General features: G+C 41.0%; 6 protein-coding genes across 7 annotated transcripts; 3 read left to right on the top strand and 3 right to left on the bottom strand.

The window, feature by feature from the left end:
- Positions 1-47,101: 47,101 nt before the first annotated feature.
- On the bottom strand, positions 47,102-49,689 carry LOC107044556 (transcription factor IIIB 90 kDa subunit). Its single transcript, XM_015266480.2, has 2 exons — positions 49,552-49,689; positions 47,102-49,442 (listed from the first exon to the last, which is right to left on the bottom strand). Exon 2 carries the CDS (start codon positions 49,362-49,364, stop codon positions 47,421-47,423), a length of 1,944 nt encoding a protein of 647 aa, XP_015121966.1. The 5' UTR covers positions 49,365-49,442; positions 49,552-49,689; the 3' UTR covers positions 47,102-47,420.
- Positions 49,690-49,765: 76 nt separating this feature from the next.
- LOC107044555 (probable ATP-dependent RNA helicase DDX20) lies at positions 49,766-54,216 on the top strand. The gene is made up of 7 exons (XM_015266479.1): positions 49,766-49,914; positions 49,997-50,224; positions 50,651-50,824; positions 51,052-51,253; positions 51,345-51,540; positions 51,908-51,993; positions 52,065-54,216. The coding sequence occupies exons 2-7, from the start codon at positions 50,038-50,040 to the stop codon at positions 54,202-54,204; spliced, it is 2,985 nt and encodes a 994-aa protein (XP_015121965.1). The 5' UTR covers positions 49,766-49,914; positions 49,997-50,037; the 3' UTR covers positions 54,205-54,216.
- A 173-nt stretch (positions 54,217-54,389) lies between these two features.
- On the bottom strand, positions 54,390-57,098 carry LOC107044570 (charged multivesicular body protein 4b). The gene is made up of 4 exons (XM_015266497.2): positions 56,721-57,098; positions 55,600-55,777; positions 55,260-55,507; positions 54,390-54,812 (listed from the first exon to the last, which is right to left on the bottom strand). The coding sequence occupies exons 1-4, from the start codon at positions 56,899-56,901 to the stop codon at positions 54,754-54,756; spliced, it is 666 nt and encodes a 221-aa protein (XP_015121983.1). The 5' UTR covers positions 56,902-57,098; the 3' UTR covers positions 54,390-54,753.
- Positions 57,099-57,670: 572 nt separating this feature from the next.
- Positions 57,671-61,204, top strand: LOC107044563 (DNA endonuclease RBBP8). 2 transcript variants are annotated; one of them, XM_015266489.1, is made up of 3 exons: positions 57,671-57,722; positions 57,844-57,951; positions 58,822-61,204. In XM_015266489.1, the coding sequence occupies exons 2-3, from the start codon at positions 57,846-57,848 to the stop codon at positions 60,168-60,170; spliced, it is 1,455 nt and encodes a 484-aa protein (XP_015121975.1). In that variant the 5' UTR covers positions 57,671-57,722; positions 57,844-57,845; the 3' UTR covers positions 60,171-61,204. The 2 variants fall into 2 exon arrangements, with proteins under 2 accessions (XP_015121975.1, XP_015121974.1); XM_015266488.1 differs by having other exon boundaries at positions 57,703-57,951.
- A 169-nt stretch (positions 61,205-61,373) lies between these two features.
- On the top strand, positions 61,374-64,985 carry LOC107044565 (tRNA-splicing ligase RtcB homolog). Its single transcript, XM_015266492.1, has 7 exons — positions 61,374-61,634; positions 61,725-61,920; positions 62,752-62,882; positions 63,014-63,247; positions 63,669-64,004; positions 64,075-64,209; positions 64,509-64,985. The coding sequence occupies exons 1-7, from the start codon at positions 61,539-61,541 to the stop codon at positions 64,899-64,901; spliced, it is 1,521 nt and encodes a 506-aa protein (XP_015121978.1). The 5' UTR covers positions 61,374-61,538; the 3' UTR covers positions 64,902-64,985.
- A 130-nt stretch (positions 64,986-65,115) lies between these two features.
- LOC107044541 lies at positions 65,116-140,824 on the bottom strand. The gene is made up of 84 exons (XM_029126562.1): positions 140,806-140,824; positions 131,813-131,868; positions 131,168-131,363; positions 130,568-130,672; positions 130,141-130,257; positions 129,719-129,966; positions 128,742-128,991; positions 128,382-128,627; positions 128,180-128,299; positions 127,941-128,074; positions 127,213-127,450; positions 126,715-126,837; positions 126,515-126,649; positions 126,185-126,418; positions 124,911-125,426; positions 117,095-124,711; positions 116,754-116,996; positions 116,052-116,189; positions 114,079-114,873; positions 112,990-113,133; positions 112,834-112,908; positions 112,370-112,552; positions 103,032-112,144; positions 102,669-102,981; positions 101,674-101,982; positions 101,262-101,570; positions 100,863-101,195; positions 100,476-100,778; positions 100,066-100,383; positions 99,687-99,992; positions 98,912-99,610; positions 98,529-98,852; positions 98,154-98,459; positions 97,612-97,914; positions 97,222-97,524; positions 96,495-97,145; positions 96,130-96,453; positions 95,747-96,052; positions 95,327-95,632; positions 94,934-95,251; positions 94,483-94,809; positions 94,102-94,410; positions 93,684-94,023; positions 93,303-93,622; positions 92,931-93,236; positions 92,537-92,842; positions 91,965-92,312; positions 91,575-91,883; positions 91,175-91,510; positions 90,493-91,098; positions 90,107-90,424; positions 89,710-90,036; positions 89,329-89,643; positions 88,617-89,246; positions 88,236-88,541; positions 87,841-88,158; positions 87,372-87,698; positions 86,990-87,295; positions 86,286-86,915; positions 85,890-86,207; positions 85,503-85,799; positions 85,082-85,411; positions 84,689-85,006; positions 84,274-84,603; positions 83,494-84,108; positions 83,092-83,406; positions 82,042-83,019; positions 81,638-81,952; positions 81,277-81,567; positions 78,999-81,215; positions 78,485-78,808; positions 78,103-78,414; positions 77,690-78,031; positions 77,011-77,607; positions 76,591-76,908; positions 76,004-76,330; positions 75,302-75,931; positions 74,752-75,057; positions 74,380-74,682; positions 73,895-74,212; positions 71,537-73,600; positions 66,625-71,081; positions 65,998-66,184; positions 65,116-65,922 (listed from the first exon to the last, which is right to left on the bottom strand). The coding sequence occupies exons 1-84, from the start codon at positions 140,822-140,824 to the stop codon at positions 65,684-65,686; spliced, it is 51,108 nt and encodes a 17,035-aa protein (XP_028982395.1). The 3' UTR covers positions 65,116-65,683.
- Positions 140,825-144,179: the final 3,355 nt, after the last annotated feature.

The raw sequence follows: 144,179 nt of genomic DNA, 5'->3' as shown, positions 1-144,179 counted from the left end.
CATTTCTCAAACACACACTTGTCAATATAAGAATTCTTATATTCGCTTCAGTAATGGCTTCTCCTTGTATTCTATAATATCGAACGAAATTTCTAGCTACCCATATATACCTATATATATATAAAGGCTGTTCCATGGATTTCCCTCGTGTATATCGACGAATTCTCTCCCTTCTTTTTTATTTCAAGAGAAATATTTTCACGTTCGATTGAACTGTAATTACGGGAGAAGATTAAAAAATTCTTAACATGCCGCAGGAGATTCCGAAGAATGGAAAAAAATCGACAATAACTGCTGAAAATTTCCAATTTATGTAATTGAGAATCCATGTGGACTATTTTTTAACTTTCGAGGTTGATCGAAAAAAAAAACTAGAAGTTAAATGAAATGTTGTGGTGATGATATTAGAGCGAGTGTGTAAAGTGGAATTGAAGAAAGACGATGGGTTTTTATGTTGATGTGTGTTACATACATTCATGCATTCGAGCTATACAGTACTTGGATGATACTCCTATCTCGTGTAAACACCCTATGGATCCTTCCTCCACATGCTGGAAGTACATTTTAATGATATTATAACTACGTCTAATCCCCAATCAAGAACTAATGAGTTTTCCGCCATATGGCAGAGCTAATAAAAATATTGCTAATAATTTTTTTCTCTTTGAGCTACTGATGTTGAAAAATAATTAATTCGGTACAAAATTCTATCACGTGTAAGGATAGTCTCCGTTCATTCTTATATTTAGGCTCTGTGCACTGAGTGAAAAACAAACATGTTGTCGGACAACTCTTGTTTGGGCCAACAAAATCGCTAGTTGAAAATTGTTAAAAAAGAATTTGTTTGGTTCGAATTTAAAAGTCTCAAACATGAATAAAATAAATATTAATTTGATTCAAATACTTTATTATCGCTTTGGGATGATAATAAACTCGAAAAAGATTGAATGAAAAACACAATAATTTTTAGGGGCTGTGCATACATCACGGAAGACATTTAGGCGAAGGGGGGGAGAAGAAATTGCTGCGCCATGGTTTCACTATCAGGGAGACGATGATGAAAGAAGGTCGTATAGACTAGAGTGAAAAGTGTAATCAAAAATAAAGAGCTCTTATCGTCCAGCCCACAAATATTGTTGGAACACACTTTTGGAATTTTTCCACAAAATACATGAAAATGTGATTTCCTTACAATACGAAAACTATTTATTTGAAATAAATAAATTGTTTGTTTAATATAATTAAATCCATTTTCTTGAAATAAGTAAACAAGTTTATTAATTTGTAAAAAAAATTATTCTTGAAATAAGTAAAAAATTTCAAATAATGTTATTTGATTTTTTTTAAAACATTTTTTTGGTGTAACGACGGGTTAATTGAATTACCTATGAATAACCTTGATTCTGCCCCCGCGCACTAAATATTTATTATGTTTACTGCAATATTATCGCTTGACGAAAAAATTCAACTTATTTTGACATTATGTTGAGAATGATAAAATTTTTATTCTTTGTACATGCAGAAGTACACAAGTCAATCAGTTTAGATTTGTGGGGGTTCTAACGATTGGCTCTCGTCGTTGCAAGCGATTGGGAAATTTCTATTCGGCAACCAAATCACGTTGAAATCGACCACACATGCCAAAAACATTTACTGTACATAGTACAACTGAGAGGGATAGAAAACGCCGGAGGTTGGAATGAATTTTCCATATATCGAAGTGGACCTAGTAAAATGGTTGAATGGTTTAACTCTGTTATATGTCGAATGAGCTCGCAATTTGTTTTATATCCGGGGTTGATGCTGCCTTCCAATTATACGTGAGTGTTACAACATGTAGGAATGACATCATCACTAGCTAGATATCAGGAATTTCCGGCGATCTACTCGAATATCTGAAGAGCCGCAAGGGCAGTAGCATGTGGAAAAATTTATATCGGGCAAGTAGTGGCAGTAATGGTCACGCGGGTAGCGCACGGCTCCGGCGGTCGTCCCAGCTAAGCAGCGTTTAGTCTGATCAGGGAGCCTATTCTCGAATTGAAATCGTACCACGAGTCGCATACGACCTATCGAAATCGAACGCACGATTTCAACTCGAGAATAGGCTCCCAGTACTTGGATAGGTGTCCGCTTAGCCCTACCTCTCCGCGTGTGACTAGCGGCGCTAGGCACGAATGTAGAGACCTACCTTTGCCCATCGAGTCAGTGTGACCGATAGCCACAATAGAAATTATTTTTCCCCTCCCTAAAACTTCGAATTATTGTGAAATTAATTATTAACTGACAATCAAGTATTACCATAATGCAAAGACTGTTCTCCATATCAAGTATTAACTGGATAGATTTACAATAATTAAAACGTTACTAATGTGACTCATAATTTCATTCGTTGATTCACGATATTGAAGTACAATTACATTCTTTCTATTTCTTTCTAAATTCTTGCAACTATTGTTGTGCTTTTTTTTACATCCATGCAAATTCAAAAACATTTTTTTCAAGCACTAAATATTGATATTGTTTACAATAAATAACGTATCAATCTCAAAGAGGAATATTATATCATTAAAACAATTAAAATAATAATTAGATATAAAATAAACTCGAGAGCCTCTCCTGGCCAAATGTTTATACGCTCTATTAAATAACGTTCTTAGAACTTTTTTTTTATGCTAGATTTTAAGGTTTGTAAATATTGCAAATACTGACTGATATTCTTGTATAAAAACATGGTTAAACAAAAAAAACCGATGGTCACAATAGGATCCCTGCAATATCGGCCGGCTGCACGACTGAGGTTTTCCATGGTTTCCCTGGCAGTCCTTGTCCGAATGGGTGCAGTTGGGGAAAAGTAAGTCGGCCATGGTAACGCAGACAAGAGGATGGGAACAAAATGTAAGGACCCGAGAGGGTATACATATGGATGAATAAATAAATAAATAAATATTGGGCACGCATTGGTTTTCCGCCTTTCCGTTCTTTCAGGACAACTCAAAGAAGAGTTGCATGAGAAATGAAGGAAGATTAATCACCCTCATTGCTGAGTACGCGACGCGATTACGAGTAAATTGGATTTGGCTTTTAAGAAAGAAGAGGAGGAAGAGGAAGGAAGAAGGGGAGTAAAAAAAGGCATCAGCGATGAAGAGAAAGAGACAGAAATTTGTGGAATGAGGTTGAGAAGATGTAGACGGGACGGGGGTGGGTGAACAAACTCGATTCGAGGGGCCATTAAACCCTAGGCCGTGGCCAAAGACCAAGTTACTTGTGCTCCCCTTGGCGACCACCGTTGTTTCGACGAGTTTCCCGAAGCGCGATGAGGGGGAGGGGCCGTCGAAGGGGAGGGATAACGGGTTAAAGAGGATATGAACGCCAGAGGAAGCGAGTGAGGGGCTAGATGTTTAACTCCTGCTGTGTTATTCTTCAATATATGTCAGCTAGTGAGGACGAAACGACTTAAAGTTACTCTTTCCATTTTATTTACTACTCTTTTATCATCTCTCGTGTCGTGAAATCGTTTGTGGTTACGATAGTCAAGTTGCCTCGAAATTAAAATGGGGGATCCAATGTTCCATATCGATTAGTGATGCTGTAAGGCAAGACAAGACAAGAATTACGCATTTCTTGTCTTGCGTAATTGATAAATTTTCCTCTATATGAGATATTTTCAACCTGAAAAGGCACCGTCTGGTATGAATTATCCTCCTCTTGAACCAAATATTTCGTTGCTGTCGAAAGCAGAGCGATTATTCATGTTTGAGACTTTCAAATTCGAACCAAAAAAATTCTTTTTTGGCAATTTTCAACTAGTGATTTCGTTGGCCCCAATAAGACTTCTTGGACAACGTATTTATTGTTCTCTCAGTGTAAATTCCAACCATCAGTTACCTGTGCTTCTCGTATGCTATTGCACTGGAAGGTGACGCTCGAGCCATTAACAGAAGGGCTTTTAAAATTTTCCTCCCATTGACATATTTACGATTTTTTTCTTTACTCTTTTTTGTCCACCCACTCCTTCCATCGCGTGTCGGCACACAAGTTACGAATGACACTGGCCAAATATGTGGACGAGGATGCGGGGGATTTCCCGAGCCATAACTCTTGTAATATATTTTTGCGTTTCTGCTCTCATGGATGATATGCGAGTCAACAAAGAAAAAAAACTTTCCCGAGTTGGTGGAGATGTATGTGATCCGGGAGATTGGATATAAACATAAAAGACCGCTTGATATTCCTTTCGTTAATCCGTTAACATTTTGACGTCGTTATGCGCTTGTTATTTTTCTTCTCCTCAAAGCTGGATAATTTGTAGTCAAGATATTTCGTTGGTGTTTTGGAGTTACTCCTCGAAAGTAAAACAGGAGAGACAGCACATGTACTCAATAAACCGCATATATAAATATATATTCATTAAACTCACTAATATTTTGCACCCGATGCTTCAACTCTTCATTTTCATTGGCTGCTCAATCCCTTTGTCATCGCAATCACCAGTCTTAACGCCATCCGAACAACTACTGAAGCTTGGAGATTGCCTATCTACAAATGAACGTCCTCAAACCCTGGTCCACATAAACGGATTCGAAGATGTTGGAAATCCTCAGTGGGTTCGAATTAGTGAAATTGTGAATTTGATTCAAATACAGATGTTCCAGCACCCTGATTGAAATTGGGGTGAATTGTTGGAATGTCTGAAGTGAAGATATTTATTGAAGATTCTGCTGGGTTTTTCTCATTTTCATTCCCCCTTTTTCATGCTATGTAATGCCTTTTCTGTTCTTTTTTTTGTTGGTAAACAATCTGATGAAAATATTTTGAGTGATGTAAGGTATTTATGGCGCAGTCAGGGGAGGGGGAGCGAAAAAAAGTCAAGAAATTGATGATTTTTTTAATGTATTCTTTAATTTTTCAAAACCCCTATGCAAAATCCTAAATGGCCTGGGAGAATGAGTGAAACAGAAATTTTTCTAACAAATGGACATAGATCTACGTAATTGTTTTCTATTAATTACAGGGTCTTAAAGTGTTGTCAACTCCAATAAAATTGCAGGCGAATAACAATATTTCAGACAACTCTTTTCTTCTTCTCAGCTCAAGTTTAAGCGACTTTTTTTTCATGACATCATGTATGGAAAAATTTAATAGAAAAACTTACGAATTCGCGAGAAAATTCTATTGGAATTCTCTAGAAATTCTATATTGGGGTTCTAAAAAAATTCTGTTTGCGCTGATTCGATAACATATTTGAAAGAAAAAAGCTCAAGAGAAAAAAGGCAGGCGGTTGTATCTTCGATATACAAACTCATTGCATTCCCTCGAATTTTCCAGGAACTCCTTGAACTCCCTCGAATTTTCTGGAAACTCTATATTCGTGCTTTCTTTTGTGTCGTTTCATGACGTTATTCTTTTGAAAGCCCATTTCCTCTTTCCTCTGACGAGCCCTCGATATCGACAGCTGCAATTTTACAACACATAATTACCTCCGATTTGCCTCGTAAAATTTCATTCAGTATCGCTTCTCTTCCATTTTCAACTCTATATTTATCCATTGGAAAATGGTTCACTTTCATGGAAATTATGTTCATTTATGCGACACGTATGTTAGAATCGATACGAAATATTATCCAACTTATAATTAAGCGTTGTATCAAATCAAATCAAATATCACACATATCCACCCGATTCACAATGATTTTATTTGTGCAACTTTCATCAATTTTCTTCTCAATGAGGCTATTGCTACAATCTAATTAGCACAGCCAGCGGTTTGGCCAACGTTCCGTGACACGAGGGTACACTCATCAACAATTCCGCAGCGAGACAGAGACATGGACAGTTGGCAATTAGCACATCCAAGCCGTTTAGCCCTCTTTCCAAAATTCCCATTTAGAGTGTGAATGCGTTGGTCTCCTTTCGAACTTTGCATGACGTAAAAATAGACCGAAACACGAGTAATGATGATCAGAGAGATAACTTTGATCAAACAACATTTTTACTTTCGATATTATGGTTTCACAACAGGGTTGATTGAGAATTAACCAAATATCTAATGTTGCCACCAAATATTTGTTTGTATTTAGTTTAGTATGTATATATTATATTATAAATATATTATAGCATACTATGTATATTATACTATATTATATATAATACATTATACTATATTATATGATAGTATACTGATAAAGAAAGAACACATTAGGCGGAATAGATCGGCCTCAAAAAACATATTGGATTTTTTATTAAAGGGATCCGGTAATGTGTGACAATATATGACTCCAAATTAATTTCAATAATTTATTTATGCCACTCATGACTCGACGCTTCGCGTCTCGTGTCTAATTCAGCCGGTTTCAGGCTTCGTGACATAAAATTTTGGTCAGTACTTGTTGGGAAATTTCGTCCTTAACGTGTGTGGTTACATCACTCGCCTTCGACTCACGCTGTAAACCCCGCACACGTTAAAGACGACATTGCCCCACATGTGCTGAAATATACTATTATCAAACTCAATGGTTCATCAGTACAAACAATAATTTAAATTAGATAGACGCTCCACTTATTTATTCACATTATCCCAGGCTATAATTTTCTGTTTTCTTCTTCATAATTGAAATCTAGAGGAATAGATCTAGCGAATTTTAATGTTTATTCTGTTCGGCCCATCCTTCCGTTATACGAAATATCCGGGTTGTGTTTCTCTCTATGGGCAACCAATATAGTCCGATGAGGTGTGATTACGTTAGCATAACGAATGTATACCTACGCTGAGGCCAATACTGAATTTCATCGAACACGAAACCGACGTCCCCACAACGCCATTGGTCGATCAATCATCACGAAGTCTTCTCTACATTCTAATTTATTTTTGACACTAGAAATGAAAAGAAAAACTAATTCTCCTGAAATGAACATCATTTATTTGGCCTGGCGGTCGTCAGTAAAATAAAACTACAAGGATTAATGTCAAAAGTGTTTATTCAATCGCGCCCTTCCCTACATAAACATCGGCACATATTTTATTTAATTTCTCGCACAAGGAGAACGTTGTCATTTTTTACTTTTCACCATTAAAACTCATTATTCATAGTAAAAATTCGCATTTGAAATTTTGAAAAATCTTTTTTTCTTAATTCAAAAAATTTCCGATGGAAAATGGTATCACCAACATATTTTTTTTTCATTCGGCCACATGAAAACTGTAAAACCTAAAAAAATAAGATGAACGCAAAACACGCGTGGTTAACAAAATATAGACGAAAATTCAAAATTGAAATTTAGAGGCCCAATCCCAAAAAATTTTTTTTTTTTTTGAATATCTCATGTATTAAAATATCGCCCCCAGCAGATATTTTTTCTGCACCAACGTAAATTCCATAAAAGTGATCTGCATATGACCAACAGAAGGTTATTGATATGGGATAAAACACACATGTTTATGTTAAACTGATAACGTATGCGTTCCCGTCTGTCATCATATCCCACAGTATCAGTGTTCAGCAAATAGAGAATAATGAAGCTGTCGGTCGATGGAGGGTAAACATTTGGGTTAGTATTCTGTTTACATAAGTTGCATGACCAATAAAATTTCACCTCCATAATTATCGATGTCCTATCCCCTAGGAAAATATCTCAGTAGCGAAGTGGTGAAACGGTTTAAGTCGACTTATCTCCTAGTTAAGTTTTTGAGTAATAATTCCGAATCTAAGGGAGATAGCGAAATTTCCGTAATTACATTTGTTATAGTTCTCAATCGGCTCTACAAAAAAGGTTGTAACAAAAATTTCGCTATCTCCCTTAAATTCCGAGATATTCATTGAAAACTGGTCAACAGTCAAAATTGAGTTATACAGTTGTACCACTTCGCTACTGATTTGTAGTAATGCAGTCAGAAAAGTCTTAAGGAGCGATAAAAGGGTGGAAAATTTGACACTGTCGGAGGCATGTTATGTCCTTTTATCATGACAAATCACATTGATATATCATCAACATCATTTCAATCTCAACATGGACGAAAAAAATTGCATCATTTAAACATTAGTTACAATGTGTGAGGAAGGAAGCTCACTATATTGTGTAGACTGGTGTCATCATCCATTTAGTTTATCTGGCCACGGTGTCGAGTTCACAATGGAAAGCTGGGGTTGTATAGAGGAGAGATTGGGCTCTTTTGAGGAGCAAGGAAGAGGAAGTGTTAAGGGAAAGGGTTGTTTCATATTCGCATACCTGGAGAGAGCTGAATGAGGATATGTTAGTACGTTAGGAAATTGTGAGGCGAGACGAAAATTGTAATTTACTCTTTAGCTAGAGTATTTGGGACTTTAGGGTTGAGCCGAAAATGCGCTGAATATTCGCCCAAGAAAAATGGAAAAAATTACACTTTTCCAATTGCATTTTATCGGAATTATTCCTTTCTATCACTAATATGATTGTTTTTAAATTAACAGAAAATGAACAGATGTTAATTGTTTAAATTAACATCTGTTAAGTTCCTTTCAACAGTCCTAGATCAATCTTCATAATACAATGGCCAATGATCTGAAAAATACGAATTATTCAGGGGAGATATGTGAAAATCATTAGCATCATTATTGCACCATTCTTGCTTTGAACAGAAACTGTCTTGTAATTTCATTATCCTTCGATCAAGTTTGTGACAGTGGCCGTAGATACTTTAGCTACTAACGGGCTGCATATTAATTATCTGTTAATATCAAGTTTGACGGACGTTATTTCCTCCTGAGGGTAAGTACGAGAACAAGAGGTGGAGTTGAGTGCGCACCTGAAGGACGTGGCGCGGACATGTATTTTTTCTTTCCAAACATTGACGGATCTTCCTTCAGGGGGAACTCGTCTCAATATTCAAACTCAATCGATTCTCCTTCGCCTGAAGCCCGGCCCGCTCGCCATATACTCAAATTAACTTTCTGTCCTTTGATCAAGTTTGTCGTAACGGAAAACGAATAAACTCGATTGAATGAACCACAAAATTTCTTCTTTTTCCTTCTAATGTCCTTAGCGTCATTTCAATTTAACAAAAAGACACATTTATCGACCGAGATGAAATTATTTTGCTTTTCTTTTCTATTAATACTTTGTTTAATTGCTGGGAACAGCATTTTGTTTAAGAGCGTCAAGCCCATGAGTAACAATGTAACTTATATATATAGCAGCAAAAATTTCAGATGTTTACTGCCTCCTTTGTGGACGCTAGAAAAATTCCAATTTCAGTTTTGAAGATTTTTGCGGAAAACGATTTAAACACGAATCGCTTTTCCTCAAAAACGATCAGATTGATTGGGCTGAAATTTAGTACAGAGCTAGTCTTCATTAAGACCTATTATTAGACAAAATTTCAGATCTTTTGGAAGTACTTTAGCTCCTTAATCACTCAATTTTCTAAAAATTGACCAGCGGGAAGGCGGCATGATATTCGTATTCAAAGAATTGATATTTTGAGAAAGTTATCTACTGGTCTACTGTCTGCATCTCTGGTCTACTGTCCACGATCTCCCATATATCCATGGCAGAAATTACTTTGAATCCACGGGAAAACGTCCCGTATATCCACGGTCAAAGTTACCGTGGAGCGTGTAAATAGATACTGCCAATTATTTTTTACAGCATGTACATTATAAATGATAAGTGAATAAGTCCAGTCGTCTATTGTTTTTTTTTAAACTTCAATTTTTTTTTCAAAATTTTCAACATAAAAAAAAAATTTCTTGTGTAATGAGAAAAACATCGATTCTTCGATAATCGATGTTTTACAAAACATCGCCCATCCCTAGCTTATCTAGGGAAGGTTTAGTAGATTCCTCCTTAGGAGAAATTGCCACATATCCCATTGGCAATGTTTTCGTCATTACCGACTGCGACAGTTTTTTGTTATCATCAAGATTCTGCTGCACTCACCTTAGTATTCCTCTCTTACCGATTATTTCTTCAGTAATTTAAACAACCAACGATGAAACAGAAAAATTGCTTAGAACTAGAAAAAGATGATTGCTAATAACCTTTTTGGATTAGCTATACAGTTAATTTCCTTCTGTGGTGGTAGAGAAGCGAAAAATATCATTCGTGATCGCTTAAGTATGTAAGTGAATGTTAAAAGCTCGCAAAGTATTTTTAGCGATAATCTAAAAATAATTTACTTAATTTGTCAAGCTTTATGTTATTTAGCTCTAAAATAAATTGATGTGGTATTTGGATAACCATTTGGCTAAAGGATATTAAATATTATCGATTTGTAATAAACCACGAGTAATAACTTTTTCCCCGGAATCCGATTTTCAATTTTTTATTTAATTTTTTCATTTTCACTTTCATTATAAATCAATCATTACAACTCACAGCCAAGTCCGTCTTCACTGGTTGCACCATCACTGGATCTCTGTTTCCCTGTTTTGTAAAAATTATTATTCGTCGAATTCATCACTCAAATTCATTCATCATCTGTTTCAGATGATCCATGATAATGGACATTTGCATTTTTGATTCTTCGAGTTGGACATATCGCTCCGATGCCATACTTTGAAGAACAATATCTTTGGTATTGTTATACTTTCAATAAAAACGACATAAATTTGTTCAATATTGTCTGTATATCATATAAATTACCATAGATTTTTCATCGCTCCTAGGAGGATATATTCTGCATTTGTCAATATCCCAGGGTAACTCATTTGGATTTTTTACTCTCCTTCCAATTTATTATACTTCATAATTTCTGATACTCGGATGAGAAAACTCATCCGAGCTGGTACCAACTCACAATTACAAACCACTGGAGACTTTACATTTCTTACATCGAGACACGCGGCAGCGTATCGGCCAAGGACAGTTTTGCCTCCCAACTGCGTGAAAACTGTCCGGGCGCTGCCCACAGAAATGTGTATACTACTACATTGGCCCGTCCACTACCGCTTAATCGTATTCATTGAATGAAATAAAAACGTGGCCTGAGCATTCATGCCCAATAATTCCCAACAAAAAACTCCTCACACAATAACGTATACAGTGGTTACTCCCTAACATTTCAGCCTCTGGGGCCAGTATTCACGGAATTAAATGTTCGAGAAGCCCTTACTGTTCCGTTGGAGGCGGAGTTAGGAAAGAGATAAACAGAGAGAAAGAATCTGCCTATTTCACTCTCACACGCCGAGAGTAATTTTACTGCGCAGTCCCGGCGCGCAGAGGGACACACAGATTTACCCAAACACATTTACATTGTCGATGGTGGGGGCACTCAACTTCTCCGACTGAAATGTTAGGGAACCGAAACGTTAGGGTGTAACGACTGTACATAAAAACCAATATCTGCGGACTTTTATCTATCAAGAAATAACACTGCAAAGTTGCATAATCTTTAATAGTATTGGTCCAGAAAGTGAGAAGAATTATTTTATAAAATTCTGATGAGCTTTGATAGAATTATTATAGAGATGTAAATTCATAGTCTGTATTATAGAGTAAATCGCGCAATCCTCGAACGTATTTGAAGACACGTTACATACTGCAGATGAAGATAAAGACTTTTCACACATTCAAAACTCAGGATTAGATCATCATGAGTTATATCGTGTTATTCGCTACATATTACTATACGAATTTATGTACTATCAAAGAATATATTTTGCTCGAGGCCTGAATCACGGTTTATTCTCCTCAAAGATGTATTTGATAATATTTAAAATGGCCTCTTAGCCTTGTATTTACTTCTCAACTAAATTATCAGTTCACTACTAATGGATATTAAGTTGTTCGTTAATCCGAAATAAAGCTGGCAATTGAATTCACACTCTGCATTCTTAATTCGAAAATCTCGAAACCGATAGGAAAGTGTACGCGACAACGTAGGTACGTACTACTGAACGCTCGCATCTAGACGCACAGCCGCACAGCCCATCTACAACACTATGTAGGGTAACCAATGCGCGTAGTGTCAGACTAACTCGGCTACCTAATTTTTAGCAGCTAGTCAAATGCAAGTCGCAATTCCTACCTGAGATACTAATCAAGGCTTTTAGACTGTCTCTATGTGCGGTATTATAAATCAAATACCCAATTCCCGTGCTTTCTACTACTATTTTTACTGCTTATTAGAATGTAGACCACATGGAACAAATATATATAATAAAATATGGCCTTATACTTGCGGCGAAATATACAATATCCGAGGTATATGCTTGGATATTACTTTTTTTCCAAAAATATATCCGAGGTACATCTCATGTAGATGTTACATATAATTTGGGTATAACCACCGGGGTTATTTTGCCCACACGGGGGATTATTCCGAAAAGAAACTATTGACACTTCTCGAGTTTTTCCACACGTTCGGGCTTATGGATGAATAACAAAGTTGCGTGTATCCATAAATTAAATCTGAAACGTTGATTTTGTATTAAAAGCCCGAACAACAACTTAAATTACTGAATAAAAATTATTTCGCTCTGGTTAATCGGAAAATACCTCTTTTGATTTATCTGGTCCCAATAAATAATTTAGCCCAAACAGATTCAATTACTTCATAGTAATTGATAAACGAATAATTTCAAACAATTTAATGACGTTTTTGGACTTATAATAGTACTTTCGGCCCGAACAAAATTTCAAAGTAAGTATATTTAACAATAATTTCATGCCAAGAGGCATCTATTATGGAACATCCATAATAAGTTAACCCACAGTTAACTCTACGTTTGATTCATCAGGGTATTGACCTCTCCTAGACTCTTGCATTCTAATTTTTGTGAAGTCTGAAAAGCTACAACAATACCTTTTCTTTGTGTTTCAGTTGAACTGATGTGTGCAGCTTTAGATATTACTCTTCTTTACAGGTTATTTAGAACAATGCGAATTATATTAGGTATTTATGGATTTTGATAAAAAGTCAAGTGAACGTTCAAGTCAAATGATGCGACACTATTAGAAAGAAATCGGAATATTATGGAATTCTTTTCAAAATTTTCAAGAGAGCGGCTTTCAATTTTATCTAAAATGCAAGACATAAAATTGCAAAGTTCACTGAAAAATTCAGGGGAATTCCAATTTTTTTAGAAGCACCGCGAGACGATGCTCCAAGTTACTTGAATTGTGAATTGAATCATTTCAAAACCTTGAAGAATATACTCAGTAGTAATACCCCAAGAGCTTCAAAATTATCGGGTATTTCCCGATAGTTTCGTTGCAAACAAATGAGAGCGTCAAGTTTTGCAGTTTAAAAAATCCTGAGCGCTTGCGTGAGGGATTTTTCTGCAAAACTTGGCGCGAACGTTTGTTTGCAGGGGAGCTTGCGGGAAATCCCCGATTAATTTTGAAGCTCGAGGAGTATTTGTCGGATTATTATTCCCAATCGGATTTCAGCCAATCAGAGTGCAGTGGACAACATCAGGAGGTAAATTAGGGAAGGACAAATAGGGATTTTGGCATTAGGGATGTTGAACAAATTATGTTAATATTCCATTAACAAATACAACAATATTAACATAATTAATAACATGATTTATTCAAATCTAGTTACAAATAATAGTTCTGAATTCATTGAATGATGGCTTAAAAATATCGTTTGGCTATTTTGGCCGAGTGCGAAGACGAAGGCGCCTGCATTTGTCTAAAAAGGGCGATAGGCTACGGTTTTCTCGTCCACCGCCATCCGATTTTCCCCAAAAATCCCTCGCACTACACGCCCGTGCTTTTTGATTTGCAAGGCGGAGTGCAAAAGCTCAGCATGATTTGATCACTGGCGCCAAGCAGCGGTGAACATCAGAACTTGCAGACGTTCTTCTCAGAGAAGGGGTGTACCTGGTGATCGGAGAGGTGGAGTCGAAAACAGCTAAATGCTCGATGTGGCAGTACAGCCGAGCGAGTGGGGAAAGGGAGGGGAGTCGTCTACGCAAACAGAACAACCACGACGTGAACGTCGCCGCACGGCACCACAAGATACGCAGATCTCCAGAGTTAGTCGCAACGAACGGTTGTTCGCTCGTGTCTTAATGTAGTGACATTTGTCGTTATCCTCAAAGTTGTGTCTGTTTTGCTTCGAAACCATCATAATTTCAAGATATATATCTACCCGCCATTTTTCATTTTTATTTTTCAATATTATAGTGTATTATATTTTGTGTCATTCATTCAATCTAATGTTGTTCACGTCCAAAGGGTGGACCATCGTTTTACGGAACATTGTAACGAAGTGAATCACAATATAAATTGATAACGAAGATTTGGACAGAAGCGTGGACACGATGGTAAAAGACAGCATCGTCCCAAAACTGGGTGCTACATGTCCAGTAATAACGAAAATACATCCTGTTGATCATTCCGGCTGCCAAGGAATTAAATAGTGTCAAATACCATCCATCGAAGATACAAAATATCTTCATTGTTGCTAATGCACCACAAAGGTTGTGATATCCAAGTGTTTATCATCTTTAATCAGCCTCAAAGATGAATAAATTGCATAAATTTTAAAGTGCAATTGTATAAGTAAGTGGAATCAGTGGTGTTTCATTCCATGGCAGAATATCAAGAAGAGCATGGAATATCTTTTGTAACATATCAACAGGATCTTGAGTTGTGAATATATCCTCTGATGATAAATCTTCGTGTTATCATTCGATGATTCGTCTAGATACACAGTCACTTTCATATCGAAACGCTTATGCACATATTTTTAATTGCTAATTGCCGTTCTGCGGATCATGGAGAATACGAATAAACCATGTCATAGTACATGATAAATAAAGTTATTCTATTCGTCAGTGCTTATAATTGTGGAATTTATCTGGAATCATCAGTAGAGGGGAGAATTATAAATCAAAGTCCTAGTGTCTTCAGGAATGTGGTATCGTCTTCCGACGGCACTAGTAAAGTAATATGATTTTCATAGGGTAAGTTTCATTGCGTGATCATGAAATACTGCGCCTTTATGCCAATCATTATCAAGCTGAGACAACGATTTGTAGACATCAATATGATGAAACTACTAAAGTTGAGCTTTAATGTAATTAGTGGACATTATTATGATGATATCTGGTTAATTGCTCACACGGAACGTTTGGTGTTCTGTGGATAATCTTCTCTTATACAAGAAACTGCACTCATTTGCTCCAGCTTCCATACTATCATTACTATCATCACTAGTTTATCATTTAAAACCTTGTGTCATTAATTTTTTTTCTCTGGACAATTTATTAGTCGATGGAAAACACTGATTTTTTGTATCTAATTAGATAATCATGTGAGTTAGTGGAGAAAGCGGAATGAAATGATGATAAAATTTAGATTTTGATTAGGTTCAAGTGGGATAAAGACAGCAAAAAAACAAATTCAATGCAAGTTTCATTTATATTTGAATGATTCCATTTCATTCTAGAATGGAAAATAAAAGTCCTCATCACACCTCAAAGAGGATTAGACTAATACAAACAATGAGTAGAAAAATTCCGCGCCAAGAATCGAACCTGAGTCGTCCGCTTGCCAACCCCGCGGTCTAACTAGACAGCCACGGCTGTCGGTTCCACCGTTCAATTTTTTCCTGATTTTGTATGGGGATTGCATTTTTCGGGTAGATGGATGGATTTCCCTTGAAGAACAGCCGAACACAATGTTCACTTGATAGATATTTTTATACGAATATTTGTTTTTTTATTTTGATGCTATTACTATTTTTTTTTTTTGAATAATTGCAAAGTATTTTCTTGAGGTACACTAGATCAGTCCTGCCAACATTATAACTTGATTCTGATCCTATTTCTCCTATTTAAAAAAAAGAGTACTGTCATGGCGGCCCCCACAAGTGTCATGGCGCACTGCTCATGAGCACAGTGATGAGAGAATTTTAGGTGAATCCCCATGGGAGATTTGGACTGGCAGTTCTCATGAAATGGTTTTTGTGAGTCTTTGTATGGAGCGGATGCGACAAGAATATGAAAATTTATTCTTCTCTGAAAATTCATACCCGAGAATTCTTACAGAAGAAATCTCAGCAGAGTATGTAACCAGAAAAAATCAAAATCTGTTGACACTTTTTGGGATGCCGAAAGAAGTGAAAATTGTGATCAATTGTTTCGCGATTGTTTGCGCTTCGTGATTTGGGGTAGCGAAGGTAAAAAAGCAGTTACTCGGATTGTCCTGAGCAGCATAATGAATCTATTACCTGACTCAATGAGGAGAAAGGGGTGAAGGTCAATAGCTATGCTTTCAAAGGGTGCCTCGGTAGCGGTCGTGATTTCCATTAGCTGTTTAGTTGGCTTGAAGTTAGTTTTATTGAGTTGATATGAATGATAATTTCCTATATATATTCTGACGTCACTTTTATATTTGACCAAAAATATCTTTCTCTGATTTTTGAATAAGAATCGTTGAATCCATAATGACTAGATAATCTACTGCTATGAAATTCTTCCAGAGTGATTTCAGTTTCTTCGTGATTCTTACGAATGATTTTAGTCGTGTTGTAGATTTTATTTTCGATTTTAGAGAAAATTAATTTCAACATTTCATTTAATTAAGAGCGCTTACTGTTCGTTGCCTTGTCAGGGGCAACGAGACTGAAGCTTTTGGTGCCAATTGAGTCTTTTAGAGTCATGAAACATTCGAAGATATTTTTATACTCGATTTGATCGAAATACAGGTGAAAGGGGTAGAACAAACAAAAAATTGTTCATCATTTTTCAATTTAGATATCCTGTTCAGAGAGGATTTCAATAGTGTAGAATCTAAATTTAATTTTACTTAATCAGAATACTGATTGTTTCAATCTTGGATTTTAGGGAGAGAGATTTTCTTTCTCGAATTCAACATCTTCAGTTGTGTAATGGAATTTAATGTCATCTTGATACGTTTTGTTGGATTTGTGAATTACTACATGATTTTGTTCTTCAGGAAAAAGTCGTGATAAAGCATCCGCATTAGAATTAATTCTACCAGGTTTATATTTAATTGTGTACTGATACTCTTTGCGGCAGAGTCGCTGTCGCATAAATTTTGATACGGGCTTTTTGAGATTGAATTTTCCCAATCATTTTCTCCTATTTTAATCGGTTTAATGATTGATTCAGTAACTGAAAAATCATCAGTTGACATTAACCATTACTCATGTAATAAAATGATTTCATTTCTCATTATTCATTTCTTGAGAAATGAAATAATTCGTCATTTCAAGTAACCATTTACCAAACAATCAATAACCGCGAAATTCTGTAACGTTTTCCGTTTTCAATTGAAGATTGATACGATAGTTTAAATTTCCCAAATACTCATTACTCATTTTTCGAATAAATATGTCTTATCAAAATTCAATTAGTGATTGCACGAGGAAGTCAAAAATTTGCAGCTTGTTCTAACTACAAATCTAGTAATGTGTACCATTGAAAGATTAAATACTCATTGAGAAAATAATGGTCAACTATATATTTTCATGAATAATTCTTCAAGCATTTTCGAAACTCCAATAACAATTACAGGGAGTACTGATGAAAATGATAATGTTCCATTCAGTAGAATGGAAAATTATTGCGAAAGTTTGATCAATGAAGATTTTGTCAATGGATTGAAAAATTGAAAAGAAGATGAAACAACAAAAACCAAAGTCCAGAGAAAGGCCCAGGGGGCGACCCGGAGGGGGAAAACAGAAAAGTGATGCTGAATTTCAAATGAATGAAAAAGGAAAAGTGTAATCGCCCTAATCTAATCAATTGAACTGGAAATGAAATATTTCATATTCCTTGAAAAGAGAACTGTGGATAAATTGTCTAAGGAATTTGCTAGGTTTTTCTATTAATATTTTTCGTCCGTGTATACTTCATTTTTCAATAGAATGTGCCAAAAATATCAACGGGAAAGAACTGAATAGATGTGTGATAGTTTTTAGTGGTTCCACCCATCTTCCTTTCGCTCTCATAAACCTCGCTTACCTGCTGAATATTTTTGTAGTTACCCCGTGTTTTCTATACCTGCAAAGGGTAGATAAAACACTGAGTCGAATATGGCCCCTCTTTCGGGTCATGCATGACGTATAAATATTGTATATAAATAAGGTTGGTCCATACACGTGTATTTATGAGGATTTTATGAAAAATCTGTGCAAGGGTATAACCAGAAAAAATGCAAATCACCAAGGTAACGGTCGTTAACTTTCCATTCGAAGTAGGAATGACTGTTTTCATGCCTGCATGTAGGTACCATCTCTTCTGTCTCACCTATTCATACGAATAGGTGAGACTTCAATGAATAATTCTGAATTCACTCCGATAGATATTGATAATAATATTTTTCGTCATTGTGGTGAAGAAAAATTTTCTGCCGAATATGTGGTTGCAAGACAAGCCGAAGGCGAGTTCTGCAGGGATATTCGCCCCGTAATTTTTCGACAAAGTGATGATACATATTTTTGTCATAACGTTCGTGAGTGGCTTTTTGGCACGCGCAGCGTGCGTAAAGCGAAGCTTCACGAACTGAGTGACAAAAGGCCCGATAAACCGTGATTCTGATTCTAAACCTGCGGTTTTCACGCCAGTAATATAAAATGATTTTTGTAATATCTGCCTGAAAAGTGCACTTTTTGAAACGGTTTAGTGTGAGCTTAAAGCGATTGTTTTGCGTACGACGCGCGGCGCCGCTGGGTTGAACCGAGCGCGCTGTTGCCACCTTGGCACTTAGCACCATGCGCCCATTTCAAGTGTGGCAGTGACTGTAGCAACACTGTTGCTTGAAGGGTCGACAGGGACTCACTCGCACCGGGCAGCACGGCACCGCTTTCCTATTCGTTCGTTGTTTCCTTCCTTTTTTTAGCTAAACAAATTTCCCGAGAAAAAAAAGGACAACGCTAATACTTAATAAAAGGATTAAACAGGAACTCTAATTTTTTCAAAAATTTTCAGCGTCGAGAAACACGCGAAAATATAAAAAAAAAGAAAACCGGCGGCGCCGCGCTCATTGAGCGAGTGATCGAGGGTTAAAGTCAACCTGTGAAAGTCATTCATGATTCAAAATTGCAGTTGACGCCGCAGAAATTGACGAATTAACTTCGTAAAGAATTTGTATTTAAACAACGTCAATGATAGCTTGAATATTTATGAAAGAAGATTGGACTTATCTTTAAAATAGGTTTTTTTTATAAACATGAATCATACGCCAACCATATTATTCTTAACTCTGCTGTAAATGTAACAAAATGTTTGTGTGAAAAATTTTTCAAAAGAGTTTATAGCTATTCTACACATTCAAATTGTCTTTCATGCGATACTCTGATTAAAAAGGAAGCTTTGATCAATCCAAACATAGAAGCATTATTTCAATTTTCTTACAACGATTTTTTAAGTGTGTTTAGTATCACCACATATGGACAAAATCAGGGCCAAGGCCCGGAATTTTATGATCATTTCATGACTTTTGGTGGTCATTTGGGACGTGTCCATAAATGACTTAATTTATTCCATTCTCATAAAGTATTGAGTTTTTCGATCCTCATATGTTGTTGGTGCACTATAACTATTTGAATGGAATGAGAAATTATTTGTTAATTAATTGTTTGAATCAAATGAGAAATGCTTTCACAAAATTTCCATTTTTTAGCGGAAACTATGGAGTAAAAAATTTCACAAAAAAATATACTGTATTCGGAATTCATCAATCTATCACAGATCTAGTTTTTAAAAACATCCTAAGAACCGTTTTCTCATAAGATGGAAAAATTGAGTTCGGGGGGACCCATAATCCCTGGTTAGCTTATGCCTCACGTGTTAGAAGCCCGCATTTCATTATTTAGTATCTCCTAAATTGTGTAGTACAGCTACTTATATTTTTTTTTCAATAGCTGAAATCTGTTATAAATATTATCTATGAAAAACATGGGGATAATCTTTAGAAAAACGTGTTTTCTAGGGATATCCCTTAAATTTTCAATTGGCCTTCACTCCACAAAATCATCGGTGTGCTAGTGACGCAAGCGACGCGCACCATGTTAACATCCCCCCACCCTGTCATATCCTTCCGGCCGTACCCATACTTTCTCCAGCCTTCCACTTATTTAATTATGCGTCGAACCTACAAAATGAACTTACATAGCTGGGTCTAAAGAATAGGCCTTTTAAGAACTTTGAGTCCCAGGTGCCATTGATTCATAATTGAAAAGAGCGTTCAAGATGAAAAAAAAATATTTTTGGTAAAATTGCTCGCTGTGGTTTTGCACATTTCCAATATCCTTTCGGGCATAATGTATCAAAAATACATTACATGGAACTTTAATTCGTTAATTGGCGGAAACAGGACAGGATATTCCTTGACGTAATAAATTTCTACGAAGATTCGAGCAATGAGCACTGGAATTCCCTGGCACCAAACTGGGAATCTTTGTATTTTTGCGTTTATTCAACGGCAAGTTGAAAGTCCCACGTCCACATTTTCAACAAAAGAATGCAAAAAAATCTATGAATAAAAAAGAAATTCTCTTCCTAGATGGAAGATCTTTATAGGGAGCGACTTTCCGGCATGGAGAAATATTTTCTATAATAAATGATAACTTTTCAAAAAGAAGGTATGACAGTCTACTCACAGATTGAACGAAGTTATGGATTATATTATTCAATTGTAATGACTTATATCTATTACAGAATTCAGATAAGGCTGACTGGCCCTAGACCTGCAAGGACGCCATATATTCGAGTTTCTTCTCGGCAAGTCCGGAGAAGAGGTGAATAGAAAAAAATTAGATGACAGTCATGTTTAATGCAATTCTTTGTTTTTACATTTGTTAATCTTACCATCTTGCTGTTGATTTATCTGAAAAAATTACCCTCATGAGATCTTCCCAGTGGATCGCAGTACATTTAGTAATTTAGTAATATAATCTCAAATGGAAATTTTTCAACTGCTAAATGAAATTTTCTTTTTTCCGAATATTGAACGGAATTGACCATTAACAATTTTTGTTAGACATTCCTTTCGCATACAAAAGGTTTGAAGTTCGAATCTCGATTCTCACATACTGTGGTATAACCGTTCAGTCATGTGTTGCCGCCTGAATAATTTTCTATGAACAGATTAGGGGAATACAGAAAGTTAATGAAAAACATTAATCCATTATAACTCAACTTCACGAATTAGTTTGCAAACTGCATAGTTTTTGTAAAATACTCCATCAGATTAAATTAATTGTAATTGAGATGCTTGAAATGGAGAAGAAATCAGGAAGAAGAAGTCTGTGAAGAATTCTTTGGGAAGAACTATTTGAAAAAAATCTGCTCCGTGGCATCGATAAATAACCGGAGTATATTGAATTTTAAAATTTGATTCTTTAATTTTTTATGATAAAATTGTTATGCATTGATAAATGAACAGTCTTTTGTGACAATTTAGAGAATCTCCGAGATAATATTAGATGTTACAACGGTATAACTTTATTTCTATTAAGAATAAAATTATTTTGCAGGCTTTGTTTGCCGTCTCTAAGAGTTTCGAACAATTTTGTATCGAAATATAAATATGATTGAATCAGACCGCAGAAATTACAGAAATATCTGACTACTGGATATCCTTGGGAAATTGAGTCCTTGACGTTAATTCGGAATTGGATTCATTGGGTGTTGATGAAATTTACACTGAACTTGATAATATAGTGAATTCCACATCCTTGACGATAAATATCGCCCCCTGAGCCAATCCTCAGGTATGTATCAGAATTTTTAAATAAAACACAATATTAGAAATATTTTTAGCTCTACTCCTCAATTCCACCATCCTCTCCACTAATCTGAAAATTTGAATGTCGTGCACAAAAGTTGATTATTGAAATATTCATATCTGGCTGTGAAATACTAAAATAAGGAATTTACATGATGGAAGCGTTCTACGAAATAGGATATTTCAGTAACGATCTAAAAAAATAAATCTCCATTCCACTCTCAGTATTAACTAGTTCTTGTGATTATAGCCTCGAATACTACAAGGGACGCGAGACGAAAGTTTTTTTGGTTGACAACAAAACCATGGCGGGCCCTCATTTGCATGTGCTCTTTACTCCAGGTGTCCCACCATTTGCATACGAAAGCATTACGTTTCTAAAATTCACCCTACTCCATCCTACCTATGCTCGCTCCCCCTAGGATCACCATTTATGGGTTACTGGCACAGCATGCTCGGTCCTGAGCCCAGCAAAATTTTGTCAACGTTAGTCTACAGGACAGTCTTTTTATTTAAATCGTAAAGTAAAATTCTTATGTGTTTTTATACGATTGAATTCGGGATTCCACAAAAAGAGCAAATATATTTCCATGCAATACGCAAATATTAACGTGAATGGATGTCCTACATGTTGCAACGTGTGAACAGAATTCCATTCGAAGTTGCATCGGAAGGATTTACAAACTACTTACTTTTTACTCCAATAAAAATGTATACGATTCATCTTTGTAGCAACTTGCTACCTGTAAGGAATAAATCGTCTAGATTGGCTCTATCAAAAGGCCACGCTCATTATTTTTGCTTGAATTCGGATAAACTATTATCATTGGCCGGATAAACTATTATCTAATTTCCATGTGAAAAACATGAAACTCTATCTGGATTTGAACACCAACACTGAGAAAAAAAATATTTTTTCCAAATATACATTCACTTGAGAAAAGTACTGGTTTTTTCAATGCCATATTTCATATCATGTTAGTTATAACTTTGAGTCAACTCGCAATAATTATCAGCATTAAAAAATTGATCGAAATTCTTGCCTCTAGAAAATAAGAAATTTAGGAAACATTAATAATCAGTAGAGGAATTGATTATGTGCAACATTGTCATTCTTTAGAGCAACATTATTATAATTGACACCTAATCTGGCTCGCCTGGGAATGACTCCATTCGAGAAATACCATTTTGAAAAAACAAATGCTTCTCTGAAGTAAATGAATATTTGGGAAAAATATTGTTTTCCTCCGTGAACCGTCATCGACGCATGAATATTTTACGTCTCCATTGTTGCATGGAAATAAAAATCAATAATATTTTGAAAAAATGGTGTACTTTAACGTTGTTTCGATAGGTTATTCAACATTTAAAGACAATTAAAATTCTCCGTATTAAAATTGTCATGTGCCGACGAGATTATCCATCATTCGTTGGAAAAAAATGAAATATGAAATATGGGAGAGAATATACGGATGAAAAAATTTAATAAAAAAACCTTAGAAAATTTGAGTCGACGAAACTCTATATAGAAAATATCTGAAGAGAATAAGTTATATAGAAAAATCGACTTCTATTGACTTTTTTTATTGAATATTTCCTATTTACCATTTCAATAGAATCGGCCAAAAACTAACAGAACGTTCAATAGAAACCCAATAGAATTTTCCAACGAATTTGCTCGGTTTTTCTATTAATGTTTTTCGTGTGTGTATATGAGAGAAGTCAAATGAAAATGCGTGGTACATTGCCCCTCCTTTTTGAAGGTCTGTAAAATATGGTAATTTTGCTGTACTCTACAGACGTCTCATCACAAGTTATTTTTGCATGATAGATATAGAACAGCACTAATAATTAATGTCTCGCTTCCGAAATTTAGTATTGCTTATATTACTACTACATGAATGAATGAGAAAAATGAAAAAAATGAAAAAAAAAAATGATGGAAAGTGGGTGAATTAAGTAGTTTTTTATCCTGGCCCGGAATAAAGGGAGACTAACTTTTGGTTGCGATTACTTCACCAACTGCCCTGAGCAGCCTGGCATGAGGGATTAATCATATGCAGAAACAAAAAATGCTTGAACCCGCCGAAAGGGTAGGAAAAGAAGCGGGGAGAATGAATAAGATAGAAAGAATAGTTTTGTAAATAATGAATGACTTGTACTCAACACGAACTGATGTTGAAATTATAGAGAAATTATAAGCAAAAAAAATTTTTTTTTACATTATGATAATTTTCGGTTTTCGTTATTAATGTTTTACTCTTCCATGATTAATCCCATATGGCCTTTGTGCGTTTTTTCAATAGAAAACTATCAATGAAGACTATTTTTTTTATAAAAAAAAAGATCGAATTGAATTTTTCTGGATACCTTATTCTGTTGAGATATCTAAAAAAATTACTCGATATAAATTTTTTTCTTTTAGACTAATGTTCTCAGTTATATTACTTTTTTGCCGATGATATGAGAAAATACCGCAGCTACCTAATTTTTTTTTCCAATAGGAGTGTACAATTCGAAGTATTTTATAGAAAAATAACTCTGTTGCGATGAATGAGGTCCGCTGAGATGAACAAATGGAGAATTGCTTTTTTTTTATAACTGAGTGAGTAATATTTGCTACTGCATTGTGCGATTTACTTTCTAATGGGTGTTCCCATAGAAAGTAATTATATTCTGTTTGCGATTCATGCAAAACCAGTGATAGGATTTCAATGGCATTTTCACTATTAATCAATTCAAGTTCAGCGTTGTGACATAAATACATCATAGAGCTGTCTGAAGAATTTTGGAAAATTCTCAAGATTGGAGAAGAGTTTAAAAAAATCGCGATAAAAAATTCTACTCTCCCCCTCCCCCCCCCCCCCCGGTGTCCGCCTAAAATTCTTTTGGAAAAATATTTTGGAAAAAATTCCTTCAGAACTAATTATTTTGGCAAATAATTACTTTGGAAAAAAAATTTGAGAAAAAAACTATGGAAATATTTTTTATTTTTTTTATATTCGTTAAAAATTTTTTCAGTCAACTATGGGATTTTCGGAGAGATTATGCTGTCCAAAACAAGTTTATCCCATGGTTCTGGGAAAGAATTATTGCATGAGGCATTTTTACAGGAGGAAATATTGCATGACAAAATTATTTTCACGAGAAAATTGAAAATATGAAGAAATTTGTTCAGCTAAAAGAATAAAAGAAACGTCAAACGGATAGAACAGCGGCGTCGCGCCGCCCAGTGCGATTGAGTCCCTGTCGAACCCTCGAGCGACAGTGTTGCTACATTCACTGCCACACTTGAAATACGCGCATAGCGGTAAGCGCCAAGTGGCAACAGCGCGCTCGGTTTAACCCTGCGGCGCTGCGCTAACCGTGCGACGAATGAAGACTAGCGGTCTTTTATCGGTCTTTCACCGAAACTACTAAATACAAAGAATTTGTTAATGAGCGGATGTTACTTCCGTTAATACTTATTTCAACGTGAAATGTTCTCTACTTTTCAAAAAATGTTGTGGAAATTGAAGTGGAAACGAAAAACTATTTTGGAAATGAACGTAGATATGTACGGAACAGATGATCACTATAATGTTCTTTTATAGAGAATGTCTTGACATATATTAAGAATATATAAGATTTTTCATATGGGGTATTTGAGTGAATTTAACCAGCTCAAAACCCTTACTATCGTCAATCACGTGATCTATTCCTTCCATTTTAATGGGTGCCTCTTGATCCAAGTTCTCCCACTGTTTTGCGTGTTCCTCCGAAAGTGATTCATTCCAATTGGGCTTAAGTTTCCATAGATCTTAAATGATTATTTTGCCTTGAGCGACGACTGGAGCGTTGAATCCCAGTGGATCTCGCAGTTGAGTTATTTCTGATAGCACTGTTCTCTTACTGAATGTTGTTGAGTCGAACAGTTTTGATTTATATCGGAAGACGTCTGTAGACTGATCCCAATATAATCCGAGTACCTTGGTCATTGGCTCCTCAAACTGGATGATTGATTTACTTGTTGATATTCCTAATCTCCAATGCTTGAAACGTGAAACCACCTGCTTAACTAAGGTACCTGCCTGGTAGGCCTTGCATCTACCAGGTGATTCCTTTGAGGTGCCTTTCTGGTTCAGCTCCGTCGTAGATATCGTCAACATAACGACCTTTGGTGAGTGTCTCGACAGCTGCCTGATAGCGATGACCTTCATCCTCTGCTAATTGTTGAAGAATTTGTAGAGATGACCACGGAGAACAATTGACGCCGTAAGTGACTGTGGTTAACTGATAGGTCATCAGCTCCTGATCTTTATCGAGCCACAGGATTTTCTGGAAATTCCAATCCTCTGAACGCCCTCGGATTTGTCTGAACATCTTGACGATGTCCGCTCCGAAAACAATCTTGTGCTTTCCAAGCCATGTTAAAATGTTTATGGTGTGATGTCTGCGCTTGTAAGTGGAACACGTCTTGACGGACTTGCACCTGAAGAAAACGTGTGGTCCTTGGCTGTTGAAACAAAGCCTGTTGTTGACAGCAAACTCATTTCTCTTGGTGGGTGTCAATTAGATGAACTTTTGGTAATTCGCAACAAAATGCGTCCCCATGCAGAAAGTGCAACATTCTCCGGGGGTTAGCTTAGATGAAGCATCTTGATCTCTCTGTTGAGGGGCTGCTACATGGACGCTCTTCTTTCGCTCAGATACTGGTGATTTCTTCGAATATGTGTCGATCCTCTTGTTTAGTATCTCCATCCTTCTTCTCGTCACTAAGTGTTTCTGGCCTGATAAGTCGCTCTGCCAAGTCAGGTAGGGTAACTTATCGATGATCCTCTGTTACCGACTACCATGTCTTGGTATCCACTGTCGGTAGAGTAGGGCACGTTATTAGGTGAAGGTGCTCGTGGAACTGCCTCTTGATATTCTCGTTTTATGCGCGGCTTGGGCCTCGACTAGTCCCGACGGAGACCGAGGTTTTCCGAAGTCACACAGCACTCGCTCATAGTCTAATGGTCACTGTTTATACTTAGCCGAACGTGAGAAAACGCTGAACAAAGGCAGTGCTGATTATCTCTAAACCTGTCTATTGATTATGCTCATGTGGAACCCGAACATCCGTTACACACGAGACGTCCCTTTTATTGCACTTAACCCTCGATCAATCGCTCAGTGAGCGCGGCACCGCCCGTTTTCGTTTTTTCATATTTTAGCGTGTTTCTCGGCGCTTAAAAATTGTAAAAAAATTAGAGTTCTTAGTTTAATGCTTTAATTAAGCATTGGCGTTGTCCGTTTTCTTACTCAGGAAATTTTTTTCGCTGAAAAAAGAAAAGGAGCGTCGAACGAACAGAAAAGTGGCGCCGTGCCGCCCCGTGCGAGTGAGTCCTTGTCGACCCCTCGAGCGACAGTGTTGCTACATTCACTGCCACACTTGCAATGCGCGCATAGCGGTAAGCGCCAAGGTGGCAACAGCGCGCTTGGTTTAACTCAGCGGCGCTGCGCTTACCGTGCGGCGGATGAAGGCTGACGACCGAGCGCGAGTGATCGAGGGTTAAAATTCACTCACCTAACATACACTTATGTCCCGACATCCGGCTCGAAGGACCATTTGCTAGAGATTTTACTGATGTTAGGGTGGATTGAGAAGTGTTGTGAAAAGGTGACAATTAAAACACACATGGATTACAAAAAAAACAATGGTAATGTTCTTTATTAGTGACGTAAGCCACGCTCCTAGTTTATATTACACGAATCGTTGAATGTCTCAATATTAAATTTGATAATTGTTATACTGCACTTGGTAATCTCTTGATATGAAAGTGATATGAAAGATAAGCTGACTCAAAACTTGATTGATAATTGACATGATATTTAGCTGATGACTGAACGAGATAGAGATGCTACAGTGAGCGCTAGACTCAGTATAACACGTTTATGTACTGCTCTGAACGGTTACGACTATACTGAATAGACCGTGTCATCTGGAGATTTTTTTTTTGTCTTTGCCCACTTTTTAAATGTGTAGTTTCTATGAAAATGGCACAATTCATGTTAATTCATTGATGTTTCATTATCCATTAGTCCCAATTTCCCATGGATTAGTGAATAATTGTAACACATATGAAGCTATATTTCAAATGTTCTAAATTAGTGTATTGTTACCAGTGCGTAAAGATCCACTTTTTCGCACGTACGTGTAACACACCCTATATTTTGTGATATCTACCGAGTCCACTGTTCGAAACGGTAACGGAGGTAAAGTGGTTGTTTTTGTACGCTCGTGAAGCCCAGTGGAATACGTAGAATCTCCAACGCCATAGTCCTCCGAAACGAATCAAGGTCCGCAACCTTGATAACTGCATTTTTTTATCCTACCACACAGCTTGGAGCTTCATATTTTATGGAAGAATATGCGCTACTCATTGAAGACGATAACAGGCCTCCTCGCGCCATGAAACTCGGAACGCACCAGACACGCTGAATGTTGTTCACAATTCAATCATTGGTGAATCCTTTGCAGGAGAAGCGGAGTAGAACTTGCAGTAGTAACTGGAGGAACACGGATTTTCATTTTGTGATGGTTATTCAGCAGCGAGGTATAGAGTTCCTACGTTGATTTTGAATAGTAGGAACTTCATACCGTGCTCTTGGACTGGCCTCAATATCATCATTCCCCGTAGCAAAGGCACACCACGACAGGGGTGATAGGAGAGGGGTAAATGCTAGTCATGATTATGGTTAGCAATAATGAATTCAATGCATATCTAGTACAGAATACCATATAGGTCTCACCCCCTTACTTCGATAAAACTCAGTGAGGGCAAGTAGAAGCAGATCAGCACTAGAGGTAATGGTAATTAGCGATTATTTACTTATAATACCACGAGAGCTTTGAAGTTATTGGGTAGTTCAGTTTTTAAGTTACAAACTGTAACGATTTTTCATGCCTCAACTAAAATCCGACCAAAACCTTAACTCAAAACCATTGAAAATGAAAACTGGCCAATCGTCACACTTCATTCTCGTGAATGGCTCACGGCGAACATAATGAAATCTCAATAAATTAATCACCGGATCTCAGAAATAATGAGTAGTTCAACCTATCCTGTTTCTGTTAGTCAGGACGCCAGATGATTTTCAGGAAGGCAGAATGAACAAATCGCGAACTGTTCAAAACTAACTAACACCCTACGCCAATTACTATAAAATTAAAAATCCACAATATCAAACTGAGGGGTTTTACCGACGGTGCAGTATCACTCGATTGCTTAAGGGGTAACAGAATGCTGTTAATTTTCAAATTTTTTGAACAAATTTCCTGCTGAAAGTTATCGATATTTTTACAAGTCCAAGCGCTTTGAATGTGCTTTGGGTTAAAAAAATATGAATAACTTTGAGCAGGAAATTTGTTTGAAAATTTCGAGGAAACGGTCGCCTTCTGGTACCCCTTAATGCGTGGATTGTGCATAGAGAGATGGATCCGTTGCATATTAACATCACAATGAGAAGTATTCGATGATTTATTTTGTTACAGTAATCAACCAACTGATTCGAAAATAGAGCTATAATTTTCTCCGAAGATCGTTCGAAAGAGTTTTATCAATATAACATGCAAACCGGGTGGAATCTGATCAAATTTGAATATTTCGGTGAAATTAGAAACCGCTCGTAAAACTGATGTTTTTCAAATAATTATTCATTTTTTTACAGATCCACGACCATGTGTGCTACTTGGAAAATTAAAGAGAGGGAATTTTATGATATCACATTCTATTTATATACGGGTGATTTTATAATATCGCCCAATATCAAACCTCGGCAATTTTCAACGAGATATTCGATTTCTTTGCCTACCTACTGGAAGTAATCAGTTTCTGTCAGGAGTCTCATTCTGAAAATTTAGGGAAATATATCAAATGAGTTCTTATGAGGGCAAAAATAAATTCTATTCATTTTTAATTGGTTCTGGCGAAATAATAAATTAAAGCATGATTTCAACGAAAGAAAGGTTGTTTTAAAGGATGCAGGGCTGATGGTCCAAGAAAATTGTGATTTATTCCGAAAAATTCATAATGTTTGCGAAGAAAAATATACGCAACTTTTTTTGGTACGATTACGACTGTAGCTGTCAGATTCAATTGAAAAAATTCAAAAAAACAATCACATCTATGTTTCTTCCCTACTAAAAGATATACGCAGCTAAAAATTTATGACAAAGCTCTCCTAACCATATGTAACAAAAAGTGTAACTTGCAGCCCTGTATGAAATTTGACCCGGACCACCAGTACGGTAATTGGGAAAATCTGCAAATAAAATCTCTCTTCAAAAGCGTTATATTATTCTGCCAAAAGTTTCCGTAAGTATCGCTATTTAAACTGAAGAAAACCTTTCCAATTTCACCAGATTCTTCCTTTCGATGAATACAACACTTATTCGAAGGGACAATTGCCATCCAGTGCGACTAACACTTACAAAATTATGAAGCGATAATGATTTTTTTTTTCATAAAAATTGAGACATTTTCTGGGCATTTTTATCTTATGGCGAAACGGAATTTTGTGTCGACAGCTTATTTGATTGGGAAACGACTCTGTATGAATGAATTCACGAATATATATCACCGCAGTATTACATGCACATCACCACAGTATTCTATTCCCGCCTTCAAAATGAAAAAAAAAATTTAGAATAAGCAGAATTAATCTCACCCAAATCAATAAAAAAAATGTGAATAACGGGCGTAGCCCACTTCATCTATACCGGTTTTGTTCCCCGTACGCTAAAACTGAATTGTACAATGGCCATTTTTTATTCGCAAAACCAGTACGAGTATTTTTTTGCGAACCAATTCTATTATTTGTGAGTTTGTATTGTCTTCAAGTCTCGCAAATGGACACTGGGTATTGTCTCACAGGAAATGGTGAATGAGTAAAAAAAAACTAGAATTGAAGCGTGCTCGAATGAACGCGTTTTTTCTGCATTTAACGAAACGTGTAAAAAAATTAGGAATAAATGAACCCTCCCTACCCCTTTTGCTTCCATTTCTATTCATTGTTCTGGCAGGATAACTTTCATCATATTTTTACATATACTTACTCTGTAAATGCAAACATTGGTCTGATGACTTTAGAAATCTCAATAGGACAGAATCTCAGTAGTAACACACCTAACAGCTGCAAAATTAGCGCCTATTTCTCGATTACTCCGTTGTATGCAAACAAATATATCGAATTTCATAAGTTGAAATAGTTTTTTGTGCGAAATATGACATTCTCGTTTTTATGTAGAAAAAGCTGGAGGAAAATACTGATTAATTTTAAAGTTCGAAGAGTATTTGGACGGCCATTTTTTTCTTCAGAATTACAATTAATAGTATTATTTGCGGTTATTCGGTTTGTTGCCGATTAGACAACTAAAAGGGAAAAATGATCCTCATAATTGGACTGGTATTCCGGGCCGAATTTCATATCGGGCTGAAAGTTCACCCTTGCCTTCACATACTTAGGGGCGCTACATTAAAAATTTTCAGCCTTTCGAGTCCATCCATAACTGAGAAATATCCAGTTGAATTTTTTTCAATTGTGTTCCACGGCTACAATTTTCATGAAATGGAAGAGTATACTACAAACAGTGAGTACTGAATTTCAATACTTTTTGTTAGTCAATTGTTTTCTTAATTGAACCATTTTCAGGGGAAAGGGTCAGAATTGGAAGGATTTCGGACCCTTGTCACCCTTTTTTTCAGCAGCGAATAGTTCATGTTGTGCCACATGTGAGAATTTGGAGGTTAAAATAGTTTTGAAAAAGTGACAAATATTAATTCTGCTAATGACGTGAAATCTCACTTTGTTCATTTTTACCATCCCCTCTCACCATGAGAAGTGCTTTGAGCCATGCAGCAAATCAGAGAATGTCTTGTATTTATTTCATTCATAATTGTTTCATTTACAATTTCCCAATTCTGGTTGGAAATATTTAGAAAGTTTCTAGACGATTTCAATTATATAGATGAGTTCATTTAAAAGAAAACCGTGTCAGAATTACCAACAAATTTAGAAGTTCTTCTTCTTCTTCTAATCCCGGTGGCATTATGGTTTCACTGTGGTAGGGACAAATATCAATAACTGGTAACATCACCTTTCAATATTCCGCAGGACGAACGCATGATTTAGGGATACGTTGTTTTTGTTACTTTGTTGTCAAGGAGTGGATATTTCAACACAAGTGGTATGATTATAGCTTTCACAATTCTGAAGGTTGGTATTTTGCATAGGTACAATCGGCCGAGCTGTTTCGGACATATTTAACCTTTTGTATAAATCTATTTCATTAAAATATTGAATATCTTCCTGCAGATACCCTATAGCATGATGTTACAATTGCATGCCTGTCACGAGGACAAGGAATTGCTACGGGTCCATTCGGAAACTTACCACGAATGAAATTGGTAGAAATAAAAAAAAGGAAAGGACTAATAACGTAAAAAACAATGTTCACATGCCTTCTATCGGAAATGTTCGAATGTTTTATGATTGAATGCATGGAGATAAATGAATTTCACAGCAGTTGAATAATTGTTGGTGAATTCAGATACATGCCGCATCACTCAAGGAAGACATGCGCGTCCCAACGAGAAAAATCTCATGTGAACCATTGCTTTGACTGTCTGATCAGAGTGGGTATGTGCTATGGTCGGAGCTCACATGGGGGATTAAGGTTTCGACGAATAAAAAAGAACTTCGTACGGTTCACATGCGCACCCCCTCATTGGCAGTCTCCTTATACGGGCGTTGTAAGAAGGGTCCACATATATCCGCCCTCGATTGTGAGGGAGGTTTTTGCTTTTACCTTATCGATATGGCTTTCAAAATGGCAAGAATCTTCTGGAACCCTAACCGTATTCCTTTCTTCGCTATCAGCCATTTTGATTACTGGAAATTGTAATTTAATGGATGAAAATATCGTAATAATTCTTCATCGTCAAGAGTATGATATACATTTGACATTTGATGTACAAGACATGATCTCGAAAAGTATTGAAGTATTAAGTAAGGCAGAATTCAATCTATTCTGCCTAGGATTCATCGAATATGAAATAATGAACTGGAGAAAATAAAACCGATACCGATTAATAACGCCGGAACCATCGGCCATTTTGTTGACATTTTGGTCAGTAAGCTCAAAGAATAGAATTTTCCTACTAGTTCAATGGGGATATAAATTATACGTTATATTAGATCCATGTTTTGACAATTACAAATAGCTCGGGGAACAAACCAGAGAGTAAAATTGGAAGGACATTGAATCCTACCTATTGTTTATTCTCAAGATATTATTCATAGCTCGTCGGCAATTACCCTATGGTACCAGATAAACATGGTGGATCTGCCTCCAGCAAATTTCAATACAGTAATGTTTTTATATATTTATCGCGCGAAAAAACAATGCTGTGCACAAAGTGAAATCATTGTTCCCTGAATTTTAATGATCAGAAGACAGGATCTCCCATCATTCTTTTTAAGTATTAAAAAACTACTTGAAAAATAATTATTTCATTTTTTAATGCAAAATAATGTTTTTAATTAATCGGTAAATGTTATGAAAGAGAGCCCCACCTTCGATCCGATGGTTAAGTAACCATCATTGATAGTTGATACCACCAATCTTTCTAAAAACTTAACCATCGGCTCGGGGGTGGGGCCTTCTTTCTTAATATTTACCAATCTTTCCAATAGCTGTATTTCTTTGAGAAGTTGTTAAATTCCTCAACTATTTAATGTATTGTCCCATCACAATTTCCAAATGCTATAAAGCGAATCCATGTTACTATCAATGTTCACGTTTTCTTTATAGTCTTAAAACTGTTTTCGAGCCATTCCCTGAATTCTCAGATTCATCAATGCACAGATATTCAAATACTTTTCCCGAAAATTTTGCTTTCCTTTTCATTTCGCATCTTAACCGTCATAAAGTTCATTCATTTTGAGGAAGCATGCAATACACTATTTATCTTCGTTCTCAGCGTTTTTTCACCGTTAATCCGTGACTGCCATAAAATTCATTCACTTTTATTGGGAGTACGAATTTTCACCTCTGTGTTTTTATATTCTCAGTAATCCCGTTTACCTGGACACTCATTTAAGGATCGCGTCACGGCATCAAGGCTTCGTTACGTGGAATTGATATTTCTCATCGATGGGCGAGAATCGACCCCTACTACTACCGCCCCTAGCCGCCGCCCTCGATGCTAAACAAAAAATTGCTTGTTGCTGATTTGTTAAATCCCCTCTGCCCCCAAAATAGTTGACACCTCATGGATATTTATCCGAGTTGGCGAAAGTTGAAAAATTGGAATTGTAAGATACTTGGATCTCAAGTACGGTAGAGTAAACATCTCCTTGAAAATATAAGTTTCGAAAGTTAATACTTCTAAACTATTGGAGTCATATACTCTATTTTTTTAAAGATAAAAGAACTTTTTTTCTCTACAATTGGCTGAAAAAACAATAACGACAAAATTTTTATACTTGGAATCTCAATCAGGAAAAATATCTCATGCTGAATACTCATACTAAATTAGGTATAAATCGGGAAATATTACATGTAATACATCAGCGTGTCGACTCAAAGTGGTGAGAGTAAGAATCTGACTCCACAGGCTATTGAGAGGAGGATTGCCTCGCTAGAAAATGTAAACAACACAGCCGGCAACCAACAACGAAAAGTTCACCCGGTGCCAAAACAACCTCGAACGTTGACTATGCTACAATCCCACCAACAACTGGCGAAATATTCCTGCTCTCCGAAGGAATAACAGCCAATATTGAATACGATAGAGTTTGGCTTCGGAAGCCGAGAAAAATAATAATAATATCTCGAAGGGTAATGACACTGACCTCGAGAATTATAGTCCGGCGTAATACCCGAAATCAATATTAATTATGTAGCGGAGGCGAAACGAGACTCGAACAAATATTATAAAACAAATTAAGATGCCGAGAATTACCGAAATTTATCCGGAGAGACATTTTCATCCAATCAATCGAATAAATTAATTAATCAAAATTCGGAACCGAAAATAGTGACTGTACCGAACAAGGGGTGAGCATCAGTCTGAAAATATGTCAAACTGAAAAAGCGTCAATCGCCAAACTCACTCTTTGAGACACTTTTAACACTTCAAAATAAATCCACCGCTCACCAGTCCATTAGATCCCGATGATGGTAGATCCGGGCTCAAGTGTTTCCCAAAATGTCGAAAACAGCCCTCAGTAGAGCCCCGGGTCTCAGGAGCACTTTTCCACGCCAAAAATTGACAGAATAACGCGAACCAAATATTCGCAAAGTGATAAGTCTGATTGGACATTAACATCGTACCCAACCAAAGCTAACGGAAACTTTGACAATCATTTCATGCCTGCGATATAATACTGAGCGGCGTGAATATCTTATAAGAAATACAAATATCGATCAACAAAATTCCAAATAATTTTTCATCATCAGTTGTTATTTTTCTGGACATCTAAAGTCAGTCCAGAATTTTCCAGTCCGATAATGAGATCGGGAACAGTACTGTGACGATTTTCTTTATGGGTTCCGGACACATAGGCGACGGTACCGGCCGACTTTTGAGTGGTGTCATCACGACCGTCTATGGCCGCCCCCATAGGTCACTTTCCACTGCTGCAAGGAGCTCATTCCATGATTCCATCTTGCTGTGCTTTATGGCTTTGTAGAGTTTTCTGCGTGCCATATAGCATCTCTTCTTCAACTTCTCAGAATTTGGCTTATTTCGGTCACACTGGAACGATGTCCTCGCTGCGGTGCACTTCTTCCTCAAGATGGCGATGGTGTTGGTCCACCTGTATATTGGTCGGTGCTAATTGCCTCAGTCTCATCTCATAGGAGTTCGACAATGCCTTTATGCAGCTCAGGGGCTTCAATCCTTGCCTTTTTACTTAGGATGATGAGCATATCCCCTGTTGTGGTCCTGCACAGTTTGTCGTCGCATTCACGGACCTGATCGATAGAGACGTTCTTTTTCACTCGGACGAAGATATCTGAATACTGCTTCTTATCCTTTGAACGAATAATCAACGTATTTGGTCTGGGCGATGACTTCCAGTATTTCTTCTTGGTAGCTTTTTTCGACTTGGCGGCTCGGGAAGCTGCTTTTATTGTCGCTTCCTCTTTTGGCACAACTCACGCGATGTCTTCTCTCCTTCTATAGGCAACCAAAACTTTTTGAGTCTGTATGCCGAAGCATTCCGTGAGAAAATATTCCAGTGGAATAAGTTGTGGAGGAAGTTAGTTATCACCATACAAGTGAAAAAAAATAGTTGTTGGCTCGCCTTCGGCTCAGCCTGTAACTCGCACACTCATCAGAAAGTACATTTACCTAATTACCTAATTTTTTAAAAATCTGAAATTTGCATAGAAAATTGTCAATAAAATGACAAGAACTTTGGCGCCAATTGGAGATTCTCGTTCGCCGTAGTTCGGTGGTTATTAATTTTTTCAGTGAGACAAGTATTGAAAATGAGTGAAAATCGGCATTATTCAGGATATTATCTTCCAAATAAATACATATTCAATTGAATTTCAGCAATTGTTGGAGATTAGGCTCATTATATCCTCTATTATTCATCTTTGTGTGATTTTTTGAGCGAAACATCATTATTTCTCTAATTATAGAATGGATGCACCTTCAGGGCCCCCTGCTAGCTACGTTCATGAGGCGAAATCTAATTTGAATGGGGCTCAGTTACGCGCTCATGGTGGCGACATCTTGCACATTTTGTAGGCATTCATCCAGACAGCCTATCGCCTCATGTTTGTCTCAACTAATTATAGGCATATTATCCAAGTAATCGGGATGAAGAGTGATTTAAAAAAAGCACAAGAGTGGTTCACAGGTTGGAAATTAAGTCTCAAGTGTGCATAGTGTTTGTGAAAATTATAATTAGCGCAAATCCAAATGCAGAATTTATCTGCCATATTGAGCGTGCGAGGCATGCTTTCGAGTGCGAAATCTAGGATGTTATGACCGCCACATTATTTACAAAATTATGATCGTATGACACATTACACCCATTTGAAACCTAATTTCCGACGTGGTGACGCTAATGACCTTTCATTTGGTTACAAGATCATATTTTTTATGTACTTTTTTTATTTTAATGAGGAAAATATAGGGGAAAATCTTATAATATTGATTATAGGGGAAAATCTGTGAAAAAAAATAAAAAATACGATGAAGACTGGCCTTAATGCATTTCCATGAGTAAAAATTTCCATTATCGAAATCGGATAAAATCATGAATATTCATTCATGTTTAAAAAACTGAACTAGCATCTAGCGCATATGTAAGAAAAGATTTCTCTAAAAATATAGCAATTTCTTAATGTTTCCCTTTTTTTACAGAATTTTCAGATATATATTAGTAAGAGAAAAAAATAAAATAAGAAATTTGACCAATACCTGTTATTCATATGCGAAAAAACTCGAACCCTGGGGACGCTTTGAAATTGAGCTAGAAACCCGGAACTTTGCGAGGATTTTTTAAATGCATTTATAACATATTCAAAAGGTGGCAACGAAAAATGTCTCTAACTGGGATCTTAATGAGTGTTAAGACACTTTTTTTCATAACTTATACAAGCATTTATTACATTTACTCTATACATTCGGAACTTGAACTTGTAATGAAAATCGTCTCATCGAGAATATTCTTGGCGTTTAAATTTACCCACCGAATTTTACCTTGGTAACAATCATATCATCCAAAGATATTTTCCCAGGATTTTTTTTGTTACTTGTCGACAACACCTCGAGATTTCTTAATTATTGCATACATTTTTGTAAATAGTGGTCTCATGGTTCAGTATGATATACCGAACAGCGCATGCGTTTTATGGGCATCAATACTAAGCGTACATCGTACCCTTCCTCATTCACCTTCATTCTCATTGTCTTATGAACAAAAGTGAGTGCGTGGCAGTACAAAAAACATGTCTCGCTATTAATGACAGACTAGAACAAAGACCGTAGTTGTTTATTTAATATAACTGTATGCTTAAATTCCAATGAATTTATTTCATTGAAAATATTCAATCGATATAGTTGGCTGAGGTCGGTTGCACGGAAGGAAGCTCGGGATTCTCAGGAAGATTTTTCCTGAACTTGCATATGCAAAAATTGAGTACTTGTTGGCAGTTGAGAAACAAAGGTGAATTACCTCATCTCACCGAACCGTTCGCATATCTTTTTCCACTCTTCTTCTAGTGTTATAACAAAACCTGTACTTTTCTCTCCTGGACAATTTTTCTCCGTATATGTCTGATAAGATTTTGAAAGAAATAGATTAATGATTTATCCAAAAACATTTAGCCACCGTTAATCCCTAATAGAAACATTGTTGGCAGTTGAGAATCAAAGGTGAATTACCTCATCTCACCGAACCGTTCGCATATCTTTTTCCACTCTTCTTCTAGTGTTATAACAAAACCTGTACTTTTCTCTCCTGGACAATTTTTCTCCGTATATGTCTGATAAGATTTTGAAAGAAATAGATTAATGATTTATCCAAAAATATTTAGCCACCGTTAATCCCTAATAGAGACATTGTTAATCGAGTATATATATTAAGATGAGTAAATAGTAAATTTTGTCATTAGGCAGAAAAATTTTGTTCTGGCGAATATGAGTTTGCAGCCCGAGCCGAAGGCAAGGGCTACAATGATAGGAGCTAGAAATGTTTTTTTCGGTCGCGTGACGAACAATGTTTTTTGTCATAATGGTTGTAGGCAGAGATTCAGGTACGCGTCGTGTCTGTGAAGCGCTGCCTTACGCCCGGAATGACAAAAATAAATCGTGAGATCTGAAATTCGAAAAACTCCAGAGGAACTGATGAAACCAGAAGGATGTGAATTACACCTTGACAACAAGAAGTGTTTTGACAAATAAACTGGAGAATAAAATCCGAGACACAACTTCGAGTTATGAAATATTGTTCTTTCTCTACTATCTCTGTGGTTTCTTCTCCTTGACACTTGTCATAGTCGATGTCTAATTCATATCCCTTTGGATTCATCAGTTTCTCTAGAATTCCTTTGGCTGATTGGAAATTTCAAGTCCTAATGTCCCGAGTGTTTCAAAATTGTCAAAAATTTTCCAAAATTTTTTTTGCATAGCAACGAATTCTATAATCTATAAATTTTCCTTGAATCAATTTCTAAAGAGTGAGTGAGTATTGAGTAATTACTAATGAGTGACTGTCGCGATTTTAGTTTTCCAAAACTAAAATTGCCCCTGCCGGAAGGAGATGCAATATCCCTTTTTCTAGCTCCAGCCCCTTGGACAACGGTCGTCACGAATGCCAGAAGATCAACCTCCGTGGGAAAAATACGTTCAATTCAATTAAAAGTACAAATAAATAGTAAAAAGTGTTCATTCACGTTAAAAACGAATAAAAATAGAAACATTCCATTTTGAGCAAGAATACCTCATTTGTTTGCTTCCAGTTCTAGAAAATTTTCCTTTTATTATCGGATTGAGGGAATTAAAATTTCGGTTACTATGGTTTAGAGTAAATTTACAGTCATTTGTAATTACTGTTTCGATTATTATTCGAGTTCTCGCTAATTCTGAGTGGGACGAGTCTCCACTGTGATTCATGGCCAATAAACTGAGCCTCCCGGTTGCTGATCGTCGAGGATGAGCTGAAATGCTCACGCTCCCTGGCTTAGGCGTTTCGTGGATTATTGGAATCATTCGTAAGATTGGAAGACCATGTAGATGAACCTCTCGCCCACATTCGCCTACATGCATTGCCACGGGTTACCTTCCCTTTTTACGGTTTCGCTTATGCTCATCTCCCAATAACTCCCGGGAGAGTGACAGTTACGAAAAGTACACTCACTCTGGTGAAAAGTGCATTCGCGTGAAGAAAAGGCGCGAAGAAACAACGAAAATCGCCGTCACATATTTTACAACATTATTGTTCAGACATTCAACAGTTCCAATTTCACAATAATAATCACAAACTTTGTACCTAGCATCATCAATTTTATATTTCGGTGCATCGCACATACACACAAACAGTCTGTGTTCCACTTGCCCCAGCCAGAATGCAATGTTTTGGGCGTAGGGTTGGAAAAACTGAAAATCCAACTTGAAGATTCGGATCTTCCTGTTGAAATAACCCCCAAATTTGACAAAATCAATTTTTTAGCATAAATTTTCAAACCATTAGAATCACGACTGGAAACGCACGCAATCTTTCTTTCCTGGCATACTACTGAATCTATCATCATTGTAAAAATCAAAAACAATGTTCATGGTATCATTGGGTAGTCTACGTCCTAGCGAAAAATCAGATTTTCAGAAAACCGTTGACATAGTACACTGATGAAGAAGAAAAAAGTACAAACCTACTTTTATTTCGGGAGTAAATAAAATGCCTTTCGTTTGAAAAAGTTTCCTCGCTTTTTTTGCCATAGAAATTGATGGATTCATTGTCTGAACTATTTTGAATTGTCTGAACATTTTTAAGGGAGTGTAACCATACTGATATTATAGAAAAACTCAGTGTGTGACTAGAGCTCCACTTTGCTGTGGTCGCTCAAAATATTTACTCGTTTAAAATCAGTTCTCCCAAGTGGCTTCGTTCAACAGCTACTTTTTCAAGCAGCCAAGGTATCGAATAGCCTTGTTACATTGACTCACTGACAATTCGCAACCACGCTGCAGTTCAAGCCATCAGTCCATCGTCCATTCAAATATTTACTGACTCATGTTCCTAACGATACCGCAGATCAATCGGACCCAAAAACTACAACGTCGTTCCGTACCCCGAGTTCGTTCAAATATAAACGTCGATGAGTCCATAGATCTAAGAATTTAATCCGACAATGACGTATGAAATCGACTTGAAAATTGAAATGTGTTCAGTATTATATGGCTAATGACCGCTACCATTGAATTTTGTATCAGCGTGAGAGGTACTTATAATTCAGTAGTGAAGTGGTCAAACGGTTTACGCCGATTTTGGCTATTGGCCAGTTGTTGATGAATATCTCGAAATCTAAGGGCGATAGCAAAATCTTTCTCATAACCTTTTTAGTAGCACTCAATTCGCTCTATAAAAAAGGTTATTATGAAAATTTCGCTATCTCCCTTAAATTCGGAAATATTTCTGGAAAACTCAATTAAAGACTAAATTGACTTGAAGCGTTTGACTACTTCGCTACTGAATTATAGATGATTTTAGGCTTACATGTAAATCCAAAAAATAGTGGATTTGCATTTAAATGTCAATGTAGGGAAGAATGTACCTGTACTCCTCAATCGGTTTTCTCCACAAATACGAGATTTGAATTTTTCTCCTTTTCCTAAAGATATTTGACTTGAGAGAACGATATATTTTTCAAAAAAAAAAATTAAATAATTTTTTTAATATGAAAAAAACAAAAATGACTTTTGCCATATGCAATTTGTTGACCAGTAAATAAATTTTTTAATAGTATTGCCGAAAAGCGTTATAAAATTACTGTTATCTGATTCCTAGCACTATCATGCGTGATTTGAGTTCAATTAAAATTTTTTAGTCGACTCGGATTACTAATTATTGATAATTCGGTTCAGTTCGAGTGGGGCCGGTAATACCTTAATACCGGCGGTCCTTTGTTGATAACAATTTCAATGCAACAGAATCGTCGCGATTTTGAAGTTTTTAATGTCACAGCCTGCAAGTTATATTCGTGGCTCCTATAACCCTCTCACTGCTCGTCCTTTTTTTCCCTCTAGTTTCGCGAGACTAACGACCACATCGGTCGATGTTGGAGCGTGGTAAAAGCTAACGGTGTATAGTGCAGACGGAGCAACTTTTGGCCTAACAAGGGGGCGCCGCAGTGGATAGGTACCGGGTATGTAAATCTCCTTCTCTCAGTCACATCGTCTCGCATCCCCCACGCGGGCGTTCCTCCGAGACGCGCCACCATGAGGGGTAGAATTTTAACCCTTTTACGTGCTCGCAGGCTATCGATTTTTTGCCCGAGACGAGTGGATGAGCGAGAAAGAATTCCACTTTGTACATGGAAAAGAGTGGGAGGATGGAAAAAAAGCCCGGGCAAGAGGGTGGTAGAAAGAAGCCTGAGGAGAACGAGTCACTACCATCAATGTGCCTCGGCCACTTCACTTATTCGACAGAAGCTCTGTTCTGTACTATGATGGGTATGCTACCATCGCTCTCACTCTTTTTTCCTTGTCTTTTCATTTTTTTTCTTTGCTATCACCATACCATACTCTTTTGTTCTCATCCTCTTTGACTTGATACAAGACCGCGCGGCTGGAAACTGAAGTAGATGCGTAATACGAGGCTGAGACTCTTTGTCAACCTTATGTTGGCTAAAATATTGCGAGTTGGAATAGCAGTGAGAATATGCTTTCAAAAATTTCTGTTTCATGGAAAAAATTTTTTCACGAGATTAATCAATTGCGATATTTATAATTCATAACTGTACAGAATCACATTGTTGGGCGAAACTGCTGTCGGGTAACTCTCATCTCAATGGTACATCGAACCATATGATATTGCATCTCATGAAGACATTTATATGATTTAGGGAATCCTACACATCACTTCAGTATCATCTGTGCTGCAAATATTGAATGACTGTAAATTCGTACTTTCCAGTAATAACACATCATTATATTATTTCATAATCACTGAATATCTATGATAAACTAAACAATAGGCATATGAATCACAAATGTAGAAAAAAACTCGGAGGGTGGAGCACCAATCGAGTTGCGCAGACGATGTGTGAGCAGTCAAGCTCCATCCCACATGGATTTTCTCAACGTATGAAGTTCGGAAAGAAGCACTCACGGTGAAAGCTCATAGGGAGAACGATCTTAGGGCGGATTCTCTCCCAGAAAATGTGAACGAGAGGAAATAAGTTTCCTCTTCCCTCTCACTTGCCTGTTGGGTTAGGGCGTGTAACGATTCCGCCTGCGCGTATCACAAGAGATGAATTAGATTTATAGCAATGTATGGATTGATCCTATTGCAGTTCATGGATAGTTTGTAAATATTATGAAATTATTTTCAGCCAGTATTCATCAATTTTTTAATGACTAATCGTTTGCATAATGAAAAATGGCATAATAAAGGTTGGTTCCTTTTAACTCGTTCTTTCCTTGCATACTAGATCATTACTGGAGAATAATAACGGTGGCATGCAGCAGATAAAATAAAAACAAATCAACTTTTGCAAGCTTACAATGTATTTAAATTATTAAAATAGGTTAGACTTGGCATATCTCGAAATGAATTTACATCTTATTGTCATGACCTTCGGTCATTGATACATTAAAGTGATACATAATTAAATTAAAAACATATTTAATTTAATTAAATGATATATAAATACATTCATTTTTACATTAAAGAAGGGAATTTATATAGCGTTCCACATCTTTGTGACGTCATAGGAAATGATTGGATGGGAATAACTAAACTTGAAGCAAGTACCACTGGTGCTCTGTCCCTGGGCCCGTGCCAACCCCCACTCTGACTCATCCCGAAAATTGCAATATTTTGGGAGAGGCAAATTCAGGAAATCCCGTTTCCCCGACTCGTGCGCGCCAAACTGTCGCTCAAAGGTCCCACCCGCAATACAGCCGTCTTGGGCCCGACGTCGCTTTATTACCCCTGAATCTCTAAATTCCCGAATATTTGAGTACGTTGGATATTTTTTCCGCCCCTACATTATACTTACCTTTTTTTTCATTTGAAGGGTGATACTTTTGAAACCGTATGCTTTTTTCCTTCACCTTTCAGATGACAAAGTTTCAAACAATGTGAATCTGCATATGTAAAATATGCATGGCATTGATTAAAATGCTCTTGTCTAAAACCAGCTGGTTGCTATTTCTGTGTAAAAAATTCATGAGGGGAGTTGTTAGGGCCTTTATTGAGATTCTCAGTATTCTACTTTTGTATCATGAATGACCGGTTTTTTGCCTTTTCTTTCAAATTAATTACATTTGCTTGCCCATAGTTGATCATTATTTCCTTCTCCAACTTTCCCACCCGACGAGGGGAAATTATTGTAATGAAACCGAAAATCGAATGTGGAAATTTCATTTCTCCGTGTTTCGTGACTTGTAGGACATCTTCTATTTTCTTAAATCTCTATCTGTGCGTCTACATATATATACAAAATTCCGTGGTAGGACTTTTTTTAACGTACGGTGAAATTCATTTTGCCCTTTTCCAATCGATGCATCTGCATGTAGCCTATAATTGATTAGATGAAGAACAAAGTCGTGAGATCAATTCTATAGTTGTCTGCAAAAACTATGACAAAAAACGTAGTCGCGAAAAATTTTAGATCACGTAGAAAAACGATGTGATTTGAAATTTCTTTCATCGATGTCTTCATGTAATTGGATTCTCATTAAACGCAGTTGTTTCGTTATTTGGATCGAACTTTCAGAATTTGGGTTTTTCTGTGGAATATACAGAAAAAATAACAAATCAGTTGGAAAAAGGCAAACTGCTTAACCTACCCCAATCCAACGCACCCATGATGGAAGTGAATGCAGTGGGCGACCAATAACCAACACCAATTAATGAGTTATCATTCTTCATGTTATGAAAATCGATGCAAGATCAATTCCTTGAATAAATTTGTAATTTTTAAATCAACCATGTGATGAATGTGAAGTGTTGAAATCAAAGACTTTGATTACCAAATTAAATATAATCCAAAGGGTGAACATATTTGAAAAGATAGAGACATATTTTGGGAGAGGGTCGTAAAATTAAGGAGTTTTTCGAGACACCTTTATGAACAATAGCTCCCCAACCCCTATTCCTGACGAGGATTCTCCCTGATGAAAGTGGGACTGAAATGTAAGAGCAGATGGACGAATTTTCAATGAAAAGGTGGGCTTTGTTCTACAAAAATCCATTACATTAAAAAAATATCACCAAAGGTAAATGGATATGGATATTATGGATATTAGATGGAAAGTCTTACGACTTTCTTTTATCTGAATTGCTGTTAATACAAAAGTATTTTTTTACATTTTGCAGTGGAGAGTAGAAAAAATTCTCTCTGAAAAACAAAAACGGATGTTTTTATAAAAAAAAAACTGCGCCAAGGAAAAGTTTTATTCGATTTGTTTTCATTTTATAAAAGTTTTATTTGATTCTTACTGAAAAATCTAAATAAAAAAAATAATAAACGAGAAATAAAGCCGAGGTTGGGAGTGTCGAATGAATGTATACAGTGCTCAATCAGATTTCTATAAGAAAAATCGTGGGGCAATTCCACAGAAAACCGTTCATTCATTTAGCGCCATGTTTCCGATTTTTCTCAATCTTCGATATATTTTAATACCTCAGTGAATATGAGCCTGTATAAAATTTTAGCCAAAATCCTCTCAAACTACCTGGGAGAATCACCTGCTAAAGTTCGAATTTGATGAGATTCAAGTAACAGCGCGAAAGAAAATTGTACCTCCATATCATCTGAGGAATAACGAATGATCGTAAAGCCGAATAAAAAAAATCATCGAATGTACTTGAGAAAACTCCTGTAGAACTTCCTGGTGAGAATCCTATAGAACTCCTTGGAAAGAATCAAATTTTTTTTCACATTTCATTCATAATCTATGCCACCAAGGTTGAGGGCTGTCTTTATGGAAGATCCAGGGATTATCCTGATCCGAGCAACAGAGCGCTGAAGTGGCTGTAATCCTGAGGAGCTTGTCGATGAACGAAAAACGATATATGAGATCCCGGATCTCTGGACGCTGGAATTTTACATGGTGAATGACACCAGGCTTCTGCCCAAGATCCACTGAAGAGATCTTTCAAGATAACCAAGACGATGAGCTTTCCATAAGCCACGATGGACTTTGCCATCAGAGCTTATGCTCTGTGAGCTGAGATGTGGTTAGACAACGAGATGCAAAACCTGTACAATTTTAAATGGGGTGACGTCACGATCTGGTAACACTGGCCGTAGCATCAACTAACATGCCCACAGCCACGTTAACCAGGGACCTCTTGTTATCGTAAAATTCCATCAGCCCGTAAAAACAGTCTCGACTTACCGACGCAGGATATTGAATACCGATGTCGATAATGAAAAAAAAAATTGTAATCAGTGCAGTCGTTTTTGAAATATTGACGAAAACCAAAATTTAAACAAGTTGTTATATCTCAGGAACTACTGGGCCAATCGGGCTGAAACAGCGCGCCAAAATTGTACGCAATAATAACTACAATGAGCCAAAATTTCAGATTTTTATCTACAAATTTCACCATATTCATGTTGAATTTTCTAAAAATTAATCAACAAAAACCCAAGTTGTTGGATACATACATCCACACATGATCCTAAAAACATCATTTCTTCACGTTTCATACCATTCTAAACCATTTGCAAATAAAATTATAAATCGAAAAATCGGTCAAATACAAAGCTTCCATTCGGAAGAAAATATATCAGTCCTATAAGGCTGATTGAAAATAATGGCGATGAACTTCCCGTCAATCCTGAGTAGAGAAAAAAAATTACCGTCTCTTTTTAGATCGCGTCATATGACCGAAAAATGACGCTCATGTGACGCCCAAAATTTCCGACTAAAAATAATGGTCATAACTAATTTCTAATTTATGACGTTCATAAATTTTAAAAATAAATTGGTTTGCATATATGAAAAGCACCGGCGATTTTCATTTTATTATGCGTATTAGGCTAATAGAAAATAATTTTCATGATTTATTAGGCTAATACAAAATGACAATTAAAAAAAAATGAAAATGATCAAAATGATGAAAATTAAAAAAAAATGAAAATGATCAAAATGATTTTTTTTTGATTGTCATTTTGTATTAGCCTAATACGCATAATAAGTCATTTTTTTTGGCTAATTGTTTTGGTCGCAGAGGAGGAGGAGCATTGTGACAGGCGTCAGAAACGCCTCGTCGGTGACGCATTTGCATTTCTAGTCAGAAGTAGACTGCCCAAGTTTTATAACCAACTGCTGTACCAGTTGATGAATTACCTGCGGAGAAGGTAACTGACTATGGAGGCATGTTGATAACTTCCCTTGACATCTTCTTTGCGTACCCTCTGATAAATGACGGTATTCTGCCTTTCCGAAAGACAGAAATAAACAGTACCCTATCAGTTTATCGCCAAATTTTCGGTCATTTCGCAGTCAAATAATTGACTAAGGCCTTTGAAATTTTATGCATTCGATATTGGAGGGATCATCTATGTCCTAAACAATGTTCATGTTGATGTGAGGGATAAAAAATTACAGATTTAATTACCACCGGAAACTGTCATAAAAAAGCCACATTTCTTGTCTGTCATTGGAGGAATTTCAAAATACAGATATTCAAATTTTCAATTGAGGAGATCGGCGTAAGTGATTAGTAATTCACCGTAAAAGTTTGTTCAAAAAATTCTTAAAAATATTACAATTTTGTCAAAAAGCCTTTTTTCGTACAATCTTCTTGTTGCGGTGTGCCAAAAGATTTATTATTTCGTCTTTCCTCCTCCATGGTGGCCACTGACAGGCCGCCATTTGACACGGTAAGTACACATCATTCATATCAATTCATGTAATCAGGAAAATGCAATTTATTAACTGGTTTCCACACAAACAAAACACTATTGTCTCATTGTCTCGTATAAAAAAACCGCAAAAAAAGAATTCATGTGATTAATACTCCTCATCATCATAGTCATATCCATATTGTTCCTCCTCGTCAGTATGTCTCTGCAGCATCTGCCCTACGCTTATTTCATTGGGATCAATCTCAACCTCATCCTCAACATAGTCGTCAGCTTCATCAACTATCTCTACAACCCCCTCTCCGATAATGCTCTCACTGATTCCGTTGTCAATGTTCCCCTTCTTCCCGGGAGATGTGTCTTCCAGAGACTCCTCATGCTTATTTCCTCCTCTCCGAATTCCCTGCTTCACTGTAGTCAATTTCACCTTCACTTCTTTCTGCACTCGAATTCCATCAATATCATTTACATCAGTTTCGTCCGTAGTTTCATTCACAGTTCCCTGATTCGACGAAACTCCAATATTCAAACTTTTCAATACTTCATAATTTATTTTTGTCGAAATTCGTTTCTCCTGCAACATCTTCTCAATGGCTTCCCCAGCACTATTAGCTGGCCCCATTCCACTTTTTTTCTTCGTCCCAGTTTTTCGTTTTTTCTTCTCAGGTTTCCCCTCTTCTTTCTCCTTCAATCTCTTCTCTTCCTTCTCCTTTTGTTGCTCGAGATACGTTGCATTAACTTTATGCCACAAATTAGATTTCATACTAGCCTCTTTCTCTGTCATAATGTAACTATCGAGTTCTTCGTCGTCCACATCAGTCATATCAATTTCACCATTTTCAGTCTCAAATAAGTCATCCTCATTTCGGTCATTCAAATGCGATTCATTCATCGACAGACCCAGACCCATTGAAGCAATGTCTGGACCCAGGCCAATCGTCTCCGACGATGTTCCTCTATCGTTGTCAAAATTATCAATCGATGAATCCTCAGCATTACTGTTTAAACAGTTTTTAATGACATCCATGGTACTCTCAGCCACAAATCTCTCCGCATCGATCTCTTCAACTCCTTCGTCATTATTCCTACGCCTCTTTCCCTTCGATGTTCTGTACTCCTCAAGCTGTCTGTCAATCTCACTCTGTAAATCATCGAACTCAGTATCAATATTCTCCAACTTTTGTAATCGTTCTCGATCCTTCTTTCGCGCTGCTTTGAAGGCTGGGGGATCCTGCTCCTCTTCAAGATCAACAGTCATAAATTCATCGAGAGTCAGGGCACTGGATGGCGTATCACCAAATTCGATCAATCGTTTGCGCAGAGTTGATTCGTGAACTTTGACGATTTTAATTATGTCGTTTGGTGTACGATTGAATTCATGTAAACGAGAGGCTATCAGTAAGGCAGCACCGCAGAGTCCAGAGGGCCTCCGACCACTGTGTATGCTGTCCCTCATCATTCTTTGAAGCAATCGTTGAGCTGTATTGGACACCTCATTCGTCTTATCACCGAATTCCAATTTTAACGCATACTTCATTATGAATAAACATGGATCCATGGAAGGAATATTAATGCACAATGCATTTGTGAATTTTAGGTATGTTCTACCCAATTCATGAACGTCGATCTGAAGAATATCACTTATATCAATCAACAAATGCGGTGTCTCCTCAGTTCTACAGGTGATGTAAACACAGGCAGCATGATTGTGGGCGTGTTTTCGTCCGCGCGTTAAATTCCTTGACAATGCCATTTTATAGAAATTGACAGACGTCTCAATGTGGCGTTGATTCAATCGCAGTTGTTGGCACAAATGTGTAATACCTTTGCGAGCATTTTGTATCGTTATATCACGGGATTCTTTACCGTTAACGTGATACGCTGCACCAAAGCCAGTTGCACCACCTGTGCTGTCACTTGCCACGAATTGACCGATCATTGTCATGTTACCGGAGGGTGTTTCCTCGAAGGCTGTCTCGCTGACGATCCGTTGATCTTCGAGGACCACTCCACATGCTGTACAGACAGCATCTCCACGTGCTGGATCTGTCTCGATCTCTGTTGAACCGCAGTTTTTGCATTTCCCAGACATTTTGAATTTTATTCTGACAGGATTTTTCCTCAATTGTCCGCGCAATTACTACTTGGATAACTCTCCCGTGTTCACTGCCTGCAGAAAAATGTAAACATTAGGAACGTATCAAGTCCATTTGACAGCCTCGGTAGATTTTTTTTCATTATTCAACATAAAACGCTCTGATTAGAAATAATATACCCACAATTTATTTATGAATTTGGTTTCGGGAACGATGGAGAGAACATTATTATCAGGATACAAAAATCGAACACAAATAATTGAATCAATTCGTAGGGTGATGCTTTTCGAAACTGATGTGTACATTTGGATTGAGAATCATTGTAGGTTGGGACCAGTAAATTCGCAATGTTTTTTTTCAGGGCCCTGAAGTTGGCGGCTTACACATGTCTCGTGTGATGGCAGTTTTTAAGTGATTTGAGGTTAGAAGTAGAAATTAATGACTCCTTCGAATAAAAACGAAACCGTTAAGCAAACGGATTATTTGAACAATGTAAAACGATTTTTTTAATATTTTGCAGTTGCCAGTGAGGACTTGTAACTTAATGTTGGTTGTTGCCAATTTTTGTTTTACCTCAATGGCTGATAGAAGTTTGTTTACAGTAACCGGTCTATTCGACTTTTTTCAGAAAATTTAAACCTATTGTCTATTGTCGACGAAAATTCCAAAATGCTGCGTCCAACTGCACATTTAATTGGTGAAAAGCCGAGAACGAGTGATGTTAAAATCAGTGAAGATGTAACATTCTCTCAAATGGGCCTCTCACAATGTGTGCTGGATGGTTTGATGAACTGTGGATTTCAAAAACCCTCTCCTATTCAGTTGAAAGCTATTCCCGTTGGCCGATGTGGATTTGGTAATATAAATACACTATTCTTGTTACTAATCCTTATTGCTTACATGATGTCGGGGAGGGTAGGGTAAAATGGACACTAGACTTTTTAAAAATTATTCATAACTCAGAAACAAATGTATCGATAGAGCTCAGTTTTGGCTCATCACAAAGGGAAAGAATTGTTCTTTGTATTGAAAAGAAATGATTAACTTTCATCAACATTTCAACCCGTCACTAATATGTTTGAAAAAGTTAAGTGTCAACCTTCCCTATGATGTTATCATAAAAGTTATCGTTTCTAAATCACATCCTGAATGTATTTCCCCAGTTGGAAGTGATGTAATTCTTATTTGTTGAAGATCCAATTTCCGAATTGAGTAAATCATTATCAAATTATCTTTTTTTTTCTCTGAATCAACCGTTAATCAAAGGTTTCTCTACTTCTAGACTCTATCGTCAAAGCTAAATCAGGAACAGGAAAAACAGTGGTTTTTGGTGTGATTGCTTTGGAAATGATTGACGTCAAACTGTCATCGGTTCAAGTGATAATTTTGGCGCCCACACGAGAGATAGCATTGCAAATTTCTGAAGTTCTCGTTGCAGTAGGTTCCGAAATCAAAGGTTTGAAAGAAGCCAATATCTCGAAAACTTTGAAGGAACGGGTATATATATTTTGAAGGAACTAGATGAGAGACATCAAGACGAATATTTTGAAAAAAAAGCTTGAAAAAGCGAGAATCCTACCAAATTTCAACTTTCTAGAGAATCGAAAAATAGACCGATTACAAAGCTTCCATTCGGAAGCAAAAAATATCATGAAACACTAATTGATGTAAAATATTATGTAGGAATGCAGGTGCAGTGTTTCATCGGAGGTACACCATTGCAAAATGATAAAATTAAAGCCAATAATTGTCACATTGCTGTCGGTGCCCCAGGCAGGGTGAAACATCTCATTGAGAAAGGACTTCTCACAGTAGACAGCGTACGGCTAATGGTACTTGACGAGGCTGATAAATTAATGGATACCAATTTTCAATCGGATGTTAAGTAAGTAATTAACAAATCAAATGTCACGGAATCTCCCATTGACCTTCCATCAAGATCCATTCTTAATTATTCATGTGAATTTTCGCCGCAGTTATATTTTCGCCAAGTTACCCAAAAATAAACAAATAATATCGTCCAGTGCAACGTATCCCGACGACTTGGAATTATTCTTATCAACATACATGATATCACCAGTTCTGTTAACGCCGGATGCTAAGGGCTCCATTTTAATGGGCCTCAGACAATTAATTGTCATTGTTCCATCTCACCCAAATACTATGAAACAAGTAAGTTGTCCATTTACTGCACGTCATCAATATTGCATGATTTTCCCCCCATTTCACCCGAAACTTGATGAATTTAAGGTGCGATCCTGGTGAAATTTGAAAATCTTCGGTTGATGAAAATAACTATCGAGTGACTTTTGATATATCATGGGGTTTTACGATGAGGAATATGATTTTGAACAATTAAATGCTTCTCTCAAGTAAATGAATATTTGGCAAAAATATTTTTTTTCTCAATCTAGTAATTTTTAGTTGAAACTTTTTTTATCAGTGTTGGCCTCAGGATATTTCTGTGCGACTTTGGATTTGGACCATTCTGTACATGCATGAACATATTATCTAAATTTTCCGGTCGTTCTTCTTTCAGATCCAAATAAAAATACAAGAATTGAAAAAAATTCTTACAAAAGTTCCATTCAAACAATGTTTAGTGTTCTGCAACTATCAAACCAGGTAAAATCATTGCTTCATTTCTTTACACTCTTTGTCACTCCATTTCAATTAAAGTTTTCACATATTTTTAGAGCTCAATCAATATGTAACCGTGTAAACAGTGAGGGACACCCATCAACATATATTGTTGGAAGTCAAGAGATGAAAAAACGCATCGAGACAATTAATAAATTGAAAAATTCTCAATGTCGGATTCTATTCACTACTGATTTGACAGCTCGAGGAATTGATGCTGAAAATGTGAATCTCGTGATAAACTTTGATATTCCAAATGATGGTGCTACCTATCTCCATAGAATTGGTCGAGCTGGCCGTTATGGATCTCATGGGATTGCCATTACTATCGTATCCCATAACGAATTGGAGAAATTTAGGGATCTCATGCATATTGTCGGGGGAAGCAATTTCTCACTGCTGAAAATGCCCGCTGAATACCCAGAAAACATATGGACGTCGGATGATTCAATATTCGAAAAAATTTATGCAAAGGCACAAGTGGAAGGTGAAAAATCTGACACTGATCTTACGAATGCAGCAAGCAAAATTTCATCGCCGGTGGAAGCTTCATCAGTCATTCCTGACAAATCTAACGACAACTCCTCTACCATCGAGAACGTTCATCTGACAAAGAAATCCACACAACAGAAGCCCATTAATAATTTGAATGAAGGACATGAACTGATAAAAGAAAATTTGAGCTCCATTAAACCACAGAAGCTCACTGATTTTCTCAAACAAATCTTGAACAACGGCAGCACTGAGAGTGACATGAAGGATCGCGAACCGATAAAAATTGAAAAACCATCAAACCTTGAGATTCTTCAATTAAAATCTTTACCAGACGAACCGTCAAAATATCAAATGATGAACGATAAAGTCGAATTCTCAGTGAGCCTGATACCAGATGTGGCGGAGTCAAACGTTAATGATATGTTAGAATTCTTGGATTATGATATTACTGTGAAGGAAAACAGTGATAATAGTCAAATCCGCAATGAATTTACACCAATAGTTACACCTTTGGACAATATTGAGATTCCAGATGATTTTGAAAATTCCGAAAACGCTTACTTTTTAAAAATTTATCAGGGCTTGAAAGACTGGTTGAAACTTGAAAAATCTAAGGACCAAACATCACATGAAAATGAAGATGAGGCTTTGAAAACTGCTCGTCTTTGGAATAAAGTATTGGAGCATGAAATCGAGAATTTAAGCAGATGTTTGGACAGAATAAAAGAATGTAGCAAAGATCAAGAGAGATATTCTAGTTATAAAGATTATTGGTTGGCATTGAGAGATTTCTTTCAAGTGCAAAAGAGAGCACTTCTCTGTGTATATCCGGAGCTTCGTAATGATGCAGAAGTAATTGAGACGTACTCATATTCTACTCAGGGTCACATCAGCAATTTTGTACAGATGTACCAAAAAATTGAAAATTTCAAGAGCATCCACCGTCCATCGCGCACTAAATTTCAAGCCCATTTTCCCTATTCCGTTGGGACTAATGATCCATTTGTAAATCTTATGATGTCCCCCAGTGATGTTGATAAATATTCTCGCGCCATTCTTTATCTTCGTAAAAATCCGCAGCCACAAACGCATCTATTAGCAATCATGAAGAATTCTGTAGCAACGAAACAATCTAATGAAAACGAATTTGGTGAAAATAAGATTATGGAATTGAATATTTCAGAGCCTGTGGAAGTGCAAGGTGTTGGCCAAGATGAAGAAGAACTGCAGGGTGTTCCAATCAGTCCGAGGTCTTTAAATATCAGAGAGACTGGTACTTTTTATAATTCCTTTGACACTGGCCTTCCTCTACAAAATAATTCTGCTCATGATGTTTCCCAAATAACTAGAGAAAAAAATATCAGAGACACGTGTAGTAATGTTAGACCCAGAGCCGTTGAGCTAGTGAAGGAGAGTCCAGTGCCAGCCCCCTTGATTATTCAAACATCAAATTTCGAAAAAAAATTTAATTATGATGCACAATCTCGGCAGATGAATTATTTTGGGAATAGTATTCATTGGCCAGATCTGTCTTTCACCGATCATTTTGATCAAGCTGATAGCACGGAATTTCAACGAAATAACTTTTATGATGGAAACCAATGTGATGGATATAACAATATTGATGAATTTTTGAACAGACTGTGTTTTGATACTCAACTGCTGCATCTGCAGGAATATACCTCGTTAATTTTGGATTGAGAATAAATTGAATTGAATTGCATTTAGAGAATGAAGCTTCATTTTATCCCTTCTGTTCTCCATTTAGTTGGAAATGTGTATTATTGGATCAGGAGAGATTATTTAAATTAACAAATAAAAATCAAATTCATAAATTACTGTACAAGCAGTATGTAGGTAAAATACCTCACGTGAACAATGAAAAATTGTATCCAATAGCTGTTTATTGCTGATTACTTAGACATAAAAACATGAAAATCATCAGAATAATATTGCTCGTTATTTTTTCGTTCAATGAGAAAATATATCTGTTTTTGCTTGTTTGGTTAATTACACTAGGCGAAGATTGTTACTAAACTCAAGAATAATAATTCACTGGAATAATTCGACGTTTCGAACGCAATTGACCCAATTTTTATCGATTAAGACTAATCCCCGATCTTTTAATAAAAAAATCATTCAGGGTATTTTGAGTCTTTCATCCTAGAAGCTGGTGAAAGCTTTGGTAAAAGTATATTCAATTTCTTAAGCAGATAACAGATTTTTCCGGATTTAGTTCATCTCCTCGGCTTACGAGGCCCATGCTTCTAATTGCTTAAGGTCATCATCTTCTTCCACTGCTTTCGCTTCTAAAAAAATCAAAATTTAATAGTTTACAAGCTCTTGTACATTCACGTATGAAAACATTCAATAGAGAACCTGGCGAATTCGTTAGAAAATTCTATTGGAATTCTATTGAAAAAGTCAATAGATTTCGAATTTCTGTTTGAATTTTCCGCTTGAGATCTTTTCTATAAGAATGCTTGGGCATCAATTTTCTAAGTTTTCCTCCCTTCGATTCATTAATGCAAAACAACACAAACTCCAACGGATGAAACTTAGAAAATTTGTGCCCAATAATTCTAATAGAAAAAATCTCAAGAGAAAAATTCGAACAGAAATTCAAAATATATGGACTTTTCTATCAAATATGAAATAGAATCAGCGCAAAAAACAACTAGAATTTTTAGTAGGTTTTCTATTGAATTTTTTCATGGGTATTATCATTAAAAATAACTCGGAAAAAGGATACGTACTTGTCTTTTTAGGTGGTACCATAGGTTCTGTTGAGGCAGGAACAGCAGGGAGCTCGGCAGTTCCTTCAACACCCAGTAACTCCTCATCAAGTGCTTGTTGCTCCAATTCTTCGAGCTCTTTCTCAAGCTCATCCTCATCAATATCATGACCGAAGGCAACTGGGTTGGATATCGCGTCAGATATTTCTTTGGCAACGTCTTGTTGTTCAGCAATATCGTCCATCATGTCATGCACCTGATCGACATCCCTGAAACAATAAAAATTTATATTACATTCTTGTGTCAGTTCTGAATAGTGGAAATTTGTCCTATCACTAGTGAAAAATTTACGAGGGCTTACATGTGAAGGTGAGCAGCTTTGAGAGCGTCAGCGGCATTTTTCATAGTTTGTAATACGGTTGTATTAGTGTTAGCGCTTTCCAACGCTTCTCTTTGCATTTCAATTGTTGATAATGTGCCGTCGATCTGTTGCAATTGTTTCTCATACCGCTTCTTTCGTTTTAGGGCTTGAATTGCAGCTGAAATAAATCATTAGAAATTCTCATTGGATTTATAAACTAATAAGAATAGTACTTTTACGTGCAGACGTGATTTTACTTTAATTGAATAGCCAATTCTCGATTCAGACATTCACCAAAATGATCGGATCTCTATTCCATCATTTAAATGAAACACTAAATCAAATTTTTCAGCGGAATTTCTTGAATAATCAATGCAAACCATCAATTCATTTGATCATCAATTAATTTTTGCTTTCGAATGGAAGCTTTGTAATCGTTCAAATTTAAGTTTTGGACTTTGTGATCCAAAAAGGGCGAAAATGCAGTTTTCTTGTGACAAAGTTTTTCTTCAATTGTTCGCTAATGACTGGATGAAATTGAATCTTTCTCCAAATATTGATATTGTTGAGCCCTATCAATCGCCATTAATTGAATTTTGATTCATCGATTGGTTTTTTTAATTTTTTAATTTTTTCGAAAATCGGTTGTCCCACGATAACTAAAAAAAAGGTTCGGAATTGATTGAATGATGGCTTAAAAAATATCTTTGAATGGCCTTTTGACCGAGTTCGAAGATGAAGGCGACAGCAATAATCGTTAATTTGATTTATTTGAAAATTTGCAAAAATTATATATTTTTTGAAAATCAGAACTCCGGGGATATCTTTAAATATCATGCTTCAAACGGATTCAATCATAGCTTAAAATGTTGAAGTTAAGGAGATATTGACGATTTGAAAAGCTTGATTTTAGTCCGCGCTCCACTATTGAAAAATAATTGGTACATGTGAAGGAATTATTTGTCATTTGAAAAGCAAAGATGAATTGTAAAGATTCCGGAGATTTGTAGTTCCATCAGATGTCATGTCAACATTCACGTCATAACGATGTCTGACTTAATGTCTTTGGAATGTTTACGATATCAATATACACTGACGATAAATCTAGGGTTGAAAAGTACCTCTCTTATTTTTGGTGCCATTCTTCTTCGCTGTTACAATCTCCTGTTCAATTTTTCCCTCGAGGAAATCCTGTTTTTTAATCAGCATTTCCTCTGTTTCACGCAATTTTTGTATCGCCTCAGTAGTTGATGGTCCTGCGGGCTCTTTCTTTCCGCCAAAAACTTTGCTGAAGAAACTCATTTTTTGGAATCTTCTCGATAATTTTTTTGACACGAGCGCACTTTATATTCCACAAATTATCATGTAACTGTCAATCTTCAAACTTCTGTATGTCGTAATGCAAATTTCAGTGAAACTTTATTTTAGATGTCTGCCATTTGTCAAATACAAAGAAGAATACGTCATGGTCATAAGCAAGAGGCGTTTTCAATGCACTTTTTCGCGGTGCATTAACGCGAATAAGGAATGAGAAAACGGAATAAATATGAGGAATAGGCCGGAATAGAGACTGTGGCATATTGTCGGATTCAACACTAGGGAGATGGGCGATGCTTTAAAAAACATTGATTATCGAAGAATCGATGTTTTCCAAAAACATTGATGTTGTGAATTTGTTTTTCTGGAGAAAACATCGATTATTTAAAAAAAATCGATGTTTTTCTCATTACACAGAAAAAAAAATTATTTAATTTTTTTTTCAAAATGTTTAAAATTAAAAGAAAACAATAGACGACTGGACTTAATCACTTATAATTTATAACGCACATACTGTAAAAAATAGTTACTACTGAATGCGGATAAATTATTACTTTTTTTAGTCTCAATCAATCAATATTATTATTCGATAAAAAAATAAAAAATTTTATCAGCTGGCTCAAAAACATCGATGTTTGAAAAAATGAATCGAAAATCGATTAATCAGCCGTTGGGAACATTGAATGAAAAACATCGATGTTTGAGCATGAAAAATCGATGTTTTCGATTAATCGAAGCGTCAAAAGCGCATGGCATTGGTGGTGGCATTCCATAAGATCTGTGAAATGTAAACAATGGAACCAGAGGTTAGGATTCCATAACGAATGTTCATTCTTCTTCTTGTTTCTTTTCAATTTCATTTAATGTATTGAGGTTCTTCCGGTTAATTTAGTTTATTCTAGTTCTTTAATTTTGAATTTATGTTAGCAATGAGTGATTTCGGGGAGATCAGTTATTCTTCTAAGAAAACAGCTGTGAGGAAGGCTGCTGAGGAGGTTACACAAGCTCTCAACACTATTTCTGATATTTTCAAGAGTAAGGATTGCAATTGATTGAATTATAAATCAATTTTTCCATGTTTTCATTAATTTCAAAGGGAAAATAAGTATAATATTAATCTACGAGATGTAAATCGAGGGTAGATGGGACAATGAAAACTATTTTCTGAACAAAGTTTCTAAAAATTCATTCTTGTCGAGAATTAAATCAGTGTAAATGTAATTTATATAAAGAGGAACCAAAAGTCTTCATCTTTCACTCAATCCTCGTGAATAACTGAAACAATTAACGTTTTTATATGAAGTTGAAAATAAAAACTTCAATAATTGATGAACTAAATCAATTGAAGAATGAATAGAAGAAACAATAACAGATTCAGAAAATGCAGATCAAGGGAAAATTTAATTCTGGGAATTTAAAAAAAAGCTCGAAAAATTGTGCTCAAAAATTGATTTTGAATTGATGAAAGAAAATTCTTGATTTTTCCTTCAAAATCGCAAATGGAACCCTCAATGATTCATAAACTGAATTAATTAAGGAAGAAATTGGAGGAAAAATGTGACAAATGATATTATTTTCTCCAAAAATTCTCCTGGAAAATTGATGTTTGTGAAATCAATAAAAAAAAAGTTTCTGTCAATCATTAAATCAACCTAAAATCTCAACTAAACCCCTCAATAATGTATTAACTAAATTAATTAAGAAACGAATAAAAGAAAGCATAACAAATTGGAAAAATGAAAATTATGGGCAAAAGAATCAAAGACAATGCCTTTTGCGAAACAAAAAAATTTCTGCAAAAAATTTAAACATAAAAAGATGAATTAAGATTCTCCCCATCTGTTTCAGAATCGCAACCAAAGCTCTCGCCCCTTCAAAAACTAAACGATTTCTCCATTATTCCAGCTTTCCAAGAAGACTACCTAGCTCTCCTCCTCGACAACGAGAACCTCCGTTCCCTGCTGAAGAAGTCCTCCCCCCCAGACCCTCAAGCCATCTCCAAAATCCTCCAAGAATCCCCCAAGAAGGCCCCCTCCCCTCCGCCCCGCGTCCCCTCCCCCATAATCCTCTCCCAAGAGGATGACCCAGAGACCCCAGGAATAGTGGAAACGACTCAATTCCCCATAAAGCCCCGTCCCACTCCCTCTAAACTCCACAGGCCCCAGCCCAAAAAGGCCCTCTTCCCCCCCTTCAAGGACCACTCCGCCGTCGCCAGCACTTCAGAGACTCCGCGAAAGCCCCAGCCCCCGTCCAGAATCCTCTCCCTCAGCAAGAAGAACGTGCAGACAAGGATAAACTCATCAGGAAAAGTGGATAAGCAATCGAAACTGGTTCTGCAGCCCCTCAGCCAGAAGACAGACATCAACAGTATCAAGAACACCTCCCTGAACACCACAAATGTTGATCCCCGAGACCTGGAGATCGACGAGACAATGTTTGAGAAGGCACTCACCCAGGAGAGGGCAGAAGTGATCAACCTGAGTCCAAACCGGGATAATTCACGAAAAAAAGGGAGATTGCGATTGAAATCAAAAGTTGAAAGTCTCCCTAAGCCTAAGGCTAAGCCCCAGTCACCGCACGATGATATTGTCCTCTCTGACTTTGAAATGGAGGAAATGGAGCCATCACTAACTCAGATCGAGAAGGAAGCCATCACTCAGAGCAGAAAGAAGGAGAAAAAACAGGGGGAGAAGGAGAATCAAGAGAGGTCTGAGCCAGCAGTTCGAGTGAATACCATCGACTTGGATTGTGAGGAGGAGTCCAGGGCTGATCCTGATGAGACGTTTTTCCCAAGGGGAGAAACCAGCTCTAGGGGGATGCAAAAGGAGAATGCAACCAGGAAGAGATTACCTGAAGATGATGGACTAGTTGACAAGGCAACGGATAAAATATTTGATATGGATGTCGATGGGGACTGGGACACAGACGTCTCCATGGACAAGTGGACAAGTCCACCCTCGAAGAAATTGATGGACAGTTTTGATGTTGTTCCTGAGAAGAAGGACCCTAATTTTGCGTATAAGGGGCCTGCAGTCCGGGGCAAGAATGAGAGGGCGAAGTTGAGGGGCTGGAGCTGCAAGGATTGTCAGGTTTATTACGAGAATATGAATCTTACGGAGGAGGAGTTGAAGAAGAGGATGGACCAGTGCTCCAGGCACCGGTCCAAGTACAATGAGAAGTATAACACACCTCCTGGCTTCTGGAATCCTGTGTTTGATAATACACCTGCCAGTCAGCAAACTATTCGTCAATGATTGCTTTGGGTTTTGATTAGTTGATTGGAGTTGAGTAATTTATTGGGAGAGGATATTTGGAGAAGGACAATTCATTGGTTGATTCATTATAGAGAGGTGGGGAATTGAGAATTTTTGGACATTCCTTGTTCCAGAAGTACTATTTGTTTGTAAATAGTTTGGGGAGGATTCTCTTTTTATTTTTAACTGTTGGAAGAAATTGAGAAAACTGCGTAGATTTGTCTTTCCAATTTTCCCTCATTTTCGGAGTTCATTTTCTAGTAACTACTTTTTGGATAATGTTTACTATTTTTATAGACGAAAAAATTTGAATAGAAGATTTGCGAGTGAGGAATTCTCGAATGAATTTAATATTGATTAATTCTGTGAATTGATAACCTGTGAATTATTGATCACAAAAGAAAAATAAGTAAATAACTAAAAATAGGGATCTAAAGGTTGAATAATATTCGCTATTTTTATAAAATAAAAAATTAAAATAAAAAATTCGAGAGTGGGAAATACTAAAATGAATGAATTAATTAATTCTGTGAATTGAAAGTGTGTGCATTATTAACTACAAAAGAAGAAAGGAAGATTTAATTTCTGTACATTATTAATAGCGCTTTTCTTGGCGCGGTTTTTTCTCCAACTTATCTGGGTATGTTTCTTCGAAATGAATTTTTTTGTTTCGAATTTTGACGTGTTTCTTGGGGACTGAAATAATTTCCAACCCCTCACCCCACACCCCCTTGCCTGATAGGGTTCAATTGTTTTATCGAAATTTCAATTCCCAAAAAATACGTCGAAATTGAAAACAAAATAAGTCGTTTCAAAGTAACACACCCGGATAAGTTAGAAAAAAAACATGTCAAGAAAAGTGCTATAAGAGTAGAAATAAAATGTTGAATAAATTACATAATTTTCATAAATTAATTTTGAGCAAAATTGTAAATTCAACAATAATTTAATTCATCTTGAATTATTAATTGTAAAAGAGGATACAGATTTAATTTTTGTGTAGATTTTTGTCGTTTATTAAAAATAAAAATGAAATGTCGAATAAATTGAATATTTTTATAACAAAATTTGCAGTTGAAGTCATTTATCTTGATTCCGTTTTTTTCTCCCTGTCGGTTAGTTATCCCTTGGGATAATTATTTCATCATAAAGGGGGGGTTGGGGGTGGGGTCGTTTGTACAAATCAGATGGATACATCAGGATACATTTCGGAAAGTCGAAACATAACCTATAAATAGTCGAAAACTACATCTGACAGCCGGCAAAGTCATTGAATTACAGAAAAAAACTGTAGAATAATTACGACAGACAATTCGTACAATCAATTGAACAATTTCTCATCATCTTGATCAATTTTATTGAGTGAAAATGGTGGTAAGGCAATATCAAGAGGAGCTCCAGTACCTGGAGAAGCTCACAGACTACAGTTGGAGGATAAAAAAGGGTTTCCAACCCAACATGAAGGTATTTTCATCATTATTACTAATAAACTGTTGAAAAACGATTAAAAAAAAAAATGAAAAGTTCATAAACACCAATTTTATTGATTTTAAGGTCGAGGGAATTTTTTACGTGAACAATACACTGGAGAAACTGATGCTAGAGGAGCTCAGGAACTCCTGCAGACCTGGACAAGTTGGTGGATTTTTGCCAGGTGTTAAACAAATAGCTAATGTTGCTGCATTACCTGGAATCGTTGGGAGGTCTGTGGGTCTTCCAGACGTTCATTCTGGATATGGATTTGCCATTGGTGAGCATTGAAACATGAGAATACCCTTGAAGGGTCTGAAACTTGTCGTCAAAATCGACAATGTGTCGATTGAAAAATAATTTGAATGGAATGAAAAACATCGAGACTGTGATTTTAACAGGATGTGATTGAGGGTTTTATTTTATTATATTTGTAGGCATGATGTAACACAGTATTTTGTTATGAAACAATAAAATGAAAAAGCTGGAGCATTTGATATTGGATTTAATCTCGTTTCCATTGGAATTCCATTCAAATTCTATTTTTTTTTATTTCCAATGAAATTTATTGAATGATGATTTTTTTTTATTAAAAAAAATTGAACATGCTCATTTTTTCATGAATCTCATTCTTTTTTTTTTTTTTTTTTTGTATAGAACCCATATGAGGGTTATTTACACTGTCGGTGAGGAATCTCATTCTGTTGCATTATTTACCTATAAGAATTCTTGGGAATGAATTTTTAAGTCCTTCATGGATATTTGAGAAACAAAAAAAAATACAAAAGGGAATAAAATGGAAAAATAAAATCAGTTGTAAAAATTTCTGAAATCAATTCCAGAGAATAACTCAAATTGAACAGAAAAATCTAAATGTATATCTAAATATATAAATCTATTGACTACTTTCTATCAAATATTTTTTCATATAAATAAGATGCTCAAAAAGCCAATAGAATTCTCATAAAAATCAAATAAAAATGCAATAAAATATCCTAGTTGAATCTTTAAATTTTCTTATCGAATAGGTCATATGTAACAAAATGAAAAGATTATCATCTTAATGCTAATTTAAATATATTCCCCAATAAAATTCAACATTCATACACAGGTAATATGGCAGCATTCGATATAAATGATCCAAAGTCAATAGTATCTCCAGGTGGTGTAGGTTTTGATATAAATTGTGGGGTACGTCTGCTACGTACTAATTTATTCGAAAAAGACGTTCAACCAGTCAAGGTAAGTAACAATAAATTGATAAATGAAACTGATAATAGGCAATTAGACGAGCAGAATTCATAAAAAATGATCAATATCTGAAAGAAAATGAAAAAGCCTGAAATTTCACGTAAATGTTCAATCTTTCGCAGGAACAAATAGCCCAGAGTATGTTTGATCACATCCCCGTAGGCGTTGGATCGAAAGGAATAATTCCAATGAAGGCTCAGGACCTCGAGGAAGCCCTGGAGATGGGAATGGACTGGTCATTGAGGGAGGGTTACAGTTGGGCAGAGGATAAAGAGCATTGTGAGGAATATGGAAGAATGTTGAATGCTGATCCCTCCAAGGTCTCCATGAGAGCTAAAAAACGAGGCCTACCCCAGGTAATTCCACCATCGCTTATTTTTACAAATAAAGTTCATCAAATCCATTGAATGCAAAGAAGAAACGAAAGATTTCACAACTTTTTAAACTAAATCCAGAGCTAAAGCCAGAGATTTAAATGTTGAATAATATTCACTATTTTCATGAAGGAAAAAATTAGAATAGAAAGTTTGAGGGTCAGGACCACCCTAACGAATTTGGTGTTGCTAAATTCTGTTATTAATTATAAAACAATGAAAGAAAGATTTAATTTCTGCGTGTGTGACATTAGAAGTGACATATTATGTTGATAACTAGTCTACAATAATTTTGATAGATAATTAAAAAAGAAGACTAATAATTCCACAATTAATTATTTCAAAAAATCAATTCCATCAAATTCATTCCACTACAACCCTCCTGAAAAATGAATAATTTCAGTTAGGAACCCTCGGTGCTGGTAATCACTACGCAGAGATCCAGATTGTTGACGAAATATACGACAGATCAGCAGCATGTAAAATGGGAATAGAGGAGAAGGGCCAGGTCTGTGTGATGATTCACTCTGGGAGTCGTGGATTCGGTCATCAAGTGGCCACCGATGCCCTAGTACAGATGGAGAAAGCGATGAAGAGGGATAACATCGAAGTCAACGACAGACAACTTGCGTGTGCCCACATCAACTCGCAGGAGGGCCAAGATTACCTGAAATCCATGGCTGCAGCTGCCAATTTCGCATGGGTCAACAGGAGTTCCATGACTTTTCTCACTCGACAGGTGAAACGAAATTTATTCGGTCACTTGATATGCTCGAGGAGCTTTTTACTATTTTTCGTTTCAATTTCAGGCATTTGCTAAACAATTCCAGATGCCTCCCGACGACCTAGACATGCACGTCATCTACGATGTGTCCCATAATATTGCTAAAGTTGAGGAACATATGGTTGATGGCAAGTTGAAGACCCTTTTGGTTCACAGAAAGGTATTCTTCACGTTTTATTTCTGAGAATTAATTTGGTTGTCTTCATGCACTCTCTCATTCAGAATAACATTCACTCTTTCAATTGAGCTATATTAAGTCTTCATAATTATCTATTGAATTAATTTTTTTAACGAAAAATAACATGAAAATTTCAAAATCAATACTGTAACTTTCAGAATAATATTAATTTGTTCAAATAAGCTGCATAGAGTCTTCATAATTTTCAATCAAATTTAAATAAAAAAAATAAATGAATAAATAAAAAACCAAAAATAAAAAAAGAAATGTGACACTCCTAGGGATCTACAAGAGCATTTCCGCCTCACCACCCCCTGATCCCAGTGGACTATCAGCTCACAGGCCAGCCAGTGTTGATCGGTGGTACAATGGGCACTTGCAGTTACGTTCTAACAGGAACTGATCAAGGAATGAGGGAGACATTTGGATCCACGTGTCATGGAGCTGGTCGAGCCCTGTCCCGAGCAAAATCCCGAAGAAATTTGGACTATCAACAAGTCCTGGAAAAACTTGAGGGCCAGGGAATTTCCATAAGAGTCGCCTCCCCAAAACTGGTGATGGAAGAGGCCCCAGAGTCCTACAAAAACGTGACTGATGTTGTGAACACATGTCATGCAGCTGGGATCTCCAAGAAGTGCATCAAGCTACGACCAATAGCTGTTATCAAGGGCTAAAGCCTCAAATATTCATGATTAATCCTTCATTTATGTACATCATTCATACGATTCATAAATAAATTGTGATGTTTGGATTTTTAAGAGGTTTCCTTGATTCATCCTGGTGCTGATGCTCGGTTTTAACACTTTCTTTGAGTTGAAAATATCAAAATAATATTCAATAAAAAAATTATTATTAATTTTTTCATTTATTAGATAAAATGTACAATTGCCTAATCTTCAATAGAAAAAAGCTACATTAGACTATCATTTTCATGTTGACTTTACAAGTTAAAATTATTCATTTTATTTATTTATATGTATATATAAATTCATTTAATATATTAAACAAGTCCTCCACTGACTAGAGACAGAGACAAAAAAAACTACAAGAAGAGAAACAAAGTATCAGAGTCTTTTCCCTCGTGGACAGAAAAGTGGAAGAAGACCGTCACCATTCATAAAAATAGACATAAAATTTAATTGATTTTTTCCCGTTATCAGGCTTTCTCCGTTCTGAGCACCATATCAGTCAAAGATTAAAAGTCGATAAATTTTTGTCCCACAGAAGAGCGTGTAAAAAATAACACGAGAAAAAAAACTACGACAATTAGTCACTGGAGGAGATGCGTTTCCGAAATACACAGCCGACCAGTTTTAGGACGTGGTGGTCGGGAATGCATTCCTCGTATAAAATTAATTATCCTAAAATTACTTCGATTAACAAAAAAAAAAAAATGGGTGATTTTGTTTTAAATTGACCCCTCGATGATTCCTTTTTTTTTCTCCATCGAGTTGTCTCATGAGAGATGATAGTCGGGTGAGGGTTCAGCAACTGATTCAGTTGTGAATAGTGGATTTGGAAATTCAGGGGGATGTGGCAGTGGTCCGGCAGTCTTTGGCTGTCTTCTATATGCCATTAGCCAACATGATACGGCAATGGCAACGGCAACAAGGGCCAACAGCGCCGTTATAACAAGGGAAATTATGAAACCAACCATGGATACACATATGTCTTCAGCTCTCTGAGCTGCGGGTACTGAAAGAAAAAAAAAAAGAAAATCATTTTTTCGTTTTCTTTACGAGAACAATTCAGAGCAATGATTGTCCTTACATTCAGCAAGATCTGCTGTATATCTTTCTTCTCTTCTCTCTACTGTTTTTATTAGATTCGAGGAAATTGTTATTTCTTCTCTGAGCTGGCCGTCGTAACTGTCTGATATGCTTAGCGCTGTGTCGTTGTATTCATCTCCGACGTCTCTTCTTTTACGTCCGAATGCATTGTAGCCACGACAGTTGACCTATTGATAAAAATTTCTGAATGAAATTCATCTGACTAATTTTATTCTTTCATTCGGCGTTGAAGGAGTGAGATTGGAAGACAGGGGATTCCCCAGGATTATCGCGAGGTGAAGGAAAACAGATGCGCATGCGCAATCGTGTAAAATCACGAAAAGTGAGGTTGAGGGAACGCATGGAACGTAGCTCACATGGGATCGTGTACAAGTGACCAATGAGGTCGTAAGATTTTCCCGCCAATTCTAAATGCTCTATTTTGATTGGTTATGACCCTGACAGAGGGACGATTCGATGTTGGTTCTCCAGCGGGAAAAGTCAAGCATAAAAAAATGGTACATATTGCTAACTTTAAGGAAGTGGTAATTCCGGGTAAATCAAAGTGACTCATTCATTGGCCGTCCTTTAAGGACATAATTTCGTCAAAATATATAATTCAACTTACCGGTTGGCACCTCCCAAAGCACACCCTGATGTTACACTGGAACCTGATATTATCGCTGCTCGGAAATTTGAATGCATTGAAGCTCGCAGTGAGCGCCTGTGTTTCGGGATCCTGCATCCACTCCCCGAATATCGTTGGCTCCGTGGCACAACCATTTTCATCCGTCACCATGTACTCATTCTCCTTATTATCCTCCATGGTCTTAGCCACGCAGTTCCTAGCGAATCCTCCGTAGATCGACGGTGGTTGGACGTCCACCTGAAGCATTAGATTCTGTCCAATCTCTGCTGAAGCTATAGAATCTCCAGTCTGAGTAACGATTTTCATGGCGCAGGTCGGAGGTGGTCCAGTATTGGCAATTGTTCCCGCAGTCGTTAGCATCGAGACATTGAAGCCCAGGGTAACATTTTGCTCTCCAGTCTGATAGATACACTTTACGTGATAAGCTTGTGCCTTATAAGTTACCAATTTCGGATGTTTTTGAATGACAAGGACGAAGCTAGCTTCTCCATTGACATGAATCAAGCCGCAATGGCCAAACTTGACTTTAAACGTTTCAGTTTTATCGGTATTATCAGCAGGAATGGAGAGAACTCTCCTGCACTCTTCCTCTTTACTCCTTCCTCGAACGTATAAGACCCCATCGAACCCTTGATGCTGCACGTGTATCTGCACCTGGACCCCATCAGACAAACAATTGGCTTCCATCTCCGGTTTCGGGAAGTCTGTTCTCAAAGTGCCAGGCGGCTCATGCCCACAGACGATGTAGCCATCACCAATGTAGCCACTGATGCATTGGCAGATGGCCCGATGTCTCGATGCTAGACAAATGGCGTAGGCAGCGCATGTCTGCTTGATACAGGGATCCTCGCACGTTCCGTTTTCACAGTATTTATCATCCGGACAGTCGTCATCAGAGGTGCACTGGATGATCTGAATCAGCTTGCAGTTACCATAACGATCTAGTTGGTACCCATGTTCCACCGGGCATATACACCTTCCAAATTCATCGATGATGAAGCCTTTCTCAAGGGCGCATATGCAACGACCGTCAGGTGTGATGATCATACCAGTCTCCGGACGACAAGGTATGCAGATATCCATCTCGTTCTTGGCAGTGCCTGGTGGGCATATACAATTACCGTACTGATCTCTAATCTGTCCCTTCTCGATGGGACACACCTGTGTCTTATCACACCTGATAACCGCATTGCCTCTGTACCCCAGTAGACACTCACAGATCATTGTCCTCACTGGTTTTGTATCCAGGACTTTGCAACCAGCATTGACTCCACAGGGTTCAATCTTTTCGCAAGGATTGATGCATTCCCCGTCGAAGCAAGCTGTCTGCGCTGGGCACTCGTAATCCTGTTTACATTTCTTGATGACTCTGGTGCAACCAGTGAGGATATCCCCGATGTATCCAGGTGGACAGGCACATTCAACAGCATGATTAAGGACATTGCATTCTAATTGTCCAGTGCATGGGTTTTTGGTGCACGGATTGATGCACTGGCTGTTGACGCAGGCGCGATTGGTCGGACAATCAGAGTTGCTTCGACAGCCGAGGGGTTTGCAGGACACCCGGGGGTTACCAGCGAATCCTGGTGGACATTCACAAACTGCTTGATGATCGATGCCGTAGCACACTGCGTCCTTAGCGCATGGAGATAGAGTCGGTGAACAAGCTGGAACGCAGGTGTTCTGAACACAAGCGTGAGTGTCACTGCATTGATCGTTCGATCTGCATTCGACCATTCTGGAGCACCCAACATCAGGGTTACCATCGTATCCACTGATGCAGGAGCAGATGGGCTTATGATCGATGATATCGCAGTGGGCATTGCTGCCACAGGTGCAAGGGTCTCTACAGACGCCGTTGATGCAGGACCTATCTGCTGCGCAATCGTCATTCCTGACACAGCCGATGGGAACGATTGGTGTTGTTGGTTCACAGGTGCCACTTCCACTGCTGATGTAGCCCGGTGGACACACACAGACCATTGTTCTGACCGGTAATGTTGGTAATACCCGGCATTCAGATGGCGCTATGCAGGGTTCAACGATTGTGCAAGGATCCTGACATTTTTCGTTGAAACATGCCTGCGAAGTCTTGCAGTCACCGTCCACACGGCATTCCGGTTGTGGCTCGACTCTACAATCAACATTGGGGTTACCAACGTATCCAGGGAGACACCTGCAGATGGGAACATGCACATGAACTCGGCACTCAGCGGTGTGGGCACATGGATTTTCATGGAGGCAAGGATCAATGCATTGTCGATTGATGCAGGAACGATCCGATGGACAATCTCCATTGCTGTAACAGCCGATCACCTGACACTTGTCCCTGGGATTCCCCACGTATCCCTCCTTGCAGCGACAATCAGCTCGGTGATCAACTGCCAGGCACTCGGAATTGATTCCACATTGATCGTTGAATAGACAGGGATTAATACAGTTGTTGTTGACGCAGGACTTATCAGGCATGCATTCAGAATCTCTCTGACACTCCAGGGAGTAGCAAGCAACTTCGGGATTACCCTGGTACCCTTCGAGACACGAGCAAATGGGCTTGTGGTTCTTGACGAAGCAGTTGGCATTCCGTCCGCAGTTGCAGGGGTCCCTACAGCGACGGTTGACACAAGCCTCTTGGTCAGGACATTCTGAGTCTGATGCACAGGTTCCAACGACAGTTATCGGCCGACAGAACCCATCGGTATCTGTCCTCCAGCCATCAGGACAAGTGCAAACCATTGTTCTCACAGGTACTGTATCCAAAACTCCACAGCGAGCATTCTCGAGGCAGGGTCTGATGGTCAGACAAGGATCCACGCAAGTTTCCTTGATGCACGCCAGTCGACTTGGACAATCAACATCTTTCCGACACTCTGGCTCTTCAATCGTAGGCGGTCTTCGTTCGCAGTAGGAAAATGGATTACCAATAGGCAAACTCTCTGGACATTTGCATAACGGTGTGTGCGCCCTGACGAAGCAAATGGCGTTCGCTGCACAGGGGGATTTATCGTTGCATGGATCGACACATCGTTTGTTCTCACATGCAAGGGTCTGAGGGCATTCGAAGTCACTTGTGCATTCTGCGCGCTCGCAGATGACTTCAGGATTACCAAAGTAGCCTAAGCCACATCTGCAAGCCGATCGATGATTCTTCCCGTAACATTCTGCGTTTATGGCGCAGGGATTATCCAAGAGACATGGACTGACACATTGACCTTGGTGGCAGGTTTCTTCATACGGACATTCATGATCAGTTTCACATTGGAGCTTGCTGCAACCCAGCTGAGGATTTCCAGAGTAACCAGGATGACATACACACGATGGATAGTGATTAGCCACAAGACATTCAGCATTCTGGCCACAGTTACAAGGGTTGATGCAGCGGTTGTTGACGCAAGCTTCGGTACCAGCACACTCGCTGTTGGAGAGACAGCCAAGCGTGATTTTCGGTGGAATGCACTCGATTCTAGGATCTCCCAAATGATCGATAGGACACCTGCAGATGGGGTGGTGATCATCAACGTGACATAACGCATTTCGACCGCAAGGATCTCCAGCCACACATGGATTAACACATTTGGAGTTGATGCATTGACGATCAGACGGGCATTCACTGGTTGCGTAGCACTCTGGCTGGGGTGGAGGTGAGGGCTCTCGTGGCATCAGTGCACACTCGATGTAAGCGTTACCAGTGTATTCAGCTGCGCAGAAACAGACTCCAGTGTGTGATTCTGATCGACATTGAGCATTGAAACCACATCGTGTTATCAGACAGGCATCGACACAATTGCCGTTGAGACACTTGTCATGATCAGGGCATTCGTCATCAGTGTGGCATTGCACGTCGTGCCAGATGATCTTCTGACATTTTCCGTGAATGTTCGTGAAGGTTTCCGGTGGACATTCACAGATCATCGTTCGAAGGGGAACTGTATTCAGGACTCGGCACTGTTGATCTGGGGAACACATGTCTGATAATGCGCAGGGATCCTGACAGCGTGTATTGATGCAAGCTAACAGGGATGGACACTCGGAATCAGATCGACATTCTGGCTTGTCAGATGGCAGTTCAAAGCAATCGATGTAGGGGTTGCCTGTTGTGCCGGCTGGACAGACACATTTCGGTTGATGATTCTTGGGGATACAGGTGGCTGTTTCTGCGCATGTCTCCTCGTCACAGACTGGACGACAGACACGATTGAGGCGGTCGCAAGCCTCATGATCTGGGCAGTCTTCGTTGTAATGGCAAATAGAGGAGATACAGGCGATACGAGCATCACCCTGGGTTCCTAGAGGACACGTGCACTGAGCACGATGTCCAGCGACAAGGCATTCTGCGCCACGGCCACAGTGAACATCACCGACATGACAGGGATTTGCGCAGTAGCCGTTGCGACAGGATTTGTCGTATGGGCAGTCATCGTCTGCTTTGCATTCCGCTGTAGAGGAAAGGAAATTTGTAGGGACTAACTACTACGGATTATCTTCCTGGTAATGGAATCGTGAAAACATCTCATCAATCGTCTGGAGTAATTCCACCCAAATGTCCCTAATCGGGCTATCTTGATACTGAGAGTGAACTTTATAAAGAATAAATATAAAGAACAGACAGGAATAGGTTCAGCGAAGAACGCGATTGAACAGAATAAATATTGTTCTAAAAATTGCTTAAAAATCACTCTTGAAATAAAATTTTCAATGACGTGAAATAATCTACCGATTAGTCCTGCGATGATGAGATGAGACGTTTACACATAAACGGTACATTTATCCTTCAGAAATGAAATAACTAATGACTGAATATTAATATCTTATAATGGTAACTCAGTTCATCCTACACCACTTGCAATTCATGCCTTTTTTTTACCGCTAAAAAAATAATTAATCAACTTACGTTTGAAGCACTGGTTCTGCGGGTCTCCAGCATACCCCTGAGGGCAATGACACGTGGGATGATGTTCAATCATGATACAATCAGCATTCAAGCCACACCTATCACTCGAGCACGGGTTCTGACACAACTGATTGACACAAGCCAGATTGGAAGAGCAATCGTTATTGCTAGTGCACTCGGGAACAGGTGTGTTATCCCTATAACAACCAGTGAAGGCATCTCCAAGGTAGCCCTCAGGACACGTGCAGACGTGTTGATGATTCTCAACCCTGCATTCAGCCCTGCTGGAGCAAGGATTTATGGTACACGGATTGATACAGTGAGAGTTCAAACAGGCCATGTTAATAGGACATTCGGAGTTGGATGTGCACAGTTTTTCGATTTGTCCAGCAATCGGGGCACAAGCAATGGTGGCGTCCCCAATGAAGTTGGTGAGACATTCGCAGAGCATTGTTCTCATTGGGAGAGTATCAACAACTGTGCATTTAGCGTTGGTAACGCAGGGTTGTGTCTCCCTACAAGGGTCTTTACAAGTCCCACCAAAACAGGCGAGTCGACTCGGGCAATCAGCATCAACATTGCATTCCGGACTGGGTTCCACATCTCTGACACATCCCACAGAAGCATCTCCATTGTATCCAGTCGGACATCTGCACATTGCGTGATGGTTGATGACGGAGCACTGGGATGTCGATGGGCAATTGCACGGATCCACACATTTGGTGTTCCTGCAGGTGAGGTATGATGGACATTCCGAGTCGGTTGTGCACTCGGGTCGATAGCAAGCGCGATTCGGGTCACCGTGGTAACCATCGAGACATGTACACATCGATCTGTGATAACCACTCGGTTGACAGATTGCATTAAGACCGCATTGAGTGATGCCACAAACATCAATGCAATTTTGATTGACACAGGATTGTGACAGGGGGCACTCCTGATCGCTTCTGCAGCCAATTTCCTGGCAGTACTGCTGGGGATTCCCTGTGAAGCCTTCATTGCACACGCAAACAGCGCGGTGAAGGAGAACCTGACACCTGCTGTTGATTCCACAGGATCCCAAGCTGCAAGGATCAACACATCGATGCTCCCAGCAGGTCTTGTCATTAGGGCACTCTGAGTTTCTCGTACATTCAGGTCTTGGTATTTCGATGTCTGCAATTCTACACTGCAGGTATGGATCTCCCGTGAAGCCAGATGGGCAAGAGCAGACTGGCTTGTGGTTGATGGTTTGACAGATTGAATTGATGCCACATGTGTATATGCAAGGATCACGACAACGTTGATTGAAGCAGGCACGGTCTCTCGGACAGTCGGAGTTGATGAGACATTCTGGGTAGATGCAGAAGGCTACGTTGTTGCGGACTCTGCATTCTCCATTGACATTGCAAGGTGATGGATTGCAGGGGTCGGACAGTTCCTCCCTGCGACATTCGACGAATGGATTTCCAACGAGTGGTAGTGGACAGCTGCAGAGGGGACTGTGGTTGATGGCCCTGCAAGTTGCTCCAACACCACAAATATTCTGAGTGCAGGGATTTACACATCTGGTGTTCTCACAAGCTTTGTCACCGGGGCAGTCAGAGCTGACGATGCACTCTGGGTGACATCCAGCGAGGCTAGATGGCTCGCCCTGAAGACCCGGAAGACACTTGCATAAAACACCTTGACCAATCTTCTCGCAGATTGTGTTTGGTCCACACGGCGATGGATTGCATGGGTCTGGAGTATCCGGCTGTCTGGGTGGCACTTGACACTGCGTAAATGCATCACCGATTGATGGATATGGACACGAGCAGATTGGCACGTGATTGGAGACTGTGCAGACAGCACCGATTCCACAGGTACCAGGGCATGGATCTTGGCATCTCGTGCGAATGCAGGCCAGAGAGTTCGGACAGTCTGTGTTGACGAGACACTCTGGGTGACAGGCCTCGTACGGATTTCCTCGGTAGTCTGGCCAGCATTCGCAGATGGCTGTGTCGTAATGCTCGCGGCAGTATGCATTTGCACCACAGGGTGATGGATCGCAAGGGCGTTTCGGCACTGGCGGCTGAGGTCGTTCTAGAAAAAAATAAGGCGTGCCTTGAAAAGAATGGATCTCAAGACTCCAGAATTATTAGCTTCCCCAACTCCTTATCGAGAATAGATATTCAGAAGGCATGCTTGAAGTATAGTTTGCCAGACAGATAAGAGTCAAAAGGAAATATGAAGTAAGATTAATTAATTTACATGGCACTATCTACACACTATTTACATCGCTAAGAGGAAAAAAAAAGATTAGTACTTGCTTATAACAGTTCTTATTTCGATAGTTTAAAACAATTATGGTCAGTAGCTGAATTTTTTTAGCCTTACTCGGTATCATAGTACAGAGGGTGAAGGGATCACCAGTGTGATCCTCCAGGCAATTGCACGAGGGCTGATGTTGGGAGACCTGGCAAACAGCGTTTATACCGCATGAACCAGGACAGGGATCCGCGCATTTATTGTTAACGCAGGCAAGATGATTTGGACATTCACTATTGATCCTACATTCTGGTCTACAGTTTGGTGGTGAGCCAGAGAATTCAGGTTGGCATACGCAATTAGGTGCATTGTTTACAGTGGTACAGATGGCATTGGGTCCACAGGGCGAGGGAATGCAGGAATTCTTTGGCACGTCTTCGGGTTCTCCTGGTTGATTGATAAAATTGGAACCAAGTAAATCTTCATGACTTGAGTGCAAGATGACAATTAGATGAATGTTGTTATTGTTTTCTCTCCATCATACTCTCAACTGATTTCAATTTTCAGTTTTCTTATTGTAAGGGAATGTTTCAAGGGTAAGGGTGTGGACTTACTCATTGGGAAGCATTGGACGAATGGATCACCCGCATATCTCTGGGGGCACGTGCAGATTGGATTATGATTTCTAACTGCGCACAATGCGTTCTGTCCGCACACACCAGCACAGGGATCTTGACAACGTCGACTGATGCAGGCACGATTTTGTTCGCAATCAGAACTCACGATACATTCAGGTCGACAGCTGGGTGGGTTACCGAGGAATCCAGGCAAGCATGAACAGGACACCTGTTCACCAAATTGACGACAGGCTGAGTTGGGACCGCAGGGTGATGGCTCGCAAGGATTCTCTTTGGGATCTATTTAATGTCACAATATATGTAAAAGTCGAAAGTTTCAGGACACTTGATCATCGCAACTGCTCTTACGTTCAATGGGTTGACAAGAGGAGAAAGGATCTCCCCGATAGTCGGCGATGCAACTGCACATGGGTATGTGATTGACAACATTGCATTCAGCATTGCGTCCGCAAATATTGGGGCATGGGTCTACGCATTTGTTGTTGGAGCAGGCTCTATTGAGAGGGCAGTCTGAGTTCTGAACGCATTCAGGTTGACAACTGAAGTATGGGTCACCGTGGTATTCAGGCAAGCATGTGCAGGTGCCATCACGGCATTGAGCATTAGTTCCGCAGGGGGATGGGTCGCAGGGGTTCTTTGGTGTTGGAGGTTGAGCTGAAAATCATGAATCAATGATGTATGCAAATATTCGCGATAAAATATTCAACATAAACGGCACTAAACATTTTTCGTTTCTAATTGAATTACTAATATATCCTATAATAAATGAATTCCAACCACATTGATCTGAATGTATACGAGATAGGATAGTTAATCTAATCATAAATATTGAATTCACTCAATTGTTGAAGGTGTTTAAGTTTTTGCAAAAATAAAACTGAATAAAAAAGATTCTCACGTGGTTGTGGTTTAGGGAAGCAGGTACTGAATGGATCCCCAGTGAATCCCTCAGGACATGTGCAGACAGGAGTATGATTGACAACGGCACAGAATGCACTAGTGCCGCAAGATCCAGGGCAAGGATCCCGACACTTTTCTCTGATACATGCTTGATTCTGACTGCACTCAGAGTTGATGCTGCACTCTGGACGACAGTTCGGAGGGGTACCGATGTAATTCTGAACGCAGGAGCACAGTGGGTATCCAGCATTATCCTGACAGATGGAGAAAGGTCCACAGGGTGACGGGACACATGGATTGACAGGATTCTTGGGCATTGGTGGGACATCGAAACACTTGACGAATGGATCTCCCGTCTGATTCGGCGGGCAGCTGCATATGGGGCTGTGATTCCGTGTATCACAACGAGCGCCAATTCCACATATGCCGGGACAGGGATCAGCGCATTTTTGGTTTATACAGGCACGATTGGATGGGCATTCTGTGCTCGAAATACATTCTGGACGGCAGGATGGTGGGGTCCCTGTGTATTCAGGCTGACATGTACAAATTGGCTGATCGTTGGATACACGACATTGACTGTTGGGTCCACATGGTGATGGGTTACATGGATTTTTAGGAACATTCGCTGTTGGGAAGAAATAAATTTGTAATTGCAATAGAAAATCAGGAGACATATGACTCAGGCTACAATTCTTACGAGTTAGCTGGACAGGCCGGCAGAATCTGAAGGGATCACCCATGTAGCCCCTCTCACAGGAACACGATGGCACGTGATTTATGACTTGACATATGGCGTTTTGACCGCATGTTCCGAGACAGGGATTCTGACATTTTGACCTGATGCAGGCCTGATTAGCTGTGCAATCTGTGTCAATCACACATTCGGGTCTGCAACCCTCGTATGGATTTCCATAGAACTCTGGGGCACAAGAGCACATGGCTGAGCCGTACGACTCACGACAGACGGCATTGGCACCACACGGTGATGGCACGCAGGGGTTCATTGGTACTGGCACAGGGGGGACTGGAATAGTTGTGCGAACAAGGTTAGATGTGGCCTCACAACTAATATTAGAAGGATTTGATCATTGGGAAATCTAGAAACTCATGACCATGTTATAATGAAGTATAACAGTGTAGCCTCATTCGAGATTTTAAATTGGATTTATATTTCCGGAACTTGAACGACTCGTAGAAATAAAAAAAAAAGTTACCGAGGCAAATTATTTGAATTAAATTCAAGAACTGGTCATGAATTTCTTCTCTAGAACCGAATGCACTTACTTTCTACCCGATTACATTGTACAAATGGATCGCCAGTGAATCCAGGACTGCAAGAGCACATCGGTGTATGGCTTATTGTGGCACAGTTAGTATTGGATCCACAAGAGCTTGGACACGGGTCCCGGCATTTCTGATTGTAACAGGCTTGATTAGAAGGGCACTCAGAGTTGCTTATGCACTCGGGTTTGCAGTTTGGTGGGCTGCCTACAAATTGTGGTGAGCATGAGCAGGAAGGAGAGTTATTGACAACTCTGCATTGGGCATTGGGACCGCAGGGGGATGGTTGGCAGGGGTCTGTTGGAGGTGCAGGATCTCTAGCTGTAAATTATAAAGGAATCCAAACCGATTGTCATTATTATTCCAATATTCTCAATTGTCTTTTCTATTTGACACAGTGGGAATTTGTGAAGGGGTCCTTACGTGTTGAAAAACATCTGGTGAATGGATCGCCAGTCATTCCACTCGGACAACTGCATATGGGATTATGATTGATAACAACACACTGGGCGCTGAATCCACAGGTCCCCAGACATGGATCAATGCACTTCTGGGTGTTACATGCTCGATCTCTTGGGCAATCAGAGGACACGACACATTCAGGTCTGCATGATGGAGGAGTACCGAAATATCCTGGTATACATGTGCAAACAGCTTGGTTGTTATTCGGTCGACAATGGCTGTTGGGTCCACATGGCGATGGATTGCAGGAATCTGTTACAGCGGGCTCATCCATTGCCGAGCATTGGATGAAGGCGTTGCCTGACATACCCTGAGGACAACTACACATTGGGAGGTGGTTAATCATATTGCATATTGCATTAATGCCACAGGCTGTTGGACAAGGGTCTACGCATTTCTGGTTGACACAGGCTCGGTTCCTTGGACACTCCTCATTGGTAACACATTCTGGTCGACAACCGAAGTAAGGATCGCCAAGGTACTCCGGGAGGCATGAACATCCGCCATTTTGGCACTGGGCATTTGCCCCACATGGTGAGGGGTTGCAAGGGTCTCGTGGTACTGGTGCTAAATGAGAAAATCCATGAAATTAATCTCCCTATCTTCCAGGCTTCTATGACCTGTAATCTTCTCAATTTATTGAAAATCATCTTACGTTCTCCAGGTGGAGGTGTGGGTTGACAACTGGTGAACGGATCTCCAGTGAATCCTTCGGGGCATGTACAAACCGGCACATGATTGACGACCGCGCATCTAGCGGATAAACCACAAGAGCCAGGGCAAGGGTCTCGGCATTTCTCCCTTATGCAAGCCTTATCACTGGTACAATCAGGATTGATGGAACACTCGGGGCGGCAATTCGGAGGGGAGCCTATGTAGTTATCTATGCAGGCACAGGACGGCGAGTTGCCGATATTCCTGCAGATTGCGTTTGGACCGCATGGTGAGGAGCTGCAGGGGTCTTGTGGGCCCTCAGTAGGAGCTGAATAAACATCAATGTTTGAGCGTGGGAAATCATCTGGATTTGGGAGATGTCTTGTCAAGGCTACTTACGAAGCATGGGGAAACATTGAACGAAGGGATCTCCCGTACTGCCGGGATTACAACTGCAAATCGGGCTGTGATTGATGACCCTACAAGAGGCATTGTTTCCACATGTCCCTGGACAGGGGTCACGACACTTTTGATTGAGACAAGCTAATGCCGCGGAACATTCAGAACTGACTGTACATTCTGGTCGGCAATTTGGCGGACTACCAATAAATTCTGGGGTACAAGAACAGATCGCTTGGTTGTTATTGACTTGACATCTGCTATTGGGTCCGCATGGCGATGGATTGCAGGGGTCAGTGGGGGCTGGGGCGTCTGCAAATCATTTTCATTAGGTGGAAGGCTGTGATATAAAGATTGGATGACAGTCGTAATGTGAACTTACTCTGTGGTATCAAGTTACAAAAAACGAAGGGATTCCCAGTGTAACTGGGAGCACAAGTACATGAAGGCAAATGCGATACAACTTGGCAATTGGCGTTGCTACCGCAGGTGCCAGGACAGGGATCCTGGCACTTGGATCTAATACAAGCGAGATTCGCGGGGCAGTCGGTATTGATGACACATTCTGGTCTGCATCCTTCGTAAGGATTGCCGATGTAATCTGGGAGACAACTGCAAGAACCAGCGTCATTGCGTTCCCTGCAGATGGCGTTTGCGCCACAAGGGGATGAGGCGCAGGGTTGGCGGGATGACTCGGAAGAGGGACCTATAATATCAAGTATTGAATCGAACGATTTTTTTCGATTTGTTCCAGTTATTGCAATAGATATTCACTGGTGAATATATATTTTTTGACTTGTCTTGAGATTTGTGGACACAAGATTTTCGTTCAACTTTATTCTTGAAAAGGAGTTTTGTTTTTGGATTTTTCTACGATTGAATATTTTGGTAATCACCTTGAACAACAGTGCACTGAATAAATGGATCTCCAGTGAATCCCTGCTGGCAGCTACAGCTCGGTACATGATTGAGAACAAAGCATTCGGCATTAGTTCCGCATACGCCCCTGCATGGATCTTGACATTTTCTGTTGATGCAAGCTTGCGCACTTGCGCAATCAGAGTTGGTAACGCATTCGGGGCGACAGTTTGGTGGATTCCCAAGGAATTCTGGGAGACAGGAGCAGCTGGGAGAGGTATTAACAACTCGACATTCCGCATTAGAACCACAAGGAGAAGGTTGACAAGGATTCTGCGGGACAGGAGGTTCAGGGGGTCTCTCTTGGATTGTACATCTGATGAAAGGATCTCCAGTGAAGCTTGCTGGACAGCTGCAAATCGGATTGTGATTGACGACCTGACAGTGTGCGGAGACTCCGCAGGAGCCTTGACAGGGATCGACACACTTTTGATTAGTACATGCTTGATTCAATGGGCACTCAGAATTGGTAACACATTCTGGACGACACCCCGGAGGACTACCGATGAATCCTACCACGCAGGAACAAGTGGCTTGACCATTCGTCTGCTGACAACGACTGTTCGGTCCACAAGGTGATGGATTACAGGGGTCTGTAACAGTCGGTTCTTCGGCGGCGATACAAACCTGGAAGGCATTGCCAGTAGTCCCGGAAGGACAATTGCACATAGGAATATGTTGAATGACATTGCACTCGGCGTTCTGACCACACACCCCTCTACAGGGATCCCCGCACTTGTTGTTAATGCATGCCTTATTGAAAGGACATTCTGAATTTTGAACGCATTCTGGTCGACAGCCTCTGTAAGGATCCCCTTGGTATTCAGGTAGACATGTACACTGGCCGTCTCGACATTGAGCGTTAGCTCCACATGGAGATGGGTTGCACGGGTCATCCGGCACAGGTGGTTGATAAGGAATTGGTGAACAACTGGTGAAGGGATCTCCAGTGTATCCCTCCGGACAATTGCACACTGGTGTGTGATTGATGACACTGCACTGAGCACCAACACCACACGATCCTGGGCAGGGGTCAGAACACTTGGACCTCAGACAGGCAAGATTACTCACACAATCCGCGTTGATGGTACATTCTGGTCGACAATTAGGTGGTGATCCAATGTAATTTTGTTCACATGAGCACGAAGGAATTCCTCCGACATCACGGCACGTTGCGAAGGGTCCACATGGTGATGGAATGCAGGGGTTTTGAGCTGGCCGTTCTTCGGGAGCAGCCGGTACTTCGAAGCATCTCACAAAGGGATTGCCCATGAGTCCAGCATTGCATACACAGAATGGACTGTGATTAATGACGTTGCAGCGAGCGTTAATTCCGCATATTCCAGGACATGGATCTACGCATTTCTGGTTTATGCAGGCTCGATTCAGTGGGCATTCCGAGCTCACTGTACACTCTGGACGGCAGGTAGGTGGTGTTCCTGTGAAACCGGGTGAACAGGAGCAAACAGCTTGGCCGTTTGTCTCCCGACACTGGCTATTCGGTCCACATGGTGAAGGTTGACAGGGACTGGTTCCTTCTGGGGTTGGTGGTTCCTGAATGACACTGCAGAAGCTGAAGGGATTACCACTGTAGCCTGATTGACAAGTACAAGATGGCAAATGATTCACCACTTGGCATATTGCGCCCTGTCCGCAAGCTCCCGGGCATGGATCTTGACATTTTGATCGGATACAAGCTCTATCTGCTGTACAATCTGAATTCACCACACACTCTGGTCTGCAACCTTCATAAGGATTGCCGATGTAATCAGGGAGGCATGTGCAAGCACCCGCGCCATATTGCTCTCGGCAGACGGCGTTAGCCCCGCAGGGAGATGGCACACATGGTGTTGGTTGATCCTTCCCTGGGGGCTCCATTGGTGACATATTACACTGGGTGAAAGGATCCCCAGTGTATCCGGGTAAACAAATACACATGGGTGTGTGACTTATAACTTTGCATTCAGCATCTGTTCCACATGATCCCGGACATGGGTCTCTACACTTCTGATTGATACAAGCCAAGTTGTTGGGACACTCAGAATTGCTTGCACATTCTGGCCGACAGTTCGGTGGAGTTCCCCGGAATTCTGGGCCACATGAGCAGGATGGAGAGTTATTGATCACTTGGCATTGAGCATTTGGACCGCAAGGAGAGGGCTGGCACGGGTTTTTCGGTGGCTCTGGGTCTCTCGCTACAGTTTGAAATCATAATGGATTATTGGACACTTTGGGCAACAGATCATTGATACTTACGTATTGGAGAACAAGTGATGAAGGGATTTCCCGTGAAATCCTGTGGGCAGACGCAGATGGGATTGTGGTTGACAACGTGACATTGTGCACGCATTCCACAGGTACCGGGACATGGGTCAATGCATTTCTGATTGCTACATGCCATGGTGGGAACGCAGTCGGAGGAAACAGTGCACTCAGGTCGGCAATTTGGTGGGACACCTAGGTAACCGGGGATACAGGAACATACCGCCTGGCCATTGATCTTTCGACATTGACTGTTTGAGCCGCAAGGGGATGGGTTGCAAGTGTCTCTCTCTGGTGGAGCTAAAGTAGCGAAAAAAATGGATGAAATTTCCTGGGGAAATGATTTCGGAGTCACATTGAAATATGGCAGATGTACCTTCCACGGGGGAACAAGTGAAGAATGCATTGCCAGACATGCCCGAGGGACATGTGCAGATAGGAATATGATTGACGACACTGCAGAGGGCGTTTTGTCCACATGTACCCTGACATGGATCACGGCATTTCGAATTCATACAAGCGAGGTCTCTTGAACAGTCTGTGTTCAAAACACATTCTGGTCGACATCCGATGTAGGGGTTGCCTTGGAACTCTGGCATACAAATACACTGATCGTTCAGGCACTGGGTGTTTGCAGCACATTGGCTACAAGGTGATGGCTTGGGTTCAGCTAAAGTTGAAGGGAGAGGAAAAGATTACATAAACGTATTTAGGCTATGGTAGAATTCGTCCATATTGGCAGTAGTATATGATTCTTACGTGGTAATTGTGGCTGTGGGGCACATCTTGTGAACGGATCCCCCGTGAATCCATCCGGGCAATTGCAGATAGGAGTATGATTCATCACAACGCACACAGCACTTATTCCACAAGAGCCGGGACAAGGATCGCGACACTTGGATTGCATGCATGCACGGTTGCTCGGGCAATCAGGATTAATGACACACTCAGCCCGACAATTGGGTGGTGACCCACTGAAATTAGGCTGGCAAGCACAGGAGGCTTGGCCGTTAACATCCCGACATTCGGAGTTTGGTCCACATGGTGAGGGTACGCAAGGGTTTGTGTACGTCGGTTGATTAATTGGTGGTAGGGGCTCTGACATCTTGAAGCAGTTTACGAAGGGATCACCTGTGAAGCCAGCTTGACACGAGCATATAGGACTGTGATTTATAATTTCACATCTTGTATTGAAACCACAAGTTCCCGGACATGGGTCAGCACATTTACGATTGACGCAAGCTCGATTGCTCGAGCATTCAGAATTGCTGGTGCATTCTGGCCGACATGACGGTGGACTTCCTATGTATTCCGGTTGACAACTGCAAACGGATTGCCCATTGATGACTCGACACTGACTATTTGATCCACAAGGTGATGGATTGCATGGATCTGTCGTAGTTGGCACTGATTCTTGAATTATTCTGCAGAATTGGAATGGATCGCCAGAGTATCCTTGGTAACAATTACACTGTGGCAAATGATTCATAACCCGGCAGAGGGCATTGGAACCACAGGTTCCAGGACATGGATCTCTACACTTGGAATTCAAACAAGCTAGATTGGCAGGGCAATCGGAATTCACGGTACATTCGGGTCTACATCCTTCGTAAGGGTTGCCAACATATTCGGGTAAACAGGAGCAAGATCCTGCACCATTTTGCTCTCGACAGATTGCATTGTGACCGCAGGGTGATGGCTCACAGGGTGTGTTTGGTTTTGTGGATATTGGAGGAGCTATAAGAAATCATTAATGGTAAGTCTGGACTCCTCGTAACACCGAAGATGGAATTATTAAGGAAGGCTTACCCTGTGCAATATTGCATTGGCTGAAAGGATCTCCAGTGAAGCCATTCATACAACTACACATTGGGGTATGACTAACAACATGGCAATCTGCATTAGCTCCACAAGAACCACTGCAAGGGTTCTTACACCTTTGATTGATACATGCAAGGTGGGACGAGCAATCTCCATTACTAACACATTCAGGACGGCAGTTTGGTGGGCTTCCCATGAATTCTGGATTGCAGGAACACGATGGCGAATTGTTGATCACTTGACATTGGGCGTTTGGACCACAGGGCGAGGGTGAGCATGGGTCTCTTGGTTCAGTTGGGATTTCTTGCACTGGGAATAGAATAAAATTTGTTTAAAAATGGACTTCGGGATATAGATACGCTATTCAGCAACGATGGAAAGTGGTCTTACTGGTTATTGGTGTACAAGAAACAAACGGATCTCCAGTGAACCTCACTGGACAGCTGCATATTGGATTATGTCCAACAACTGCACAGAGGGCATTGTGTCCACATGTTCCCGGGCAAGGATTTATACACCTCTGATTGTTGCAGGCTTCATTCTGCGGGCAATCGGAGCTGACAATGCATTCCGGTCGACATGTCGGTGGACTGCCAATATACCCTCTGAGACATGAACAGACACCTTGGCTATTAACCACTCGACATTCGCTGTTAGGACCGCAGGGTGATGGATTGCAGGGGTTTTCCGGCACAATCTGTTGAATTGGTGAGCAACTACTAAAAGCATTACCAGTCATGCCTTCGGGACAACTACACATGGGGACACGATTTATAACCGTGCAAACTCCATTCTCGGCACAGGCACCGGGACATGGGTCACTGCATCTGTTTCTCAAGCAGGCTCTATCCCTTGGGCAATCAGCATTGAGTACACACTCGGGTCGACAACCTGCATAGGGATTTCCCTGATATTCTGGCAGGCAACTGCATTCGCCGTTATTACATTGAGTATTGGGTCCACAAGGGGATGGGTTGCATCTGTCAAGTGTCTCATTGACCCATGCTGAAATGTTATTTAGGTCATAGAAGGGCATTTATGGGCAACTATTGTTACGGACGGACTCAAGAGGTGGCTCCTATCCATAGATTAAATCTCCAAGATGTAGTCTATGAATGGAATTCGTCTTACGTCCATCCATAACACCACCAAAGGGGTACCAAATCTTACGTTTTTGCGGGAGCAAGTTACAGATGGTAAATGGATCACCAGTGAAACCTTCCGGACAATTACACGTGGGAATATGATTAGAAATAAAACAACGCGCTCCTACACCGCACGAACCAGGGCATGGATCCCGGCATTTCTCGTTTATGCAGGCTTCATCGCTTGGACACTCTGAACTAATGATGCACTCGGGACGGCAATTGGGAGGCTGGCCAATGTAACCTTCACGACAGCTACAAGCTGGGGCGCCGTTAATGTTTCGACAGTTGGAGAAGCTGCCACAGGGTGAGGGCACACATGGGTCTCGACTAACATCTGGATCTCTCTCGGGTACTGAGGGGAATGATCCAAGATGTTGGATGTCAAAATTTATGATCAAGGAGAACAGTCAACATTTTAACTTGAATATAACTCTTACGTGATGGTATGGAACTGCAGATAGTGAAGGGATCTCCACTGTAACCAGGCATACAGGTGCAAATGGGACTGTGATTGACAACATTGCACTGGGTGTTGAGTCCACAGGGTGCGGGACAAGGATTCACACATCTTTGATCATCACATGCTAGACGGTTGGGGCACTGGGAGGATGAAACGCACTCGGGACGGCAATTTGGTGGGGTGCCAATGTGATTCGACAAGCAAGTACATACTGCTTGGCCATTGTTATCAATACATCGGCTATTGGGTCCGCAGGGTGACGGATTACAGGGTTCTTTTGGTCTATCCAATTCGGCTGTGGGAAATAATGGTGGTTTTGGTTTTAGATGGACAATTATTCAGAAGGTGGTATTCAATTGTGGTAACTTACTGGTGTCGATGGGGGTACAGAATCTAAATGGATCACCGGTATATCCTCGGCTGCATGTACATGTGGGTGAGTGATTGATTGCATTGCATTCGGCATTTTGGCCACAGGCGCCGGGACAGGGGTCACGGCATTTTGACCTGATGCAACTCTGGTATGAAGGACAGTCAGAATCAATGGTACACTCAGGTCTACATCCCTCGTATGGGTTTCCAATGTAGTCGGGTAAACAGGTACATGAACCAGCGTTGTTGGATTCTTTACAGATGGCATTGGCACCACAGGGCGAGGGTACACAGGGCGCTAATGGCTTATCGGGCGTTGGTGGAACAACTAGAATAATTAGGAATAATTTTGACATTAATTTGTATTTGCCATGGATTATATGCATTTGTTATTTGAAGCATCATGCAACAGGCCTCACATGGTATTGTTGAACAGCCGGTGAACGGATCACCGGTGAATCCTGTCAGACAAACACACATTGGTGTATGGCTAACAACCCGACATTCCGTGTTGGAGCCACATGAGTTTGGACAGGGATCCCTACACTTCTGATTGACACACGCCTGATTGCTGGGACATTCCGAGTTACTGATGCATTCGGGACGGCAATTTGGTGGTGAACCGGTGTATTGGGGTTCACAGGAGCAGGATGGCGAGTCGTTAACGACTTGACACTGGGCGTAGGGACCGCAGGGTGATGGTTGGCAAGGGTTTACTGGTGACGGAGCAGGCACATCTTCTGCAGGAAATATCGCAATAACTTATAAATACGCCCTCAAACAGACTCACTTCACCAGAAATCGACTGATATTCTTACGTGTTACGGAGCAGTGGGTGAATGGGTCTCCGGTGTAGCGCTCAGGACATGAACATATAGGATTATGATTGATAACTTGGCACTGGGCATTACGACCACAAGTTCCACGACAAGGGTCTCGACATTTCTGATTGGTACACGCTTCATTTCTAGGACAGTCTGAGCTGACTAAACATTCGGGTCGACAAGTGGGTGGAGACCCTAAGAATTCAGGTGCGCAGGTACACACTGCCTGACCGTTTACCTCGCGGCAAATGCTGTTTGGACCGCAGGGAGATGGGGTGCAAGGTCTCATAGTTGCTAGAGCTAGGTTAAAACGTAAAAAAATTAGCGATTCTGAGAATATTCCGGAAGACTCAAACATCTGAAAGTATTCTCAAGTACCTATAACTGGTTGACATGACACTAACGCATTGCCAGCCATGCCCCGTAGACAACTGCACATCGGAATGTGATTGAACACATTGCATTGCGCATTTTGTCCGCATGTACCGGGACAAGGATCAATGCATTTATTCCTGATACAGGCTCTGTCCAAAGGACACTCGTTATTCAGAATACATTCAGGCCTGCACCCAACATTCGGGTCACCAATATACTCCGACAGACATGAGCAAATTCCGTTATGACATTGACTATTCGGACCACATGGTGACGGATTACAGGGATCTGTAGCAACTGGTTCACTAGGCGGCCTATACTGACATCCCGTGAATGCATCGCCGGTATAGCCTTCCAAACACGCACAAATAGGCACGTGATTGTGGACAGAACATACGGCATTCAAGCCACAAGAACCTGGACATGGGTCTCTACATTTTTGGTTGATACAGGCTAGATTACTCGAGCACTCAGAGTTAATGACACATTCCGGTCTACAGTTTGGTGGACTTCCTATGAAATTTTGAGAGCACGAGCAAACGGGATTGCCATTGGCATTGTAACACTGAGCGTTTGGACCGCAAGGTGATGGGATACACTGGTCTCGTGGTTGTTCTGAAACTTTCGGAGGTGCTGAAATCATATTTCGAAAGATTGAGAACATTTCTTAAACGTCACTTTCGTTCATGATGGAAAATATGTCTTACTCGGCGTTGGAAAGCACATGGTGAATGGATCACCGGTCAAACCAGGATTGCAACTGCAAATGGGGCTGTGATTGAGCACTCTGCATGTCGTTTGTTGGCCACATGGTGTGGGACAGGGATTCACACATTTCTGATTGACACAAGCACGATCAGAGGGGCATTCTGAACTGGTTGTACATTCTGGTCGGCATCCCGGTGGTCTACCATTGTACCCTGGTAAACACGAACAAACAGCTTGGCCATTGACATCGCGACATTGACTGAAAGGACCGCAAGGTGATGGACTGCATACATCAACATTTTCCCCTGGTGTTTCTACGAAAATTGAAACTTGTTGCATGAGAGGTCCTAGGATCATTTCTGTTGGAGTAATTTCATACACTCTTACGTTGGATGGGAGAACAGTATCTGAAAGGATCTCCACTGTACTGCGGAATGCAGAGACAATTGGGCAAATGATTGATGACTTGACAGTTCGCATTTTGTCCGCAAGTACCAGGACATGGATCGCGGCATTTCGAATTCATACACGCGAGATTCTGGGGACAATCGGAATTCAGAACGCATTCAGGTCTGCAGCCCTCGTAAGGATTTCCGACGTATCCTGGTGAGCAAGTACATGAGCCAGCATTATTTCTCTCTTCGCAAACTGCATTGGGGCCGCAAGGTGATGGTGAGCAGGGGTGTGTAGCGACTGGTTGCACGTCAACTGTAAATTAATGAGTCATAATTTCCATTTTAGAAAAGACAGAGTCTGACCGCTTTGTTTGGACCAAAACAATTTCAGAAAAGTGAATTAAGAAGAGAGATCAGACTACAAACGAAATAGGATTTAAAGAAAATCATCTTACATTGTTGTATTACACATTGGGTGAATGGGTCTCCCGTAAATCCCACTGGACACACACACATCGGAGTATGACTAACAACATGACAAGTGGCGAATTCACCGCAAGAGTTTGGACATGGATCTCTGCATTTCTGATTAATGCAAGCGAATTTACTGGGACATTCAGAATTGCTGATGCATTCTGGTCTGCAGTTGGGTGGCGAGCCAGTGAAATCAGGGAGACAAGAGCAAGAAGGTGAATCGTTGATCACTTGACACTGGGAGTTCGAGCCACATGGAGTTGGCTGACATGGGTCAATCGGAATCGATGGTCTCTCCGCTATAAAGGAAAATGCAGAGATTAAGTCGTAGATTCCTAAAATTTAGTCATTTCCTATGGAATTCTCATAATCTTACGTAGTCTTTGACACTGGAGGAAGGGATCGCCAGTGAGTCCTGGTGGACAACTGCAAATTGGATTATGATTGATAACGGTGCAGTCCGCCTGTCTTCCGCAAGCCCCAAGACATGGATTCCTACATTTCTGATTATCGCAGGCTTCATTCAGAGAACATTCTGATGATACAATACACTCTGGACGACAATTAGGCGGATTGCCAATGAAACCCGAAATGCAAGAACACGCAGCCTGGCCATTATTTTGTCGACATTGACTATTTGGTCCACACGGGGATGGGTTACAAGGATCGACAACGTCAGGAACTGGAATTCAATCATCGAAGTTATTGGACTCTGTAGGGCAATGATTATCAGGTTAATATGAACTATTTCACATACCACGAACAGGCGTACAAATGGCGAAAGCATTTCCAGTCATTCCTGCAGGACAATTGCACATGGGAATGTGATTAAACACATTGCACAAGGCATTTTGTCCGCAAGTTCCTTGACACGGATCTACGCATTTATTGTTTTTACAAGCAAGATTGAAGGCACAGTCAGTATTCATTACACATTCCGGACGACATCCTGAATAGGGATCACCCTGGTACTCAGGTAAACACGTGCAGATTCCATTATTGCAAGCGGAATTGGGGCCACAAGGTGTTGGATTGCAGGCATCCACCGGTGGGGCTTCCACTGGTGGTCTTAAAACACAATTTGAGAATGGATCCCCGGTGTATCCTTCTGGACAGGTACAGACGGAGTTGTGGTTGATGACAGTGCACAGAGCACTGATCCCACATGATCCTGGACAAGGATCTCCACATTTTCCTCTGATACAAGCTAAATTACTTGTACATTCAGAGTGGATCATACATTCTGGACGACAGTTCGGGGGACTTCCGACGAAGTTTGGTAGACACGAGCATGCAGATACCCCTTGGATGTTTCGACACTCTGAATTCGGGCCACAGGGTGACGGGATGCATGGATCTTGTTGAGTTGGTGGGGTTGGTGGAGATGCTAAACGACGAATGGAAGCATGAGAATTTACTTTTTTACACATTGTAGTTACGGAAATGATGGAATGTCATGAGGAACTCACGCGGCTGTGGGAAACACCTAGTGAACGGATCACCAGTGTATCCAGGGCTACAACTACACAATGGAGAATGATTGATGACGCGACAGTCAGAATTAATCCCACAAGATGATGGACAGGGATTGACACATTTTTGATTATCACAGGCTTGGTTCGTAGGACATTCCGAACTGGATACACATTCTGGTCTGCAGTTCGGTGGACTCCCAATGTAAGTGGGTGAACATGAGCAGACAGCAATGTTATTTATCTCCCTACATTGACTATTGGGGCCGCACTGAGCGACGGTGCAGGGGCGTGCACTATCTGGCGCGAAATCTAAATTCATACGATTATGAGAATAATACGGTGTAATTTCTAATTCATTTGAGTCATTGTGCTTACCATTTGACTCTTGTCTAGAGCAAAATCTGTAAGGATCACCTGTGAAAGTGGGAATACACGTGCAGAGAGCAATATGATTGACCACTTGACACTGCGCATTGCTTCCACAAGTCCCCAAACATGGATCGACACATTTTGAATTCACGCAGGCTCGATTCGACTGACAATCGGAATTGATCACACATTCCGGTCGACAACCCTCATACGGATTACCGAAATAACCAGTCTCACATATGCATGAACCCGCCTGATTTTTCTGTGTGCAGATAGCATTTGGCCCACACGGTGATGGTAAACAGGGATTGACACGTTCTGGGATATCTTGAACTGTAAATACAGGTCATAAATTTGTGTTTTCATGTTTTCCATTATTCTCTTCTGGATGTCAAGGACTTACGTGGCTTCTGAATGCACTGGATAAAGGGATCACCTGTGAATCCGGACTCACAGAAACATGTGGGCGTATGTGATACAACTCGGCATTGAGCATTCTGACCGCAAGAGTTGGGACAGGGATCGCGACATTTCTGATTCGTGCAGGCTAAGTTTAATGAACATTCGCTATTGCTGACGCACTCAGGACGGCAGTTTGGTGGACTTCCTGTGAACTCTGATTGACAGGAGCAGGATGGTGTGTCATCAATGACTTGGCATAGGGCGTTGGCGCCGCAGGGAGACGGTTGGCAGGGGTTGATTGGAGTTGGAGGAGTATCCGCTGTAACATTTGTCATTCAGTTATTGACTTAGCACAAAGAAACATCGTTTCTAGGGAAAAGTTCTTACGAATAATCTGGCATCTGACGAAAGGATCTCCCGAATATCTCGGCGGACATTGACAAATTGGATTATGACTAATGACTTCACAACGTGCACCAATGCCACACATTCCAACACATGGATTCTGGCATTTTTGGTTGATGCAAGCTTCACTTGGAGAGCAATCAGTACTGACTAAACACTCAGGACGGCAGTTGGGTGGGTTTCCGAGGAATCCAGGAACACAAGTGCACACTGAAATTCCATTTCTATCTCGGCACTGACTGTTTGGTCCGCAGGGGGATGGGTTGCAGGGTGAGGATGTGGATGGTATTTGCACAGGATTGCAGAATGCAAAGGCATTGCCTTGGAATCCCTGTGGGCAACTGCACATGGGAATGTGATTAATAACTTGGCATATGGCATTGCTGGCGCAAGTTCCCGGGCACGGGTCTCTGCATTTATTGTTCATGCAAGCTAGATCTCTCGAGCAATCTCCATTCAGGAGACACTCGGGTCTACATCCGATTGTCGGGTCACCGAAGAATTCAGGGAGGCAACTGCATAAGCCATTATCACATCTTGCATTCGGTCCACATGGGGATGGATTGCAGGGGTCGGTTTCAACTGGAGCTAACGGAATATAAATATTGATTATTCAGTTCAAAAGAGGAGTATTACAACTTCAGAGGCTAGACGGAATTCTTACATTCAGGTGGTCTGGGCTGACATGCTGTAAATGGATCACCAGTGAATCCTTCACGACACGTGCAAGCAGGTGTATGATTAACAACTGTGCACTGTGCATCAAACCCACAAGATCCTGGACACGGATCCCTACATCTTCCTCTAATACACGCTACATTGCTCCCGCAATCTTGATTGATAACACATTCCGGTCGGCAATTCGGTGGCGATCCAAAGTAATTTGGTTGACAGGTGCAAGAGGGTGTATTGCCAACTGGGCGGCAGATAGAATTAGGCCCGCAGGGTGAAGGAAGGCAGGGGTCTCTGGGGAAGTCGATGTCGCTTGGTGGTTTGGGAACTGTAATAACAGGGAATAAGTATTCTATAACATTGGACATTTATGAGGGGGGCAATGGCAGTACCTTCTAAGACGAAGCAACGAGTGAATGGATCTCCAGTATATCCATCATTACAGAAACATATGGGACTGTGATTGATAACCCTGCATGCAGCGTTTTGAGCACAAGTTCGAGGGCATGGATCAATACATTTCTGGTTCAAGCATGCACGGTTTGATGGGCAATCGGAGGAGACTGAGCACTCAGGGCGACAGGCTGGTGGAGATCCTGTGTAGTTGGGGAGGCAAGAACATACGGATTGTCCATTAACCTCACGGCATTGGCTGTAGGGACCACATGGTGATGGATTGCAAGGTTGCTGGGTCACAATTGCTGGACGAAGGGGAAAAAGATGAATTGATTATTTTCGAAATTCTGATAGGAGGAACTACTGAGAAGACTTTGAAGCCTTACGATCTCGAGGAGCTTCGCTACAGAATCTAGAAGGATCTCCTGTGAACCCTTGCAGACACGTGCAAATGGGAGCATGATTGACGACTTGACAAATTGCATTCGAACCACAAGTTCCTGGACAGGGGTCCATACACTTGGATCTAATACAAGCTCTGTTCGGAACGCAATCAGTGTTCACAGTGCACTCAGGTCTGCATCCTTCGTAAGGATTTCCGAAATAATCGGGAAGACATGAGCATGATCCTGCAGAATTTTGCTCTTTGCATACGGCATTTGCACCGCAGGGAGTTGGTTCGCAAGGTGAAGTTATCGGTTCATCTAAGGAATGAAGAGATTGATCAAGATTATCTGTGATATGCAACAGTGATACGGAGCTACGGAATAAAACGGACAGTCCTTAGCCATCCTCATCTTCAGACCGAAGTCCCATTTGGATGAGTCATTTTCAGGCATGAAAAAATATCTTAAAAATGGAGAAAAAATCGGAGAATTTCACTCCGCTTTTCTTGAGTCATTGACGGTTAACGACGGTCCGTTTTACCCTACTCTTTCCTTGTCTTAAAATTCCTTACTCTGGACTGGATTGCATTGAACAAAAGGATCTCCTGTGAACCCATTGTCACAATGACACATCGGAGTGTGTGAGAACACCCGACATACTGCGTTGATTCCACACGATCCCGGACATGGGTCTTTGCACTTCTGATTTACACAGGCAAGCCTATTATCGCACTCGCTATTGCCAATACACTCAGGACGGCAATTGGGAGGACTGCCTGAGAATTCCGGAAGACAAGAACACGAAGGTGATTTATTAACAATTTGACATTGTGAATTCGGCCCACATGGCGATGGGACGCAGAGATTGATCGGTTCAGCTGATATTGATGATGCTGCAATACAAAGTAGATTCATGATGGATCTGATGTTGTTGAAACCAAAGAATTCTTTGAATAGAAGACTTACGAAGAGGGGTACACGCAGTGAATGGATTTCCCGTCAAGCCCTCTCGACACGTGCATATGGCGTTATGATTAATCACTGAACATTCGGCGCGCAATCCGCAGGATCCAAGACAGGGATTCTGACATCTCTGATTGATACAGGCTTCTGATGGTGGACAATCTGTGCTGACGATACATTCAGGTCTGCAAGTCGGGGGGCTTCCTACATAGGTCTCTACACATTTACAGACTGCGTGGCCATTGACATTTTGACAGTGGCTGTACGGTCCACAGGGTGAAGGGTTGCATGGATTCGTGATCACTTCATCTGGACGGAACAAATAAATGATATTTCGCACTTGGTCGACGCCGAAGAATTTTTTCGTGATGTGACATTTTAAAGGAACATTACCCCGCATTGGTGAACACTCAATAAATGCATTTCCGATCATTTCAGGTGGACAACTGCACATAGCAATGTGATTAGTAGCAATACAAAGTGCATTAACACCACACATTCCTATGCAAACGTCCTTGCATTTATTATTATTGCATGCCTTATCCCTGGGGCAGTCCTCATTGATAGTGCACTCTGGCCTACATCCGATATTAGGATCTCCCTGATATTCAGGTATACAGCTGCATGTGCCAGATCGACAGATAGTGTTTGCTCCACAAGGTGACGGATTGCAAGGGTCGGTAGGCGATGGTGGCGTCTCCGCTGCAAGGGATTGTTGGAAATGAAATATGGGAAACATGGTATAATTGTCAAAATTTTTGAAGATTCTCACCAGGTGTTGGTGCACAGCGCGTGAAGGGATCTCCTGTGAACCTTTCTGGGCACGAACAAGTCGGCGTATGATTGATAACCGAGCATTGAGCGTCGATTCCACAAGATCCGGGGCATGGATCCCGGCATTTTTCTCGCATGCAAGCGAGATTGCTCGGGCATTCTGGGTTTATCGTACACTCTGGTCGACAATTTGGTGGTGATCCTAAGTAACCTTGCTCACAGGTGCATGATGGATTTCCATTCACATCTCGACATTGGGAGAATGGACCGCAAGGGGTGGGAACACAAGGGTTTTGCGGGACTGGTGGTGATGGTGGTGGTCCTACAAATCAATCAAAACATTGAAGAAAACGGGTATGTGAAAGTGCTTCCATATTTTGATTGTTGATCATGTACTGACGTGGTATAGGGAAGCATGCCACAAATGCATCTCCAGTGAATTCCTGCCGGCAGCTGCATATCGGGCTGTGATTGATCACCCTACAATCGGCATTGTTTCCACAATGATTTGGGCAGGGATCCACACATTTCTGATTGATACATGCACGATTTGTCGAGCATTCTGAGCTAACAACACACTCCGGACGGCATCCTGGGGGACTGCCGATGTAATTCAGCTGACATGAACAGACGGGTTGGCCGTTGACAGGTCTGCAAGCGCTATTGGGACCGCATGGCGAGGGTCTGCATGGGTCGGTGGGCTGGGAAACTGAAGAATTCATACGGCATGAGATCAAAGTCAAGCAAAAGCGAATTTTTTGAAGGAATTACGGTATTTTACCATCAGCATCAGGTATTCTTGAACAGTAACGATATGGATCTCCCGAATATGTCATAATGCATGTGCATATTGGGGCATGATTTATAACTTGACAGATGGCATTCTTTGCACAAGTTCCTGGACAAGGATCCACGCATTTTGACCTGACACAGGCTTTATTTGGTACGCAGTCAGAATGAACTGAACACTCAGGTCGACAACCTTCGTATGGATTCCCAAAGTAGTCGGTTAAACAAGAACAGGAGCCGGCGTTATTTCGTTCTTTACATACGGCATTCGCCCCGCAAGGGGAGGGGACACAAGGCTGAGGTTTCTCGGCTGGGGTATCTGAAAAAACGCCTGAAATAACGTCTGTTGGATATTTCACTGAGGATATTAAGTCGATCTACTGTTGAATGAGATCTCTCCAACGAATAAATTCATTGAACTACAACTAATGTTGACAACTCACATTGTTGAGGGGAGCATTGAGTGAACGGATCACCCGTAAAACCAACGAAACAGGCGCACATCGGGGTATGACCGACAACTCTACACTCTGCGTTCGCCCCACATGCCCCAGGACAAGGGTCCTTACACTTCTGATTGATACAAGCTTGATGCGACGTACATTCTCCATTGCTGGTGCACTCGGGCCGACAGTTTGGTGGAGAACCGACAAATTCTGGATTGCAAGAGCACGATGGGGAGTCGTTGGTCACTTGACATTGGGTGTTTGGACCGCAGGGGGATGGATGGCAAGGGTCAGTTGGTGCTGCTGGTGCTTCAGCTGAATAAAATAGAATTATGATGAAATTTTCGGGAAAAAATGAGTGGGCATTTCATCAGGTAGATTGTGTCTTACAGATTTTGATGCATCGAAGGAAAGGATCACCAGTGAAGATCGGTGGACAACTGCAAATGGGATTATGATTGATAACTTGACAGCTAGCTCCAATGCCACATATCCCAGGGCAAGGATCCCGACATTTCTGATTGTAGCAAGTTTCAGTGGGTGGACAATCAGTGCTGACGATACATTCGGGTCGACACGTCGGTGGATTTCCAAGAAATCCAGGAACACAGGTGCAAACAGCTTGCCCGTTCACTTCACGGCAACGGGAATTGGGACCGCATGGCGATGGGTCACAAGGGGTTTCCACTGTAGGTTCTATTCATAATGTCATGGTTAATATATTCATCATGAGAAGAATAACAACGAGGATGGCGACAATATAAGTGCTATCCTGATTGTTAAATTTGGTCTTACTCTGATGGAAAGTACCTCTAATGATCTGACAAGAGAAGAAAGCGTTTCCAGACGTTCCTGCGGGGCAAGAACACATTGGGATGTGGTTGTAGACATTGCAGAGGGCGTTTTGGGCACATGTGCCTGGACAAGGATCTCTACATTTATTTCGCATGCAAGCTTGCGCTTGCTGGCAATCTGTGTTCAAAACACATTCTGGTCGACATCCAGTCAATGGATCTCCAGTATATTCTGGTAGACAAGTGCAGATTCCATCTCTGCATTGAGTATTAGATCCACATGGCGATGGATTGCAAGGATCTTTTGGCACTGGTACAGATGCTGTATAAAAATCAAATTTAGAGGAAACAATCTAACGAAGGGAGAATGAAATTCAGAAGGAATATTCCAGATCTTACGGGCTGGTGACTTCGGGAAACAACTGGTGAAGGGATCACCAGTGTAACCTTCGAAACAAGAACAAATTGGGGTGTGATTCACAACTGCACACTGCGCTTGAACTCCACAGGACCCCGGACAAGGATCTCTGCATTTGGAATTCATGCAGGCATTGTTACTAGGGCAATCAGAATTGATGGTACATTCTGGCCGACAATTGGGTGGACTTCCTAGGAAGTTTTGAGAGCATGAACATGATGGTAATCCTCCAATCTCACGACAATCAGAGTTGGGCCCGCATGGAGAGGGCAAACAAGGATTTTGCGGGACCTGGGGTGCGGCTTCTAAAAAAAATTGAAATGAGTTATGACTTTCACTCGAACACTCGTATCAATCAACTCACGTATCATTGCGGTACACATAGTGAAGGGATTTCCAGTGAATCCATTCCTGCAAGAGCAGATGGGGTTGTGATTCCGAACTACACATTCAGTGTTTCTTCCGCAAGGTGTTGGGCAGGGATTCACACATTTTCTGTTGACACATGCGAGATTTTGGGCGCATTCGGAGCTGCTAGTGCATTCCGGACGACATGCTGGTGGAGTTCCAATGTATTCTTGAAGGCATGAACAAACGGCTTGTTCATTTACCACACGGCATTGGCTGTTCGGTCCACAAGGTGTTGGTGAACACGGTTCGGTTACCGTTGGTTCTGCCGTCTGAACAACTGAACAGTATCGGAAGGGATCTCCAGTGTATCCATTCATACAACTACACGATGGCGAGTGATTTATCACTTGACATTGGGCATTCGGAGCGCAAGTTCCAAGACAGGGATCTCTGCATTTGGAATTTATGCAGGCAAGGTGGGGTGCACAGTCCGAACTCATGATACATTCGGGTCTACAACCTTCATAAGGATTTCCGATATATTCCGGACGACAGCTACAAGAACCAGCGCCATTCCGATCTTTGCAGACAGCGTTGGCACCACAGGGTGAAGGTGTACAGGGATTCGTCGGTGTAGAGGGTAGATCTATGGGGAAATAGAAGTGGTAATGACATGATCTCAATATTCTAGAGAATAAGGTCAATTAGTTGATTTTGCTTACAAGGTGCTGACATGCACTGGGTGAAGGGATCTCCGGTAAACCCACTAGGACACATACACATCGCGGTATGACTGACCACACGACATTCGGCGTTTACTGCACAGGAGCCAACACAGGGGTCCCTACATTTACTATTAATACAAGCTAAATGACTAGAACATTCACTGTTACTGCTGCACTCGGGGCGACAGTTTGGTGGACTTCCGATAAACTGAGGTAGACAAGAACAAGATGGTGAATCGTTGAATACTTGGCATTGGGCGTTTGGTCCACATGGAGACGGTTGGCAAGGATTCTGGGGAACTGGAGGCGTGGGTGCTACAAGCGAAGAATTCAATATTATCTTTTATGAAATTCGTTACTTCATGGTCAAGTTGACTTTAAACTTACGTGCATCTCGACACACAGCGAACGGATCTCCAGTCATTCCTGACGGACAACTACATATAGGATTATGGTTAATGACTTGACAGTTGGCTGCAAAGCCACAACTGCCTAAACACGGATTGATACATTTCTGGTTTGTGCAAGCTTCACTACGCGAACAATCAGAGTTTATTGTACACTCGGGTCTGCATGTTGGGGGTGCACCTAAGTAACCTTGGACACAGGAGCAAACTGCTTGGCCATTGCTCTCTCTACAACGACTGTTCGGTCCACAGGGCGATGGGGTACAGGATGATTTGTTGTCAACTGCTGGTTCTGGATTGGATAGAATTTGTTGTGAGTGAATTTGGACGCGTTTTCCTGATATTATCATATATTTCTCCATGTGTTTTCCGAATGTATAATTGTAAATGTATGTCTCTTTTTCAATGTAAAGATCTTTTTATCCTATTCTAATAAAACCACCCACATAGTTTCAATCGGTGTTGTGTCATTCATCCTAAAGAATTGACAATATTTCGGAAAGACTTGGAGATAATAATTACCTCTAGCTGGTGTACAAGTTACAAATGCATTGCCAGACATTCCCACCGGACAACTGCACATTGGAATATGATTGAAAACATTGCAGACAGCATTCTGACCACAGATACCCGGACAGGGATCAACACATTTGTTCCTCATACAAGCACGATCCATCAGGCAATCTGAATTCAAAACGCATTCTGGTCGACAACCAGTGTATGGATCACCTTGATACTCGGGTAGACAGGAGCATTGACCATTTCTACATTGGGCATTGGATCCACATGGGGAAGGATTACAAGGATCCCTCGCGATGTCATCACTCGCTAATAAAGGATATAAATTCGTTTATTGGATTTTCAAGGATTGAAATGAAAATCTATGTGAATTCTTACGTGGTAAGGGCCGAGGGACACAATTAGTGAATGCATCGCCGGTATATCCATCGAGACAGCTGCACACTGGGGTATGATTGATGACAGTGCATTCTGCGAATAGGCCACAGGATCCTGGACAAGGGTCCCTACACTTTTGATTTATACAGGCCTGATTACTGGCGCAGTCTGACTGTATGGTACATTCAGGACGACAATTTGGCGGGCTTCCGTTGAAATTTGGTAAGCAAGAGCACGATGGAGTTCCACCGATATCTCGACATTGGGCGTTGGGGCCGCAGGGTGAGGGCACACAAGGGTTCGATGGTGGTAATGGCATAGGCTCTGAAAAATAATAATCTAACTATCTCGTTCTGCATTGGTCTTCATCTTTCATCTCTTACTTGGCTCAGGGTAACATCGGGTAAATGGATTTCCAGTGAACGATGGTCCACAGCTGCAAATGGGACTGTGATTGATGACTTTGCATTCAGTATTGATTCCACATGATCCGGGACAGGGATTGATGCATTTCTGATTGACACATGCTTGATCCAATGGGCATTCAGAGCTAACTGTACATTCAGGACGACATGCTGGTGGACTTCCAATATACTGGGGCTGACAGGAACACACGGCTTGTTCATTTATGACACGGCATTGGCTATTTGGTCCGCAAGGAGAAGGCTGACAGAGGTCACGTGGAGTTTCTGCGGAAGATTCATCAGATGACATGTCTATTTTCGATTTTGCTATTTGGTCTAGGGGAAAAAAGTTACCATCAGCTTCCTTGAAGTTGCAGAAACGGAAGGGATCCCCAGTGTAACCGCTCGAGCAAGTACAACTTGGTAAATGATTGATCACTTGGCATTCAGCATTCTGAGCGCAAGTGCCCGGACAAGGGTCCTGACACTTGGAACGAATGCAAGCGAGGTTGGAAGGACAATCTGAATTCATAACACACTCGGGTCTGCAGCCTTCATAAGGATTTCCTATGTAATCTGGAAGGCATACACAAGAGCCAGCAGAATTCTGCTCTTTGCAGATTGCATTGGCTCCACAGGGAGATGGATTACATGGTGATACGGGTGTCATATCGAGAGCTGAAAGATTGACATTGATCATAGATGCATATTTTCACGGAGGAGTTACTTGGTAGGGAATGGAAATGGGTCTTACGTTTTTGCTCAAAGCACTGGGTGAAAGGATCACCAGAGAACCCACTCGGACAAACACAATTGGGCGTGTGACTCACAACACGACACTCCGCGTTAATAGCACAAGATCCAACACAAGGATCTTTACACTTCTGATTGATACAGGCTAAAGAATTGGAACATTCACTATTGCTAATGCACTCAGGGCGACAGTTCGGTGGAGATCCAGTGAATTCGGGTAGGCAAGAGCAGGATGGAGAGTCGTTGAATACTTGGCATTGGGCGTTAGGACCACAGGGGGACGGTTGGCAGGGGTTTTCAGGTGTTGGACGAATGGCAGCTGTAATTTAATATTAAATAAATGTCTTGTTATTTTTTTAATAATATTCTTCCGACGATTCAAGGGATCTTACGTTGTTCTTGACATGCTGTGAAGGGATCTCCTATCATTCCTGATGGGCAACTACATATTGGATTGTGATTGATAACTTGACAGGTGGCTCTGAACCCACAAGTCCCCAAACAAGGGTCAATGCATTTCTGATTGCTGCATGCCTGGTTCAAAGGACATTCTGAAGCAATCGCGCATTCGGGCCGGCAAGTCGGCGGACTTCCAAGGAAGCCAGGGACACAGGTACACACGGCTTGATCATTCACTGGACGACAACGACTGTTTGGACCACAAGGTGAAGGGTTGCAAGGGTCTGTATTCACAGGTTCTATATCGCGATGGAAGGAAAACAATCCGAAAATTAGGGAAAGTTGCGTGTCAATCTGGGGAAATGAAATAATAAGGTATAAAGAATAATACCTCTCACAAAATCACAAGCAACAAATGCATTTCCACTCATACCAACGGGACAACTGCACATAGGAATGTGATTGTACACATTACAGATTGCACTGCGTCCACAGGTATTGGGGCATGGATCAATGCATTTATTTCTCGAGCAGGCACGATTCTGTGGGCAATCAGAGTTGGTGACACACTCGGGTCGACATCCGGAATAGGGATCACCATTGTATTCCGGTAGACATGTACAGATACCGTCACGGCATTGGGCATTTGCTCCACATGGAGAAGGATTACACAGATCTGTATTTTGTGGTGGAACTAAAAAAATATTATTGACATAAGAGGAAAAATTAGGTGCACAATGATTTCTAAATCCGAAAAATTCATTGTTAGGGTTCTTACGGGTCGTTGGTACAAGATTACATATGCTGAAGGGATCTCCAGAGTACCCGTCTGGACAATTACACGATGAAATATGATTGTGGACAGTACAAAGGGCAGAAATACCGCAAGAGCCTTGACAAGGATCACGGCATCTTTCGTTATAGCAGGCGAGATTCATTGGGCAGTCGGAATTGATACGACACTCTGGTCTACAATTGGGTGGTGATCCTTGGTAGTTAATGCGGCAAGAGCAAGACGGGTATCCACCAACATTGCGACATTCCGAGTACAATCCACAAGGGTTTGGTACACAGGGATCTTGAGGCACCACTGGATCTCGTTGTGGGACAACTGAAATAATTCTTGACTAGTTAAATAATCTCTCACGATAATTGATTGCTAGGGATGAATTCTTACAAGGTATATCGAAACATCTCGTGAAAGGATCCCCAGTGAAACCAGGATTACAGGTGCAAATTGGACTGTGATTGAGTACTCGACACTGGGTATTAATTCCACATGGTTGTGGACACGGTGAGGTACATTTGAGAGACATACAGGCTAGGTTTTGCAGGCATTGACTGTTGGAAACACATTCTGGTCGGCAATTGGGTGGGTTTCCGATATAATCAGGTAGGCAGGAGCAGACTACGTGGCCGTCAACATTTCTACATTGGCTGTTGGGTCCACAGGGTGATGGTGAGCAAGGTTCAGATTCCACAGGAGCTAAGGGTAAGGTTCAAGAATGGAATCATTGAGTACTGAGGTAATTACGAGTAAATGATAGATATAGTTTTTCATAGTGTGATTGGAAAAGATTAGGGCTTACAAAAGAGGACACAGTTTCTGAATGCATCTCCGGTAAATCCTGGATTGCAACTACAAGATGGCAGGTGATTGATGACAGCACACTGGGCATTAAGTCCACAAGCACCTGGGCAGGGATCCTTACATTTAGAATTGGAACAGGCCAGGTGGGGGAGACAATCGGAATTCTGAAGGCACTCAGGTCTGCAGGCTTCATAGGGATCTCCTATATAATCCGGTGGACAGGAGCATGATCCAGCTCCATTGGATTCACGACATATTGCATTGGGACCACATGGTGATGGTGAACAGGGGTTCCTTATTTCGGGCGCTACAGGAGGGAAGGTTCTTGCTCATTAATTTCGGGTTAAATTATGCTTTGTTGTAAGTCGTGTGAGAATACTTCTTTCTTTCTGGGCGTAGCTCGTGCTGTGCACGTGTTTAGGCATGGCGTAACTATTTTTTTCTTAATAATCGTAAAATTCATTGCAGCTGGTTCTTGTGCTTGCGTTAATGGCGGGATTAAGGTCATGGGGGTTATTACGCTTTGCGGGTGATTTAAAACGAGTGGTCCTAAAACTAATGATGAATGAGCGCTTGAGGGTGCAGTTCTAGGGATTTATTTCGGCTGGGCTTATATGGGTTAATTGCTAGTTATAACGCTTTTGTTCTAGGCGATAATTTATGGCGGAACATAATAATGAGCCCATATTGAGGGCTCCGCCACCACTTTTGGCAAGTCTTCAGGGTAAGAAGACGGGTTAATCGCTTAAGGGATAATCAGGCGTGTGTCATTTCGAAATACGCATGAGAATAACTTCTTAGTGCTACTACTTGATCGCTTATTTGTGGGATACATGTAACTGTGAGCTTAGTCAATCACGTATGAAGCAGCGATTCATTTGGCAAGCTTCTGATAAAATTATAATGAATAAGCACTTACCTTCCAAACAACCACCGAGCATTCTAGTTTCATGCATTGATAAAAATGAACCCATAATGAAATTTCTCACTCACCCTTCGGCGCCGGAATACAGTTGCTGAATGGATCACCAGTGAAGCCTTCTGAGCAGGAACATACAGCATGATGATTCACTACCGTACAACGTGCACCTATACCGCACAGACCCGCACACGGATCGCGACACTTTTGTTGTATACAAGCGAGATGTGACGCGCACTCCGGATTTATTGTACATTCGGGACGACAATTAGGCGGTGAACCGATATAATTTTGTGAACAAGAGCACGCGGGACTCTCGCCGCGCACGTTACATTCGGAATTCGGACCGCATGGGGATGGCAAGCACGGATTCACAGGCGGTGGAAGCTCCTCATCTGGAAAAATATGAATATTCGTGAGTACCAAGAGAAAGCGACGGAATTATCTGTAGAACAACGGTATTTACCTCTTCGAAGATAGCATCTAGTGAAGGGGTCGCCCGTGAAGTTCTCCAAGCAGCTGCAGATTGGATTATGATTGACAACCTGACATTTGGCATTCTGTCCACATGTCCCTGGACACGGATCTTGACACTTGTTGTTCAAACAAGCTTGAGTCAAACCACATTCTGCACTGACAACGCACTCTGGTCTGCAGCCCGGGGGACTTCCAATGAAACCAGCTTGACAAGAGCACACAGCGTGATTATCAACAACTCTACACAAACTATTTGGTCCACATGGTGATGGTGAACATGGCTGTGTCGGTGTAACAATCGGAGTTATTGGTCGACATGCTGAGAATGCATTGCCAGTTGTTCCCGGTGGACAGCTGCACGTTGGAATGTGATTGATGACATCGCAACGTGCATCAGTACCACATGTTCCTATACAAGGATCAACACATCGTTGATTTATACAAGTTTTAGTACGTGAACATTCAGAGTTAATAGTACACTCGGGTCTGCAGGATGAGTAGGGATCACCGATGTATTCCGGTAGGCAGGTACATTGCCCAGCATCGCAACGGGCATTGGCACCGCAGGGTGATGGATTGCATGGGTCTTCAGGTACTCGTGGCTGTTCAACTACTCTTGTGCAAAGTGAGAATGGGTCACCCGTAAAGCCTTGACGGCACAGGCACGTTGGGATGTGGTTCTGGACACTGCATTCAGCGTCCTGACCACAGGATCCAATACATGGGTCACGACATTTTTCCGATATACAAGCTTGATTAGATGGACAGTCAGTATTAACGACACATTCAGGTCGGCAGTTTGGTGGGGATCCAACATAATTCTTCAGACACGAACAGGCTATTTGATCTCCAATTGGTCGGCATTCAGCATTGAGTCCGCAGGGATTGGGGAGACATGGGTCACTGGGTCTTGGAGTTGGAGGTTCGTAATCTTGTTCGTGACAACGGGTGAAGGGATCTCCAGTGGTGCCTGATCGGCAGCTACACAGCGGATTGTGATTAATGACACGACAATCGGCGCCCATGCCGCATGTGCCAGGACATGGGTCAGTACATTTGTATTTATGACAAGCACGATTCTGTGGACATTCAGAATTGACAACGCATTCTGGACGACAATTCGGTGGTGTTCCCTGATAATTGGGTTGACAGGTACAAACGGCCTGATCATTTATGGCACGACAAAGACTATTAGGACCACATGGTGATGGGTTGCAAGGATCTTGAGATGGAGTTGGTGGTAATGGTTCTTCAACTCTACATGAGGTGAAAGGATTGCCGACGAAACCTGGCATACAGGTGCACGTGGGGATGTGATTGACTACAGAACACTGGGCGTTGGTGCCGCAGATGCCTGGGCAGGGATCACCGCATTTATTTCTGATGCAGGCCCTATTCGTTGGGCAATCAGAACTCAAAATACACTCTGGCTGGCAGCCTTCATACGGATTCCCGTGATAATCCTCTATGCAAACACAAGCTCCTGCATTATCTCGTTGCTGACAGATGGCATTAGGTCCACATGGTGATGGCTCACATGGATTGATTGACTCTTGTTTCTCAGTAACACATTGAACAAACGGATTCCCTGTGAATCCACTAATGCAGGTGCAAGTGACTGCGTGATTGATGACTCGGCATTCAGCGAAATCTCCGCAACTACCTGGACAGGGATCAACGCATTTAGAATTGACGCAAGCTTTGTTTGATGGACAATCGGGATTGATGACGCACTCGGGCCGACAAGATGGCGGAGCTCCAATGTAATTTGGAAGACATGAACAAGCTGGCACGCCATTATTGTCTTGACACAATGCATTTGGTCCGCATGGTCGTGAATCGCAAGGATTTTCGTTCTCCTTGGGACCTGGTAATAGCGGTATATCATAGCAGTTCCTGAAAGGATCACCAGTTTGACCTGGTGAACAGCTGCAGATCGGAGAGTGATTGATGACTTCACAGCGAGCATTGAGTCCACACGAACCCAGACAGGGATCTGTGCACTTGTTGTTAACACACGCACGAGTCGGAGCACATTCAGAACTGACGATGCACTCAAGACGACATGTGGGCGGTGCGCCTAGATATCCTGGTAAACAAGAGCACACAGCACGACTGTCAACATCTCGACACTGGGAGTTGGATCCACAGGGTGATGGATTGCAAGGATCACGTTTGTCGTCTGGTCGTATGGGCTGAAGTTTGCAGCTGACGAAAGGATCTCCAACGAATCCTTGCAGACATGAGCAGACAGGAATGTGATTAACAACATCACATTCAGCGTTCTGACCACATCTTCCGGGGCAGGGGTCTTGACATTTATTCCGCAAGCAAGATTTATCCCTCGGGCACTCGGAATTGAGGACACATTCGGGTCTGCAACCTTCGAATGGATTACCGAGATATTCCGGTGAGCATTCGCAATCTCCTGCGCGGCAAATAGCATTGGGACCACAAGGTGAAGGATTGCACAAGTCTTTGGGACGTGGAGGTTCCGTCGATGCTGGCACGAGAGAACACTCCGCAAATGGATCACCAGTGAAGCCTTCCATACATGTACAGACGGGAATATGATTCAACACATGACATAAAGCGTTAAATCCACAAGATCCTGTGCATGGATCTTGACAACGTTGATTCACACAAGCAAGATGACTCGGGCACTCCGAGCTTAGGGTGCATTCAGGTCTGCAGTTGGGTGGTACTCCGATGTAATTGGGTTGACAGGAACAAGCTGGTGTTCCAAAAACCATCTGACATTGGGAATTCGGGCCACATGGTGAGGGTTCACAAGAGGGCGGTCGTTCTGTCGTTGTCATGGGTTCTTCTTGAGGTGAACATGCTGAGAACGGATCCCCAGTGAATCCAATAGGACACGTACATATGGGGCTGTGATTCTTGACACTGCATTGAGCTCGAACTCCACAAGTATTTGGACAGGGATCTTGGCATTTTTTGTTGATACATGCGAGATGATTCGGACATTCGGCGGAGACAATGCACTCGGGTCGACAATTGGGAGGTATACCACTGTAGTCGGGTAGACAAGTGCAGACGGCTTGACCATTGACAGTCCTGCATTTGCTGTTTGGACCGCAGGGGGAAGGTGAGCATGGGTCTTCAGGTACAGGTATCTCCTTCGGTTCTAAATTACAGGAGAAGAATGGATCTCCAGTGTAACCTGGTGGGCACGAACACCTCGGCACGTGATTGTCAACATTACAGACAGCAAGTGTTGCGCAAGTTCCAGGACAAGGATCTGTGCATTTGAATCCGACACAAGCTAAGTGAGGTGCACAATCATCGTTCACCTCGCATTCACGGTAGCATCCCCTCGCAGTATCATAAGGATCACCAATAAACTCCTGTGGACAAGCACAAGCCCCCGCACCATTTCGCTCTCGACACTGAGCATTAGGTCCACAGGGATTCGGTGAACATGGATTCTGATCTTCTGAAGGTATGTGCGGAGAACATTGAATGCTTGGATCGCCTGTGAAAGCATCTGGACATGAACACACTGGCAGGTGATTCAGAACCGAACATCTTGCTAATTCACCACAAGCCCCTTGACATGGATTCTTACAGCGTTGATTGATGCAAGCGACATTCGTCGGGCATTCAGAATTATTTGTACACTCGGGTCGGCAGTTCGGTGGCCGTCCGATGTATTCTGGTGAGCAAGAACAGGCTGGCTGAGATCCGATGACCCGGCACTGGGAATTTTGACCGCAGGGATTCGGTGAACAAGGATCCACAGGTTCTCTTGGTTCTGACGGTGTGACTTCGCTCTTGGAGCAGTAACTGAATGGATCTCCAGTGTAACCAGCAGCACATGTGCAGATCGGACTGTGATTTACCACTAGACACTTGGTGTTCTCCCCGCAAGCTGATTGACACGGATTCACACATTTATTGTTGACACATGATTTGCTCCTCGAACATTCTGAACTGATTGTGCATTGGGGTCTGCACGTAGGTGGAGTGCCAATGAATCCAGTCTTACAAGAGCAGACAGCATGATCATTCAGAACTCGACAATTGCTGTTTGCTCCACACGGTGATGGTTGACAAGGATCTATTATTGGAGATTTGGTTGCTGGTGGAATTACTTCACAAGCCGTTGTGGGATCACCTGTATATCCAGCTGCACATGTGCATGATGGCGCGTGATTGACAACACGACAAGATGCATTTGGCCCGCAAACACCGGCGCATGGATTGATGCATTTGTTGTTCAAACAGGCTTTAGTCCTTCCGCATTCACTGTTCGTGACACATTCGGGTCTGCAGCCGATGTAGGGGTCTCCAAAGTATTCGGGCAAGCATGTGCATGATCCCGCGCCGTTTCTCTCATTACAAACAGCATTAGCTCCACATGGTGATGGGCTGCAGGGTGTTCTTGGAGCTTCAGTTGTCGTAGGTTCATATGGTTGCAGTCTACATTCTACGAATGGATTGCCTGTGTACCCTGGATTACAATTGCAGATGGGATTGTGTTTGATGACATTACAGAAGGTGTTGACTCCGCAGGAATTCGGACACGGGTCTGTGCACTGTTCGTTCTGGCAGGCAAGATTACCGGGGCATTCTTCATTGATAACACATTCCGGTCGGCAGTTTGGAGTGCGTCCGATGTAATTTGGCAAGCAAGAGCAGGCAGGAAAGCCATCAATAACACGGCATTGAGAATTGGGTCCGCATGGAGACGGCACACACGGGTTATCATCATTATTTGGTCGTGGCATTGGCACTTGCCGTTCTTCAAGACAGCCGGAAAATGGATCCCCAGTGTAGCCAGATACACAACTGCATACAGGATTGTGATTTATGACTTGACAATTGGCATTAATACCGCAAGTACCAGAACATGGATCTTCACATTTCTGGCTGATACAGGCTTTATTCTGTGGACAATCAGCGCTGATGACGCATTCAGGTCTACAGGTTGGTGGACTACCGATGTAGTTTTGTTGGCAAGAGCAAACAGCATGGAAATCAATGACTCGACAGTTGCTATAAGGACCACAGGGCGAGGGTTCACATGGGTCACCTGGAGCTGGCTGGGGCTGATCCTGACGAATATAACACGTAGTCAATGGATTTCCTGTGTAACCGTCGAAACAACTGCATGATGGCTGATGATTGAACACTTGGCATTGGGCATTCAGTCCGCAGGCCCCTTGGCAGGGGTCCTTGCACTTATTATTAATACATGCTCTAGAATGAGGGCAGTCAGAATTTTGAACACATTCTGGTCGGCAGCCTTGGTAAGGATCACCGAAGTAATCTGGCAGGCATGTGCAAGATCCAGCTCCATTTCTCTCGTTACAAATGGCATTCGAGCCACATGGTGATGGATTGCAGGGCTCACTCGGCGGTTCTACAGGAGGCATGGGTTTAAGATTGCACGCTGAAAAAGGATCACCTTCGTATCCATCCTGACATTGACAAATCGGACGATGATTTCTCGTAATACAATTGGCATTTATGCCACAAGAACCGATGCAGGGATCTGAACAGGAGTTTTGAACACAAGCGAGGTAATTCGGGCAGTCTTGATTGATGAGACACTCTGGTCGGCAGTTTGGTGGTGCCCCGAACATACCAGTCGAGCAAGAACACACGGGACGATCTTTCTGAACACGACATTGAGAATTTGGTCCACAGGGGGAAGGAACACATGGATTCGTAGGTTCTACTTTAGGCGCTTCAGCACAATGGACGAAGGGATCACCCTCGTAATTGTCAGGACAACTGCATATGGGATTGTGATTAGTGACTTGACAGAGGGCGTTCAAGCCACAGATGTCCTGACAAGGATCACTGCATTTCTGACCGATACAAGCAAGATGGGGTGCACATTCAGAACTTACGAGACATTCTGGACGGCAGGACGGCGGCTGTCCGTGGTATCCTGGGCTGCATGAGCAGACAGCTCGTTCATTCACTACCCGACAGATACTATATGGTCCACATGGCGATGGAGCACAAGGATTCTGCGGTGGCCCAGGAGTCTTCTCAATTTTACAACTTACGAATGGATCTCCAGAGAATCCCCGCAAGCATGAGCAAGTTGGAATGTGATTGGACACCTCACACTGAGCATTGAATCCACAGATTCCAGGACATGGGTCCCTGCAGTGTTGATTGAGACATGCCAGGTGATTATCGCAATCGGAGTTGATCATGCATTCGGGTCTACACCCTCCAGCATAAGGATTACCAATGTACGGGGGTATGCAGGAGCACTTGGCAGCTCCCTTTACAACATTACATAGAGCATTATTGCCACAAGGTGATGGAGAGCAGGGATCTTCAGGTTCAGGTGGCTGTTCAATCACTCTGGTACATCCGACGAATGCATCGCCCTCAAAACCAAGTTTGCAAGAGCAGTATGGTGTGTGATTGATAACCATACACTCAGAGTTAGGTCCACAACTGTGAGGACACGGCTGAATGCATTTATTAGCAATGCATGCTTCATTGATGGAACATTCCTGACTGATGAGACATTCCGGACGACAATTCGGAGGACTTCCGATGAATGTACTTTGACACGAACAAACGGGTCTTCCCATCTTTATCTGACAAAGGGAATTCGGCCCGCATGGTGACGGATGACATGGTGACACCGGCTGAGGGTCCTCCTTTGCCAATGGGGCGCATTCAGTGAAGGGGTTTCCTTCGTAATTAGCTGGACAACTGCATACTGGATTATGATTTATGACTACACACAGCGCATTGTGTCCGCAAATTCCATTGCATGGGTTGACACACTTGTTATTTATGCAGGCTTGTATCTGGAGGCAATCAGAGCTCACGATGCACTCTGGACTACAGAACGGTGGGCTTCCTCGATACTCAGGCTGACATGAGCAAGATGCATAACCGTTTTGCGAGACGAGGCATCTACTGTAAGGACCGCAAGGGGATGGATCACAAGGGTTTGATGGTCTCGGAATAACTCCTGTATGTGGATAACAATGAATGAATGGATCTCCAGACATGCTCTCTGGGCAGTAGCAAACAGGATTATGATTAACGCTGTCACACAGAGCACCGCTGCCACATGCTCCAGCACACGGATCTATACATTTGTGATTCACGCAGGCAGTATTCAGAGCGCAATCAGAATTTTGTAGACATTCGAGATGACAGGCGATGAATGGATTCCCCAGAAAGCCTTCAAGACATTCACAAGTGATCGCTCCTTGCTTCTCTCTGCAGACAGCATTGGCACCACATTGTGATACACTGCAAGCATCTCGGTGATCGTCTTCAGGGATACAGCCTTGATATGGATTTCCAAAGAGTCCAATTGGGCATGTGCACACAGGCTCGTGCCAGATGACTTCGCAATTGGCGTTGATTCCGCAAGACCCTAGACAAGGATCAGCGCATTTCCATCCAATGCAGGCGTGATCGAAGGGACAATCGCTATTGCTAAGGCACTCAGGTCTACATCCAGCATTATAAGTATCACAACCACCGCACATTGCCACTTTGTCATTGTATGTCTCGCAGTAGTCGTATTGTCCGCATGGAGAAGGTTGACAAGGCAGTGTTATATTGGACTGAGGAGGTATCGTAATGGTTGGCTTTCTCGAACACATGATAAAGGGATTACCGAAGTAGTTCCTGTGGCAAACGCAAGTTGCTGTATGATAAGACACTCGGCACTCTGCATTGACCCCACAGACATTTCCCAAAGCGCATGGACTAGTGCATTTCATGTTGATACAGGCTTTGTCATTCGGACAGTCAGAGTTGATGGTACATTCTGGAAGACATCCTGTCTGAGGATCACCCAAAAAGTCGGGCAAACACGAACAAACAGCTCGATCTTGCATAACACGACAGAATGTATTCTGCCCGCAGGGATTTGGATAGCAGGGTGTCTGCGGTGGTGTTGGATCCATCGGTTCACAGCACCTGTACATGGGGTTCCCGAAGAGACCCTCACGACAAAAGCAGACTGGGTGATGCAACTCAACTCGGCAATTCGCGTTGACACCGCAAGCACCGAGGCATGGGTTTTGACATGTGTGTCCGATACAGGCTAGCGATAGCAGACAATCGTCGTCTTTTGTGCATTCAAAACTATCGCATCCAGATGGACTTGTTGGATCACCAGAGGTACCTGGTACGCACTCGCAGATTGCTTGACCTGAATCTGTGATACGACATATGGCATTTCGACCGCAAGGACTCGGTTGGCAAGGGCTCGATGGGGGCTGATGACACCCAGCGTAAGGATCACCAATGAATCCATATCTACAATAACATTGCTCACGATTTTCGGAGATGTAACAATCGGCATTAGCACCGCAGGGGCCTGGTTGGCAAAGAGGGATAATTGCGACTTCTGTGCAACTCTTGTAAGCATTTCCAATGGTATTATCAGGGCAATAGCACGGTGGTTGACGGATGGCATCACATATGGCTCCATGACCGCATGGATTTGGCTCGCAAGGATTAACTTGCTCTACACAACCACGAATGGTGTTTGGAGACTCGATAAATCCAGGAAGACAGGTGCATTTGGCAAGGCCTTTCCCGCGAATACTACATCTTGTATTCGGGCCACAGGGCGATGGATCGCACGGGTTCTCCGGTAATATGCAAAGTGTGTTAGGAGGATTGCCTTCGTAACCCGGTAAGCAGAAACACTTGACTTGGCCATTGACAACGCGACATCCAGAGTTAACACCGCAAGGATTTCCTTGGCATTTATCGCCTTCAGGAATACAATGTTCGAATGGATTACCAGTCATACCTTTTGGACAGAAGCAGATGGGATCACCATTGTCAATCTCACATAATGCGTCGAAACCACATGGATTTGGGACACATGGATTACGCCCGGTGATGGCTTCACAAGCGACCTGAGGATTGCCTTCTGTACCTGGTGGACATCTGCAGTGGGCAACGTGATTCTCCGCGTAACATTCAGCATTCTCACCACAACTGTCTTCTGCACAGGGATTTATGCAGCGACGGTTCAAGCGGTCGCAGTACTTGTTGGGGGGACAATCTTCGTTGTATTGGCAGACGTCACCACCAATCAACACTGAAATCATGGAATTATTAATTCATTAGAGGGAATGATGTGACTCCCATTGCGAGTACCGCTCACGACACAAAATTTCTTGTTGCCAATCGGCATCTATGGGATATATTTTTGAATACTACTAATTTTTTCATTTATATTCCACAGATTATTAACCGCAGAATAAAAATTCGCCTTGTGTTTTTTGCATATATTATTCAGAAATGGAAATTTAACATCAATTACCTGGTTTACACAAGCTGAATCCATTTCCGTGATATCCCTCCTCACAACTGCAGTCAGTCCCATGATTGGTGTTAATGCAGACAGCGTGAGCGACACAGGGATTCCTGATGAGACAGGGCTCCTGGCATATGTGACCCACACACGTCTCCGTGAGTGCGCAGTTGCGATCGCTCGTACAACCGGCTATGCAAAACAAATAGGAAAGAAAAAAAGGCGAAAGTGCCCATATAGACCCCGTGCATAACTCGAAGGTAGAAATAATGAAAGGTGTGATGAAAACATGAAATAAATCTTTGAATAAAATATCGTCTTCGAGTTGGCTTCGAACAGTGATCATCAGAGTTTAAGCATTCCTTTGTGTATATCACAATAAAAATATTACATTTTGTGCACGACAAGCTCTTGAACTTATTTTTCCCTATTTACAGTTGGCGGGTATGTACAAGTGATGGGTTGGTACAAACCTTTGATACAAGTGTTGGTTATTGGATCGCATTCGTGGCCCAATGGACAGTAGCCGCATCCCGCTGTTTTATCGTCTGAAAATTCATTTTAATCATTGAAGATTACCTTAGAACGAAATTGGCGGATGACTGAGCAGAAATATATGAATTCCTTACTCTTGACACAGACTGGTCGATGATCCTGCACATGACAATCTTCAACGTAGTCACAGGGATTGCCCAGTGTACATGGATTCAAGCACTGATCGTCGATACAGGCTAGCTGTGCTGGACACTCGTCGTGCGTTGTGCATTTCACGTCTATCAGAATCAACAATAATTTAAAAATCTTAAAATTTCGAAATGTTCAACCGAAAAAATTGTGATATTTCCTTGCTAATAAATGACAAGTCGACGTGAATTTATCGTTAACGGGTAAATGATTTCTTCGATATGAAGAAGGTCCCGAGGAGTCAACTATCAATAAATAAAGATAAAGAACAAGTAAGTTAGGACAAAGTAGAATTCGAAGCGAAGCGGATATTTAACGCATTGTAAATGTACCTAACTAATTATTAAAATTCACATTACAATCATGCCTTAAATCTGCGTTAATCGACAAGAAGCGTAAACTTAATAATATTATCGATTCAAAAAACATGGAATAAATTAAATATTATAAGGATTTATAGAGACAGATGTAACGGAAGATATAAACAATGGAGTTGAAGATAGACAAATCATCCAGATGGAAAAAGGCTACATAGAATCCTTCAGTGTTTCAGCAGCATTCGTAATATTCATATTGGGGGGAGTCAGGGTCAGAGAGAATTCATCCATCGGCACATGGTAATATCTGAAATAAGCCTCTTCAGACAACGAGAAAACCTTCCAATAATGAGAACAGCACCCATCTCAAACTACATTTGCACATTGATAAGAATTTGCTGAAGAAAATTCCATACGTACTCTGACGTCTGGATATGCAGAGACAAGAGGCAACGAGAAGGCTAAAGAAGAAGGAAGAAACAGTCGCCCGGGCAAGGATTATTCAATTCATCTCCTATCGTTCTCTCCGTCATTTTGTTCATTGGCTTTATTTTTCTCAAAGTAATGATGATAATGATAACGTGAATGTCTGTAATTCTTCCGTCCGTCATTAATCGGTTTATCCAGATGATGATTATGATTGTTATATGGCGTGTAAATGTGTTTTCGATTGTATGTGTGTGTGTGTGTGTGTGTGTGTGTTTTATTATGTTTTACCTTTCATGCATCCGTATTTAGAATCGGGCACGAAGCCAGGGGGACAGAACTTGCAGACGGGCCTGTGCTCCTCGACGTAACAGGGTGCATCAGCGGGACAGTTGGCAATGCTGCACGGATCCATACATCTATAATTGCGGCATGCCATGTCTGTTGAGCAGCCGTTATCACGAAGACAAATTGACAATGTGGGATTACAATTTTTTGTGCAAATACATATAGGACGATGATCAAGTACATCGCATATTTTTCCATCAGTGCATGGACCATTTCTACTTCTACCATTGATACATGGATTTTGACATTTGCTGTGTATGCATGCAGCATTCGATGGACAATCAACATCACGTGCGCATGATGATGTTTCAGGGGCACATGTCAATTCACCAATGTCATTGACCACAAATCCGTGTTTACAAACACACATTGGACGGTGATCACGTACTTGACAACGTTTATTTGATTCACAATTGTAATTGCCAGCTGTTATGCATGGATCACGGCATTCACCAGTTTTACCATGGCATGAGAGACTCTCTGGACAGTCTGTGTCGGTTGTACAATCTATTGGTATTTTTTCAGGTGGATTGGGTGATTGGCATTTTGGTACTGGTCTGCATGAGGTCTGGGGTGAACCAACGTAACACTGCGGGCATGTACATCGGGGTTTGTGGAGTATAACACGGCACAGGGCATTCTTGCCACAGGCACCACGCAGTGCGCAGGGATCCAAACACTGGAGGTTTATACAGGCCTTCTCGTTCGGACACTCCGAGTCACTCGTGCATTCTCTCTCTTTTGGATTTTTTTTTTGTGTTTTCATTTTTTTTTGTGCATTGTAGAGGGGCGGGGGAACAGGAAAAAAGAAAAAAGCATTTATGAGAAACGTGATGTTGGTGTTTTTTTTCTAGAGAAAATATTTATATTATTGCATGGAACACTTTCTCACAGATAACATCAAACCGCATGCTTTTGTGTTTTTTTGAGTCTTCATTCGATTGGGAATGAAGGGGTGAGAAAGTTTTTTTCTCGCAAGTGATTTGCACAAATTATTTTGAATTATGGGCCGATTGTTTCCTCAGTAGCAATAGCCAGGCGTATATTTACAACACAAGCCCCAACGAGACAGACTTGGAAATAATGTATAAGGAGGAAATGAAAATGTATATATATTTTTGGGATATACTATTGTGAAGGGCATCCAGGTGATATTTCTCGCAATTTTTCTTCTCCAATTTCTTCCCAAAAATTTCTCACAATAACTAATGGGCAATTATCAATTTCGATTATGAAAGAGTAAGAAAACAAGGAGAAATGAACAAACAATTTCATTGGAGAAATTTTGGGGTTGAGAAATTTTCATGGATAAATCATTTCGAGAGAAATAAAGCCCTAAACCCCTTATAGATCACCGGTCTTTGTAGATTTTGTTTTCAAGCATGTGGTGTATATGCCGAGTCTTCACCGATTCCATCAATTTTATTACAACAAATTAATGATAAGATGATGTCAATGACTGGAAAATCGAAGTGATTGCTCTCAGATGAGCATGAAAAATTGATGGCATCGTGCGAACGCTCTTCATACCCGGTTATATGTGAGACACGCATGACTGTGTAAAAAACACTATGTACAAAACACGAAAGATAAAATATATACAATAACTCATTCTCGAAGGAGCAAAAATTTATAAACCCGTATAAAAATTAATCTCGGGTGATTGCATCACCCAGGGAGTCACATCTGTCTCTCAGTGTTAATGGAACTCCACTGTATTAATAATCACTCAATAAAACATATCTCTACGTGAGAAAACTAAAACATTCAAATAAATAAATACACTACATTTTTTTTAATGTTGAATTTTCAGTTTCGGAATTAAATCAAAATTCTAGTTACGATGAGTACTGTACAAAAATGATTATCAAATTGGAAATTTGTTATTGAGTTAGTGACATTCAGACACCACTTACCTATTTTACACTCGGAATCGGGGGAGCCAGCGCTGCCAGGGGGACATCTGCAGACAAAAATAGGGCCATCGCGGATGCATTCAGCCCCTTTTCCGCAGCCCGTTGTGCGACAGTCAAGTGCACTTTTATCGGAGCTACCTATGATGTTGAAATCATTTAGAATTCATGCAAGAACATTCCGTAATGGAGACGTCCATTAATCACGTGATATTTTAGAGAGGAGAGAAGGTTGACTTGAAATGTCTTGAAGCTGAGGAAAAAAATACGGAAAGACTTAAAAAATTTGTTCCTTCTCTAGGAACTGGGCGAAACAAGTTGAAGTTGATTTAAAAAGGATAAATGCGTTTAAGAAATGTTCAAAGATACGAGGTGGTTGACAGCTGTGGGTGCCATCTTGCTTGAATACCCCGGCGTCCCCATCTCGTACTTTTAACCATTTCTTGAAATTATTCATCTTCTTTAAATCACCCTTAACTAGTTTCATCCGCTTTCTATAAAAGGATAAAAAATTTTAAGCCATCTTTCAGATGTTTCTATTGCCTTTTGGTTAACAATTTCAATCGTTTGTCTCTACTCCCAAGACCTCTCTATTTTCTTCTGTATCTCAACTTATTGATCCTTCATCCATAAGAAACTACATCGCGTGATTGATGGACACTCCCTAATGATCTGGACGTCATAACGATTGGTCAATCAACATACAAGCATGGAGGGGATCACCGGAGGGAAACTCTGGAGGGCAATAACATTGAGGTTGTTTTCGGTAAATTCTGCAGGCAGCATTGACTCCGCAACTGGTATCACGACACAAATCTTCATCTTTGCATACGCATACTTGATGAGGATCGCCGTAACATCCGGGTGCACATGTGCACTCGAAACCATTGGTCGTCTCACGGCACTTGGCATTGATGCCGCAAGGTCTTCGTAGGCACTCATCACCTCCTATTAAAGACGAAGAAGCGAAGAAGAAGAAGAAGAAGATCATGGAGTTGGATAGACGATAGATAGATGAAGAAGGCTGTGGAGAATTCATTAATTACCTGGTTTGCAGTTGACCAATGGATTTCCGTAGTGTCCAGGTGGGCAAGAGCACTGGGCATGACGATCAACAACCCGACACTGAGCATTGAACCCACAAGCGCCATGTTGAAGACAAGGATTAGTGCAGACTCCGTTCTCACTGCATTGCTTATTGGGATCGCAATCCTCGTTTCTGTGACACTCTAGTTGATAGCACTCCTGACTGGGCTCGCCTTGATACCCCTCGGGGCACAGACAAACTGCTCGATGACTAGAGACCCTGCAGAGGGCGTTGATACCGCAGGGGAATCCCCCGACTAAGCAAGGATCTTCACATCGTCCATTGGTGCAAGACAACGATGCTGGACAATCAGAATGCGTACGACACCCAGTGATGCACATACCATTGGCACAAATATAGCCTTTGACACATGAGTTATTGGAGTCACACTTAACCCTGCACTTTCCCCCATCGCAAATCTCCCCGCATGAGCAATGATCGTTAGTACCACAACTCTTGACGCAGAAACCTGTCTCATCACATTCGCAAGTGCCATCACACGGAATCATTGACTTCGTACAACTGACGAGAGCATTGCCATAGTAATTAGGAGGACAGCTGCACTGGGCGTCATGGTCAACAACCCTGCAGCCCGCGCATTCTCCACAAGCTTTGCCACCTTCACATGGATTATGACACCTATTATTGACACATGCTTCATTGTTGGGGCATGAGAGATCGCTTCTGCAGCCCAATTCACAAATACGGTTCTCACATATCTGATTTGTCGAGCAATGATCGTCGGTGTTGCAGATGGATTTGCAGACGCCGGTATCGCAGCGTTCGTCATTCAAACAATCTTCGTCACTTCGGCAAGCGGCAAAGCAGACGTGACCGTAGCATACGTGGCCTCGTTGACAGGAAACTTCAGTCGAACATGAAACGAAGTTTCTACGACAACCGATTAGAGGATCACCTAGGAGTGGTGGAGGACAACTGCATTGTTTCTGGTGGTTGAACACACTGCAATCAGCATTCGTGCCGCAGCAGTCTGGGACAGTGCAGGGATTGATGCATTGGTTATTGATGCAAGCGAGGTTCAAGGGACATTCTAAATCAGCTCGACATCCAATACTACAGACCAAACCCTCGCAAATTTCACCACTCCTGCAATCCTCGTCTTGTCTACACAAGGATTTACATATTCCTGCAGCGTCACAGCGTTCATTGCTCAGACAATTGGCATCTGAGGAGCATACTGGTGAACAGGTGCCTGCGACACAAGCCATACCTGCTATGCAGTCTCTATTCGTTTCACATAATGGCCCTGGAGATCTGGAACAAGCGATTCTAGCTGATGGATTGGGGATAAATCCATTGGGACATGCGCAAGATGCTCTCTGATTGATGACAGTGCACTTGGCGTTTGGACCACATGGTGTGGCTTCACAAGGATTGACACATTTGTTACTAGAACATGCCTCGTTGGCATTGCAGTCCTCATCAGCCCGACAACCGTAAGAGCACATGTTGTTCAGGCAAATGTGTCCCAAGAAGCAATCGTTATCGAGGCGGCAGGTCAGGAGACAGTTACCTCTGACGCACTTTTCATTAAATGCACATTCATTATCAGATGAACAGACTGGTAAGCAGACATTATCCCTGCAGGTGTTTCCGTGGCTGCAGTCCTCGTGGCCATGACAAGAGACTGGCAACCTCACGCATTCAATCTCCGAATTACCTGTGAAGCCCGGAGGACAACTGCAGCTCTTGATATGACTGATCACCCGACAATCGGCATTAATACCACAGGCAGCTCTGACATCGCAAGGATCCAAGCACTGGCCGTTCAGGCATCTGTCTGACAGATTGCACTCTTCATCTGATTGACATGAAGGTCGACATACGTTTTCGTAGCAATAGGTGTTGACAGGACATTCGCGAGAGTGGGAGCAGGCAACTGGTTGCGGTCTGCATCCAATACGAAGGTCATTGGCATCACCCTCGTACTCCGGACGACATCTGCAAGTACCTGCATGATCCGTTGCGGTGCATTCAGAATTCGGACCGCAATTGATTCTTGAACAGACGTCTGCACATTTAGGGATTCCATTTATTTCAATGCATTTAGCTGTCAACGGACAGTCTGTGTCCTCCAGGCACTCCACTGGAATCTGACATCCACTGTTATAAGCGTCTCCAACAGTACCGGTTTGACAATGACATTTATACGATCCACGAGAATTGGTACAAACTGCTCCTGGAGCGCATGGAGATGTTGCGCAGAAATCGATCAGATGACAGCCCTGAGTCGGCTCTCCAGTGAAGCCTGGTTGACAGGTGCACAATTGATCGTGATGACGAGCTGTGCAGATCGCATTCACACCGCATGGATTATGCGCCAGACAAGCGATTCTACACTTATGATGATCACAAATTTTCTCGTCTGAGCATTGATCATGAGTCTCACATTCTATCGGTTGACATCCCATCTTGTCGTCATAAGCATCACCGAAGAAGCCGTGATCGCAGGCACACGTCGCCTTATGATTATCAGACTTGCACTGAGCATTCCTTCCGCAGAGAATGAGATCGCAGGAAGATTTGCACTCGGCCTGTCCTAAATTATTCTTGATGCATTTCTCATCGTAACCGCAGTCGTGATCTTCGTTGCACCGGAATTCTTGAACACAGATGTTATTCTGACAGAATTGATACTCCGGACACGTGGAATTGGATTTACACGTTGGTCGGCATAGTCCATTGATACACAACTGATCGGCAATGCAATCTCTGACTGTTGTACACAGAGATGTGCAGATTCCTCCGTTGCAGGAGGCCCCAGTGGGGCATTGGCTATCAGTCTTGCAGTATTGAACAGGTGTGCAACCGAGGTTCGGATCACCAGTGCCACCTGGGTGGCATGTACAGACAGCGGAATGATTCAGGGGTGAACAATCAGCTCCGTGACCGCAGACATTTGGGACTGAACATGGATCCACGCATTTATGATCGAAACAGGCGTTAGATGGCGCACAGTCGCTGTGATAATTGCATTCGTTCTTGACACATTCGACTTTGGGATTCCCCTTACTCTGTCCCGGACATCGGCATTGAACGATATGATTCCGCACGTGACACTCCGCATTGCGGCCGCACGGCTTATGCTGCGCGGAAACATCACACGGGTTTCTGCAGGTATTATCGACGCAGGTGGCCGTTGTTGGACAGTCGGAGTCACTGAAACAATCGCCTGGCTTTTTACAGCCGATGTCCACTGGATCCCCGACAAGTCCCCGAGGGCATGTGCATGTGTACGCACCCTCTGTGTTATGACAGATGGCGCTCGGGTGGCAGGGGTGATGAAGGCATTCGTCAATATCCACGCAGATATCGCCGACTAGTTCGAATCCTGGGTGACACTTGCATACAGCATTATGGGCTACCGCCACGCAATTTCCATAGCCGCAGTTGATTCTATTGCAGGGGCTGGAGCACTTATTGCTCTCTCTGTTACAGTATTTGTCACTCGGGCAATCATTATCAGTTAGACATTCGACTTTGAAGCAGCCCGAGGCATCTCCGATGAATCCTGGTTGGCATTGACAACCCGCTTGATGATCGATTACAGAACATATGGTGTTTTCTCCACAATCAACGATCGAACATGGATCGATACAAGTATGATCAACACATTCCTGGGAATCTATGCAGTCATTGTTATCTTTACACTGATTGGGGGTCAGACAACCAGTTCCAACGGGATCTCCAGCCGTGTCAGGGGGACAAACACATCGATAACTCCCATGAAGATTGACGCATTCAGCTGATGGATGACAGGGATGCTCATTGCATTCGTTAACATCGATGCACTTCTCCCCACCGGAAATGAACCCATGACTGCAGCGACACTTGCCGTTGATACAGACTTCATCAGTTCGGCATCCAGTGTCAGACGTGCAGCCTAATTCACACGTGCCATCGACGCAATGCTCGCCAGGAAGACAATTACCGTTTCCATAACAAACTTTGATGCAGAAGCCATTCTTGCATCTTTCCCCATGTGCACAGTTGGCTTTCGATGTACATGTGCATTGGCAGAAGCCTGAGGTGCATTGATGTTGCGCGGGGCATTCATGATCTGTTGAGCAGACATTCGGCACCCTGACGCAGCCCTGTTGAGGGGTTGGATTACCCTGAAAGCCATCCAGACAGAAGCATTGAGTACTGTGATCGATGCAGCTGCAGATGGCGTTTGGTCCGCACACGTTATCCTTCGCGCAGGGGTTCTGACAGCGGCTGTTGATGCAGGACTGATTGGCTGGGCAGTTCTTATTACTGCGACAACCGAGGGTGCAGATTCCATTGTGACAAGTCTGATCCGATTGGCATTGACTGGGGGTGACGCAAGGAATGACACAGATACTGTTGACGCATTTCTCACCAACCGCACAGTCATCTATGGATCTGCAGACCGCTTTGCACTGTCCATCGAGGCAATTGCTATCAGGACAATCAGCTGATGATGAACAGTAGGTGCTACTTCTAACGCAGCCATGCTGAGGGCCTTCGACAGACGAAACAAAGCGGTGGATACATTTGCAGCTCGTCTCACCGTTGACGATTTGACAGATGGAATTTGGTCCGCAAGCGTTTTCACAGGGATTGAAACATCTATGATTCTGACAGATTGCGTGAACAGGGCAATCTTTATCGCTGCGACAGGATCCTTCTGGGATACAGCCAGCTTCGTAAGGATCGCCAACTTGTCCTGGTTGACATTGGCAGACAGGTGAATCCTTAGCCCCAACGACACAGACGGCAGTTGGATGACAGGGATTTGGATTGCATGCCTCCACTGCTGCGCAGCCAACATCAGCTACTGGATTCGGTTTGAAACCAGGAGGACATTGACATATCGCCCGATGATCATCAGCGATGCAAACGGCATTTGTTCCACAGGAGTGTTCATTACAGACGTTGTGACATGTGTGGGTCAAGCGATTGCAGAGTTGTGTTGGTGGGCAATCGATATTGTAGACACATGGCACTTCCTTGCAGCCATTTGTCGAGTTGTTTGGGTCACCTGCGTACAATCCTGGCGGGCACTCGCAGTGAGCTTCGTGATTATTGACGACACAAAGTGCATTTGGTCCGCAAGTAACAAAGGTACAGACTGGCAGACAAATCAAAGTGTCACCGGACGATCTACAAGCTTGATCTTCAGAACATTCAGAGTCCGTGGTACATCTGTTCTGGCGGGAACTCTGACAGCCCCTCCGGTCATTTGGATTTCCCGAGAATCCTGCCAGACACTCACAGGTACCCTGATGATTACTGGCGATACATTGAGCGTTCGGAGCACAGTTAAAGGTTTCGCAGATTGGAATGCATTTGAGGACACCTAGAGCATCAGGTCGACAAGCTGCTTTTGAATGACAGTCGGAGTCGTGGATGCAGTCGGGTACCGAGGGCTTCTCACAGCTGGATGACAGGGGATTCCACTCGTAACTATCCTCACACTTGCAGGTGTGACCTGAAGCGTCAGCCACGCACTTCTGGTGAGCCCCGCACACCACACTTCGACAGGGATTTACACACTGATGGATACCATCGTCCAGCAGACATATGTGACCAACTGGACAGTCAGTGTTATGCGTGCAGCGTTCAACAGTGACAGATCGATGCGGTATACATCCGTCAATGAGATTACTGGGATTCCCAAAGTATCCGTCAACACACAGACAAGAGGAGACATGATGTTGAGTGACGCAGAGAGCATTTGGTCCACATTGAAGCTTAGAGCATGCATCCACACATTTTCGTACTCCCTTCCCTATTTGGAAGCAAATCTGCTGGGGTTGGCAATCGAAATCGTTCGAGCAATGGCCAATAAGATGACATCCATCAGAGTCATTAGGATTTCCGGTGTAGCCAGAGGGGCAGATGCAATTGCCATCCTGACAGACGCTTTTAGGCCCACATTTGACGTCATGACACTTATTAATACACTTCCCACCCACGCATGTGTAATCCATAGGACAGGGGATATCGATGCTACATTGACAAGTCGAGGGATCGCTACAAGGGCCAGCTTGAACCGCGGAACATCCGATGAAAGGATTTCCAAAGAAGTTCTCTTTACACCTACAATCGTAGCTCCCAATGGTGTTGATACAAACAGCATGGGCCCCACAGGCATTCCCATTACACTCATTAATGTCATGACACTGAATATACGGGTTACCAGCATAACCAGGTGGACAAAGGCATTCAACCGCGTGAGGACTAGCATGGCAATGGGCGTCAATTCCACAAGTGGATGTTGTACACTCAGATTTCTTCTGAGCACCACAACCCTGATAAGGATTTCCCGTGGTACCAGGATTGCAGATACATTTAAATTCAGGAAAATCATACTCACAGTGTGCATTAGCCCCGCAGTCTGGTAGACATTTTGGTGGCTCAATTGGCGGCATGCAGAGTAGATCTGGATTACCAACGAAGTAAGGATTACAAACACACTTATTAGTCTGAGGATCACATGTAGCACCAATACCACAAGTAACACCCTCACAACGATGTTTACAACGACCACTGATACAAACACTTGGCTCAAGACACGGCACATCCTGTGAACACACGTCAGGTGCACACTGACCACCTGGAAATGGATTACCCATGAAACCCTCGATACATTTGCACGTTGGGCCGTCATAGGAGACGATACACTGGGCCCCAGCACCACATACAAAGCCATCGCACTGTGAGACACACTCATTGTTCCTTCCCTCTGTGAAGCCAACAACACATCGACACCAAGGGGCATGTTTATCGGGCTCACAATAGGCATTGGGTCCGCATGGTACATTATCACAGGGATTGACACAGCTTCCTTGGACACAAGCCAGATAATTATCGCACTCGTGATTGCTGGAGCACTCCTGGCGTGGTTGAATGGCACCAGTGCATCCTCCACCGTAAGGATCGCCCACAGTACCTCGTGGACATTCGCAAATGTGACCACCTCGGTTGTTAATGCAATATGCACCATGCCCACAGGGATTATCAGCACACTCGTTGACATCGACACAGCCATGCTGAGGATCTCCCTCGTAACCAGTCTCACACATGCATTTCGGTGGATCACTGGGGGTGCATTTGGCATTCATACCACAAGGGAAACGATCGCATGGATTTTTGCACTGATTTCCATCCAATGGATCTGTATAGAATGGCGGAGGACAGACGCATTCTCCAGGCTGGACGCATTTCTCATTGGCTCGGCATTCGGCATCACTCGTGCAACGTTTCTGGGCGGGTGAGCACAATCCACTGTATGGATCTCCACCGTAACCGTGGGGACATGTGCATTGATGTGATCCAGGGATGTTTATACACTCAGCTCCGTAACCACAGACTTGACGGCCTTCGATGCACTCGTTAATATCCTCGCAGGAGCCATCGGGACGGGTGCTGTAGCCCTTTGGACAGGCGCAATAACTAACTCCACCGGCTATTGTGATACATTCAGCACCGGTTGGACAGGACTCGCCTTTTGAACAACCAGCTAGCATACATTTGCCGTCTACCAGTTTGTACGGGGGTTGGCATTGACATTCGATCGTATTGCATTCTGAAATCAGACATTAAATTTTCCAATTCAAAAGTTTTAATCACTCTATCAGATCCTGTGGAAATCAGTCGAGTTGAAATCCATTCATTTTTATTCATCTTATTTTTTGTTGATTTTATTGGAAAAAAGACATCCTACATTCGACTAATGGTTGGGGCAATAATAAGTACTCTTTTATGAAAAAAAAAATTGTTCTTACCTTCACAGAGAGTAAATGGATTTCCGTTGAATCCAGCTGGGCACTGGCATTCATAACTTCCCGGCAAATTCTTGCAGATAGCATTAATACCACACGCTGGTTTATCCCTGTGTTCCATGCACTCATTAATATCTCTGCATTTACCAGTTTCATGATCACGAGTGTATCCTCTCTGGCAAATGCAAACACTGTTGCCAATAAATTCATCCTTTATACACTGTTCTCCAGCTGGGCAAGGTGTACTCGGTCCACATATATGAGGTAGATCGGATTTTTGACAGCCACTGATGTAGGGATCACCAGTCGTTCCACTCGGGCATTGACAAGAGAATGCCCCTGCTTCATTGTTGCAAATAGCACCTGGTGGGCATGGATTACCAGCGCACTCGTCGATGTCTGTGCAGCCACCCTTGATGCCGGGTTTTCCTGTGAAGCCATTGCTGCAGAGGCATGTAGCAATGTCGTTTAGAAGCATGCAGTGGGCATTCGGACCACAAAGCACGTCTTCGCAAGGATCTGAAAACGATTGAAAAACGATTTTTTTAAATATTGTTATGCTATTTTGACGAGCCCACCCTCAACACGTTTGACTGTGCCTCGGTGGGCTTCGACATATCTCCGCCTCGTCCTCCATACGTCATGCGTCATCTTATTTTGATACATTTTAATTTCTCCAAAATACATTGAAGTAGCCGACCGTAATGGTTGGGTGAGTTAGGTGTTGCTTCGGCGGACATCCGAGTGCAGCTGCGTTTAGCGCGGTTAGTACTTGGATGGGTGATCGCTTAGGAACACCCTCGCCTAAAAATTTTCGGAAGGTAGGCACGGTGTAGTGACCTAATGTGCCATTCTAGTCAGTGTGACAGAAGGGCACATTAGGGCTCTGCACAATCGCCCGGCTGTACGACTGGGGCTTTCCATGGTTTCCCGTGCAGTCCTAGCCCGAATGGGGTACAGTTAAGAGTAAGACGGCCCATGGTAACGCAGATAAAAATCAGAAGAGAGAAGGGAGAGAGGCAAGAAATGTGAATAAAATAAAAAATACATTGAAGTAAGGTATTCTCCATTTCTCTTTTGGTGCGATATTCGTAATCCCAAATATCACGATCAGCCGACCGTTTACTGCCGACAAGCGAATAAACCTTATGAACAATATTTTCTGGAGTATAAGGACTTTATTTATGCTGGTGATTGTTGTATTTCCTGACCACCCCCTCCCCAATTCCCGAACGATAATATTTCCAATGTAATTGATGTAATGAAGAAAAACTCACGTCGGCAATCATTTCCAACGTTGGGCTCTGGACACAGGCACCTCTTTTGCGGATCACAGATGGCATTACCAGGGCAATCAGCATCTAATTCACAGGTAACAACACCGACACACTTGATGTATGGATCAGGATCTGGTATGGTGCCTTCAGGACATGCACAATTGTAACCACCCTCGGTATTGGTACAACTAGCACCATGACCACAGGCGTTTCCCCTCGTACATTCATCCACATCTTAAAAACAAACCGCAAGCATTAATCACTGGTCTTTCTTTTTTATCATGATTTTTAATCCTCAAGGTTTAATGGAGATTGTGGGTAAATACGTACCAATGCACTGCTTGAATGCATTGCCCGAGTAGCCAGATTTACACTGACACGTAAAACCTCCAGGTGTATTAGTGCATATTGCATTTCTACCACAACGTCCTGAGGGACCATTTACAGCGTCGCACTCATTTATATCTGTAATTTATGGGGTAGCACGGGTAAATTGGATGGTGATGATGATATTTTATTTTTATACTTACCAACACAACCAGCTGATATGTCATTTGGATTAAATGTCCAGCCATCCTCGCAGATGCAGTAGGCTTCATGACCATCGGGCTTGCAGTATGCGTGCTCACCACATGTTACATCATCGCATGGAGCTGTAAATGGTTGGTTGTAGGAGAATTAAAACTCGTCATAATGAAAGTTATGGATGGGCTTATTTTATCACACGTAAGGCTAAAACTACCCACTTAATTTACTTTCTACGAGGGTAAAAAATCGTTATACTGATGGGTGTCGAGAATATGACCCATCATACATTTAACATCCATGAAGGACTATTATTTTAATACGCCTGGTTCCAACACAGTGAAATAAGGAAAGACTTTACAACTTCCTCATAACCAGCCCCAACTGTTATCAACTTCTCAGGATCTTACACTTGGAAATATGTCCAGAGGGGAGAATGTGCGTATCATGGTTTATAAGGTGAACCTTAAAAAATAAGAATATTTATTTATTTTAATGTATACCTTTGCATGGTACATGTGGCGGTGTACCGATGAAACCGGTCTCACAGGCGCAGTGATAACTTCCTCGGGTATTTGTGCATACCGATGATGGACCACAGGGATTTGTTGTGCACTCGTTGAGGTCCACGCACTCAGCACCACTGGCCTTGAAACCGTCCTTGCAGAAACACTGACCCTCGATGCATTCGGCATTGTTGACGCAGTCGAAATTCGATTTGCAGAGGGTTGTTACGTCAGTCTGAAATATTGAATTTGTGGTTGCGTGATTGGCGGCACAACAGATGGAATTGTCCCCATATTTTCAACTTGAAAAAAACCCACAGAGTGACTGTAGAAAAATTCTGAATTGGTGTTGAATCCTATTCTAAAAAGAACATACACTTAAAATCGATAACTATCGACATCTCGCAAGTCTCTCACGCTTATTCCTCATTAGTTCCAGTCTTCTGAGGCGGCAAATTTAATTCATGATTAATTTAATTTTGAGATTTTCAATTATGATTGTTACAATTACAGCGCGTCTTACAAAAAGGTTAACAAGGATTTGACGCCCTCTTTCATTTATAATTTTCTTCTCAATTTCCCTGAATCAATCAACAATAAATGTGGTATTGAATATGGTAACTCATTTTCTATGGGTCTCCGTCATTTTTAGAAAGAAATTTAATGACTGTCAAAAATTAAAGAAGTGAAAAATATATTATTGTTGCTATTTTTTGATTATTCACCTGATCACAAGCAACAGTTGGATTTGGATTTCCAGAATATCCCGGTGGACATTCGCAGCTGTAACCAGGCACAGCATTCTTGCAAATAGCGTTCACTCCGCAGGGATTCTCTAGCACATTACATTCGTCGATATCTAATAATCAATAATAAATATCAGGATGGGACATAAATTGAGGGTATTGATAAAATCACAATCACATCAGTACTCTAGGATATTAGAATTTAATGTTAGCCTAACCAGTGCACTTATTGAACGGATCTCCAGTGTAATCTTGTTTACATCTGCATATGAAACTTCCCAGAGTATCCACGCACTCGGCATTCTCGCCGCACGGATTTTTCTTACATTCGTTAACATCTGTTAATAGATTAATTCGTTAGAGATGAGTGATCATCATTAATGGGTGATTATATTTTTAATTGTTAACGGTGTTACTGACTCTCGCAGTGAATGAGCCCCTGTCCGACGAAGCCCTGAGGACAAATACACTTGTAAGACCCAGGAATATTTATGCATTTGGCATTTGCAGCGCAGGCATTGTCTCTGGAGCATTCGTTAACATCAACGCAACCTAAAATCGGATCTTTCTGGTATCCCTGGAGACATTGACACTCAAAACCGCCTTCTTTGTTAACACATTGGGAGTCTTTCCCACAGGGATTGCTCAGCTCGCACTCGTTGATGTCTGGGCATTATGTTTTAGTTGAATAAAATCGTCATTATTGATTGATTATTCAGGCAATTAATTCTGATTTAATGAGAAAGCATGATATTGGCGGGATAATTATGGAATAAATACCGTGGCAACCGCCGAAGGGATCGCCGTCCATTCCATCAGGACATGAGCACCTGAAGCTACCCTCGAGATTCGTACATAATGCAGAACGTCCACAAGGACTTCTTGCACATTCGTTAACATCGATGCAACCAGCCTCTGGGCTACCCTCAAAGCCCTCAGGACACTCGCAACGATGCGCACCTGGGAGATTTATGCAATGGGCGTTCGGGCCACAGGCGTTCTCATACGCGCATTCGTTTATGTCTTCGCACTTGAATAAACAAATAATATTAGCATGGGTAAGAGTTAAGGGGAGGAGAAAGTTGGGGTCAAACGAGATGAAATTCGTCGAATGATTTTATATACTCAGTCGACAGCCAAGTGTGTAAAGGCTCAGTCTGGCGACCTAAGGGTCTTGGGTTCAAATGCAACCTCCGGCCATTTTTCGCAAATTAGTATTTCATCGTTTCGTTCAAAACAGAAACAAAATAACTTGTTTCAAGTATTTTTTGTAGCGAAGCTACTTGTATATTTATTTCTAATTATTTCAATGTATTGTGTTCGGGCTTGGCTTAACAACCGAATACCTTACCACGGCTCCTCGCGACGATTCGTAATAATTCAGACATCCTCGATCGGATGATTAATGCCGTTGTCGCGAGAGCACACGCTCGTTCCAGCTCTCATGGTGTGCGCCAAAGTTACATTTGCTGTGAATAAATCTAATTCGATATATATCAATTCCGAGTGTTATACGTTACAACACCCATTTACCCTTTACCGAATTCCCACATTTTTTATCCCAATTCACTTCTAAATACCTTGACGGCTTAATTACCTTTGACCGAACAATTCGAATTTTTTTCTGATTTTATGGAAAATTATTAATGATGTTCATTCAAATGATATTGACGATGATAATGTGTTTGAAGTTCATTCATCTTGTTTCACCACAACTCTTGTCAAACATCTTAGCATCGAACGATAGAAAAACTTACACTTTTGTATGGATTACCCGTAAATCCTTCATGACAATTGCACGTAAAATTGCCAATAGTATTATGACAATATGCATTATCACCGCATGTTCGTTCATATTGACACTCGTCAACATCCTCGCAATGTACCTCACCGTCACCGGTAAAGCCTGGCTTACATTTACAAAGAAAATTTGTCGGTAAATTACAACATTCAGCATTCTCAACGCATCGTGCTGCCAACGCTGGGTCTTCACATTCATTTATATCTGTTGAAAGGATAAAAATATATACATGTTAGGATTATGTATGTATAACCACCGTTAGTCAAACGGTTACTGGGAAATTCTGGGTTGTGAGTAAAATGGAGACAATAAGGAAGTATGAAATATTTCAGTTGAATTTTTATATCTTATCTCAATTTTCTTTTCTTTCAGATTTACCTTCGCAGCTGAAGCCATCACCGCTATAGCCAGGGTAACAGGAGCAGTGGAAGCCGCCGAGGGTGTTCGTACAGTGGGCAAAAATATCACAGGGCCTGTACTTACACTCGTTTTCATCTGAAAAACCATTTCACTTGGTTTTATTTATTTTTCCAATCAAAGAATTCCCATGTTTTTCTCTTCTACGAGAATAACGCGGAGATGATTTAAAATTGTTGCTATGGTTTTACGATACTACAGTGGTTTTATATCATTTTCCAGATGTGAAATGTCCCAACGGTATTTTTTTATTACGAAGGAACGAAAATGGATAGCAATTCAGTGGTGAAGTTGTAAAAAAATTGACAATTTCACATGAACATTAATTTCAAGAGAAATGTTTTTTTTCAACTTTATCATTTTTAAATGAACTGATAAATTTACGCACCTGGCACTTGACAATTGCACCCGCCAAAGCCATCATTGCAGTGGCACACTGAGTCAAGGCACACCCCATTCTGGCATTTAGTGCCATCATCTTTTGTACAGTCATCTAAAAGAGGCAAAAAAAATCTCAATTCCTCACTTGAAATCACAATTGACAAGATAAAGTTGTCGACACATAGCAGTACAAAACTGGTTAATAATAAGGAAGAATGGAAAAATATCCGGAATGTGTGCGTGACTGGTGGATCACAAACTGCGTGATGAGAGACGTATCATAACGGTAACACTAGGTGCCCACGCGGAAGAAGTAATACAAGTTGAAAAAAAAAAAGACGATGGTAGAGTATAAACCGATGGTGGAGCTAATGCGTTCTCGTCAGTGGCTCTTTTTACAAGATTTTTTTCATATGAACCTCCTTACCCCGTTCTCGTGTTCATCGACTTGAAGTGTCTTTTGGGTTCTCATGCTGCTGTCACGCGATATTTGTTATAATGTCGAGAGCTGAGATTTGTTCTAACAATGCTTTTTAGCGTTTTTCTTAACAACAAGGGGGGGGGGGAATTGCATTACAAGAAAAATTTTTAGATACTTGAGACGTACCTGTGCACTTGAGTGTAGCCCGGGCTTCGTCAGCCCCCTGGTAACAATCGTTTTTTCCGTCACACAGTCTCGACAGTTCCAACAATTGTAGAATATCTGTCGATGCGTTGACTTGACAACCGAAATATCCGTCCTCAAGATTTAGAAAGAATACCTCCCGTCTCGACCCACGTCCGATTCCTTTGATGGAATCCACCTGGACAAATTAATGGGTTTTTTAGGGAATAAAATTCCGAGAATTACGTTACGTATCCATTTTTCAATGAATAAGGGAGATAATTGTAACGCCTTCCCCTCATCCCTTTTTCAGGTAGGCGTGCGTTACCCCCACTCCCGGCCGTCTTCTCCACTTCTATTATCCGCCGAATGTAAACACAGAAGTGCAAATAATTTTATTTCATATTTTCTGAGAACTTGCATCGACAGTGGCCACGAAGTGGGGAAGCTCCACAATTCATGGTTTAAACTTCTACAGCCCCTTTACATTGCAACTATCGAAAGTCAACTGTATATTATGTCACAAGTGCGTAAAGCCCAGTTTTCAATTTATTTTCAATTTTATTCATCAAGTTGCTGATGCTTAGTTAAAGTCTAGACACATTTACTTTTATTTTATGACTTGTTGAATAATGTTTCTCATCTTACCGGACACGAGGACAGGAGAATCCACGCCACCAACGGCCAAAGATGTTTCATCTTCGCTGTAATGTAAATAATAAAATAATTAAAACATTCGTGAACACTGGGATAGAATTCCGGCGACTGTGAGCCTCGTTTTCTTGGCAAAATTCCATTGTTACATTTTATTATTATACTATTCCGGTTAAAATCACTTCACATAGCTGGATGAGTACTTTCTACACTTCACTGAGCGCGAAAATTCACGCTCGATACACTGACGAGTCTGTGTTGTCACAAAATATTCTCAACTAAAATCCATACAAAACCAATAATTCAGAGTGAATTACGTGATTAGATAAAGAGAGTAATTCGCAGGTGTCTAAACTACATGTATTTGCGGGTTGTGGGGATTCACGTTGGACAATTTATCCTGGGAATTTATGACTAGGCTGTATTAAGTCGTTGGCGAATGATGATATGATGGCAGGGGGCGGGTTCCTGAGTACGATGCACCTGTGTCGTTTCCTACATCTCGGGATTGTAAATTCCCACAGGGAAAAAAATGATCTGGTTAGGGCTTTTTTTTGCTCTCGATGACTTTCAGTTTCTGAGTGACATTCTTCGGGGTAAGAATGGTCTTTTATGGGTGATTAAAACATTCTCAGGGTCATTAAATAGTCTGGGGAGGAGTTTGTGGATAATTAATGAGAATCTTGTTGGGTTATATTAATTTTTTTATTTGAAATGATTCATGAAAAATTTTTGGAATTATTTAATTTTGGATAAAACAATTTACTTTATAAACGAGTAAAGAGTGAAACAGACAACTTGAAATATATATTTAAAATAGAATAGGTTGATGAAGGGTAAACGAAAGGAGAAAAATATCATTATTGTTTCTACTAACAAATGACATATGAAATGAAAAATCAGCGGCAAATGGATCTCAAGGGGAAATTAGAAAAAAATTGATGCTTGAGAAAGCTCTCAGATCGCGAGCTAAATCACGTGTTTATGACATCCAACAGCTGTTTATGACTCTAATTATCCTAGAATAACGATCCGAGAAAAATCTGTTGTTGTTCACTCGCAATTATCACATAATTTACTCCATACCGTTGGGCATCACGAAAAAAAATAGAGAATGTATGAAAACAATGAGGTGGAATGACACGTATGCAACCCGATCTGTGCATAATTGATTCAGTAATGCCTCGGGTGTGAAAAACTCCAGAATGAGACCTAGAATTTCATCAAGATGTATTTATTTCCTCGGCTGGGTGTTTCATTTCAGAAACAGCTGGGCTTTCGCTTTTAGGTGGAATATGTGTGTTCACAAGAGACCGCTAAATTATCTATAGTTCACAATCACTTATTTTACTGTACACGTGCACAGTTCAGTGATTATTGGACATTAATACTGCCAAGAGGTGAATGGAACCCCATTACGATACTTTTATTTTTCATTTTCACGAGGCGATTTTTTTGTCATTTTTTTTTCATCGATTTGTTTATTTATTCCATCGGAGTTCGAAAGTAAAGTTGAGGTTCGTTCGGGGAAGAACGGATGTACGTGACGGAAAATTCAATAGTTGCAAGGGGATATCGAATATGGAAAACGAGTTATTGGATTGATTTTCTTTATCTTCAATGAGTCATATAGTCACAGTACGGTCTAAGGGTATAACTCCATCTCAGATCGTAAAGGACGTAAGTAGTGTCCTGTGCATTTTTCGATTTTTCATTCGAAAAATGTGACGGTTAGGTGTATAGAGACAATAATAACTCGTGGTTGTGGAATATAAAGGCGGTGTATTTATCGCAGAGATGTGTTTACATCGAATGTATAAATCGGACTGATTCAACTGAACTCTTCGTCGGAGAGCGTGGGAGTTTAAATACCTTTTGTTATGGAAGGTTCGCCCGAGTCGAGGATTTGGTTCTGATTGGACGTACACAGGTCTTTCAAGATCTCTCCAGACCCGGATTGACCTGGTAAGTCCTAATCAGTTCTGGGACGTACTTTTCTGGAGACCTTTCGAATCCTCAGTTCTTTTCAGCCCTGAGAAGTCCTCTATACTCCCGAGACATTGGGATTTCACGAGGGGTTGGAGGAGAAGGCATGTATGCGGAGGGTTGAAATTTACAGCCAACGAGACGAGAGGGTTGCAGAATATATTTTAGCCACCCTGATCTCTCCGTTTGCCAGCGGTGTTTAAATAAAAAATAGTGAACGTTGACTCTGTATTTATTGACTCCCCGATGCCAATGAAACCATCGGAGGTGATAGAAAAAAAGAAAAGGAAATTTTCATTTTCACGCGAGTCAAGGATCAGGATGAAAGTCGCTTTTAGGCAAAAATGAATTTTTTCGCCAAGTGAAGGTTGATTCTGTATTTTCTAACGATTCTGATGCCAAAGAAACCCCTAGAGGCGCGACAAATGTCGAAATAAGAACATTTTTTTTCACCTGGAGCCAAAGGGTCAGATTTTCGGTTTTTCCAGGGGGAAAGTCGACTTACGCCAAAATCGAATTTTTTAACTGGGTGAACGTTGATTCCAACTATTTGAGCGACGGGCTATTCAGAACTCTCAAAAGTATGTGGAAAAAGTGAAAACTGAGAAACCGTTTTTTTTGGCCCCAGCCAAAGGGTCAGATTTTCGGGTTTTCCGGGGCAAGTGGATTTTCGCCAAAATCGAATTTTTTAGCCGGGTGAACGTTGATTCCAACTATTTAAGCGACGGGCTATTCAGAACTATCAAAAGTATGTGGAAAAAGTGAAAAATGAAAAAAAATTTTTTTCACCGGAGGCCAAAGTGTCGGATCTTGGATTTTTCCGGGGAGAAAGTCGCTCAAGGATCAGAAGGGTCACAAGGGTCAAAGTGTCAGATCTTGGATTTTTCGCCAAAATCGAATTTTTTAGCCGGGTGAACGTTGATTCCAACTATTTAAGCGACGGGCTATTCAGAACTCTCGAAAGTATGTGGAATTATTCGACTCGGGCGAGAACCGTCCGGAAATCTCGTGAGGGACAAGGGCAGAATGACGCCCGTCTCGAATATGACGGTATAGAATATTCGAAACGCGTTGATAAACTTCGAAACAACAATTCGTTTGTGGCTCGCACCACAAAAAAACCAGAAAGATGCGGGCGTATCCAGCTCTTTGAACGGGCATATATATTCACGCCAAAATGACTCAAGCATTCGAAATAGTTCATCACCTTGAATTATCTACTCAACTTTCTAAATTTTGTAGGATGAAACTGCATCCGTGAATTTGCATGTCTGTCACAAGTGTCACGCTCACGTGAATATCCCAGTCAATACGTGTGCATTCAGTGTGCATTGTCGGTGGTAGATGATCCCAGAGTGGGATCATCCTACGCGTAATGGAGTAATAAAAAGTGAAAAAAAATTGCACAGGTAATACGTGTCGAGGTCTTGTCAATCGTTCTAGGCGTGACGATTGTGCCCAATTGGTGTTTTTTACTGATTACCGATAGCCGTAATTAATGAGTGCCGCAGTTGACACGTTCAATTACGACTAACAATAACTGTCGTGTTGAAAAAATGAAATTGGGACTTTGCGAGGAGTTGGGAGCGAACTTGCGAGGGATTGTTTACAAGGTCATTAACATCCTAGGGACAACGATGATAAGATAAGGAGTGACTAGGAGAAGATAAGGCACCTGTATATGCCCTCCCACTGGGGACCGCACACTAATTAACACATGACGCAGTCAGTGAGCACACATTTGGCTAATTATTTAACGCTCTGACGTGACTTTAACGTAGGTAAATTGTGAGTCACTAAAACAATATTTCGAAATGAGTCCCTGATACATAATCAATCGACTCGTGTTGCAAACGGTCGGCGGCCTCACTTGTGTAGATGCAAAAAATCCAGATAACCTTTGTTTTTCAATTTCTACTGCTAAAGAAAATAGATGAGGGGTCAAATGTTGTTTAGGGTCGAATAGACGAGCAGGGTGATCACTTCGCTCGTCTCTCCCGTGTGACCCAATTAATCCCTCAACATGTCTTTCCCATTTGACCCTCAAGACTGTTTGACTCTTTCAATAGTTCCCGTCTATGAGGGAGTGTAGGCCAAAGAGTGGTTCTTTAGGGTCAAACTTGTTTAAGTGTTAAACGGGAGGGACGAGTAGAGTGATCACTTCGCTAGTCCCTCCCGCTTGACGCACTCGACGCCTTCGTCTGTCTCTTCCATTTAACCCTCAAGACTACTTGACCCCCTCAAAAAATTATTAAGGGTCAAACGTTTTTAAGGGTCAAATGGGAGAGACAAGCAGAGTGATCACTTCGCTAGTCTCTCCCGGTTAACCCTCTTGACCCACCGCCTGTCTCACCCATTTGACCCTCAGACAACAAAATTCTCTACGGTTACAGTTTGCCCCGCGTTCTACAAAAAAATCAGAATCGGAAAAAAAAATTACTGACAAAAATTTCTCTACCTCCTCACATACCTAGATATCTACAAAAATATTACACCATCTCCTGCTGCTATCGCATTAATTTCGGAATAAAATTAATTTTGATTGGCCTGAGAATTACAGTTCCCCCATACCTACCGCCAAATCCGGCAATACCGGATAATTAATCGACTCACTGATGTATTTATGAGAGATAATTGTACATAATATCAGAGACAATTTATCCGGGCATTATCATCAAAACCATCTAGAATTTCATCCCACGCGTGTGTAAAATGTTTCTCGAAATTCTTTTTCTTCGTGTCGTGACGTTTCTTTAACCCTCCGTTTATGGAATACAACCTACGCGACACGTCAACTCTTTTATGGTAAAACACTTGCAACATGCTTTCGGTGTGAAAGTGCTCAAAGGAACTCAACCATGATAAAAATTGGTGGAAATTTGTGTCATTGGAAAAAAAATGAACAGGATTGATTATCCCTCGGCACTTTTAGTTCCTCATTAATTATGAGAATTTTGTTTTTGTTCCGGAGGGAGAGGCACTGATCGATATCCAATTAAGACGTCAAAGACATCGGTATATACAGCAACTTTTTTCAATCATCAATATTCATTAAGGCGAGTTGTTGAAGTCCTTTCTCCATGCGATCGCATTATCTCGAGTGGAAAAGATATATGAAAAGTGGGCAAGGTTCGGTGATCGGAAAAATGTGTCCCGTCATTTAGATTTCAAAGCATTCCCATGTTTAGAACAACAACCCGTTTTGCCCCAGTGGTTCCCCAGACATTGCAAAAAAAATTTATTTTTGGATTGAAATTTTTCTTTTAATATCTTGGAAACAAAAACAATTTTTGCAATGAAAATAAAAAACGAAAACCTGTTTTGCCCGATCCGTTTTTAAACTATTGCAATCATTTTTGTTAAGAATAAAAAAAATTAGAGATCGGAAAAAAAAATTTTTTCAATGTTTTGGAAATCGATGGGACAAAACGGGTTATTCTTTCTCGTAGTTTTGCATGAAAATCTGCACAAGAATTCTACGAATTGAAAGTAGAAATTCTCGGTCGATGACGAAAAAAGGAAAAAAAAATTCATGAGATAAAAATCCACCCGATCAGCATACGTAATTGCCGGTAACGGGTGCTATGCCACATATGTATGTCTCTAATATTATACAAAAGAATAGAAAAGGAAACAACGATATAACAGCGGAAAGGTAAAGGAACCGTAGCGCAAAACTGCGAAAGGGTGAGAGGGAACAGCCAGCACACCATCACGTCCGCATTTCCTCGCAGTTTATTTTTCCTGTCTCATTCTTCTTCCTTCATTCTTAATACCAAAAATGTCGAATTGCATTCCACGTCATTCTTATTTACCTTCGTATGAATTATAATCCCCAAGCACGCCCATTCACTCACTTTTTGCGGTAAAAAATATTATGAATTAAGAAGAAATTGCTGAATTTTTATGTGTGGGAGTATGAATCTTCCTGACAAATTGAAAAATTTATGATGTGACGGGAAAAACGATGACTTCCGCGGGTGATTACTGTAATAATCGAGTTCCAATCATTCTTGAATATTATCAGATCGCAATATTACAGGAATGAGGAAAATTGTAAAAATTTCTGTCGTTTTGAAATGAAAAATCCTGTTATTACCAATATTCAACAAATTTTCCACAATATTTCCAAAGAAAAACTTTTTTTCTCATAACTATTCATTAAATAATTACTTACTCATTATTTATTTTAACATTAACGTAATTTCTGCTGTTGTATTAATTTTTCGCGAAGAAATATTATGAATTGGGAAAAAAAATGCTGAATTTTTATGTGTGAGAGGATTAATCTTTTTGACAAATTAAAAAATTTCTGATGTGACGGGGAAAGCGATAACTTCCGTGTGTGATTACTGTAATAATCGCCGTTCCAATCATTCTTGAATAATATCAGATCGCAATATCGCAGGGAAGAATGAAAAAAATTGTAAGAATTTATGTCGTTCTGAAGCAGACTCCAGTTATTATCAATATTCAATAAATTTTCCAGAATATTTTCAGAAGTTTTCTCAGTTTATGAGAAAACTTTTCTCTCATAAACTTTCATTAAAAAATTGATTACTCATCCTTTATTTACCACTTGACATAATGTTTCCTGTCACATTAATTTTTTCCGAAAAAAATATTATGAATTGATAAAAAAAGAATTTCTCGCGTAAAAAATAATTTCCCTATAATTTGTCTATTCATTTCCCCATCACCACTATTTTTTCCGTCTCAAAAGTGATTTCCCAACATCGCAAAAAGGCCCATAAATCCAAAAAATCCTAAAAATCACCCCAATCGAAAAAAAAATCCAGTTACTCCAAAAACCTAACGAAATTTCCCACAATAACCAAAGAAAAACTGTATCTCCAACAGACAAAAGCCTCAAGACTTCCGTATTTCTCATAAATCCATCAGTTGACGACACGCAGTGACGACCCTGACTCTCACCCATAGCGCGGATAATTCTCGCAGCAATTTGTTGTAACGCCTCAGCCGCATCTCCCCCCCCCCCCCCCCTCTCTCACTCTCCCTCATAATCCTTAAAACCTCAAGGAAGACGACACCCATATCCATCAGCCGGTTTACGACGAACGAGGGTAATAATAAAATTATGACTTAGAAAAAAAATAATAAAAATAAAACGTCAACCCGAGAGAGATGAACGGACATGCGTCCTTTGTTGTCGAGACACGTCTGTGTGCGCAAGCCATAAACTAATTGCCTCTGTTTCATAATGATCCTCGAGGTAAAATAAAAAGTTAAGGATGGTGGAGGGGGGGGGGAGGGTGGAGGAGTTTGAGGTCGTTATCCTCAGGCGTTGCGTCACGTACTGCTGCCTTAATTAATTTCTATTTTATTTTTATTAATCATAAGATTCAATTTGCTATTCCGGGCAGAGAGAATTTTTCAATTTTTCATTTTCTCCGTCAAACGGAGATTTCGTTTTTTTTCCATGAAAATTTTTCTCAGGAGATGAAAGGAATTGGTGCATACTCCTCGCTCATTGTCAGTTTCTCAGTCAATTTATTTTTCCATTATGTGTAATCGGCCACAATGACCCCATTACACCTCAAACAGCCCTCACTTGAATGTTCTCTCTTTGTGACAATATTTTTTTCTCTCACCGACTTTTCCCATTTCTTTGGGGTTTTCGTGTGCAATGGGTGGCCATTGTGTGTGACTCGTTGGCCCCAAAAAAATATACCTGTCACCTCTTGAGGTGAAGGAATAATGTGGAGACGTAACAGGTGACGGCAGGTGGTTTCTCAGAATGCGGGAGAGGGGCAGAAGGGGGAAATTCACTTTTTAAAAATTCAGTGTAACGATTTTTGGAGCCTCTATTTCGCTTATCGAGTAATGTAGTGTGTTGTCTATGTATAAAAAACGAGAAATTCATTTCTTAAAGCAATAAAAAAATACATGCATCACATAGTAGATATGTATATATGATATAATATATACTATACATGAATTTTTTTTATATGTTCATTTTTTTCAACTGTAAAAAAAAATATCAGTAGTGAAGTGGTAAAGTGGCACAAGTCAATTTTGACTATACACCAGTTTTCAATGAATAGCTCGGAATCTAAGGGAGATAGCTAATTTTTTGTTGTGACCTTTTTTGTAGAGCCGGTTAAGAGTTACAACAAATGTAATTACAAAAATTTTGCTATCTCCCTTAGATTCGGAAATATTCTTCAAAAACTCAACTGGGAGATAAGTCGACTTAAACCGTTTTACCACTTCGCTACTAATATATAGGATAGTATATACGTACACAGTACATAATAAATCCCTAAAAGTAAAGAAAAATGCAAAAAGCAAGAGAGAAACGCAGAAGAAGACGAAGAGGATTATGACGATTCCAGAAAAATTATTCAGCAATTGAATTCTCATTGTGAAAAACTTTGTTGAAACCATTCATTTTTTCTGCATTATTATTGAGATGAAAATTAATGTCCACCCATGGAAAATAAAACGCGCGTGAAGCGTCTGTTAAAAAATGTGGGCTAAATTTTTTATTTCAGTAATTCACGGGTTTGTTTAGATAGACATGTGTTGATTGGCGTCAAAATGTGAGAAAAATGAATTTTTATCATCGACTTCCCATGTTTGAGCATTGATAAAGAAAGAATTTTTAATATTTTTTTTCAAACATAAGTTTCGATAATTCACGTGACGAGGCAGTGCCCCGGATAATTTGATGGCTTGAGGTGCTAACAGTAGTTAAAATAACTCTTCCAATCGGGGAAAACAAAATTTCACGGTTGTAGATAAAAAAAAAAAAAAAATTAAGATGAGTGAAAAAACCGACGGGTTATAAAAATAGACTCGACCCCAAGTGGACAGGGGCTCTGTATTTGAAGAGTCGTCTCCAACGATTCCTCGTATGCCAAGCACGCCCCGAGAGAAGAAGAACAACGAAAAAAACGAGAGGAGGCAGTTGATAAGTGCGAGGGAGAGAGACTTCACGAAGTACACGGATCACCTTGGGGCCACAGCCGAACGCTTACCTGAGGCAACATCCGGCATGATTCGAAGGGGGCAAAATAGCCGGTGACTCGCGTGCTCTCAGTGCGGAGGTGGACTCTCAAATATGTTTGAGAGAGACGTTTCAGGAGAGAAAGAGAGAGAGTGAGAAAAACCGCCCACCGCTCAAGTGAGAGAAACTAGTTGTAATGTGTGCCGCGGCGGGAGAGACTTAATCCATTGGGAGAGTAAATGGATAACACCACCCCGGTATACAATCACTTGGATTAATTTGAAAATCAAAATTTAAATTTTACACCTACGACCCATTTTCGGGAACGTGTGGGAGGCATTTTGATGGGTTTCGAAAGGTGAGTGTTTTTTTTTGTTTCAATTATGAAATTGAATAACACGGTGACAATTACTAATTCAGGAATTGTCAAATGGTTTAAAATGTCACTTACGACCTTTTGGTTTAAACCTCGTGAGATGGGTTTTGTGGCCCTGGCGTTTGAATGAGATGAATGCTTGGCACGCAGACGACTAAGGTTCAAATCCCTTCGGAGTCCCAGATTTTGTTATTAATTAAAAATAATTTCATTCCTGCGAATGTCCCTCCACATTAATTGCAAAAAAAAATATAAATTCCCACAGTGAGACTGTCCAGACCACCATAATTGATTGAATAATGAATGTATGACTGAGTGCAAGAGCTCCCGGTTGAAATCAATCGAGTGAATGCAACATCTTATTTAGCTACACGTACATGGTCAACACCAGTGACAATGATAATCCTCACGTAATATCCATTACCGGCCTGACTCCCTTGAACCGCGCGCATCATGCGGAATCGTGTATATGCATGACACAATCGAGTACCTCCTCAAGAGCCATCGATACTTATTACCTTGCGCTCTACACAGGTAGACTCGTGTGATCGTGCAGAAGGACAGAATCGTCAATCCGTATAAAATCCCATTTAGACGATAAATCGAAGGCCTTGAGGGTAACATGTCTGGGGTAATGCGATATATTCCAACAATGTCATCGTCGTTTTTCTGGTTGATCTATGGACACTCGAGGAATTTTGTTTTTCATCATTGTTGTTGATCATAACTCACGTCACAATATTGTGTATTCTCAATTATTACGTCAATAATGCAATTACGAGTGAAGGAAGTGTGAGAAAAAAAAATTCCGACATTGGACTTGAGAAATTATAACCCCGCGACATCAATGTGCAGTAAAATTTCCCCCAGCCACGAGTGGTGATTCACCAAGTTGATGATATTTCGTAAAAATGGATTTTGAAAGCGACTGGAATATACTATCTCATTCCCTGAATTGTCGCGTGGCAAATGTGGCCAGTGAGTATAATACGAAATGCGTCGAGAGAAGGCCACGGCATACCCTAATAGGGGAACGGAGACGACAGTCCACGAATGTTTATCACATGATACACAACACACCTCTTGATATTGGTGTGTGTATCTGGGCAAGAGTGACTTTTCTGCTGATGCAAGCATTGAACTCTCCCGCCTCGACCGGTCTCTCCCTGTTAAGGATTCGCCGGTTTGTAATGAGACCGTCCATGGGGCGCCTACGTAACTGTACACATATCTATACAAACTTATTTTCTATTTTTTCTTTTTCATCGTTGTTATTGATGAAATGCATTTGTAACATTCTTGTTGTTTCATTCATGAGGAGAAAATTACTGATGTCTGAAGATCTTATTGGGCGCCCGGACTCGAAGTTATTCAGTGGAGCATAGACTAAATTCTATAACAACTTGAATATTGAAATGAATTATCTCTCAGTTCAAGCGAAAAAAAAAGAAAGATAAGTGCTCTTGTCTACTGACGACTCCTGTACACCATTTCATAACTATGTAATCAGTTGTACACACTCGAGGTCGCCTCTGGCGGCATCAGTTTAAAAATTGTGTTTACCTCCTGTCCTACTTTTTTTTTCTTCTTCACTACGGAATAATTCGATTTCAAGAAGACGAGAAATAATGAGAGAAGGACATTGAAATGTCACAAATAATTGGACGCTTATTAAAACGCAAGCGTTTGCTCTCCGCAGATGATGATTTTGTTCCCTTTGAAAATGGATTTTTTTTTGTTGAATTGGAATCCGAGATGAGTGAGGAATCCTGGCGGTGCTCCAAGCCACGATTTTACTGATCATCAGTGGCCAATGGGAAGGGAAAATGAGCGCTATTATCGATGCATTGTGTGTGTCTTTACCGAGAACATTAAAACGGTGAAATAACACAACAGTAGTTTCTTAATAGAACGACTGGTTTTTTTCCTACTTGAGCGCGGGAAAAAAACGATTTCACGCTTTATGTTGAGTGCGTTGGAATTATTTTTAGCCGTTTATCTCAATTCCATTTATTATCCGAGCGCATCCGTCAAGTTTTCATTTCCTTTTAATCAAACAAGTTGCCGAGTAATTAAAATTCTCGCATCATTTAAACAGAACTCATGGAAATTTATGTTGTGAAGGTACAATGACAGTTACATCATTTGCAGTTCAATGATTTTTTAAATTTCATTTTCACTTTTTTTGAGAAGAGGAAAGGGTTTACATCTCAAATGGTTTTTTATATATAAGGGGAAATGTTTTAGAGAAGGGAACTCATGCTTGAGATAGTTGAGAAAGTGATTGTCAGAAGGAAAACAATAATCTAATTCGACGAAGACGAAATCATTGGAGGATATCAAGAAGCCCCTTAGTACTAATCGTCTCTTGTCATTGCCATTGTCGAGAATGTTACATCAATAAAATTATCAATATCAATAAGAAGAATCCCAACGACCGATGAAGTTTTAATGAATTGGAGCAATTAATCCTGCCATAACCTCAATAATAATATAAACCCCATAAAATCGACTCAATAAAAACCTCAGAACGGTATCCCTATAAAATTCACCAAGGCAGAAGACCCCTATCGTCCAGAAAGAGTCGCAAGAGAAGGATATAAAGGCTAAAACAAGCGACCTCCTTGAGAACGGTCCTTGACTCGTGGACAAGAAGATACCAAGAGGAAAAATAAGAGACGAAGAAGAAGCGAAGGTAGAGATGGGTAAGGTGGAAAAAGGGCGGATGGAAATACCGTAGTGAAGAGGCATCCCCTCCCCTCCCCCCTCCCGCCCCTCTCCACACACTGTACATAAACACAATTTTCAGTGTATACGTTTATTTATACATGTATGTGTTGAACGCTGCGCACGAAGGCACACAGGATTCCTCGGGAATGAGAGTCGTAGAGGGAATGTTAGTGGCTTGGGCTCGCGAAAGCACGAGTTAAAGAATAGGAGTAAAAAGACGAGTAGGAGGAATGAGAGAGATAAAATGATGGAAAAAACGAGTAGATGAAAAAAGAGAGAGCGAGAGAGAACGAGTGAGA

The sequence above is a fragment of the Diachasma alloeum genome, unplaced genomic scaffold (genome assembly GCF_001412515.2).
Source record: "Diachasma alloeum isolate Michigan unplaced genomic scaffold, Dall2.0 Dall_scaffold_00760, whole genome shotgun sequence".
NCBI classification, from domain to species: domain Eukaryota; kingdom Metazoa; phylum Arthropoda; class Insecta; order Hymenoptera; family Braconidae; genus Diachasma; species Diachasma alloeum.
This window is presented reverse-complemented; position numbering and strand designations above follow the sequence as displayed.

Excerpts from the sequence above, each read along its gene's own strand:
- LOC107044556 (XM_015266480.2), bottom strand. The coding sequence starts at position 49,364 with ATGTCTGGGAAATGCAAAAACTGCGGTTCAACAGAGATCGAGACAGAT.
- LOC107044555 (XM_015266479.1), top strand. The coding sequence starts at position 50,038 with ATGCTGCGTCCAACTGCACATTTAATTGGTGAAAAGCCGAGAACGAGT. Across the intron at positions 50,225-50,650 it reads CGTTGGCCGATGTGGATTTG|ACTCTATCGTCAAAGCTAAA; the intron begins GTAATATAAATA and ends CTCTACTTCTAG. Across the intron at positions 51,254-51,344 it reads AATTTTCAATCGGATGTTAA|TTATATTTTCGCCAAGTTAC; the intron begins GTAAGTAATTAA and ends TTTTCGCCGCAG.
- LOC107044570 (XM_015266497.2), bottom strand. The coding sequence starts at position 56,901 with ATGAGTTTCTTCAGCAAAGTTTTTGGCGGAAAGAAAGAGCCCGCAGGA. Across the intron at positions 55,778-56,720 it reads TGGCACCAAAAATAAGAGAG|CTGCAATTCAAGCCCTAAAA; the intron begins GTACTTTTCAAC and ends GATTTATTTCAG. Across the intron at positions 54,813-55,259 it reads GGTACCACCTAAAAAGACAA|AAGCGAAAGCAGTGGAAGAA; the intron begins GTACGTATCCTT and ends TGATTTTTTTAG.
- LOC107044563 (XM_015266488.1), top strand. The coding sequence starts at position 57,837 with ATGTTAGCAATGAGTGATTTCGGGGAGATCAGTTATTCTTCTAAGAAA. Across the intron at positions 57,952-58,821 it reads TATTTCTGATATTTTCAAGA|CTTTCCAAGAAGACTACCTA; the intron begins GTAAGGATTGCA and ends CCATTATTCCAG.
- LOC107044565 (XM_015266492.1), top strand. The coding sequence starts at position 61,539 with ATGGTGGTAAGGCAATATCAAGAGGAGCTCCAGTACCTGGAGAAGCTC. Across the intron at positions 64,005-64,074 it reads TGACTTTTCTCACTCGACAG|GCATTTGCTAAACAATTCCA; the intron begins GTGAAACGAAAT and ends TTTCAATTTCAG. Across the intron at positions 64,210-64,508 it reads CCCTTTTGGTTCACAGAAAG|GGATCTACAAGAGCATTTCC; the intron begins GTATTCTTCACG and ends TGACACTCCTAG.
- LOC107044541 (XM_029126562.1), bottom strand. Across the intron at positions 112,553-112,833 it reads AACCAACACTTGTATCAAAG|CCGGTTGTACGAGCGATCGC; the intron begins GTTTGTACCAAC and ends TGTTTTGCATAG. Across the intron at positions 93,237-93,302 it reads GGGTAATGTTCCTTTAAAAT|ATGAAGTGATCACGAATCCA; the intron begins GTCACATCACGA and ends TGTTCCGTCCAG.